The sequence below is a fragment of the Canis aureus genome, chromosome 1, assembly GCF_053574225.1.
Source record: "Canis aureus isolate CA01 chromosome 1, VMU_Caureus_v.1.0, whole genome shotgun sequence".
NCBI classification, from domain to species: Eukaryota; Metazoa; Chordata; class Mammalia; order Carnivora; family Canidae; genus Canis; species Canis aureus.
Window position 1 is genome coordinate 66,361,345 of NC_135611.1, and position 121,718 is coordinate 66,483,062.

At 41.1% G+C, this 121,718-nt stretch overlaps 1 protein-coding gene and 1 pseudogene across 3 annotated transcripts; both read left to right on the forward strand.

The window, feature by feature from the left end:
- The first annotated feature begins 2,973 nt into the window (after nt 1-2,973).
- On the forward strand, nt 2,974-86,615 carry RSPO3 (R-spondin 3). Of its 3 annotated transcripts, none has more exons than XM_077902584.1 (6): nt 2,974-3,210; nt 34,919-35,110; nt 36,738-36,884; nt 42,712-42,909; nt 84,652-84,821; nt 86,257-86,615. In XM_077902584.1, the coding sequence occupies exons 1-6, from the start codon at nt 3,114-3,116 to the stop codon at nt 86,290-86,292; spliced, it is 840 nt and encodes a 279-aa protein (XP_077758710.1). In that variant the 5' UTR covers nt 2,974-3,113; the 3' UTR covers nt 86,293-86,615. The 3 variants fall into 3 exon arrangements, with proteins under 3 accessions (XP_077758710.1, XP_077758711.1, XP_077758712.1); XM_077902586.1 differs by lacking the exon at nt 2,974-3,210 and adding an exon at nt 9,394-9,499; XM_077902585.1 differs by lacking the exon at nt 86,257-86,615 and having other exon boundaries at nt 2,976-3,210; nt 84,652-85,872.
- Nucleotides 86,616-115,117: 28,502 nt separating this feature from the next.
- LOC144320606 (U2 small nuclear ribonucleoprotein B'' pseudogene) lies at nt 115,118-117,081 on the forward strand (annotated as a pseudogene).
- Nucleotides 117,082-121,718: the final 4,637 nt, after the last annotated feature.

Below are 121,718 nucleotides of genomic sequence, written 5' to 3' on the forward strand. Positions count from 1 at the left end.
TCATTATTGGAATTGTCCTGTTATCTGTAACTTTTCTGGTTCAAAGTGATAAACTCAGTCATTTGCAACTGGACATTATGCAACAGATAAAGATGGTGTGTGTGTGCGCACACAATGTACAGAAAATACCATTCTACCGCAGAGAAAGAATTGTGAATGGGAATTCTTAAAAATAAGCCAAAAGTCACAACCCTGATGGGGTTGTTGTCTTTCCCATAATATAAAATCGATAGAAAACTACTCCTACCTTCAAAATTCCAATACAGGCATGCAAAGCAATTAATAACATTTAATTAAGGAATTAGCATGGAAAGGCCAGCCTCTCAGATTCTAATTTTTTAGCGCTTTTACAAGAATGTGTAGTTCATGCTCCTCTCCTTTTGCTTCCAGGCCATCTCCTCTCCTCAGTCCTCTCTTCTGGGATGTGTAACAACTATACCCCTGAAGACCTCAGAGAAATACAACAATTTGAAGCACTGCGAGCTTGCAAAAAAAAAAAAAAAAAAATGGGATGGGTAGGAGCGATGACCTTTTTATCCCTTCCATGTATTTCCATGTATAAACACGTACACAGGAAGCGACCCAGTTCAGGGATCATAGATGGAGGGAAGAGGGAGAAAGTCCACTCTCGCTTGCTCTCCAGCAAGGCTCTGGCTATCTTCTAAACCTAAATTATTTGAGCCTAAGAATTAGCAAGGTGTTTATGAATCAGGGACTTTTTCAGCGTGACCTCTCAGGGCTGGTGTAAAACTGTACGGCTACAAAGGATAGTCCTTCGGATACTGTTAAATACGGCTCCCGACTAGCTTCCATTAAAATCACTCCGGGGGCTTAGGACTCCCAAGTGGTACTTCAGGAGCTTCTGGAAGCTCATCGGCTTGTGCTACTGGAAGGAAGAGGTGGGACGCTCACCTGGGAGCAGCCAGGGCGCCCCGCTCAGAAGTGCAGGGCACCCCCCCCACCCCTGGGTGGACCCGCCGACCCTGGTTCCCGCTGCCAGGGGCCCCGCAGGAAGGGGGACCCTCCGCGCCCGCACCCCCCAAGCCTGGGAGAAATCTTCGCAAGGGTCAGTCTCGCTGGCGCGGACGAGAACCGCCGCCGCACACCGGGCTTTTCCAGATCGGGGGACGGGGGCGCGGGGAGGCGCGCCAGCCGGGGGGCCGGGCCGGGCCGGGGCGGCGGGAGGGCTGCGGGGACCCTCCCGGCCGCCGCCGAGGCGCCGCCCAACCGCCGCAGGCACCGTCCCGCGCGCCGCCGCGGGGCCCCGCTCGGGCCAGGTGGCCGTCCGCGCCCCCGGGTCCTCGGGAGAGCCCCTCCCCTGGGAGCCTGCAGGCGGGGCGGCGGGGCGCGGGGGGGGCGGCGAACCCCGGAAAGCAGTCGCAGACGCGCGCCCCGCAGCCCCCGCCGCGGTGCCGACTGCCCAGCTGCGCTGCGGGGGGCGCGGGGCCTGGACAGCCGGGGGCTCGGGGGTGGGGGGTCCTGGACAGCCTGGGGGCGCGGGAGGTGGGGGGTCCTAGACAGCCGGGGGCTCGGGGGTCGGGGCGCCTGGACAGCCGGGGGCTCGGGGGTGGGGGGTCCTGGACAGCCAGGGTCTCGGGGGAGCGGGGCCTGGACAGCCTGGGGGCGCGGGAGGTGGGGGGTCCTAGACAGCCGCGGGCTCGGGGGTCGGGGTGCCTGGACAGCCGGGGGCTCGGGGGTGGGGGGTCCTGGACAGCCAGGGTCTCGGGGGAGCGGGGCCTGGACAGCCTGGGGGCGCGGGAGGTGGGGGGTCCTAGACAGCCGGGGGCACGGGAGCCGGGGGGTGCGGGGGGCGCGGGGGGAGCGGGGCCTGGACAGCCCGAGGACGCGGGAGGCAGGGGAGGCGGGGGGCAAAGGGGGCGCGGAGGGCGCGGGACCTGGACAGCCTGGGGGCTCGGGGGTCGGGGGGCCTGGACAGCCGGGGGGCACGGGAGGCGGGGGGCGCAGGGCCTGGACAGCCCAGAGGCGCGTGGGTCAGGGGGCGCGGGGGACGCGGGGCCTGGACAGCCCAGGGGCGCGGGGATCGGGGGGCGCGGGGCCTGGACAGCCGGGGGGCGCGGGGAGCGGAGGGGGCGCGGGAGTCGGGGAGCTGGGGGCGCGGGGGCGCGGGCTCTGGACAGGCGGGGGCGCAGGGCCGCGGGGTGTGCGGGGTGCGCTGCGGACTTGGGGCGACGCGGGGGGCAGCGCGGGGGACGCCGGGGGCGGCGCGGGGAGCCGGGGCTCGGACAGCCCGCGCGGGGAGGGGGGAGCGCGCGCTCGGCGGCCGCGGACCCCAGCTCGGGCGCGCCCCCGGGGGACCCCGCTCAGCGCGCGGGCCCCGCCGCCCCCGCCCGCGCCCCCAGCGCCCCGCGTGGTGCCCGGAGATGCTCCGCCGCAGACCCGGGACCCCTCAGGCGCCTCTTCCCGTCCCTCTGCCAAATCGCAGCGCCTGTACTTTTCCAGCTCCCTTTTTTCCCTCTTGAAATTGAAAGTTATTGAGGTCGCTCGGGGTTGTTGCTGCGGCGGTTTCCTTCCCCGCCCCCGAGCTCCCGCCCCCCGCAGCCACCCCCTCCCCTCCCCTCCCTCCCTCCCTCCCTCCCCGCCGCCCGCCCGCCCGCCTCCACTGGAGCGGCTCCTGCTCGCGGACGGCAGAAGCAGCTCGGGGTCTGTCCGCCGCCCCCGGGCCATGGCCGCGCTGCCCTCGGCGCCCCCTGCGCTGCGATCCGCGGGCCCCCGCCGCTGTCGCCGCAGCCGCCGCCGCCTCTGAGCCCGGACCCGCCGCCCGGACCCGGACCCGCCGCCGCCGCGCACCATGCTACCTGCGGCCGCCCCGGCGAGGCCGCTCGCTGCCCGGGGAGCCCGCGCCGCTCGCGGTGCCGACAGCCACCCTCGCGGAGCCGCCGCGGCGCCGGGCTCGGGCAGCTGGCACGTCCAGTAGTGGGCGTCCCCGCCCGCCCCGCTCGGGTGGCCGCCCGGCGCGCCCCTCGGAGCCCGGGGCCAGGTCGTCCGCCGCGGGCTCGCGCGCCCCGAGCCCCAGCGCCTGCCCCGGTCCCAGACGCTTGCTGCTACGGTTAACAGAAGCAGGAGGAAGGGACGGGAACCGCTACTGGGTTACTATGCACTTGCGACTCATTTCTTGGTTTTTTATCATTTTGAACTTTATGGAATACATCGGCAGCCAAAACGCCTCCCGGGGAAGGCGCCAGCGAAGAAGTAAGTGCCGGGCTTCGTGCGCCAGGGCTCCCCCGCCGCGTCCACCTGTCGGGCGGCCCCGCGCCCTCGGCCCCTCGGGGCTCCCCCGCCCCCCTCGGGGCTCCCTCATCGCCTTCGGGCTCCTCGCCCCCTCCAGGCTCCCTCATCCCCCTCCGGGTGCCCTCGCCCCCCTCCGGGCTCCTCGCCCCCCTCGGGGCTCCCTCGCCTCCGCCGCATCCCCGCGGGCGCGAACCTGGCTGCCGCCCCCCGCTGCTCCGGGTTCTAGGGGAAGCCGCGTGCGTTCGCTAGACGGGCTCGAGGTGTCTGCGCGCCCCCGGGGCCGGGGGTGGGGACCGCGGGTTGCCGAGCCGCCGAGTCCGCGCCGGGGGAGGCGCGCGGAGACCGCGCTCGGGGGGCGAGCAGCCCGGGAGCCGGCGGACGCGCGGGGGGCGCGGGGGGCGCGAGAGGACGGGCGGGGCGCTCCGGCTGGGCGGCTGCAGCGCCGCGAGCGCCTGGGGACTGCCCGGGACGCGGCTGCCCGCCCACGCCCTTGCCCGGCACGCGGAGCGCGGGGCCGGCCGGGGTTGGGCTCCTCCGAGGGGCCCCGCGGGGCGGACGCGCGCGGACGGTGCGCTTCCCCACCAAGCTCGGGGCGCGCCTCCCGGGCCGCCCGGGTCCGCCCGCCGCTCCCGGTGGGGCCGCGCGACAGGTCGTCCGGGATCCGGCGCCCGCGCTCCCTCCGCCGCGCTCGGGGTGCCCGGCACGGGAGCTGGGCGCGCGGAGGGCGCCGCGTCCTGCCCGCCGGGGACCTGGTGCCCGCGGAGGGCGCCGCGTCCTGACCCCCGGGGACCTGGTGCCCGCGGAGGGCGCGCTGCAGGCTGCGGGGCCGGGGCCGGAGGAGCCCGCCCGGAGCTCGCTGGGCGCCCAGGACGACGCCCCTGCCACCCCCGCCGCCGGGCGCGGGGCACGGGCCGGAGGGCTGGGGACGCCCCGCCGCCGCCGTCTGCGCCCCGGACGCGAGGGGCCCCGAAGGCTCCCCGAGTGTCGCCGGCCTCGGGCGAACGCGGGCCGGTTCGCCTGCGCCCCGGGGCCGCGCAGCGAGGGGCGGGGGGCCCGGAGGGGTTTGCGGCCTCGGTTCCCCGGCGCCCCCCTTCGCTCAGCCGCGCCCCGGGGTCCCCGCCCCCCTTCGCCGGCCCCGGGCGCCTGCTGCCCCGCGCTGCCCCGCGCGCCATCCCCTTCTCCCCGCCGGGACCCCGGGGCCGCCAGTGTAGACAGGGGCGCTTCCGATCGCAGTGCGGGGCCCCGTTTCTGAAGGAGGCCCCCCGGGAGGGCGAGCTGGCGGTGCCTCGGCTCCCGCCGGCCCCGGGCGGGGACCCTCCTCGGGACGAGCCGCCTCTGGACCTGCCGCCGTCGCCTCCAGGCCGAGTCGGAGGCGCAGCGGGTGAGCGCGGGACAGGGGCCGGGAGAGCTCCCCTGCCCGGGATGCTGCGGCCGCGCCCTGCGGTCGGCCTCCGAGGCCGGGTCGGCCGGTGAACTCCTGGGAGAGGGGCGACCCCTTGCGTCCTCGGAGGAGACCGACCAGGCCCTTGGCAGGTGCAGTGTGGCTCCTGGAGAAAGGGGGGGTGGGGGTGGGGGGGGGGGCACAGGGAAGGGTGTTCAATGTCCAGAAACCCGGGGCCGAATTGCAGTGTGCACATACTCGTTTCTTTGGAAATTTCTTCAACGTGTAAGAACGTTTTCCTCCAATACGGTCTGGGAAAACGAATTTTGATGAAAGATAAGGTCAAAGGTATTTTCGAAAAAATAAATAAATAAATAAAAAGCCATTACTTTTTCCTAAAAAAAAAAAAAAAAAACAACTAACATGAAGCTTTAAGAGTATTATCCCTTTGGGCCTGTGGTTAAATAGCTTCACTTTCCTAGACTTTTAAAAAATCTTCTCTAAAAATACCAGAGGTGGAAGTTGAGGTGTTAAGAGCTGTTTTTTTCCAAGTGTTTTGAAAGTGGTCTCTTGAATGTTTTAGTGCAAAAGTTTCTTGCCAAGAAAAAAAAAAAGACATTTGTTTGTAGTGTTCAGTATTGTCAAGTCTAAGCAACCATGGCTAATACTCGGATGTAGCAGATAAAGCCACATTAGTATTCTCCGGCTTTCCTGCTGTACCTTTTGTCCGTACTTTGTGAAAACTAGTGTTCTTATAGGAGAAGGAGCGTTTTTTAAAAAAGATTTTATTTATTCATGAGACCGAGGGGGGGGGGCAGAGACACAGGCAGAGGGAGAAGCAGGCTCCCTGCAGGAAGCCCGACGTGGGACTCGATCCCACGACCCCAGGATCTGACCTGAGCCAAAGGCAGACGCTCAATGGCTGAGCCATCCAGGTGTCCCAAAAAGAGCCTATTAAACATAAATTTTGTGCCTTAAAAAATATCTCTGGAGTCATCAGTGAGTAAATACACAATAACTTTTTTTTACCTATTTGGATTCATATACAGCTCCTAGAGGTGACTAACTTGAATTTGTTTACGATAAAAAATGAAACGCAACCCTTATTCAAGATTCCCCAACCAGCAGTGTTTTCAGAGGCAAGATTTGGTTTTAAGTACAGTGTTGAATCAAGAACCCCCAATTCCAGCTCCGTCCTTGCAACTTAGTACGGTCAGGTTTGGAATTCCACGCTATCTGCTAATGAAAGTAAAGGTCATACTTGCCATGATGATAATAAGCACAAAACCTCACTATTGCACTGCATTTTCACGTGAGTGATACACTCAGACCCCTAAATAGTAACTTGAAGTGTAGGTATTAAGAGTCCCATTTTACAGAGAAAGAGTCTGAGAAACAGAGGCTAAGTAACTTCTACAAAGCCGTACAGCTGGTGGGTAGAGCTGATCTCCTGCTTTTTCACTACCTGGTGATCTATGTCACAGAGAGGATGCCAGGTATGTTAAGTAATAAATGTGATGGTCTCCAGACTCTCATTTATCCACTTTGTTTGGAGAAGAAGCTCTTCTGGTTGACTGGAAATTTTTGAACTGCTATTTATGTTATTATACATTAGCGACCAATGTCAAAGAATTCAATATCTAGTAATAACAGTAATAATGAAGAGCAGTAGCGAAGCTTGCTAAATATAATAACATTGCTTGGTTATTCAGAAGACATTATAGGATCATATTACTCCAGAAGATTACTGTTAGAAACGTCAGATGCCTTTGTAGTATCCTTTTTATTTGATGCCATCTATTAATTTGATTTTAATTGTCTGGATTCTAGATACACGCGAGTTTTGAAAAGCTATTGCGTGCATAATAATTACAAAGCTCTGATTGCATAATCTGTAAAGCTTCTAAAAATCCTTCATAAATATTTGAAATAAAGGAGTAAGAATACAAGGGAAATAGTGGTAATAAGATAAAACCATCTTATCGGAATATATTGTTGGTCATTGCCCATGACCTTATTTCAGATTTTGAGCCATTCTTTGAGATTCTGATACACTCTTGGTAATAATACTGCTAATTCTGGTAAATAACAAGTTAACTATAGGCTAGAAAAATCTTTCATTTGACCATGCATGTTGTAATATTAATTTTGAATGGAAGTATGGTTTGGATATTGGCTACAATGCGTTTTCTCACTTGTCTACTTCAGTTACCAGTCTACTTTGTTTTTGAAAGAGACGTTGTTTAATACATAGGAGACACAGTAAAATTTTTTGGAGAAAACATCCTGCAACGTATCATGTGATATCTACATGAATCAAAGTCACAAATTTAAACTCTCAGGCTGTAATGGCAACATCTAAAAAAAAAAAAAAAAACTTCATTTTTGTAAATTTTAATATATATTATAATATTAGAACTATAATTATTATACTATCAGAGTTCTTTCTTAAAATATCCTTTTGTCATACTATTTTAATTATTTATTGCTTCAGTAGAAGGATTTTACTTAGAACATTAAGGATGATGATTCTTAAATATTGTCTTTTTAATCCCCAGTTTTTCCATGTAAAGTAATTGAGAATATAAGAATGAGTGTGAAATTGACTTAATGTCAACATTTCGTTGTTCCTCTAAGCATGAAAAATGAACAGTATTTCAGTTTCTAAGCAGATAACTTTTGCTAACTCATTGTTTCATTAAGTATTTACCCAGAATTTAATATTCTACAAATTAGGTCCCCGGAAAGCAATGTGTGGAAATTACAACATGTAGTTACATTTGACTTTCAAGTTATGGGAAAACCATACATGCCGCAGTACTACAAAACAAATTTATTAGTCATCTGATTATTTTAGACTATTTAAATCTGGACAGAGATCTCCAGATTACTACTAAATACCTGAAAATATTCTCCAATTGCATTTAATCTTTTTTTTTAATGCAGTTCTTTTAAATTCTATGTAATGTTGGTGGTATATTGTGTGGAGTTGTCAGAACCCTAAGTAGAGTCAAGACCAAATGGTCCCTCTGCAATTATAAGAACAAAGTATCAAAAAATAAGACTTTTCTACATAGAGTAATTTCTTAAATCATCTTTCCCCGCTTTATCTGAATGTTTCATTTTGGATGTTGTCCTAACCTTTCTTCCTACTTCCCCGCTATCCGCTTATCCCACCCCCCAAAAAATCCTTTTCCAAGTAGTGAATTCTTGAAATGCCATCAGAGTGGGTATTATATTTCAAGAAATGTAAGAATCAACTTTGGTTACCATTAGGAAAACATCATTCAGTTCTGAGAGCATGGTAAGGATCATGCAAGACAGTGTGTTGAAATTACGTGTTTTACTTGGTTAGAACTATTTCTTCTCTGAACAGTGCATTGAACACTGGCATGCTTTCGAGAATGATCATTTGAGAAGTGTTGCATCATAAATCACATAGATTTCTCTACCTTGCTTTTGATTTTGAGGGAAAATGTGGGTTGCTTTCTCAATTGTGAATGTTTTCTTCAGATTTAAAATGATTGGATTATCTTGAATTTACCATCGGTTGGACAACCCAGTAAGTTTGAAATGCTTTGCGACTCTACCTTAACAAACTATAAAAAAGTGTAAAATATATGTCTGTAAAAATTTACTGGACATTTTTTTTCTATTTAATCCTGCCCATCAGATCTTTCCCTTCAGGAATATTACTAGAATTCTGCTTAAAGTACTTATCCAGCAATACTGAAAAGAATGGAATGTTCCATTCTCAAGGACTATGGGGGTGCTGAGAATGCTTACTGTCTAAAAGTCATTGAGGGCTATACAATCCTATTTTCTGCTCTGAAGAGTTTTCAACAGCATGAAACTTTGAAGCAAAATGCCTACATTTTTTCTTCACATTTGAAAAGTTTGGATAATCTCAAAAATTCGTTTTAAAAGATATGGTTACAGGTGCCTCTTGTCTGATAAGAGGATTTCTGCTTTATTTGTAATCTTGGCAAAGGACCTAGTTACCATCTGCTGTCCCTACATTTTTTTCTGGAAGTTTCACAGAGAAAACTCAGTAATACTAAAAAATATGATTGCCCAATTAAATGTATATTTAATAGCTCTTAACTGTCATCATGCCTTCTGCAAGAATCTAATCCAGTCTTCGAAACAGTACCTTATCAGGGTGGTATCTGACCTTTAGGAAACAATGAGTAGCAAGCATCCTAAGTTCATGCCAGAGACTGGGACCTACGATGCCATTGAGAGAATCCCCAGTGTCTGCTGGAGAGAAGTAGACTGAGAAGTAGAGGATCTGGGTTCTAGATCCAGCACACCTGCTAATATTTGAATAATCCAGGCAAGTCCCTTTACACCGCTTAAGATTGCAATTCCTCATCTGTGAAGTAAGGTGGTTGATCAACGAGTTATAGCTAAGCGATTGCTATAGTCTCTTCAACTTATCATCTTTTTGGTCTGAGAACATAAACCGTGGCTGTGACGTAAATACTCACAGTTAAACAGCTCTTCTAAACTTGGCTGTCTTTTTCAACCAAGTTTAGGCGATGAAGACTGGAAGTGCAAACAAATATAAATATCCCCTTATTATAAGGAAATGTGGTTAAAGAGTACTTAATAAGCGCCTTATCAAAGTAGAGATGGAATTAGTTATACCATTTCTCACTCTTCGCAGTATCTAGTGCCCAGACACCATAGCCATAGCATCGCTCAGTGTACTCAGGTTTTCAGTAGATCTGTCTTGTCCCAGGGCTTGGAGTCACAGGGAGCTGGCTTGGAATCTGGCTGGAGAGATGCTGAAGAACTCCCCTCCCGTGACAAGCTGTCAGGAGTGGCCTGTCCTGGAGTCGAGGCAGCAACTGCCATGGCCCACGTGTAAGATAATAAGGCCCCGTGTCAGGATAGTGGTGACTGACTGAGCAAGGGAATGTATAAAGCCGATAATTTATATGGATCGAACGTATAGGTCTTGGCAACTAATTGGACACGAAGGGAAAAGAGAGGGAGGGACGTATTTGGCACCAGGCTTCGTAGTGTAAGGACTCAGATCTGGGTGAATGGAAAAGCAGTGGAGATAAATGAAAAGACAGGAAAGGAAGAGAAGCAGATTTGGTAGGAAGCTTATTTATTTATTTATTTATTTTTGAACTGTCTTTACTTTGAGGGCCAGTAGAGCAAGTAGTAGCTCAGAATCAAAGCCTCAGAGTGTCGGGGCTGAAGAGAAGTATTTTGGAGTCAGAGAAAGGGGATAGTTGAACGCATGAGCTAAGATCTAGTGGTGCCGTATTTATTGCTATTAAAAGTGTTCTCATAGCTGACATCGAGATCTTTATTGGCAGTAACAAAATAAGAGTAATAAGAAATTAAAATAAGAGTAATTACATTGATGTACTTTGCCTATTATCTAATATATCATTCTCAACTGAAGCCTCTCATTTTTATAATACTCTTTGTATTATATGAGACAGCGGTCACTGAGATTCAATTTTAAGTTGCCAAATCATGCCACTGACAATCGCACTTAGAAATCTCCTCACCCGTGGGACTGTATTACTTTGCCATAGATCATAGGAAAAGTGAAAAATGTTGTGATAATGAAAGATGCGTTCCCTTAAGCTGTAAGAATGCTCTTTTTAAAAAAGCATTCCATCTGGATCTGCCATCGACTCATAACGGTGGCAATCCCCTTCCAAGCAGATTTCTCCCCAAAGTGTGCTCTCTTAAAATAAGAGGTTCTGAGGATGGGTTGGAACTTGAAGGAATCCAGTCGGTCCGTACAATGTGTGGATCATCTCTGAAACATCCCCACTGACTTACTTATCCAGCCCCACCCCCTCTTTCTCTTCCAATTCAGATGAGGCCTTCTGCATCAGAAGCAGGTAACCTCTTCTAGAGAGTCTCTTCTCCCAGTTCTCCGCCGAGCCCTCGGCGTGGGCATGGGATGAGATTCGGTTACCTTAAAACATCTTTCTCGAATGAACAGGCAATAATGCAGTGCACTGTATTCACTCCCAAAAACTGTCCTCAGAAAACTAGCTGGTAAGCATATTTATAATTATACCCCAATACAAAGCACATTCCTGAGAGTAAGTGGTAAAGCAGCCCCCATTTTATAACCACATAATACAAACCACCACCACACAATATAAAATAACAGAATTTGTGAGATGCTTATTTTAGAACACTGTTTTTTTAACATATGCTTGATAAGTTGGTAAGAAAAAGAACAGCTTGTTTCTCGTGGTGACATTCTTTTCTTATACAAAGTGACCTCACAGGTACGAACACAGTCATCTTGACAAAGGCTGTCATGGAAGGAGAGGCAAGGCTCAGTCACATTTTGCTGATAAGAAAGAGACAAAAATGTTATGCCGGAGCATGTACCAATGCCTCCTGGCAAACTGGAGTTTCATGGTTGTCAGAGCCGTTATATTTACATATATTTAAATATATTAAAATATATTAAATATAAATATATATATAAATCTTATAAACCACTTTGCCTACAGGGGTGCAATATATATATATATAAAATATATATGTTATATATCATATATCATATATATATAACATATCATATATATGTTATTTTACTACACATTTGTATTTATTTGGTAAAGTGAATGTTGAGATACTTGATTATTATGTAAACAGCTGCCGTGTTTTAACCACCTGTGAGTTCCAGATCCTGTACTTGATGGTTTTGCAAATGTTATCTCATCTAGTCCTCATATTTGCCCTGTAAGGAAGGTGCCGATAGTCCCGTGTTTGTCACCTGCCATCACTTGACAAAGCTGTGGCGGGCCTGGGACTTCAGCCCATGTTGGGCTCCAAAGCCTGTGTCCTTCTCGGATTTCTTCACGTCCCCTCAACTACTGGGATTGGTACCTGGCGGCAGTCGTAGGTGCAGCTCCTCAGACCCACCTCAACTTTTCTTTCCCTTACTCTCTCCTCGCTCATTCTTTCTTCCTACTTGTTGAACAGCTACAAATGTTTCCCAAACATTTACTATTGAGGTTGCTTCTGGTTTTCTAGGACTTTCTCCCACTTCTCTTTCTTCCTCCTTCCTCTTCTCTCTCTTTCCTTAAACTCACCTTGTTGACGGTTTTTAAACATAAAAAGTTGCAGATTGTTTTTCCCTTAGAAGCAATAGGATAGCACATTTTATGTGAAGTACTCTAAGATTATTCTTCTCATCTACCATGTGCATATCCAGGAGAAGATTAACTTAGGCATGAGGATATGGCAAAGTCTATAATTTTGCAGTTAAATATCAAAATCCTTCTATGTAATTTACAACCACAACAGATACTTCACTGGCTAGTTTTTGTTTTCCAGAAAAGTCATCTTTATGGTGCTTCATAAAATCTGCTATCCGTATTACTTTTGCCGTGAGTATTAACGGTAATCTCCACTCCAAATTCTTGCTTTATGGGCCTTGGTACAGTGATTTTTCAACCCTGATTTCAAATTGGAATCACCTGGAGATCTTAAAAAAAAAAAAAAAGGCCAGACTCCATCCTCGACCAAATGAAACAATCTCTAGGCGGTGGGGCCTGGAGATCTGTATTTGCAGAGGTTGTCCCAAGTAATTTGCACCCGAGACTGAGAACTACTATTGGACCCTTAATTAAGAATAACTATGACAGCCAAGCAATTATGAAAAAACAGGGCCAGCTTCGTGGGGGTGAGGCAGACAAAACGGACCTGTGTGGGGTGTGATAAGAGATGAGACCCATCTTGGTTATCCACGGAGTGGTCTTGAACTTGTGGCACCGACTAGAGCCAACGAGAGCATCTGATAGAGAATCTTCTCAGCCAGAGAGTCTAAGCAAAGAGAGCGAGTGCGCACAGGGAGAAATGCCACTGAGTTTCCCAGACACCACCTTGGTAGGACTTGGCGGGACAGGGGGCTGGTGGGCGAGCTGCGACCCCAGATGAGTGTGCTCCCCGCTGGGCCCCTCTGTGGGGGGCGAGGCAGGGACGGACAGAAGATGGGGGACCAGCCATACCCCAGATTTTTTCTCAAAGCTGCTTAATGATAAACAAGTGTTTCCATGTCTTACCAGATGATTGGGACTGTGCCCTAGAGTACGCTTTGTTTCTAGAAAACACGTAGTGGTTAGAAAACTGCCTAACAAGAAATAAACATTCTTTTATAGTTTCTACAATTCCTGACTAACTTCAAATTGACTACTGTTGATCAGTAAAACTACTATAAATAGCAGAGTTTTAACTCCATCTTAATGGCTTTCGGTGGTAGGTGGTTTGCTCATGAACTTACTGCTTTTACTTCTCTCCTAATGTGCTCTTCCTTGGGTGGTTATCTTCATTCCATCTCACTTATTATTATTCTTTTCTAGTCCATGAAGGATTTTCAAGCCTTGTCATAAACCAGGGAAATCTCCATGTAAAAGCGAAGTGGAAGTCTGGGCTTCCTGTCAGACTTAATTCTGCTTGTTAAGGGGGCTCCTTGGGAGAATTTGGGTTCTAGTGAGTCACTAGGCCAAATCCCAATAACCACAATTGCCAAAAGTAATTAGACTGAGGAAAGCCAGGCTCCTTGGGAGGAGGGTCATCACAGCACGCTTGAGCCATTGCTCCGTGGTCAGACCTAGTTACTTGTCCCTGAGGATTGGGAGCAATCCGGAGTTACAGAGAGCAGGAGAGCCACCAGAAAACAATGCTTTTCCACCAATTTTTTTTCTTTAATCGATTATTCACCCTAAGCATGCAAGAGATAGAAGTATGCACAGTTGTCACCATCATCTTATAAACCACTTTGCCTGCGGGGGTGCGAATGCACACAGTACTCCTGCTGTCTTCACTGCAGAGTCTCCTCCTCCCTTCCTCAGTAGATAAAAAGAACCTAAGGAATTTGGTCTAAGGCTTTGTAAAAGAGGTGTCTGATTAGTAGGGGAAGGGAAGAGATCCTTGCAAACATCCTAAATTCAATTTAAGTATGATATTACTGAAGTAACATTTGGAAATAAGAAAATTGTAGTGCATTTCCAGGACAAGGGATCTAAAACCTCCGGAGCGAGGACAGGGCCGAGGGTACACTCAGAATTTCTTGTACCGGAAAGAAAACTATTTAGAAATACGATGCTATAGGGGCGCCCGGGTGGCTCAGTCAGGTAAGTGACTGCCTTCAGCTCCGGGCATGATCCCGGGGTCCTGGGATCGAGCCCTACTTTGGGCTCCCTGCTTGGCGAGGAGCCTGCTTCTCCCTCTGCTCTCTCTCTCTCTCTCAGATAAATAAAACCTTAAAAAGGAAATATGATGCTGTATCTAAAGAGAAGTTATCAATAAGAGGAGCTCTAATTTTAAACTTTGAGTATGTTAGATGTCAGAAGACTGTTAAGCCTTTTTATAGGAAAATATTCACAGAGCACAAATATATTTGTGCTTCATAATCTAAGGGAAAGTCCACCTTTGAAACTATTGGCATTGCCTCAAATACCCAGAAAGGATACACTGTCTGCCTCATGTGATGGATCTTTAATTGTACGAAGATACAGAGTTTCCCACTGTTCAGGGTCCTTAAATGTGGTAAGTTTCACATTCCTTTATAATTTAGAATAATTTCGGTATATTTCGATACCCCTATGACTTTGTACTAGTAGCTCCTTTTGTTCAAACATGTGGCTGGGTGGTATTGCTTATTTTAAATCCACAGAGAGGCAGACGGGCAGAGCCCTTTCCTGGCCATCCTCCTCTGGCAGTTGAGCCCAGGGTAACGTTTGGCCAATCGCCCTGACCTCCTGCGCTGTGCACACTGCAGAGTTACCATGACCTGCAGGCAACACGGTATTACCGAGTTAGTGGCACCGTATACCTGATTTTCTTTGGTCTTGAATTTGATGATGAGCTAATCTAAGAATAGAAGAATTTAGTTTTGGAAACCTAGCAGCAAAACTATGACCTTTATTTCCTTGAGTCTCTATGTTTTGGTGGCATGTCCTTTCTGCCACAAAATAGAAAAGATACAGACAAATGCTGCTTGGCCACATTGAGCTGCTGAAGATTTGGTTTTTTGTAGACTTCAGTGTTGTTTTTCCAATTTATGACCAGTTTGTTGATCTAAGTCCTAAGGGGCCTTCACTGCTGTTTGGCAATAAGAAAAAAAGCCCACAGGTGGCATCCTCAGCCGCTCCTCCCTCCATTCCCCGCCCTCCTCACTTCATGCCATCCTCAAGCCAACTCTTAAGGTAACTTTTAGCCCTTTCCACAAAGAAGGGGCGATCTCTCTTTCCTATACCACATTTCCAAGACACCCACCCAGCTTTCTAGTCCAGAGCTTGATATAGACCTAAGCTTTTAACATAGATCAGTGGAATTCCCTCGGAACCCAGTTACCCCGGCAGGATGGTGGAGATGCATACTTGACCCCAGTATCCATAATCAATAGCACGTGCCTTTTCACCCAGCACTGAGCTTCCGGGACCCAGTCCTGATTCATGTGTGTTTTCAGACCTGTGAGCATTATGTCTCCATACCTCAAAGTTTAATTTCTTTTTTTTTTTTAAGATTTTATTTATTCATGAGAGACAGAGAGAGAGGCAGAGACACAGGCAAAGGGAGAAGCAGGCTCCATGCAGGGAGCCTGGTGTGGGACTCGATCTCGAGACCCCAGGGTCATGCCCTGGGCCGAAGGCAGGCACTAAACTGCTGAGCCATGCAGGGATCCCCCTCAAAGTTTAATTTCTAACAGAGTAAAGGAGACTTCCAGAAAAAAAGGAGCTCCCAACCATTTCAGGCTACCACTGCCATTTTCAGCACCCATGTGGACATCTGACCAGCTTTCCAGAAATTCATTAAAAACTGTCTCTGAACTTAATATATTGCCCATACTATAAATGGAGAGTTTATAATCCCAGAAAACTTTATTTGATAGTGTTTAACCAAACTATTTAATTAGCAGGTTGAGAGGCAAAAGGGCTACTTTTCTTTAGGTAAGAACACATTTCCAAAGAAAATTGCCAACATTTTCCAGTGCAGGATATTTTCTCTACCCTTCCTAGCCCCAAATCACTTCCTCAAATACTCTCCAAATTCTAAACCAATGCTAAGATGAGTCGAACAGTCTTAATTTTAGAATCTTCCAAAGAAAAAACAAACACACAGACAGCTGAGTTAATTTATAAAACACTGCTGCATTTATCTTGGCAGATTTCGGGTCTCTCCTGTTTAAGTCTTGCATGCTAACTCTCACTCAGCAATTCATGGAAGCAACAAGTCATTTCTATTAAGCACCTTGGGAGCCTCGCGCAGAGTAAGTCTGGTGTTTCTTCACACCTCTTGTACAAGTTTCTTTTCTCATACACAATTTATTTACCGGGTCTCTGAAACCTAAATAATTCCTTTAGTTTAAACCTGAAGCAAACGGAGAGTCATTTTTACAAGAGCAATAAACGAAAGTGGCTGTTGAGATACTTTACTTGAATTGGTCTACACACTGAAGTACCTTTTTGTTAATACAAACCCTTCAGACTCCAGCAAGCAGCTCCCTGAAATTCTAGGACTGCTTAAAATTATACGACCAGGGACCAGGAGTCTCCCCTCCCCCATGCCAGTTCCCTGCTCCTGGGAGTATGCCAGCAATTTTGCAGGATTCATTCTGACAACTGTTCTGGTGTAAATATTTAGAGAAATCCTTTCCATTAGAGATTAAACAAAGTGTAAGTAACTGTTCCTAAAGGATAGGTCTTATTAATGTTTGCAAGGGCAGGCCTTATGCTATCTGATGCACAGATTCCAATACACTGGAAAAGACTAAGGGTAAAAGAATCAAAAGAGGAATTACGTTCAACTGTACCTAATGTGACCTGCAAAATATTATTTTAAATTATCGCCATAGAGACATGGTTCAATTTGCACAGAATGTAGGAGAAATGAGTTAATTTTAGTTGAAAATAATGAAGATTTGCTACTGGTGTTCCAGTGGTTTAAAAAAGATGGAGGAGGATGGCGATTACAGATCTCTTCATCAACATATTCAAGAGCAGTTTTTACCTGTGTGTCCATGCTCCCTCCCAAATAAAGTAATATATCTGAGACCCTGCTTTACATAAGCTCCGGTTTCTATATTATTATTTAAAGACTATTAAAAGGGATAACGGCTGGGCTCTGGTGCTTACATCAAATATCACTTGTTAAGATAGCGTGGTACCCTAGCCCCAAGGGGATGAAGCGCCCCCATGTTCCACTTCTGCATCTTCTTATCTGCATGAGATTTTCAAATATTTATTATGTATGTACTAGGGGATGACACAGCTAAGTAATTTAAAGCATCAGAGGCTTCACTGACTGAATTTCAAATGAATTCTCCACTATTAACGATTAGTATACTTGACTAGAAAAGGTGTATATCCTTTAGTTATTGTTAGTTTCTGCCTTTGATGATTTAGGACCTACACTAAAATCTAAAAAGCTTTGAATTTTAATTCACTTTCTTTATTGGTGTCACTATCTCAGATTTCTTAGTGGTATATGCAGTTTGTTTTCTTTATAGGAGTAGGATTTTTTTTTTTTTACATAAGGATTTTCCCCTTCTGTATAAAAGCACTGTAGAAAAAAAGATGCTGTGTAAATAATGCTATTAAAATATCTACAGTGGGATTTCACTTTTCCTTATTTTGCTTTGGATGTATAATGACAGTCCTTCACTGCTGAGTCTTCAGTTGAGTCCCACTTGAATCCCAAATTTGTCCACAATGTAGCAAAGAAAAATAAAATAAGTTTAAGGAAGAGGAAATGGAAATTTCATAAACTTTATTGTAGAAGAATAACTTCTTTCTAATCGTCTTTTTTGGATCTATATCTTCTGGATTTTGGACTGCAGTTCAAGAAATCCCATGTTAGAGGGCAAGTGGGTTGATTTCTAATCGTATTCCGCCCTATAATCTAGATAAACCATTGTTTTAGTCTGCGATTGTGTTGCACCCCTTATAAAATGGGACTCGTAATCTTTGACTTATCTGAAAGCAAGAGACTGATCTCAGAGTCCCCCCAACAGGAAAATCAAAGAGCTCTTCCTTTTCCTTAGAGAGTTGTCAGTCACAACTTCAGGAATGTGGAGTTAGGGCTGCAGTTCAAAAGCACGAGTTTCTTTTTATACTTTCACGGAGTTTGTTAGACCATATGTTTTTTTTAAAGCTAACAGGTGAAAAAAGAAATTCTATCGGAAGAAAAATATGAGGAAAAATTGAAATTAAACTTAGCCCTAACTAAAACAGCATAAATCCATTCATGTGGCAGTGATTTATTGAACATTTAGCACATGCTAAAATTACAAAAGTGAGCAAAGCACACATTAAACCTGCTTTTGTGGCATGTCCCGGTGGTTAAAGAAAGAACCTAGGAACCTAGAATTAAACATTTTCCGGCTAAAAGTAAATCAGAGCTGTTAGATACTCTTTCTAAGCTGCAGAACATTTCTTTTTAAGGCTTGTTTAAAGAGAATTGGAAATTAATGAGATAGTTTACAAACGAGCTAGCCAATGCACATTCAGATTTTTCTCTGGAAAACAAGGCTATCGAACAGCATGTGAGGACGAAGCAGGAAGGTGGAAGGAAGATCAACTGAAAACACTGGAATTTATTGGGCCTCCCAGTATTATCTTGTCTGAAAATTTATGACCAATGAATAAGAGTCATCGTTTAGCATGACGTCTTTGACAATCATAGGAAGTATGCTATGCGTACTGTAAACGTAGTTGGCATTGTTAGGTAAAGCTTGTAATGAAAGGACGTAGTTTGGCTGAGCAAATTTCCCTTTTCGGCACATTGACTAATTTCTATAGTTGAACTTTCACGCTAGTTCACTAACTGGAATTACTTTTACCAAACAAATATTAAAATGCCATGTGTTTAAAAATAGTGCATTTTTGTCCATCTCACGGAGGCATTCTTTTCAAACCTTTTATGGTAACCCCTTGACCACCCCATGCGACATACCATCCGATCGACTTAAAGCACCACGTTGGCACACACATATCAATGTGTTATTTGGATTTCTTACGTAAGTCTCCTGATGAGCTTTCCTGACACCGGTTGACAGCTTTCATGATGTCGGGTGCCACGATGCAGAGCCTTGCAAAGGGCACGATGCAATTCTTTTCAGTATGTTGTTACTAACTTGTGAAAGCTTTTGAGTAAAGAAAGGCACATATACATTTTATGTATATCATCTCTTGTAAACCTCACAACAACCTCACGATGCATTTTATCTATTTTGTAAGTGAAGAAACTGAGGCTCAAAACCACGAAGCAACTGCCCCGAGTGACAGCCCGCAATGGTAGGGGAGAGAGTATACCCAGACCCTCTGACTTAGCGCACAGCTGTCCCGTCCCACTCTGCTTTTCATCAAGAAGAGAATGCTGGAGGAGGTGGCAGTGGGGGGAGGTTCTCTCCGCAGCCGAGACGGTCCTCCTCGTGGCCCCTTAGACCAGAAGTGAGGCCGAGAGAGAATGAGCTGAGCGACACAGGCGGTTCCTGGGCAAGAGCACCACGGAGAAGCCTTTCAGCTGTTTGGAGAGCAGGGGCCTGATAAGATCTGAACTATTGTTCCTAGAAGCTCGCTCTGACTGCCGCCTGGTAGCATAGTCCCGGGGAAGTGGAGTGATGGGGGCTCTCTTAGTTAAGGATGCAGAATCTGTGGGGAAGAGTGGTGGTGATGGGGGGGGCGAGTGGGACTCTTAGATTCCTGGCTTTGGCACCTGGATGGGGCCCTTTACGGCGATAGACGGGATTAGAGCAAGAGCACGTGTGGATTAGGTATGCAACACCTTTTAGTAGCAGGAAGGTTTTGGGGAGTGGCCTATGCCAGCCTAATCTCCCCATATTACTTAAGAGGGGGAAAAAAATAAAAGAGTCCCGAGAAGTAGGTCAACTGCCTGAAGTCACTTGGTAGTGAACCCTCGAGTAGAAACAGCTCCTGTGGCCATTCTACAACACCAAAGGCCACCCAGCAGATAGGTGCCAAGGATGGCCTTCCAGAGAAGTCTTCTGTGGATCTTCTGGCAACGTGATTCTTATTTGTTTAGTTAAAGGTCATTTCAAAGAGAATTATCTGCTCGCTGGAGCAACACTTATTTCACAATCTCTTTATTTCCTTACTCCATGAGATCCAAATCTAAAAAGTTACTATAACCTGTTGCCCCAGTCTAACATGACTCATGATAGGGCACAATTTAAAACAACAAACCAGGGGCGCCTGGGTGGCTCAGCGGTGGAGTGTCTGCCCTCGGCTCAGGCCGTGACCCCGGGGTCCTGGGATCGAGTCCCACATTGGGCTCCCTGCAGGGAGCCTGCTTCTCCCTCTGCCTGTGTCTCTGCCTCTCTCTCTGGCTCTCTCGTGAATAAATAAATAAAAGCTTTAAAAAAATACATTTGATGAGAAAACTGACAAGTGTACTTGATGAGAGTATGTGTAATTGGTTTGTTATTTTATTTTTTCATTTTTTTAGATTTTATTTATACTTCTAGTATAATTTCTTTGGGTTTGACAATAAAGGCATATAAATTAGGGGGAATCTCTATTATGGATTAGATTGTTCTTCCTGGCTGACAAGGTGAATTGGTGGATCATTAAGGTCTTTCCCTCTAAATACCCGTCTGTGAGCCCCATTCAGGGGGCAATAAGGGATGCTGAGTAAAAAAGACTGCTCAATAAGCCATTTTAAAGACTGAACAAAACTACTTTCAAATCTAAGAATAAAATTCTAAGCCCATGGCTCCCCTAATAGTCTTTATAAACTAAAAGAAACTAAAAATAGTGATTCGTAGTGCTAGGCCGTCGTCCCTCCTCATCTGCAGGGGACACATTCCAAGGACCCCCGAGAAGATGCCTGAATCCGGAGATAGCACCAAACCCTATATACACTGTTTCTTTTCTACACATACACACTTATGATAAAGTTCAGTTTATGCATCAGGCACAGTAAGAAGTTAATAATCACTAATAATAAAGTAGAACCATTATAACGACGTACTGTAATAAAAGGTATGTAAATGTGCTCGCTCGCTCACTCAGAATGTCTCACTGTACCACACTCCCCTTCTTGTGACGATGTGAGATGACAAAATGCCACGTGATGAGATGAAGTGAGGCAAGTGACATAAGCATTAGGGTACTATTGACCTTGGACACTGTCAGAGGAAGGGCCATCTGCTCCCCAAGCCTGGTTTCCGCAGGTAACCGAAACAGTGGAAAGCAAAACCGCGGATAAGGCGGTGGGGGAGGCCAGGGAGGGGGGGTACAATCACCATAATGTCCTGTGAATGATTATGAGAAAAGACCTTTCCCATTTTGCTGTTTCACTGTCTATAATTAGTATTTTTGTTAGATACAGAGGTAATGAATCAGGACTCTGGAATCAGCTCCCTAATAAATATTGATGAGTGCACCTTCTGGGGAGCCAGGGTCCAAAGCTCTTGGGGGTCTGATGCAAGGTGAGCCGTGTTGGGTCTCTCTTTGGCTCTGGAGTCTCCACGTAGAATGATTATTTACAATGAAGCATGCGGCAAAGGAGAATGTGTTTTAGCCAGTGAGGAAGGCAGAAAACCAGAGGAAGAACTGGCAGGTGTCTTTGCTCCTACTCGGGGCAGCATTCAGGACTCCCTTTCCGAGTTCTGCCCCCACAGCAACTGTCACCAGAACTGAACATCAGAGAAGGATCTCAAGCTCTGCAAAATGTAATCGGGTGATGATGCTGTAAGAAGCTAAGCTTAGCTCCGGCATCCTGGCTCTCTCTGGCCTTGGAAGGCTCTCAGATTCCACACCTGAGTTCGTGCATGCTCAGGTGTGATGGTTGAGATGCTAGGTTAGGATCCCCCAGCTTTGCTTCCTGAACTCCCATAACGCATGAGCGTTTCCTAGAATTCCATCCCCTTTCAGAACCGCAATGCTGCCTTCTCATCTCCACGGTAAAGCCGTGTAGCCTGCTGCACACGCTCCTCGTGTTCGGTCTTAACTTTTGCTCCCCTTTATTTCTCTCCTAAATTTCATGTTTCAGTGAAATCAAAAAACCTCTGAAGAGTGCCACTAAGGCTGGGTGATCCTTCCTTGGGAAGGCATCAACATTCCATCAGTTTCAGTTCTTGATTTTGGAGGGGTTTTTTAATATATATATGTAAAATGGGATTTGTTTGTTCTTTATGATTTATCATGAACTCATCAATATGCCTAGACCTGGGCTATCTGTTTGGGATACAAAGGAAGAATAAGACCAACCCAAGCCCCCAGGACCTCAATAAAATCATTTTTACCTGCTTTTCTCCCTCCCTCAGTCACCTGTCTTTCTACTTGGATATTTCTGGATCTTTATATCTCAATTAATTATATCATTTTGTTCCCGGTCTCCCCAGTTAGAAACCCCCAAATCAACATATATTATTCCTTCATTTACCACTTTTTTGGTTTTTTTTTTTCATTTACCCATTTAAAATTGTCAAATCCTGTCAACCTTGCCCATTCTTCTTCGGAAATAACTTAAAAATCCATGTCCTCTTTTTTCCTTACTCCCATTAATGCGCTTCTAATTCAGCTAACAGCCGTGCCAGGTATGGAACAACATACCGTCCTATTAATTCAACGTCTAGTTTCTCCTTCTCAGAAATTCTTCTTTTTGTTTTCAGAGTGTTTGCTCAAAACCAAATTAAATCATGTCACTGATTTCTCTCTAAACAGTTCCTTCCAGTTATATAAAAGATTAAATTCAAACCCCGACCCAGTTTCTCCATACTTCTCACAATCCCGCTCGGATGTCAGAATTTCCAAGTAGGTGGTTCCAGATGGTTAGCTGTCTCCTTTCTGCCAAGGCCTTGCACATAATATTTACCTCACTGGCTTTTCTTTGTTTATGGTCTCTCACCATACTTCAAACTTCTAGGTCTTATCCGTCTTCGCATCCAAAGCGCCAAGCACTGTTTAACAAACTATCTTGAGGAAAAAGGAGACAATGTATTGGGTGTGCTCTCTGGTCCTAGAGCTTCCTGGAAGACAGGCAGGTTTATGTTCAATATGGGGAGATGTTTTAAGATGTTCAGTATGTAGAGATGTTATAAAATAATTATATTGGCTGCCCCCAAAATGTAAGATTTGTTTTACTAAGCATGATTAAATGGGCTGCTCTGGGGAGGCTGTTTGAACTCAATCCCTCTAAACTTCCAAAGGTTTATGATCCTATCAGCTGGAAGCTAATTAACTGGGTGGACCACAGTGTTCTCATCTGAAACTAAAGAGAGAAAGAAGAGCTCTAAAATCCTGTAAATTCCACGGTAATAGTCACCATTCTCCCAAATCTTCTTGATGTATTCAAACATAACGTTCTTGTCCCTAGCATTGTCTTCCTCCCTTTCTATTTGTCTAAAGTCTTCTTTTCATTCATGTCCCATAACTGTTCCTGACTGTTCTATGGCATCCTCAGGTGACCTCAGCCATCAGCAATTGCCCCTGCCTTGTAGTTTCTCTTGTGCTAAATTTCTAGTCTAAATATTTATGGGCCTCCAGATATAAAAAGACTCTTACTAACTGCATCGTAGGCTTCTAGAGTCAGAGACCAGGTTTTGTCTCTCAGTCCCTAGAAGAGGGATAAATACTTATTGTGAACATCGCAATGATGTGATATTAAAGTAGAGCATGGATGTCACCCGTGTCCCATTCACCTGGAGTCGTCCTTACAGATGCAACTGCCTGGGCCCACCTCTTCATTCCTGAGTCAGAATCTTTTGGAATGAAACCCAGGCATTCGCATTATTAAAAAAGCACTCCAGCTGCATCCTATGGAGCACAGGTTTAGAACCTTACTGGCATACACTTCCAGGTTCTCTGTACCATCTGGGTATCATTTCTAGGCATGCCTTACCTCTTGCAGTCTGTTTGAGCAGGTCCTCGTCTTCAGAGGGGGGCTGGAGTCCCCGCGGACTTCTTGCCTAGAATGTTCTTATCTGATAGTAAAAGCTGCCTCCTTCTATGACCGTTAGCGAGTCCCTGGCTCCCCAGTTTTCCCCAGATCTCCAATGGTAGAAGAAGCATCAACATCTGCACTCTCTCCAGCCTCCTTGCTTGCGTGGGGGTTTTTGAGCCATTATTGACTAAAGCTTCGCAGCTGCCTTAAATAAGAATCAAAATAGCACAAGGTTATATAGTTAGTACTTCTTGGGTAAAATGAAATGCCTTACCCATACGGACTTGTAATGAGTGCCTGTAAGGGTGCTGGGTGCTTCCATGTGATCTCCTGTAATCCCCCTCAGGATCGATCAAGTAGATATTCCCTTGTTAAAGATGAGAAAGCCTGGGTTCAAAGAGGTTGAGCAACTTGTATCTAAATACCCAGGTTACAAACTCCTTGATACAGATTATTAGTTTTATCCATCTTTAGATGCTCACTCATTAGCAGTGTGTGAATGTTGGGTAGTTTGAGTAGCCGGATAAAGAGATAAATTTAGGTTATTCAGCTCGTAAAAGTCAGAAGTCTATATGAATCCAAAGCCAGTTTTCCACCTCCCAGTCCCTGTGCTCCCCTGGGCAGTGTGCAGGGCCCATGTCTGAATGAGATGGTGATGCAGTGGCCCATGCACGTTAAGTACAAAAATGCATGCAATTCATGAAGGTACATGTCAGCACCTTCTGCTCTGTCAGCAATTATATGAATCTGGGAGAAAAATCCACTTATTTTCTCTGCTCAGGATTTTAGATGGAACACATAAAGCTGGATTTATTTAATGGTATACCCACTATTTGCACATCTTCTTGTGCCTGTTAAAATACCACAAGCCTTTTGCCTGCTGTTTGCTTATGCTAAGACTTCAGCCATCAGATATGCTACTTTAGCATGCTATGTGGCAAGAAGATCCAAGTTTATTCATAATATAACAAAGTAGAGTTTGTTTTTAGCACACACTGAAGTTTGTTTCGTTCAAGAATGCAAACTTGGTAGTTATGGAATCACACCCATGCAGATTCATTACCCTTAAACTATCACATTTTCTGTTTATGTTGATTTCTAATTAATTCTCTCCTTAAAAAAAAAAAAAAAAAAAAAAAAAAAAGGGGAATGGAGTTCTCAGCCAGACCAGAGCACATAATGATTCCCACTGTTGGATGAACACTGTTGGATCTGTCTCATGAAAAATGCTGTTATTACCACCCACTAACTCATCAACAGGTCCTGGCTCTCTACAGAATCTGGGTCTCCATTACCCCTATCCGCTCCTTCTTGTCCTCTATTCACCTCCATTTGGGAACATGGCCACTTGGAAAAGGGGAAGCTTTCCCTTCCTTAGCGACAGTTGGAGATGCTGATTCAGTACCTTACATTTTATACCCGTAGCAGGGTGCATTAACCTTATGATAGATTTTCTACTTGTGGTTAGGAAAAAAAAAAAAAAAACACTATTTTTGGTTGTACAAATGCTTTCTGTTGCAGTGTCAACAGCAGAATCAATTATAGCTGTTTGGTAGGTCACAGGAAAACTAATATGGTTTTCACTACTTTTGAAGAATCAACTTTGGAATTAGCCCACAAGTTATTAATTTATTTCATGGAAAAAAAAGAACATAGCATAGAGATCCTAAAAGGAAGATTAGAAGTGAAAGACCATAATGTTGTTGCTCTAAATTACTCTAAATTACCTAGGCTTTGTCCATGTGCATCACTAATGGCAAGAATTCAGAGAAATACAGAAAAGATTATATGCAAGATTGCAAGATGTTTTATTTTTATTCTCTTTATTTGTTCGTATGACCTCTTATGTGTTTCATAATTTTCCTGTTTCTCTTTACCACCACCACTATCCCACACACACGCACACACTCCAGGAAAAGAGAACAAAAATGTAAAACTGAAGCAAACTAAAATAACTGATCACAAAAGATAGAAGAAAACAAAGGAAAAATTAAATGTTTCTAAGAGCAAAAACCAAAAACAACAACAACAAAAAAAACCCACGTAGATTGATGCGCAGTCTTTTTGCAGATTAGAATCTGAATGTAAACCTCTATCTTGTGGCTACTTAGAACATTCTCCTATAATATAAAAATTGATAAGACAACATCTTTTCAAGGCATACAGGATGCTAGTTCTGCTTCACGATTCATAAAGTTAACAAAAATTGACATGGATAATGATGTCAGGCAAAGGATGTTCTTTCCTTTCATTCTGATACACGCTCAGCAATGCAGACTTTAAATACACTTGGTATATAATCCCAGCTGTTTACCGCATTCCAGAAGGTTCTGTAGGCTCTGGCTCTACCCTCTTTCTCCAAAGTTGCCTCTTACTCCCCGGGGCGCTGCAGCCCCATTGATTCCCCGTGGCTTCTCCTTATGCCTGGTCTTTCCCGTAGCCCTAAAATCTCCACCTTGGAGTCTCTTCCTCCCTTCGGTTTGGTTTTCTTGGTTGCCTCCTAACCACTCTCCAGCTCTCAGCTAAAGGCTGACATTCTAAAAGATGTTTTCCCCAACCACTGCATTTGAAGTAGCTCCCCACAGTTGTTCCCTGCCTTGTCTACCTGCTTATTCACTCACACCAATCCCCCTCCCCCAGAATATAAGCATTTAATTGTTTACTTGCTTACTAACCGATGCACATCATCGGATCAGGAGCTAGATGTCTTGTCCACTCCCTACATTTCCTACATCATGTGGGGTGTTAGGTACCTAGTGAGATAGCAGAAATCTGCGTTGAGAACCTTAACCATAGTCTTCACGACGTGTGTCCGATTCAGCCCCCTCTCATCTGCCTTTCATTTCTAGTCCTCCTTCTGCAGCCTGCGGAGAGACAGAGCACGGCCATTGGCCACCACGTTGGCATCCAGCTACGAAATATTCATCATTGCTTGGATTTCAGGAATTCTATATCTGCCATCATTTGCTAGCCATTTTCATAATATTTTGAGCTGGCTTGATTTTAGTGGAAAGTCTAGCTAATTGCTATTTAATGTTAGGCCTGTTTTATTGCTGTGGTTTTATTTTAAAGTATTTATAGAATATAAATATTAGAGTCCCTTCAGGAAATTATTATTCAGTAAGAGAAAAAGAAAGATTTTCCAAGTTCTCAAAGAAATAGTTTCCATTAAAAACAGTATGTTTCCCCACATAATAATGGTGGAGCCCTAACGGGGCTGTATTCAGCAGCTGGTGAATACATTCCTTTCTGAGACTTTAGGAATTTGGTGAACCCGTTGGTTGGGGCACAAACGTTCAGAGTATTCAAGGTTGATTCACTGGGGCAGAGATGTGGCAGGCTGTATTATCCTAACTGCTTCGGGCCAGTCCATGTCTGTGCCGTTAATTTTGGTAAAAGACCACATGGAGTATGTGCATCACGTGGCTAATTACATATATATACATATACGTAGACACATGCACAACATATACTCGTATGTATGCACCATCAGAGGCTATACTGCATTCCAAAAATCTGTATATGTTTGTGTATATAAACATGTCACTGGTCAGACAAATTATTGGTCAGAAATACCAGTGGGAAAAAATAAAGAAAAAAAAAAAAAGAAATACCAGTGGAGGACAACAATAGAACCCTGCTCGTCCAGATATCATCATTTGAGAATGGAAAGGAGTATTGTACACCAATTAATAGTCTTATTCATTCAAACAGCTTTTGATATTTTGCTGTTTATCCCTAACAAGCGATTGTGGAGATCTAGCCATTGTCTCCTCCTCCTTGGCTGCTTTAACTAATGAATAAGTAAGAAACATGGACTCTCAATATTTCTGGGGTTGATTCAATAGAATTTGAGAAACACTGCCAAGTGATTCAAATTTTTAACATTAGATTTTTAAAGTGAACAATGCTAAACATTCCAGAGGACCCATGAAGCATCTCTTTCCAAGACCATAACTATATTCAACTTAAAAGTGAATCCATAACAACAGACCCAAGGTGTGATAGAAATGTGCTGTCCTTACTTGGGCAAGAAATAAATCTACATTTCCTTTAGGTGAATGGATAACTGAAGTAAATGGCACCTAGAAAAACTTGTACTATTTCAAATGATTTTATTTCATAATTAAGATCTTCACAGTGTAAATGATTTGAAACTTTATTCCTTTATCAGATATTTATAGGCACTACCCACTTAAAACCAGTTTATTATATATATTTTCTATTAAGTATTTACCTCCCTGGCATCTTTATTATTTTTAAAAAACACAAATAAATGGCTTATCTTTCATATCTACTGTTCAATAATCAAAAACTCTTCCTCGAAACCCATTTAATAAGTAGCTGCCCTGTTGTAGAAGGTGGGAATCAGCAAGAAAATTATAAAGATGTTGTGAAGACCAACCAAACTCCTATTCGAGAAGCTTCCAGTCAATGTGAACATCATCATAAAAGGAGAGGACATGGAAGAAAGGACAGATGTAAAAATAGCTTTGGTTATAGAATTCTACTGGCCTCTTATTCCTACCCTGTCTCCTAAGGTCACTACAGGGAGAAAAGCAGGCAGTGGAATATTGTGAAGACAAGAATGCATTAGGAAGAATCCGGTGTTTAAATGATTATTATTAAAAATAACTTTTATCAAACTTGTTAATTTATTTACCTTTTGTTCTCTGAATTATAAAATCACTTCATTGCTTTCATATAGCTAGCACTTACTGTGAATGCTGTAAGTTTGACTTCAGTCAAACCTTGGATAAACCTAAAGTCTACTGAATTTTGTACTTCTGAAAATTCTCTACCCACAAATAAATGACCATCAGAGGCAGTTGGCAGCGTGCAATATTAGATTTCTTCCACACAGCAATTTACAGTAGATGTGAGTATATTTGCAGCTGGGTTTTAGAAGGGGATTAAACTAAGGCAAATCCTTGAAGCTTACACTTAAATTGTTACAGTAATAGGGTTTAGATTTTACTACTGCAGTTGGTTTGCTATATCGTAAACATTGAACATAACTAGCCAAAGATTGTGTATTTACCAAGTGCTCCACCGTTTAAGACTCTATATTCTGGATGTTTCAGCAAGAATAATGGAGAGGCGTCAGGGTGGCTCCATTGGTTAAACATCCAACCCTTGATTTCAGCTCAGGTCATAATCTCAGGGTTCTGGGATTGAGCCCCGGGTGGAGCCCCATGTTGAGCGCCGACCCCCCAGCTCTGCACTAAGCAGGGGATCTGCCTGAGATTCTCTCTCTACCCTTCCCCCCAAAGCTCACTCGCTCTCTCTAAAATAAAGAAGTAGATCTTTTAAAAAATGTTGGATTAACTCTCATGACAATAGCCTTTATATACGGTTGCATCAGCTATGCATCCCAAGATTAGCAAATAGAGAAGTAGAAGGAAGGCTCAACAGCTACAGAAATTGAAGTCACTTACTCAGGGAATATCGACAGTTCCCACAAGTTGGTTTCGGTTGTGCATGGACATACGCTCTCGTCATACTTCACCTTTGCCTACCAGTTAAGAAAAGGCACTTTCCTATTTCCCAATTTTAGGGAAAGATAACACTAATTTTACCATGTGTTTGACAGATTTGTAAAAGGAAAGTCCCAATTTAACGTTCCTATGAATTCTGTCCATTTTCCCACTCCTATTTACCCTTGTTACACATCTAAAACTTACTTCTATATAAAGAGACTGTTACTAGATATCAAAGATCTAGGTTTTAACCTTTGGCATGAATTTGCTATTTACCTTATAGTTTCAGCAGCATTTCTTTGAGTCCTAGTTTGAGGTTCCAAAATAAGTAACTGTGAAGGTTTCTGTCCTTACTAACAATAGTTACCATAGTCCATTTGGCTTTCTGTGAGATGCATGCTTTGAGAGCAAAAGTGATGTAGAAATACAAAGTATGGTTAAAAATCACGGAAAATATGTCTTTTTCTCTTACCAAATGTCCCTTATTTTGGACTGCATTTCTTTCTTCTGGTGTTCTTCAGCCCCTCCTCCCTTCAAGATGTCTTCTCTAATTAAGGCACTACAGCCAGACTCTCATTTATGTCTCTGGCAACCATTACAATATTAAGGTCCATCTATTAAGCATGACGTTCTGGATATTTCATAAAATCTGCAAAATCAAATGATCCCAAGCCACGTTTGTATATTTAGACTATTTTATTCAATGGACTTGCCCTAGCACTCCAACTGAAGGCTTTTACTCCTCTAGCAGTCCCTCATCGTTTTTTATTCACTGACTGAAACTTAAAACACACTTTCTCACATCCCTTTTTTTTTACATTTATTTTATTTTCTTTAAATTCAATTTGCCAACATATAGTATAACACCTAGGGCTCATCTTATCACATGCCCTCCTTAATGCCCGTCACCTAGTCACTCTATCCCCCCGCCCACCCCACCTTCCACAACCCTTTGTTTGTCTCCCAGAGTTAGGAGTCTCTCATGGTTTGTCTCCCTCTCTGATTTTTCCCACTCAGCTCCCCTCCTTTTCCTTATAGTTCCTTTCATTATTTCTTATATTTCCCCCAATGAGTGAGACCATATGATTGTCCTCCAATTGACTTACTTCACTCAGTGTAATACCCTCTAGTTCCATCCACGTTGAAGCAAATGGTGGGTATTCATGCTTTCTGATGGCTGAGGAATATTCCATTGTATATATAGACCACATCTTCCTTATCCATTCCTATCCATAGCCAAACTGTGGAGGCTCCTTCCACAGTTTGGCTATTGTGGATGTTGCTGCTATGAACATTGGGGTGCAGGTGTCCAGTCATTTCACTACATCAGTATCTTTGGGATAAATACCCAGTAATCCAATTGCTGGGTGGTAGGGTAGCTCTATTTTTAACTTCTTGAGGACCCTCCACACTGTTTTCCAGAGCAGCTGCCCCAGTTCACATTCCCACCAACAGTGCAAGAGGGTTCCCCTTCTCCACATCCTCACCAACATTTGTTGTTCCCTGTCCTGTTAATTTAGCCCTTCTCACTGGTGTGAGGCGGTATCTCATTCACATCCTCTTTTTTGTTCAGTCCACATTTTGTTACTTACCATATTTGATTGATTCCACCTCTTAATATCCTTGGAATACTCCTACCATTCTCACCACTGCCTTTGTTACATTTTAAGGTATCATCAGTCTTTACCTTGATCACTAGATTAGTCTTCTAGTTTCTGTGTCTTACATACTACCGGAGAAATTACCTTTCTAATACAAATGTGATCACATCACTCACTAGATTAAAATCTCCTATATCTACAGAATAATTTCCTTGGCACACCCCACAAAGGGTTCCATAATCTAGATCTATCCTGTGCTTCCACTCAGTTTATGTTCATCATATCTCCATTAACCACTATTTATGTATCAGTTGCACTGAACTCATGCCAGTCTCCTTGTTGTGGATAATTGGGGTGTTCCCTCCTCTAGCCCCACCATGGCTACTTACATAGTGATTACTTCAACTAGTTTTCTTTTTTTTAATTTAACTTCAATTAGCTAACATACAGTACATCATTAGTTTCAGATGTAGAGTTCAGTAATTCATCAGTTGCACATAACACCCAGTGCTCGTCACATCACATGCCTTACTTAGTGCCCATCACCCAGGTACCCCATCCCCCTACGCATCTCCCCTCCAGCGATCCTCAGTTTGTTTCCTATAGTTAAGAGTCTCTCGTGGTTTTCCTCCCTCTCTGATGACTTCCCATTCAGTTTTCCCTCCCTTCCCCTATGACTCTCTGTGCTGTTTCTTATATTCCACATATGTGTGAAACCATATGATAGTTGTCTTTCTCTGCTTGACTTATTTCGCCCAGCATAATACCCTCCAGTTCCATCCACATCAATGTAAATGGTAAGTATTCATCCTTTCTGGTGGCTGAGTAATATTCACATATATATGTATGTATGTATCTCACATCTTTATCCGTCCATCTGTCGATGAACATCTGGGCTCTCTCCACAGTTTGGCTATTGTGGACATTGCTGCTATGAACATCGGGGTGCAGGTGCTCCTTCAGATCAATACATTTGTATCTTTGGAGTAAATACCCAGTATTTATTCCAGAGTGGCTGCATTCCCATCAGCAGTGTCAAGAGGGCTCCCCTTTCTCCGCATCCTCGCCAACATCTAACATTTCCTGACTTGTTAATTTTAACCATTCTGACTGGTGTGAAGTGGGATCTCATTGTGGTTTTGATTTGTATTTCCCTGATGCCGAGTGATGTGGATCATTTTTTCATGTGTCTGTTGGCCACTTGTGGGTCTTCTTTGGAGAAATGTCCGTTCATGTCTTCTGCCCATTTCTTGACTGGATTTTTTGTTTTTTGGGTGTTGAGTTTGATAAGTTCTTTATAGATCTTGTATACAAGCTCTTTATCTGATATGTCTTGCAAATATCTTCTCCCATTCCATAAGTTTCCTTTTAGTTTTGTTCAACTCGTTTTCAAAGATTAAGTTTAAACCTTAGATATTCTATGAAACCTCAGCACCACTAACACCTCCATTGCTCATATGAAATAATACTCCAAAAGCATTGTTTGGGGGGGGGGGGGGAAGGTGATTTAGAAATGCAAAATGAAGCTATTTTTGGAATGGAAAAGAAGAAGCATGAAAAAGTAGAATTCAATTTTCTTTCTTTAGAATCATAAGACTCTAAGGCTGAAAGAGTTGTTACAGTCAATCCAGACCAAAGTTTTCTGTGGTTTTCATATAAAAGTAAAAATTTGCCTTAAGATGAAGTTTGGGAAATTTGTATCTAGTTGTGTAATACTGACTGTATAATTTGAGTGACCCTTATACAGCATTCAAGAAACAATCACTACTCAACTGTAAAAGAAAATTTAGAATCATAGAATCTGAGCTTCATAGTCGCAATTTTCCCTACTTCTCACAGCATAACACTGAAACCTTCCTGAAAAAATAAAGTTTGCCATCATTTGTGCCTGCCCACATTCAAAATTTTGTTTGATTAAAAACAAACAGGCATTTTCTTTCTCAATTAGGACATTTATGTCTTCTTTACTTTTTCAAAAATCGACTTTGCCAAAAACTTGTGTCTAAAAAGGAAAAATACGAAAAAAAAAAAAAAGCAAGCAAGAAGAATGTAGCACAATGGCATAAGCTGACTGTGCTAGATTTCATCAGTGCAAGTTTTTGAGAAAGAATCTAGCAAGGTACTTTGGGACATCTCATAAATTTGGTAGGAACTATTACCAATCATGGGACTTTTTACGGGGCTCTTTCCTGGAGATGCTTCTAATCATTCAAAACCCATTTTTTAAATGAAATTTATTTTAATATATATCAGTTTTTGAGGCTCTACCCATGCAAATCCTGTTTATTTTCATAACTGATTTAAAGATATAATTGACAAAAGCTTCAAGGTCCTTGAAATTACAATTGTGTTTCCTTTGAGCAGCTACATTTCAGAGATAGAGGTAGGTTGTTGTCCAGTCTAACTCATCTTTATTCAAACTCAGAGTGACTTACAGCCCTGGGCCCGAAGTGATTTTCTTTCAAAATGAGGTCTATATGAGAAGGTTTCACAGGTTTTTACCTATATCTCACACTTCTTAAAATGGACCCAACTAGATGCTGGACACAGGAAGCTCTCTTCATCCTTTTCCTTTTTAGGGTCTTTCCCTACTTAAAATATGTACATATTTTCCGTAAGTCTCTAATGTTGAATTACTGGCATGAAAAATGACCCTGTTACTTGGGAAAGTTTTTCACTTACAAGTCTCCCAGGTCCTATAATGTCTAAACCTCCTGTGCCACTTTATATGTCCGCCCCACCCCACAGAGGAGCATGTACAGGAAAAGCAGACCTCCCTTCCCCCACACATTTCCTCAGTTTATTTACAAAACGTCTTGGAATGAGAATGAGCTGCTTGTGGTTCCTGTGGCTGATTCAGGGATGGTTTCCTCTAGACAGAGGATGCTGGTCAACCAAATGACCTCTCTGTAGCTAACCCTTGCACCCCTGCGGTAAGGCTGATTGGGCTTATGGGTACCCCCCTTTAACTAAGCCTGGTGGGATTTGTTTTTGTGGTAAAGAACTTAGCAAGACCCAAACAGTGCTCTGAAGTCAGACCTGATAATGGCAAGGCCCATCAGAGCCTAACCCCACCACCATCAACAAAAGAAGTCAGAAATACACCGGGATGCCTTCGCACCCCTGTACATCAACATTTGTTTCTCATAAAGGTCACAGGTTTTCCCTTCTGGATTCCTAGAAGGACAATAAAGCTACTTATATTGTATTTGGACACAGAACACATGGGGAGAAGAAATATCCCAAACACCAGCTACCTGAGAGATGTACTTGAGTCCATGGTTTTCCCTCAGCTCATATGCAGGTGTTGATGACCAGTTAATAGTCATAAGTTGTCAAGATCTTAAGTAAACTTGAATCTTCCACGTGTTCGTTTATATTTGTTCAGACTTGTTAATGAACAGTCTCACCACACACACTGGTGACCCTTGGAAACCTTAGAATTCTTAGGAATATATGTAGCAAGGATCTTTAGTGCCATGTCCTCACCAGATAAATATTTTACTTGAACAGATGGAAGATGAGGACAAAAGAACTGTAAGAAACTCTCCCCAAAGGTAAAACATTGAACATTATAAATATTATAATCATAAATGACTATATGCTATCATGTGGAAACGCTGGTAAGACAAATATCACATTTCCATCATTGAATCAATTTGGACTGACAAAAATAAAACTCATGAAAGAGGAAATATTTTAAGAAAGGATGGGAGGGGAGGTTCTAAGGAGCTGGATAGTTTCAGAATCAATTTGCATTAGATCCAAGAGTAAATTTGTGTTCTCTAATAGATTGTAGTTGAAAAAATGTCTCCTAGAAGGAAGTGCCCTTACTCAAGTCAACCCTTCCTCTATGTTGTCACCCTTGCTTGAAAAAATTAGATGCATGCTTAGCATCCACCACCTAAATGACAAGCAAACTAATATGCATTGATTTCAGTGAATAAGTACAAGTTACCCTGTCTCTAATCTTCCACGGTGCTGGTGTGATGAGAATATTTTCTCTACGCATATGTGTGTGCACGTGCATGCGTGTAATCTATAAATGGTTTGAGGCAGTATATTCTTAGTTTCCAAAGTCTCAAATTTTTAAGAACGTTTAGATTAGAAACAATATGTGTTTGTATTAAAGGGAAATACCAGATCATAGAAAAGAGAGGGGGAAATCCCAACTCATTCACCCATTACCACCAATTGAAAGCTAACGACACAAAGTATATCTCCTGCCTGGAGAATGTCCTCGAACCTCTGTATTTATGATTTAACGCTTGTTTTTGCCTTTCTGACATTTGTCCCTTCAGTGCATCCTAACGTCAGTCAAGGCTGCCAAGGAGGCTGTGCCACGTGTTCAGATTACAATGGATGTTTGTCATGTAAGCCCAGACTATTTTTTGTTCTGGAAAGAATTGGCATGAAGCAGATTGGAGTGTGTCTCTCTTCATGTCCAAGTGGATATTATGGAACTCGATATCCAGATATAAATAAGTGTACAAGTAAGTGCTACACAGAATTATGTTTTTATCTCATCCTTGGGGGCTTTCCAGATTTGACCTGGCCTCTAGCATATTTGTGATTTTCAGTGTTAAGTAAATAATGATATTTACCTGATGATTAGGCTAAACCATACTTGGACTTAGCCCTTAGAGTGGGAAAATTTTCACCTCTCACAAAAAACACTCAACTTTTGTGTTGTTGCTGTTTTTCCCTGTAAAAGGGGAAACTGAGAACCTGGTTATTACTCATGGAACCTATAGAAAGGTACTGTAAGCGTTAATGCCACCGAACTTCCCATTACTATCACAGCTGATCCAAGTATTTAATGACTTAAAGAATAAATTCAGCTATTTTTGCTTCAAGAAGGATTCTAGTACAGCAAAAGAAACATTTACCTATCTGTTGGAAATAAGTGTGAAAACACTAACATAGCCCCTCTCCTTTGGACTCAGAAAGTCTACTCTCCCCACTGGAGACCCAGTACCCTGTCACTACGTAAATTTGGAAATACCATTTATCTGTCATGGGCCGGGGCCCCACCTCCCTCGCAGACTCCTCTCCTGCGGCTGCACCTCAGCCCCTTTGCACTGACCTCCTGGCCTTCTTGTGAGATCCTCCCACCTCGAGGCTTTTGCAGTTACTGTTCTACACTGACTGTTCTGGCCATTCAGAAAGCTCTTTGCCCACATCTGTGCGTGGCTGACTCTCTTCTTTTATCTAAGATTCTGCTCATAGGTCACATTCCCAGAGAGGCATTTCGTGACCAGCTTACTCACCATAATCAACCTTTTCCCCAGTATCTATCATTTGCCATATCTCTCTCCCAGCTTTGGTTGTTACCGTTACTCTTTCCAGAGCACTTATCAGTCTGGAACGAGACTGCCTGGTTTCCAAAACCACTGTACTCTCTGGTCCCAGGCTACTTACATAATCCTTCTGAGACTCGGTTTCTTTAAAATGGGAATTATAATGAGCAGGAGCTAACTCACTGAGTTATTGTGAGGTTTAAGTGACTTAATATCATAAAATAATCAAAAGTGACTTAATATATAAAAGTTTAAGTGACAATATATAAAATAAGTACCTGACTTACAGTAATCATCATATAAGAGTCACTGTTGTTATTATTTATTGTGTCTCCCCTCCTAAAATGTAAGCTTTGTGAAGTCCATAAAAGGGATTTTATGCACTGTTGTCAATCAATGTCTAGAATAGTGCTACGCATATAGTGGGCAATCAAATATTTGTTGGACAAATGAACAGACTTCCAAAACGACCCAAAAGCAGTAGCTGGTATATTTCATTAAAGCTCCGATAAAACACTTTTTACTGTCATTTAATATAAATAGATACTTGGTCTTATAAACTTTCTTGGCAGAAAATGTATTGGCCAAGAAACTTTTCATAGGTCTATCAGTACGATAATTTTGAAGTCAATGACTGATGTATATCACTTAAATGACCATGGACGAATCCATAATCCAGCTTGGCACAATAATTTTGAATCCTAAGTGTGTTTGACACAGAAGTCCCATGTGCCTGCGTTGTAAGCATCCAGACCTGGGACCAGCAACAGGTAAGTGAAGATAATGAAAGAGTGTTTCTTTTCTTTTTTTTCTCTTTCAGAATGCAAAGCTGACTGTGATACCTGTTTCAACAAAAATTTCTGCACAAAGTGTAAAAGTGGATTTTACTTACACCTTGGAAAGTGCCTTGACAATTGCCCAGAAGGGTTGGAAGCCAACAACCATACCATGGAGTGCGTCAGTATTGGTGAGAAGGAACTCTAAAATTTACCGGGGAGGAGAAACACCTCGGACGATAATGTCAGTCTCCGTGGAAGTGCTGCTCAAAGTCCCATTTCACAAGGATGTGAGGGACTATTTCCAAGGGGCTGTCTTCATCCGTCCTTACAAAGATACCATCTTAGCGGAGTTTCCACAGCCTGACACAGCATGTGTCACAGTATAATTTAATACCCTATAGGAGCTCCATTATTTCTTTTTTTATTATTTTTTTTAATTTTTTTATAAATTTATTTTTTATTGGTGTTCAATTTGCCAACATATAGAATAACACCCAGTGCTCATCCCATCAAGTGCTCCCCTCAGTGCCCATCTCCCAGTCACCCCCACTCCCCGCCCTCGTCCCCTTCCACCACCCCTAGTTCGTTTCCCAGAGTTAGGAATCTCTCATGTTCTGTCTCCCTTTCTGATATTTCCCACTCATTTTTGCTCCATTATTTCTTATAGACTCTTGGTAACTGCTTCAGCTCTTCTGATCCTGGCAGATTTAGTTTGTAGCCTTATGAGACAATGAAGTTCTATTTGCAGTGACTCATTACAGATATGTGCATATGTATTATGTGTTATAAACATATCTACGGGACTATACATATACACAAATACATATTTGGTCTTGAACGAAATGTCCACTTTAGAACAGGAGTTTCACAAAGCACCTAGGTCTAATGTCCAGCAGTGAGCAATGTTGTTTTTCCAAGGGGAGAAAACATTCTCTGAATATAACCCTTTGACACTCAGTAGATGAGCCACAGATCTACAGAACGGGAACTGATATAGTTAAAAATCTGACTTTTTTTTTCCTCCTGCGCTCCTTTGCTGAAACGTCCTGCTTGCACAGGTATTGAGAAACAAGGAGAGGATTTTTGGACTCACTCAAACTGACAGAAGGACACAGTCACAGAGTCTGATTAAATGCAGGCTGTATTTCCTGGAGGGGAGGTCCCTGAGACCAGTTGTTTGTCTAAATAACGGATCACTGTCAGGCTCTATTTTCCATCTTTTAAATGTTGCGCAGCTACTACAGCTACAAGTTTGATGAACAGTTGGGGAGCAGATGCTGAACCAAATGGGAAAACAGCATACTAAATCTCGAAATCCCCTAGGCAAGAGTTACAAGAACCTTTGATGCTGCACTGATACTGGCATATGCACACAAATGTCCTCCTGATTCAGTACAAGATAGTCTCCAGGACTCCCCTGGGGTCCCCCCAGATAGGTCCATTAGAATCAAAAGTGCTAGAGTAATAAAGTGGTGGTTTAACTGTTTCAGGTCCACGGGAAGTACTTATTTCTAAACAAAGTCTGTAGGAGAATAAATCAAATAGATGATATTTTAAGATAATTTCAGAAGCATCTGGAAAACAGCAAGCATGAAACAGTTCATGGCTCATTTTGGTTTAGTCTTTTTTTTCCCTCTAGTCAATAAAGACACAGAGAAACAACTTAGAAATAGGGTAAAACATACATGAGAAAGCACTTCACGTTCATCTCTTTATAAGTCCTGAGGGCTGATGATTAAAGGTAATAAGTTCCAAACTGTGGAAGAAATAGGAAACAGTTCTGTGGAGTGTTAAAGGACAAAAATCCAGGCTGAGTTGCAGAAAGTTTGTGGTATTTCTCTACCAAGGAAAAGGGGTGCTTGTTTAGACTTCCTTAGTTGTTGAAAGTGTAGCATTCAGTCCTTGAAAAGCTGTTTACCCTAAGTGTATTAATGCTTTTCTCTCATGGAGACCCTTTAGTACCTGGCACTGTTAGATTAACTAGTAAAGCTTACTGGTAAGTTATGCTACTATTTAGACAAAAACTATTTCTATTTTTTTTTTTAAGATTTTATTGATTTATCCATGAGAGACACAGAGAGGCAGAGACCCAGGCAGAGGGAGAAGCAAACTCCTCACAGGGACCCCGACGTGGGACTCCTGGGATCACATCCTGAGCTGAAGGCAGATGCTCAACCGCTGAGCCCCCAGGCGTCCCAACAAAAACTATTTCTTAATACAATTAAATTTAAGAAATACGTATGTTAAAAAAAATGGGGGGGGGGGAGAAAGTAATGCATATGTTTTAGAGTAGGGGTTAGCAACCTAAAAGCCATTTTAGCGAATGTGGCTCTTTGAACAGTTAGGTATCAACGACCTAGGACACAGCAATAGTGCAAACCTGCAACTTTGGTCCAGGGCTGGCCCCTGTAGCTTGGCCTGAGGGATGCCTCGCATCGTGTGCTGTCTATCCAACAAGCAGTGGGCTATGACTGGTACTTGCCCCAGAATTGTCGTGAGAAATGGTGACCTGCTTGCTTATCGCAAAGGGACATTAAAGCCTTGTCCCTTAACAGATATGAAACTAGGACCGAGGGCTTGAAATAATGATTCCAAGGACACAGTGTGACTTACTGTCAGTGCTATAATTAGTGCCTTGACTCTGGCTCTCTGGTGCTCACAGAAGATACTGAAGAATGTGTCCCTCCTATAGCTGAAATCTGCATTGTGAGACTCATTTCTTACTCAGATTATTATTAAGAGGAAAAGTCATAAACAGAGAAAATACCACCCTGATAGAGAGCGAGGGTGAAAGCCTTAACGTTGCAACATATCCATCCACTCCTCATGGTTTGCTGTTAAAGTTGGCATGAATGCCCATTGAACCCAATATTGTTTAAAGATTTTTTTAAAATTTATTTATTCATGAGAGACACACAGAGAGAAGCAGAGACACAGGCAGAGGGAAGAGAAGCAGGCTCCATGCAGGGAGCCCGATGTGGGCCTCGATCCTGGGAATCTGGGATCAGGCCCTGAGCTAAAGGCAGACGCTCAACCATTGAGCCACCCAGGCATCCCATTAAACCCAATTTTATAGAAGAATATAGTTCTTCTACTTCATGCTCTAGATATTTGCTTCCTTCCCGCACCATCATCATGTCATCTCCTCTTGGGGAGTGGGTCTTACTCAAGTATCCACAGAGGGAGGCATCCAACTTTAAAACTTTAAATAGGAAAAAAATAAATAAATAAAACTTTAAATAGGGAGTAGCAAGGAACATGCCCTCACTACGCTCTCAGTGGACCCGCGCAGTTGATCAACAAGAATGAGAGCTAACGAGTAATGGTGTTGTGAGGCCATTACTGGTGGAACATTCAGTTCAGCTTCTCTCCCAATTCAAGGACCCCCTTTATAGTATTCCAGACTGATAACCGACCACAGAGTGACCACTTCCGGGGACAGGAAGCTAATTACTTTTTTGAGATCCTTGCTTCATTAGTGACTAGTTAAATATTTCCAGTGTTAATATTGTCCTCCATGCAAAAAATAGAAGAAATAGAGAAAGTGAGCAATTTTGTTTCTTCTTAGTTGCTTCTTGCCCAAATGACGCCCCAGTTCTGCATCATTCAGCAGCAGCCTGAATATAACTTAAATCATCTATTTTGTTACCTTTTCAGGTTTTCCAAAGATACCAGTTTTCCGTAAATATTTTTAGACACTAGATTCATTCTACAGTATTTCTCTGGGAGAAATTCTTTCCCCTCAAGGCTTTTTAACTGTTTGCTCTTATTAGAGCGTTTTTACTATCTGAACTCATCAGTTTTAAATGTTTTTCCTCCTTCTTCCTCAATGGAATTATCTAAGATTGTCATTAGAATTTCATTTTTAGGAGCACCTGGGTGACTCAGTCAGTTAAGTATCCAACTCTTGATCTTAGCCCAGATCTTGATCTCAGGGTTGTGAGTCCAAGCCGCACGTTGGGCTCCACACTGGTTGTGGAGACTACTCTTAAAAAATAACACACACACACACATTTTTAGAACCATTTATCATCTAAGAACTCATAGCTGTAATTTTAAAAATCTTTTTTTCTGGGACACCTGGGTGGCTCAGGGGTTGAGCATCTGCCTTCAGCTCAGGGCGTGATCCCACATTAGGGTCCCCGCATGGAGCCTGCTTCTCCCTCTGCCTCTGCCTCTCTCTCTCTCTGTCTCTCATGAATAAATAAATAATTTTTAAAATAAATTAAAAAATAAAATCTTTTTTTCTTAAGTCTAAATATGCATTTGCCTAGACCACCTTTGCAAGTGTGAAAAAAGCACCAAAGTTCTGGTCATTTTCACATCATGTAATTTTTTTTTCTAATTTAGAACTCTTGGTTCTGGCATTAACCAAATACTAGACAAAGTGGTAGCTCACAAACTTTGATTTTTACTTTTCCATTTGCTTTTTTTGGAGGTGGTTTTATTTATTTGTGCTAAAGATCCATTGCTTTTGTATCATTAGTATCAGAATGGGAGATTTGTTCTTAACTAGCAAAAGATTTGATATCATTAAGTGACTTCATTGCTCTATTCTTTAACTAAAAATGTTGTGTCATAACTGAACATGAAAACTGGTTAAAGAGTGGCTCCATAAAGTTCATTTAAGTTCACAGAAACTTAAATTCACTTACTCAGCCATTTGTTTTTAATTCTGTTGCATTCAGGTACCTGTTGGTAACTGTAAAAAGCATGTGAAAAGATGTATGGCAAAAGGATTTAGGTTTCTAAAACACTTAGATTCTATTTTTTGAGCTTACATAAAAGATAGCATTCTGCTCTGAAATAAGAATCCTTGGGCAGCCCGGGGGGCTCAGCGGTTTAGCACTGCCTTCAGCCCAGGGCCTGATCCTGGAGACCTGGGATCGAGTCCCACATCGGGCTCCCTGCCTGGAGCCTGCTTCTCCCTCTGCCTGTGTTATGTCTCTGCCTCTCTCCCTCTGTGTCTCTCATGAATAAATAAATAAAACCTTTTAAAAAAATAAAATAAAATAAGAATCTTTTAAATCAGAAGGCAAAGAGAAAAGTTAATGGAAACGTGTTTTGTGGAAAGAATCTTATATCATCTAAAGAATTATTGCTGCAAACTGTTTCAGTTAGTGTAAACTAGGAAGTTTGCAGGAACATGAATAGAATGATAGCATCCTGCAGATACTTATTTTTGTTAGAAGTGCAGAAATCTGTTACAAGACTTTGGAAAGCTGTGGTTGAAAAGGAGATTAATACATACAGAAAAAGGGGAAGAGCTACAAAAGAAGCTGTAGAAAAATTACATCTGTTCATCTTAGAAATCACTCCTTCTAGTTAATGCTAGAACCAATTTATCAGCTGAAATTGAATCGGAATCCACTCAAAATAGATACTTCCCTGCCTGAACCATCTCTGTTAATCAATGATAAAATTTAAGTCCTCACCTGCATATGAAGTGGAAAAGGCCGTGAATCCAGGCCTATGACCAGGATGCCTCTTTTGCTTAACCATTCTCGAGCACAGAAATTCTCAAAGTGTATTGTTGGAAATGCAAATTCTCAGGCCCCATCCCAGACAACTGAATTGGAAACTCTGAGGGTGGAGTCCAGTGGTCTGTGCTTCAACAAGCCCTCCAGGTGATGCTGTTGCACGCTCTAGTTTGAAAAGCTGATCTCTAGCATAATTCTAGATCAAATTATGGTCAGGATCAATCAATACTTGTAGAAATTATAAAGCACTGGCCAATTACAATTATATTAGTGCCTGGGTTTATAAATCTAGAGTGAAAAGTAGACTGAATGCAAGGATAAGTTTACCTGACATGATGAACACTAAAAATGGGAAAACATTATGTCCCTGTATTTCTCTTTCTCATTGTTTTTTTGAAGTCATCTTGTCCAAGTTTGTTCTACAGGATTTCCCGGAATTAGAGCAAATATTGATAGAAGCAAACCTTTTTGTTTATTGAGCAATCGTGAATATATCTGTGAGCCAGCTGAGCCTGTTTCTGCTCTTCTGTTTCAGTGCACTGTGAGGCCAGTGAATGGAGTCCGTGGAGTCCATGCATGAAGAAGGGGAAAACATGTGGTTTCAAAAGAGGGACTGAAACACGGGTCCGAGAAATAACACAGCATCCATCAGCAAAGGGTAACCTGTGTCCCCCCACCAGTGAGACAAGAAAGTGTACAGTGCAAAGAAAGAAGTGTCAGAAGGGAGAACGAGGTACAATCATACTAGAAAAATGTGCTTATTTGAATCCTCATAATTTGATGCAAATTGCACTTATTTCTTAGGAAACATTTAGTATCGCTCATGTCTAAAACCCCAAAATGTATACCAGCCAAAGCCTATGTTGGTTGTAAATTACAGAATATTAAATGTGCAATTTTAAACAACGGAGTCTAATATCAAAGCTATAAACTACTATAGAAGTGTGTTAATTGGATCTTGATGAAAAAGGATGAATTATAGATATTTAGGCCTATATTTTTCTTTTGGGTCATTATCTTTCCTATCATCCCTTCAAGTACCTAGAAAACTTTTGAGAAGCCTCATAAACACAAGGTCTAATGCCATTTGCTACAAATCCATAGTGAAGAGACACCAGCCGTAAACTTACTCTTTTCCGTTGCCTACAAATCAAAGTAGTACAATTAGACTGTAAGCTTTTGTAGTAAACTTATTTTAAGGGTGACATAGTATTTCTAAAAATATTTAAATGTATATGTGTTTCTACAGTGTTTTTTTAAAGATTTTATTTATTTATTTATTTATTTATTTATTTATTTATTTATTTGAGAGAGAGTTAGCAGGAGCGGGAGGGGGAGAGAATCTGAAGCCGACTCCGTACTGAGTACAGAGCCTGATGTGAGGCTTGATCCCATGACCGTGAGATCATGACCTGAGCTGAAACCAAGAGTTGGGGACCCCTGGGTGGCGCAGCAGTTTGGCGCCTGCCTTTGGCCCAGGGTGTGATGCTGGAGTCCCGGGATCGAATCCCACATCGGGCTCCCGGTGCGTGGAGCCTGCTTCTCCTTCTGCCTGTGTCTCTGCCTCTCTCTCTCTCTCTCTCTGTGACTATCATAAATAAATAAATAAATAAATAAATAAAAAAAGAAACCAAGAGTTGCATGCTTAACTGACTGAGCCAGCCAGGGGCCCTAATAGAAGTTTCTAATACTGATTTTACATTTGAAGTAGATGACCAGGGCATATTTTATAATATAAGCATTAATGACATTTGATCCCCAGATATGTTTTATGTTACATTAACTTTATCAGATTGTATAATCTATTAGATCGATAATAAATAACTCTGTGTTAGAGCCTGTTCTAAAGTCTTATGATTGCCAAGAAGAAATAGGCCATGTCATATGATGTTTTTAGGGTAATTTAGCTTCCATTTAGAAGATCTGCAGTTGTTGGCTTTTAAAATATAATTTTTCCACCTTTCTCACTAATGTCCTCCACTCCACTACCTACAAAGATGGCATGTAGCTGGATAAACCTATTGGTAGTTTTACTGAACCAATAAATGATCTTCTCAATGAATTGCAGCTTGAAAGGAGTTTGGCTACCTCTGGAGTTGAACTCTCTTTGCTTTATTCATTCATTCAACATGGTTTTTATTGAATTTTTACTCTGTGGCCACACACCGTGCTAAATCTTGGGGATTCACAACTGAATAGGGTACCATCCTTATCCTTAAGGTATAATGAGGTTCCAGTGGATGGTTGAGATGTCTAAATAGATAATCACAACATCATATATGAAAGGGAGATTATAGATACACGAACAAAATTCAGTGGGAACAGAGAGGTGAGTGTTGCGCAAACTTGAACACTATTCATTTAAGAAAGAACTTGGATCACTGCTACTTTGCAAAATGTCTTTCCCTCTACCAGAATAATTGGCCATTATCAGAATGTATTCAGCCTGCTGTTGCTATTAGTAATCAAGTAGTTAATGTGATAAAATTCTTGAAGACAAGGATGATTTTAAAGGGAACTTCAAGCTTTTGTAAATTTGTAGGAGGTTTTGATTAAAATTAGGTTTAAGGAATGAAAGTTGGCTGGTGAAAAAGGTCTTTCTGGCATTTGTTACCAATTAATTTAAAACATCTTAAATTTTAAAAGTTGGATTTGGAAATCAAATATTTCATCACTCGGCTTGTTGGTAGACTCCCATAGCCGTACATTTACTTATGTTTGCTAAATTTTCTCGATATTTAATGACTTACAGGTGGTCCTTGCTCATATTATTCTTTCACAAAGTTTCTACATTACTAACCAGTATTCAGTATATTTAACTTTTAAAATATAAGTGAAGAAAACCTTGCCCAGTAGAAAAATTAAATTATGATGCTAGTTTTTCGTTTGAGAATGTGATCTTCTAATATATTTTTCTAGGACCTGACTTAAATGTTAACAATGAAAATGTCAGTTTTTTAAACCGGCTACAGATAAGATAAATAATGCCACAAGAAGTTTAAAATAATAACCCGTGACATTAGCTTGGCCTAAAAGTTTCTTTTGGTCTTTTTTCCTCCTCTTCGACCTTCGAAACAGTGACATTTTACATTCACAAAGAGAACTTCGTACAACTAGAAAAACTTAGGTGGTTCACATTTATAATTAAATTCCCGATTTAGTTGCACTTTTATTTAATCTTTATTCATCTTTATATACGTCTCAAAAATTTTTCTCAAGTGGCTCAGAAATTTAACATAGGAAGGAAACCACTCCTCCCCTGATTTCTTGCTTCTCTAACTTAATAGTTTTCTTCACTTCTCTTGATGATAACTTAACCAAACATTCTTTGTGAACACGAAGAAACCAATAATAGAACAGTAATAATGAACTCTGGACAAGACACTATATCAAACATCATATCAAAATAATAATGTTACCTGCAGTCTTCTCATTTAGTTTCTGAGATATATATTATAAATATGTATGAAGACATATGGAGATAAATACTATGAAGTGATAAAGGCTTGATTTCTTCTACCACTAAAATAGCTGTTAACCCAAGTTGCTCCTGACTGCTTATAGACTCATGAAATAAGATCTTTTAGGTTCATGGTTTCAGTATTTCTAGATGAGTAAGCTAAAAGATTAGGTTTTTAAAATAAAATCTAGCCTGAAAATCTTGAATTTAAACTTAAGTATATCATCCCTGTCTAAGAGGCTCACAATAGACAGAGGTAGATAACTCATATTTGGAAAAGGTATGGAGCATGTGTTCAGGATTTTTTTTCTGCTGTGTTGCAGTTGCCAAAGGCAAGGTCTCCAGGGAAAAATGATAAGATCCAGAAATGACTTTCCAAAATGTACACAAAGAAACTGAATCAGAGGAAGTAGTTTTTAGGAACAGAATGAATTCTTCAAGTTGTGAGATGTATTTTAATATATATGCTGAAAAAAAATGGTTGCAAAATCTTATACACACACACTTTTTTTACTAACATTCTTCTCACATTTAGAATATAGTAAATGAATATGAGGATATAAATGTAATTTATAGCCCCCTAAATTTTTGTCTGATGTACTATTTGTTTGCATCTTCTAGAATTTTTCCCTTACCTTCGAATCAGTTTTAACCTCTCCTTCAATTACCAGTTTTAATAAGAAATTAGTACCTTTGCAATATTTTCTAACTTGAACCTATCTCAGCAGAACAATCTATCTCAAATGTTAGATATATATACCATATAAATTAAGAGAGTATAAAGGCTGACATATAGACTAGTCTGACATGTGCATTAAAACAGAATATTGAAATGGAAGTAAACAAGGAGAAGATGCATGTTCAATTGTTGTCAACTTATATTGACTCTTTTTGATACTGGGCAACACCATCGTAGATGAAGTGAAACAGGACAAGGAAATATGCCTGTATTTGATGCAAAAGGGTGATATTATGTGTGTCAGAGTACAGGGAGGGGTCAGAGGAAGGAGGACCTCGAAACGTGCTCCTCACTCATTTGTACATTTGGTTAACTGAAGGGAATTTCCTCTAGATATTGGGTTTTGGGGAAATTCACAAAGAATGAAAGAACTGCTTTAGCTAATTGCATGAAGAAGATACCGATTAATTATGTGCACTGCATGATCTTGGGATAGAAAGGAGAAAGAAGAGCAAAGTCACAGAAGAAATAGGTCAGGGACTACTTTCTTAATTAAAGAAGAAATAGCATCCCTCCAAGCAGAAAGAGAAAGGGAACCATTAGAATATAAATACAGGGATACCTCAGAGGTACTGTGTGGGTTTGTCTCCATACTAAAGCAAATATTGCAATAAAATGAGTCAAATTTTTTTGTTTCTCAGGGCATATAAAAAGTCATGTTTACACTGTCGACTGTTAAATGTGCAATAGTATGTCTGAAAAAAGTACATACCTTCATTTTAAAATACTTTATTGCTAAAAAAAAAAAATGCTAATGATCATCATGAGTGAGTCGTAATCTTTTTGCTGGTGGAGGGTCTTGCCTTGATGTTGATGACCGCTGACTGAGCAGGGTGGTGGCTGCTGAAGGTTGGGGTGGCGGTGGCAATTTCTTAAAATCAGACAAAAATGAAGTTTGCCACATTGATTGACTCTTCTTTTCACAAATGATTTCTCTGTAGCTTGCGATGCTGTTTGGTAGCATTTTACCCACAAATAGAATTCCTTCAGAATTGGAGTCAATCCTCTCAAACCCTGCTGCCGCTTTATCAATTAAGTTTACGTCATATGCTAAATCCTTTACTGTCATGTCAATGATCTTCAAACACCTTTACCAAGAGTAGATTCCATCTCGAAACACCCCTTTTCTTTGCTCATCCGTGAGAAGCAACTCCTCATCCATCCAAGTTTGATCATGAGCTTGCAACAATTCAGTCCCATGTTCAGGCTTCGCTTCTCTTCTCTAACTAGGAAAGCTCTATGCCGTCGTCCTCCAATATAAGGCTGTTTGGTCTGTGTTGATAATCCCTTGTTTAGTGTAGTTACCTTCATTAATGATGTTAGCTAGGTCATCTGGATAACTTGCTGCAGCTTAGCATCAGCACCTGCTGCTCACCTTGCACTTTTATGTTATGGAGACTACTTTCTGTCGACCTCAGGAAGCAACTTCTGGTGGCTTCAAAATGTTCTTCTGCAGCTTCTTCCCCTCTCTCAGCCTTCACAGAATCAAGTAAAGGTAGGGCCTAGCTCTAGGTTAGGCTGTAGCTTACGGAGATGTGGTGGCTGGTTTGATTTTCCCATCCAGAGCAATAAAACTTTCTCTATGTCAGCAATAAGTCTGTTTTGCTTCTCTTGATATTCATTTGTTCAGTGGAGTAGTACTTTTAATTTCCTTCAAGAACTTTTTATTTGCATGCACAATTTGGCTAAAGGGCACACTAAGCCCAGCTTTCGGTGTATCTCATCTTTCAAAATGCTTTTCTCACTAAGCTTAATCATACCTGGCTTTTGATTTAAAGTGAGAGACATGTGACTCTTCCTTTCACCTGAAAGCTTAGAGACCATCGTAGGGTTATTTATTGGTTTAGTTTCAATACCATTGTATCTCAGGGTATAAGGAGGCCCAAGAAGAGAGAAAGAGATGGGGGAACAACTTGCCAATGGAGCAGTCTGAGCACACACATAAATCGATTAAGTTTGCTGTTTTGTGTGGGTGTGGTATGTGGTGCCCCAAAACAATTACAATACTAACATCAGAGGTCACTGATCAACCATCACTGTAACAAACACAATAATAATAAAAAAGTTTGAAATATTGCAGGGATAAATATGACACAGGGGCACAAAGTGAGCAGCTGCTGTTGGGAAAATGGAGCCAGTTGACTTGCTGAATGCAGGGTTCCCATAAACGTTCAATTTGTAAAAATAAAACAAAACAAAACAAACAAACAAACAAACAAAACCCCACAGTATCTGTGAAGCACAATAAGGCAAGGTGCAATAAAGTGAGGTATGCTCGTAGATAAAATGTCCAGAGACACTTCCAGGGAAGAAATGTGTGGGATTTATTGCATTATTTAAATATAAGTCACCTTATATGCCTTCTCCAAATTAAAAGCAAAGTTGTAAAAGTCATCTTGGTTTCCCATTAAGGAAAAGTGTTATACGTTAATTTATAATTGTTATTAATGATTTCCTCAAATACCAGTATTATAAATACGCATCATGTTTATCATGAGCGCTCTATCTAAAGTTACAGCAACAGCAGTATTTCAAAATCAAGCAAATAAAAAATGTTGAGTCTGCTTTGTTCCTAGGCTTGCTTCTCTTTTCGTTTGCTTCCTAAAATCTTTATAACAACTTTTCCAGGAAAGAAAAGTCCAGTTTTCTACAGGAAGGATTTCTATTAAATATTCATTCAAATTCAAAACAAGACATTTAGCAAAGATTCCCAGAACAGTTCATCAAAATCCAAATAGATGGATTCATTAGCTCAAATTTGTAGTATGCCAGTTGGCTGGAGTATTTAAATGATGTCCTCTCCCCACCTTCACCTCGTGGAGGAAGACCAGCTGGCCTACAGACGCTCATCCTGTGTAAGCACTGGAGGATGGGAGCTTTCTGCTCTTTCCCTACACCCAGTTAAGAGACTAGCCCTCTGAGATAGGTCAGAGAAAATTCAAGAAAATACAGGGGAGAAATAATAAGGGCATTAGAGAGGGTTGTTCTCAACCAGGTGTGATTTTGCTCCCCAAGGGTAATTTCTGAATATCACAACTTGGGGAAGGAAAATACTACAGGCATTTAGATACAGGAGGAATGCTGCTAAACATACTACATTGCACAGGACAGCTGCATACAACAAAAACTATCGGCTTAAAAAACAAACAAACAAACACAAAAAAAACCAAAGAAAACTATCTGCTAATAGTACAAGCATGAGAAACCCTGCCATAAACTCAACAGTATCTCTCTGTTATCCCTTCTTGGGGCCTACCCAGCCCCTACTGAGATAGATTGTTTGTTCAAATTCTGGAGCAGACCATTGCCACCAATGAAAACCCTCAAAAGGTATGAATCTTTGGTAAGAAGGACAAGATGGTGGAACAGAGGGGGGAAATCTTCTTCCCCAGTGTAACGGGAATAACCAACTTTATTAAAAATTAATATTGTTTAATTTAAAATAGTCCAGCACAAAAAATACTCAAGTATATTTAAAACCTCCAAGAAAGGTAGTATATTACAGTAAATAACACCCTTCAGTCTCAGAGAGACGTTTCTTAATGTAAATGTCCATACTCCTCTTAAAAGCTAAGCCACATTTTTCATTTAGTGTCCTCAGTGGAGAAACCTGCAGTTGTTTAATCACTACTAACCGTGCTCTTCATGGAAACAAATTAGGTGGTGATACCCATCTCTTGTTCTAAACACTCTCCTATCTCTTAGGTTGAACCATATAAAATTGCCACTTTTCAAGGTCATAAATGGACCCAAATATTAGTAGTTTTATATGGTTTAACCTAATACTTCAAAATTCTTTCTTAATTTTGTTCAGTATAGAGCCAGACCTAGAGCGTGGTTGTTACTTGATTGAAAGATTACAGTTTGCATATACCTCAACCTAATTTAAATATTAGATTCTTAAAACTAGTACAGGTGCACTACTGTTTTTGAAGGATGGAGGCACCACTATTGATCTCTCAAGACCCCCATAAATTCGTAGATCATCTTCAGATCCTTTCGATCATGGTCACTCATGGCGTCTTCCCTTATTTTATTTGACTATGTTTTCTGCTTCTTAGCTATACTACTTAACTTTTATTATTCCTTTTTCTTTCCTACCAACTCCCATTGAACCCTTGAAGCATCAAATCTGCTTGTAAAGTCAATGGATAAGTGTCAGAATTTGTTATCCAACCAGATAAAAGAAAGTCACAGCTGCTGTTGTATGCCCCAGCCCTTTTCACTGTTTCTTCTGACATTGGCATTACAATGGCAGGATCTTTGTGAGGATTCTCAGCTGCCCAGGTTTGTGATTTGCAGACCATGCCATGATCCTTTATATGCAGTTTACTCCCTTCTGTACTGATGAAGCAAAAGGATGGTAGTCAGCACCTAGATAGATGTTGAAAAAAGGAAATGACAATTCTGTTTCATGCCTCTGACATGTTTGATAAACTTCTTGGTGTTAACGGAAAATCTCTGTAGAAAATGAGAAGCCTTTTATTTCATGCCTTGCAATCCTGGGCACTATACCATTTCTATCATTCAGCCAGAAGTTATGATCTCTTTATAATGAATGCCATGTTTATATCATTCTATTTTTGTCGCTAAGATATTTGAGACCTTTTCCATGTTGGTCGAATCCATGTGGGGAAATACTTACATGTTAGCATTATCTGTGCAGTCCCCTCCTTGCTACGGTGATCCATTGATTTTTAGGCTTCTCTGCTGTGTTGCTGAGGGATACCTCAGCATCCCTAGTCTAAGAAAAGCCTTTATAATAAATTATCCTTGCAATTGCCTTATTTTCTGGGATTCTTTGTTGTGAAGTTTATAAATAACGAATGCTTTTCAACCCATTGGTATGAGTAACATAGCACATACTGGTCAGTTAATTGAACAGAGTAGTAGCTGTACCATACAAAGCATTCTTCAGTCCCTAAGCAAACAGTGATCTGGCCATTGTTTAGATCCTGTGCACAAGGGGAAGTTGTTTGAGTTAGCTTTGGCCACATAACAAATAACCCCAACACATATTGGCTTAAAACAATAGCTGTTGATTGAACAACAAATGTGAGTAGGTGGTTCTGGCTGAGATCCACTGTGCGTTCAGGCCAGGCTCCCTCATGCGGTTGGCTGGTTAGAGGACTGAGAAAATGATACTAGGTTTCTGTCATCGAAAGGTGGCTAGGGGATCTACAGGGTTCGGCAGGCGGGCGGGGGGCGGGGTGGTAGAAGGAACTCTTTTCGAGATGAGGCTCAGCACTGGCACAGTTTCACTTTGACCACATGCTGTTAGCCTGTGCAAGTCTTAAGTCCAGTCCTGATTCAAGAGTTGAAGACAGATTCCACCTTTTGGTGGGAGAAGCTACAAAGTTACTTTGCAAGGTGGTGTGCCTACACAGGGATGATCGAGAGCCATAACTGTTTTTGCCATCTACCCGTGTGGTCTTTCTCGTGGTTGCGCTTACATGAGTATCATGGCTCATTCACTCAACATTGTTTTTATTAAGTTATTATCTCTTCCCTTGTAAAAACACACACAATGGTTAATATGGGAGATGTTGTATTTCTGTTTCTATATATACAATATTCTGTTGTGCTTTCCGATTCGTAATGGGAATAATAGGAAGAATAAATAGAAGTCCAGGCCAAGGTACCTTCATACACTCAACAAATATTTACTGAAGCACCAGCTGTGTGCTAGGCTAAGGATATAGCATTGAACAAGAAAGGCAAAGGCCCCTCCCATCACAGATCCCTTACTGCAGACGTTGGCATCATGATGTCTCATTCCACAAGGGTAGTAACCCCCAATGATCAGCTTATTGGTCGCATTTAATTGTGTTGAGTTTTCATCTTTGCAATTTGCTCCATCAGTAGCGGCAGTCTTGATTGGAGCTCGCCAACACAGTCACAAAGATGTCCGTTGGTGCTGGCAAAAATGAAATATCCCTGCCTAAGTTTGTGTTGGTCTCAAGGCGAGTATAAGTCTTTCTTCTGTGACCACCATGTTTACGTGCTAATATGTGTTTGTAAGATGGCTAAGTAGGGTTAAAGATACAGCTTGTGACTATGGAACAGAGCTGACTTAACGGGCCCTTTGGAGAAATGACCCCAAGACCTTGGCTTCATTTGCAGGCTGTTTTAGCCAACTAAGATCCCTGCCAATTAGGAGGGTTCCCTGGAGAGAGACTCACAGAGCATCAGCATAAATTTAAATTCTGGGCCCCCAAATATAGTTTCCAAAAGAGTTTTCTTGTCCTTTGCTAATTACAAAATAAACATTTCTCCAGCAAAAACACACTTCCTCCTTTCATGCCTCTGTCCTCCTTCCCACCTCCCCAATACAGCCACTCCTTGAAACTGCTGGTGTTGCTGAAACCTCTTTGGCAGAGAAGACTCCCAACAGTTGAAGGCACAAAAGAATTATTCTTTCTGTAGATCATTATCTTGTCCTCTTTCTCTCTACTCCAGCAACTTTTTCGTGGAAGCGTTACAGACTTACTTTGTAGATCGTTGTAGCCTGGCAGAAAGGATGCAGGCCTCTCGGGAGCCGGCAAATACAACCAGATCACAACTAAATTCTGTGATATCACTGAAACAGAAACATGCTCACACTTGTTTACATTAGAACCATATCGTATCCTGAATGGATTCATTGCATCATGAATGGAAATGCACCACTCAAATGGTTTGATCTTTATACATTGCTGTCAAACCAGACCCCAGGTAGGATGAGGTGTAATTTCTAAAGATGGACAAATCTAAGCATGAAGTATCTAGCACAGTGTCTGCCACCGGTGGGCTATTATCATTAACGTGTACAAAATGGGTGTAAATGGCAAAGTCATCAAAATCTCTTAACCCACTGTGTTTCTACTCCCTTCCATGTGTATTTCTCTTTCCACTTATTTTTTTTAATTTTATTTATTTATTCTTGAGAGACACAGAGAGAAGCAGAGACACAGGCAGAGCGACAAGTAGGCTCCCTGCAGGGAGCCCGATGTGGGGCTCGATCCCCGGAATCCAGGATCACGCCCTGAGCCAAAGGCAGATGTTCAACCATTGAGCCACCGAGGTGCCCCTCTTTTTCCATTTAATCTGCAGTTCAGTTCCTTTTACTTTTTTTTTGTAAAGTACCCCATTCCTCATGCTTTTTCTTTCTTTCAATTTCTTCAAAAAACATTTGCTAATAAAGGTGGTTATTTCTCTAACAGAAAATCAATATATCAGTATATATCCCCAATTGATAAATCTTCTTTCACCGAGCTTACTGTTACCCCATCTGTATTTATCAGGACATTTTGGTTAAAAATGACAGATTTCAAATTACTTTAAGCAAAAAAGAAAACGACTGGCTTTAGGCACAGCCTGCTGTAAGTGCTCAAACAGTATCATTCGGCTCTTTCTCATCATTTCAACCCATCCTGCTTCTGTTTCTCTCTCTTCACTGGCCTTGCTACAGCACTTCTCTGTACCCAGGGGGAAAGCTGGCTCTGTGCAGCCCTAATTCTACATCCACACTGCTCTCAATCCAAAAGGGTGGTGTGCTCCCCCTTTTAGTGTTCATTCACCCATTCTCACTGAAGGACTCAAATTGACCCTGCTTGGGTCACAATTCCACCTCTTTGAGCCAATCACTGGCAGGAGAACTGGAGTCCCACAGTGGCCCAAATTGCATGATCGTCCTTGAAGCCAAGGGACATGTGGGCCATTTTAAGTGATAGTTCTACATAGACTGACAAAAAAAAAAAAAAAAACAGATACAAACCTCCTTCCGAAAAATAAATTCAAAATTTTAAAAATTGAGAAGTTTATATCATTCTCCAGGGTAATTAATCCCTGTCCAATATTAGTCATGGGGGGGGGGATGGAATTTAAGTAAGGAAGAAAAACCAAAGATCTTCTCCCTCTATTTTAAACTAGGGAGGCATGTCCAGCATAATACTAATAAAATTTTAATCTAACTAATCTTTTTTTTCTGATTTCTCTGGTTTGCTGGAAACCATTTCTCTAGTTTCATGTGAGTAGGGTGGTTCTGAAATGAACAGAAAAAAAAGCTACAACTTAAATGAGTGGTTTCTGGGGCTGATTTGTGCAAGTTTAAGTAAAGATGTGTCCTTTTCCATTTCTAGCTGCTGGGTGTTCTGTGTGAAATATACCAGGGTGGGTAATGACCTTTGCTTGATTATGCACCAGGTCACTGGCACTTTAAAATTAACTGAAACCTAATTACTGAACTCTTGTGTTTACACTGTGTATACACCACTCGGTCATAACTCTAGCCTCTGTGAGCCCAGACTGCCGTAATTGAGAAATATGCCTTGTAAATGGTTGTTTTGTTTATTTGTTGTTTCTTCTGGAAAAGCCTGCATTTCTTATTTTTGCAAAGGATCAGACTTAGGAAAGAGTTTCTGAACAGACTCCAGTTACATTTTATATCTTCATGCAAGACATGTGCACTTCTAAATAAGAGAGTCCTTTTATTTTTGCATTACATGAAATGTATTGTCTAGAAGCATAATGCTCCTTATTTTTCACCGATATTTTGAATAATACCACATTTTGGGGCAAGAAAATATTGTGTCATACTAAACCCACACTTGAGAAATATGAATAATCGGTAATTCCAAAAATAAGACATAAAGTATATGTCTTACTTTTAAGATCAACAGTTAATATCTAATTAATTGCAATCTTATTATCCTGTCAGAAATAGTAACCTAGTTTTCCATAATGTAATTAGTAGAATGCTAATTATATAGCCTATTACTTATATGAAATATGTATATATGGTCGTGAAATACCCCTCAGAATAAGAAATACACACCTCAAACGTCTGATATGATGTATGTCATGTCCAACTAACTCCAAAATCATAAAGGGATTTGTTTTCTTTCAAATTTTGTTTCGATAGCTAAAACACAGTTTACTAAATTATTTCTTGGGCAAACCTCTGGTGAATTCACACTTGTCCCATTTGTCAAATTTTGTTTTGAATGCGGCAGAAAAAGGGAGTTCTTATATTTAATTTCTCTCCCGCAGCCCTTTGGCTTCCTACCATGTGTGATGCCTTTCGGTCTCCCTCCTCCTGCCTTATCACCCTTTCCTCCCATCCCTGCAGACTTCCTCAGTTTTCCAAGAATTATCTGCTCATGGAATCACGGTTTCTTTTCATATTCACTGAATTCAAAATATCATATTGAATATTTGCAGTGTCAGCTTGGCAAAGTAAAAAAATATCGAAATAGTCGGGAAGGCAGACCTATCTCGGTTCAATTCTGGATTTGCTGTGTATTGGGGGATTTTTTTAGTTTTCACAAAAGCATTGTGTTTTTTTATATCAATAATGGTGTACATGCTACATTATGTATAGATAAAATAATGGCATATATATGAATTTACCATAATGGTGTAATAGATAGTAAAGTTTGTTCCCTTTTGCTCTACTACTATAATAAAAATCTCTATAATGTTAATGTCACTTTCCATCAAAGGTGAAAGAGGTGAGATACATGATAGTATTTAAAATACAGGCTCTGGAACCACAGTATCTGTTTTTGAATCTCAGTTGTGTTTTTAACCAACTCCATAACTTTAAGCTAATTTTTTAGCCTTTGTATACCCCCCTTTCCCTCATCTGGAAAATGGGGATGATGACAGTCACCAGATCACAAAGTTATAGTGAGAGTGTGATAGTGAGGAGTTAATGGGTGTGTAAAAAACTCTGAGACTTGTATCTGCTGCATGGTAAACACGCAGTAATTGTGAGATCTGACATGAAGGATCCCAAACATTGGGTAGCTAATCAAAGGATGTGCACATTTTAAGTATTAATTTACCCTCCCCGATTATTTTTCAAAAAGGTTTTAACAGTTCACATTTGCAGTACATCAAAAATGCCTGTTTTTATTATCTTTGCCAGAACTGGATGTTGTTAGTCCTTCAAACTCTTGCAGTGATAGCCTATTGTTCTATTGTAGCCATGTTTCTGGCTACTAGTAAGGCTAATCACATGGTTATTAATTATTTGGATTTCTGTAGGGCCCCTATTTATGGGCTTTGCCCATTCTTCTGTTGCATAATTTCTGAATTGGTTGTGGGAACTCTTTGTATGGCAGGGATATTAACCTTTTGTCATGTGTATAGCAAGTATTTTTCTATTCTATTATTTATTTCACTGTCTACAATTGTTATCTTGTCTTTTAAATAATTACAACTTTTCCTTCTGGGTTGCTGATTTCTAAAAAAATTGTTAGATACTGTAATCTTAAATGTGTGGGCATTTATCCAATAAACATTTGTTGGGCAGCAATTGTGTGTGAGACAGAGTGCTAGAAACACTAGTGTCATGTATTTGGGCATACATATGGTGATCCGTATATATAAGCTCTCTTGCCCTATGTCCCTGATAAACTTACTTGGCCTGGCAATGTCACTAAAAGGATATGTGTATTAGAACTAATCTTATTCCTCTTGGATAGTAGTAGTACCATATGAAACATCAGAATGAGAGAGTCAAGAGACCTTAGAGATGGATGGTTCATCAGTCCTCTTTGCAATAAATGACATCCAGACCTAAAGAGAGTAAGTGGCTTTGCCCAAGTGACCTTATTGAGTTGATGTTATTAACTCAATTTATGGTACTATATAGATATTTAATAATGTATCACTGCACTAACTTTACCTGCTTTCTCTTTGTTTGAATCACTTCTTATCAGCCTTTTTTTTTAAACAACAAAGGAAGCCACCTACTTAGTTGCTAAACTGGAAAGAGAATCTCTCTTCAGTGAAATAGATTTTTCTCAGTGAATTTGCTTTCATTACCTGAGGTGACTTAGAGCTAAATATTCTGGAAATTAAACTTGAACTTGTACTAATAGTTCTTCTTGGAAATGTGGTCTAGGAAGGGTCATCAAATGGGACCCCCCAAAAAAAAATAATGAAAAGGCTTCTAATAGGGACTTCATAGGAAAAGGAATGGCCTTTTTGATGGACATTTTACTGAGTCTTGGTTTGCTCCTGGTAATAGATTGCTGAGCTATTTATAGATAATTGCAAGATGAAAAGATTGGATTAAAAAAGGAGTTTTAAAATGGGTTTTAGTAACAAAGCCCTCTGCCTTAATGAAATATTATGCACATTCCAATATATAAAATAGATAAAAATACAAGTGCTTGTTGTTGATGAAGATATGGAGAAATTGGAACCTTTGTGCACTGTTGATAAAAATGTAAAATGGTAGAGCCAGTGTGGAAAACAGCATGGTGGTTCCATGAAAATCAAGAATAGAATTACCATATGATCCACCAATTCCACATCTAAGTATATACCCAAAATAATCGAAAATAGGATCTCAAAGATATATCATGTTTATAGCAGCATTATTCACAATAGCCAAAAGGTAGAAGCAACCTTCTGTCCACCTGTTGATGGACAGAAGCACCTGTCCATCAACAGGTGAATGGATAAACAAAATGTGGTGTATACACCTACAATAGATTATTATTCAGCCTTTAAAAGGAAGGAAATTCCCCAGGGAATGAAGGATGGTTCAAAATCTGCAAATTAATTAATGTGATAAACAGCATTAACGAGATGAAGGATAAAAATCATATGATCATCTTAGTAGATGCAGAAAAAGCATTTGACAAATTCAACACCCATTTATGATAAAACCTCTCAACAAAGTGGGTATAGAGGGTATACTTCAACATAATTAAGGCCATTTATGACAATCCCAGGGCTAAAATTAAACTCAACAGTGAAAAGCTGAAAACTCTTTCTTTAAGATCAGGAATAAGACAAAAATGCTCACTCTCCCCACTTTTATTTGTCATAGTATTGGAAGTCCTTGCCAAAGCAGGTAGACAATAAAAAGAAATAAAAAGCCTGTAAATTGGAAAGGAAGAAATATAATTGTCACTATTTGTGGATAAAATGATTTTATATATGGAAAATTTTAATGACTACACCAAAAAAAAATAATAACCTATTAGAGCTAGTAAATGAATTCAATAAAGTAGCAGAGTACAAAATCACTATACAAAATTTGGTTGCATCTCTATACACCAACAATGAGCTATCAAAAAAGAAAGTTAAAAATAATCCATTTATGTGCACTTCACTGCAACATAATATAATTTAAAAACACAAAAGTGCTTATTTTGATGTAAGGCTAATAACCCATAGCCATGTGCAAGAGTGCTCTACGGGAAGTCAGTGCACAAGATGGTTTGTGAAATCTTATGTTTTTCAGTTGGATTAAGTAAAATCTGAACTTGACATTGTTGTGGACACTTTACTAGAGTAAAATAGAATTTTTTTAGGAAAATTACTTAAATATCAGAAGGGAAAAAGTATGTCAGTGTGCCTCCCAATGGGCATCATGCAGGGTTATGTCGCATATCTTAATGTGTATTGCGCTGTAGCTGTAGGATGTTGTAGGGTGACAAGAAATAAGTAGCTGTGAACACTAGCTCTTTCAGGAAGTACTAACATGATGGGCTTTGTAGTTGCTTGTGTCTTGGTTTTTCCTCAAGTCTATATTCACTTTTATTAATTTATAGAAGTACAGCTTCCATGTTTGTCATCGGAAACAACAAAACTATGGAAAAAGAGACATTCCTAACACATACACTGATACACATAACCTTTAACTTGTAACAAATGTATGACCTTGAATCATTTTGAACATCTTTCCTTATTATTAGTCCCACCTAATCCCCTGGCACAATGCTTTTTTTCAGGATTTCTGTCATTTATCTCTCCTTTTTGATTGCTAAGTGCATAATCTAAAATACTAGGTTGCAAATCAGCCTAAACTTGGCTAGGAGTTTAGGAGCTTAGGAACACTTTTTATATAAACTCTAAGGAGGTCAAATTTAGAAAAATCTCAGCTGCTGTACTTGGATCCCATGAGCCACTGACCATTTATAATTAATATTAATAAATGGCAGATGACAGATGTTTATTGCTTAACTAAAATTGTGTGTGCAATACTAAACCTTAAAAAAATAAGTTAGTTTAAGACCCAAAGGAATTGAATATATATATATATACATATATATATAGTCAGAATAATGAAAAGAATAAAACTACCATCATGTGATCCAGAATCTTCTAACTGCACACACCTAAATTTCCATAGGAAACAAAAATATTTTTGATTCAGCATATTAAGCACTGGATTGCCATGAAACTCTATTCCTTTAAATTAAAATGCATTTCTCTGGAAAGGAGGCTTATGAATCATTAATGTATTCTTAACTATCAATCTCACAACCTAAAGCCAAATTGTCTAACAAGCAGAGCTCTTAAAATCAGAAGTTGTAAAAAAGTAATATCAAAATTCTGAGTTAGTTTAAATCCTTATATTCCATGGAGCCTTATTAAATAATATAACAACCGGAAGAGAATTTATTCACTGGATGCTAACGAAGTAGGACACAGTAGTTCATATATCTAGTTATCTTATTCTGGGAACCTAATAAGATGATTAAAATAGAGATGAGACTTCTAGTTTGAAGAAGTAAAAATCGCTTTCCAGGGGAATTAAAATGGACCAAAAAAATCATGTTACAAAAAGGCAAAAGACAGGAAAATAATTTGCTTGAATTGTAGTTCTTATTCAAATCCAATAACCAAACCCAATGACCTAGATTCGTTCCAATTGGGCTGTACTTAGCAATGCAGTTAGCAATTGGGAAGCAATACAATTTAGTATTGCTTTTTTGTCTAAATCTTGGCAGTTTTGCATAATTAGCTTATGTAATCCCTTAAATAATCCAGGTGTCTCTGCATTGATGTTATCAACTCCATTTTTAAAACAAAGAAGTTAAGGCCCTGAGGAGTAGTTGACTTAAAATTACAAATAGTAGGTGACAGACACAACAAGACTGAAACCCAGACTTGAGAAGTTACTGAAGTGAAAGCTGTTGATACCCACCTGAAGAGTGTTAGCTAGTAAAGAAGTGAATCGGGATTAGGACATGGATCTTTGGTCTATTAACCCAACCTTTGTTCCATGCTGTCTCTTTCCAGCACTCCTGCCACATGTTCAATATGATCATTTATTTCTATTTGATCTTATCTAATTATACCCACCACACATGTGGTTGACATTAGCTATTATTTCTTATTCTTGTCATTTTGTTGCTGATAAAATTAAGAATGTTCTGTTTCTACTACCAAATTTGCTAAGCCTTTCTGTTTTACAAACATTCTGTTGTTCAAAGAACAAGCTTGAACTTAATGAGGAAATTGGCCAATGATTCCCCTTTTGCTTCAAATCACACTAATGTTTTGAAGCCAAATGGTTTTCACAAATTGTCAACATCATATTCAAATGCAGTAAATGGTTATGTTAGCAGCATCATGTTGTCTAAACAAAGACACTGTCAGTCAATAGAGTCAGTAACATTCAGTCTCTAAGAGCTTTGTGCAGTTTTCATAGGGTTATGTTTAAATATGGCTTCTAATAGAGATCCTCATTTAGCTTTTTAAAAAGTTATGAAAATCAATACTCCATCCAAATACACTAAAATAGCATTGAAAACATAAAACAAAATTCACTAAAAAAATGTATTTCAAAGGTTCAGATTTTTTACTCAATTTACAAAGTCTGTATGGTCTCCCAAGTGTTGTGTGAATCAGTGGATATGCCAGAAATGGAGCAAAGTTCCCACCCCAGGAGGCTTCCAAGCCTGAAGCAAGATCTAAGTGGATAGAGTTCCAAGATAGAACATGATGTGCATGTTTGAATAAAGGAGATGCAGCATGACTTTTGGTTTGTTCTTTGAGACCTCATGACTATATGGAAAAATCACAGGCTGCTCTCAACTGCAGTAGACATCTGCTGGAAGCACGTGAGATTGAGGCGTGGGGAATGGTACAAGATTGTTTCTAGAATATAGTAACTTAGTTTTGGAAACTGGCTGTTAATAGAAGGAGAATTTCATTCTTGCATTATGAATGTACAGCATGCTCACACGTGCAGGCAAACAGCACAGTACGCTATTTGTAAAAAGATGGGAGCCCTTTTTTCCTCCAATAGTAGTATTAATACCTATTTACAGCCTTTACTTTGGGCTGTCAAAGAACAGCTCATTTCTAACGGTGCGAGTGTTTGCGATACCTTGCTCTTGGCAAAGGCTTAAAAATTTAAAGAGGCTTTTAAATATTCCTTAGACATGAAATTGAACTCACAAAACAAGCTTAATGGCAAGTTAGTCAGAAACACATGGACATATTTCCTTTAAATTATATACAGATTTTCAGAAGTAAGATGTGGTAAAGCCTACTAGTGGTCTATTAAGCCATCTAAAGCACTGGAAACATAATTAGAGATTTTCAGATTCAGGGATGTCCTAATGGAAATAAGAACAAATTGGTGGTTGCCATTTTGGCATTGCTTGTGTATTTTTACAAACACTTCATTTAGCCTAGTGTTGGAATAGTGGATATGCTTCCATCAGGAAGAGACCAAGAGGTGTGTAGAGAGCAAAAGAAACGTGGAATGTTAAGAAATGAGGGTAAACAGATACACATGAAACCTTTTCTTTGCTGGATTTTGTTTTGTTGCTGTTGTCCTTATGGGAAGATGTCCTGTGGCTTTTCAGGTTGACCCCACTGCCACCATATTCTCTAAAACCATTAGAATGGGATTCGTCTTCATTTTCCTCAAAATTTAAATATATGTGTGCTGCACAGTAATTTAAAATAATAGGTATGGAGTCAGAGAACTGGAAACATCATCACCAACACATTTCTTTAACAAAGCCTGTTGGACAATCTAGTTTATTCTCAGGCATATTATAGGTTTCCATTTGAAGTGCTCAGTAAAATTGTCTTAGGCCAGTTTGCAAAAAAATATGACAGAAATTGTGTTTAGACTTGAGGAGGAGCTTTCTAACTTTGGGCAGCTTTATCTTACTCTTTAAACTGGCCATGACATCATATGAGTAAGGAACTCTTAGGCTTCATTCATTTATATTCCTGACTTTAATCAAGGATGCATGAAAATTTATTCAATCTTAAAATGTTTTAGTGCTCCAGATTTTGCAGCACATTTCAACATGAAGTTATTTTCCCAGCTTACTGAAACCAATCAATGCTCCCCTCACTGTCTTTTTGTCTATAATTTATTTATCTTATAATATACACATCTTCCAAGTATAAGAACTAATTATTGATTTGTGGTCCTTTATTGATTTGTGGTCCTACCCCTATATCTGTGTTTCTTATCTTCAACTATGCCTCATTTGTTTTGTTTTGTTTATTTGTCTAACTTAGAAAATAGAGGCCCTTTATTGAAGGACCTTTATCAAAGTCCCAAAGCACATTATTTAGTTTTTTCAGGGCAAGGGAAGATATGTATCTTGGTGAATACTGAAAATCCTAGAAACCCGAAGAAGTAAGAGCTTTGCTCATGGGAATTAAAGAATATGTTTGAAATACATTCAGCTGCATTACTTTCTTATATTGCATATGGCTAGTCTGGAGCTGGCAATTAGAAATTAGTTTTCAAATAATACTTCCTGATAACACTGATTATTTTTGTAAATGAGTACAAAGTGCTGGAAGATTTTATATTTTCTGATAACTTATTTTTTTAAGATTTTATTTATTTATTCATGAGAGACACAGAGAGGCAGAAACACAGGCAGAAGGAGAAGCAGGCTCCGTGCGGGGAGCCCGATGCTGGACTCAATCCCAGGACCCTGGGGTCACGACCTGAGGCAAAAGCAGATGCTCAACCACCTAGCCCCACTTTCAATATTGAATTGCCTAACAAACTCTTCTTCTCCCTGACAGTATTGCAAAGTTAACTTTAGCACACATCACAATCTATTCTAAATCATAGACTCCAAATTTATGAACTTAAGCTGATGTTTTTATTACTTAGCATGATTTCTACAGCTCCATATTAGTCTCGGTCTGAAAATACTAATAGTAGATCTAGCATAAAATCTGGATATCCTTAAAGACTGTATTCATTAAGACTAGCTCACCAAATTGTCTAATACTGGCAAGTGAGGACACATTACATTGAATGAGGGTATTTTTAACCATATTCTCTCCAAAATTCATCTTAAATTGTTTCCTTATAAATATTGTGTATTTATCCTCAAAAATCATCATTATTATTTTAAAACACTTATAAAGTGCCCATCTGAAGACGATATGCTCTTGGATACTTCATAATGTTAAACAGATGCAGACATAAAGACAAAAGCAAATTCCAGAGTATTTTTGCAGCCATGAAAAAAAGGGTTGTGACCCCAGTATTACCTTAACATTGTCTTGAGCATTTCATATTTAATTATGGTAGATTACTCACCAATATAATAAATATAGATTTATGAGATACTTTAATGTTCTGAAAACAAATGAAAACCACCCAAGAGGAGCTTTACCAACCCTGAGGTTGTCCAGATTGCATGGGCTAAGATTAAGTAGAAGATCATTCATCTCTAAGGGTCATGCAATTAATCTCAGAGTGGGAGTTAAAGCAATGACTAAGCAGAAAAGGAAGCTGAGGTACAAGCCTGTAACAAAAGGGGTAGGAGCTCAGTATCAAGAAACTTATTTCCTTTTTTGTGGATAGAACTAAAATACTTACTTCTTCCTATCAGCTTCTTTGGGTCCTAAAATCCTGCGTGACCATTCAAGACATGCTCACACAGGTAGAAAAAAACAAGCTTTTAAGAGAGCAAAATGTCTTTTACTGTCTAAGGGGGAAAAAAAAAAGCACTTTATCTCAGGAGTCACCAGAATGTATTTTAGGATAAATTTATGATAATCCAGGCTTTGGACAATGAGAAAACTCAAGACACAATTCAAAGAAGAAATATTCTACTCCAAGGTTTATATTATTTATTTGATTTCACATAAAAGTAAAAGGTCATCTTGAATTAGTTCAAGATGACACCTGTTGTGAAATATGAATTCCTTGTAGCTAAATTACTATACTTTTGATAATCCCTATGATTCCCTGCGGCAGCAAATTTTTATTTTCAATAAACACTACTTGCCCCCACAACCAAACCACTACTATTCTCAAATCTTCCATTATAAGTCAAGGCTTCTTTACAACGTGGTCCTTCCTAAATGGTAGAAGCTTACTCCAACTGGGGGGAATCATGACCCACAACTGGCCTGCCTTTGGTGGGGGGGGGGGGGGTTGATGGGATGTGCAATGGCTGACAAGGCTCATGAAGAGCGACTGCTAAGTCTGTTGCTCACGTCAGTGTTCCCACTGGATATTTTGCTCATTTCTTGGGAATTTAAAAGAATAACAAATAACCAACAAATCATCAAAAACTATAACATGTTACCCAATTCTTGGGACTAAGCCAACGAGACTAGAATCTTCTTAAATATCACAAATGTGGATTCTCAGCCTTCCAGCTATCAAATTGTACTAAATGCTCACCAATGGTAATTCTGTATCTCAGCTATATAGAAGGAGCACATTCAGCTGGTAGCTGTCAGCTATGAGGTTCTCCCGCTTTCTTAAACCCAGCTGGCTATGCAGGCAGGAGCCACATATTTGTCCCAAGACCGCAGAGAGTAGTACCCTGTCAAAAAGAGGATATGGATGGAAATGTGATCTAGAATTGATTTGAGGTTGACCCCAAAAGTTCTATGGCAGTAATAAGTGCTTGTCCCAAGAACTTAACTCTGTGTTCCATTAGAATTATTGATAAGGTGTGGCTTATAGCACATAACATTAGGAATAAGTAATAAAAGCTGGGTGGAAAACTGAAACGCTGAAACGAACACGAAAAGTCTTAAAATTGTAAATTGAAAAGATTTGTGTCTATTTTCTCTCTTTTTATAACTTAAGAGAAATTTAAAAACTAAGGGAGAACAGACTCACAAGAAGCCAGACTTGTTACAAATGTGTTTTGTTTTTTCCTCAAAAGCCAGTTATTTAATGGCTGTCCAGGGGAAGGAGTCAGAGAGAGCCAAACAGTGGTTTTTTTTGTTTTTGTTATTGGGGTTTTGTTGTTGTTTGTTTTTTCAACAATAGAATAAAATAATGAATTTTATTACACTAGTATCAATCTCACAATCTGTGGGATACAGTCTTTCTTTGACTCATTTCTGAAATAGCCGTGAAGTGGGACATGAACCTGGTATCCATTTAATATTAATAATTATCTACTTAGCTGTTCCTCCAGGACTATGAGAGAATCTTTGTAGTTACCTTAAATCCACATTTCAAAATGTTAATTGATTGTATTTCACTATACAGATTTTTAAACAATAGATTATATATTATAGTTGACAAGTGGAGACATTTTGTAGAATTTGGGCTGAACAACGATTATAAATGTTACAGGCGGGATCCCTGGGTGGCGCAGCGGTTTGGCGCCTGCCTTTGGCCCAGGGCGCGATCCTGGAGACCCGGGATCAAATCCCACATCAGGCTCCCGGTGCATGGAGCCTGCTTCTCCCTCTGCCTGTGTCTCTGTGCCTCTCTCTCTCTCTCTGTGACTATCATAAATAAATAAAAATTAAAAAAAAAATTTAAAAAAAAAATAAAATAAATGTTACAGGCAACTCCTTGAGTTTCCCTGAGATAGACACACAACCTTCTTAATTACTAAACTCCTAACAAAATGTATGTCTTAAAGCAGTCTTACTTTGACACATAATTTCAAAAATAAAAGATAAATAATATGATTAAATTAGGGGCCACTTAGTTTTAAGTATGATCTTCAGAGAGTTCCCTAAAAGCCTGATAAATAAAAGCATGTTATAACTATGTTCAGTTATAAGTCAGAATTAATAGTAAAATATAGGTTTCTTACAAATTTTCAAAAAAAAGAAAAACATGCTGGGCTGATATCATCCACATGATATGACATTTATTGCTTTCTATTAGATATTATATATAACAATACATACATACATGCATTATATATAATTTTACTCATTTCCAAAGGATGTTCATATTTTGTGAACTTTTATCAATGAAATCAATAAAATATGTGGATAAACAAAATGCATATTGTTCTAGATTTCTAGATTTCAACTAGATTTTTTTTCATGTTATACTTCAAAAGTATGAAAATATTGCTGAGAAAGGAGCATCTGTGTCTTTTCACATATAACTTTTCTTGATTATTTTCTAGGAAGGCAGACTAAACATGCAGTTCTGACATAGTGCAGCATCCCATTTTGATTTCTGGTGAGCTCAGAAGCCTTCACCAGCTGAAAAAAGTCTCTGAAAAGGGCAAAACTTTCTGACCTCAGGAGGTTCTGATAGGAAGAACTGAAGCAATGAACAGCAAAAGTACAGAAAACTTTGGAATAAATTCCCCAAAGTTCTGTAACCACATTGGTGTGGGCGCACGGAGGAAGGCATAATTTCATTCTTAAAGAATCTCCCTGTTTTCACATTCTTTCATTTCTGTTAAAGCTGATCTTGCAGATGATATAGTCCAGATGAATTTCTGCTTAATAGGAACTCTTGTTCACAAATTGACACTGAAAGTGCATTCACCATATACGTAAAAAATAAAATGGCGAGGACCTATCTCATTTCACAATTTGGCTTATAATTTATCAGATAATTTTTAGGAGAAGCGCGTTTTTGGTTCTAAGAAGGTTTGGATAGAAGGTATTAAATTTAAAAAAAACAGTATATGTTTCTTTTTGACACTTGACTGCCTTTGATCAATATATTATTTTGTATCTTTCATCAATAAATTCAATTTCTCCAAATTTCCCAGAGTTTCCAGAGAGGAATTTAAGGTACATATGCTCTCTAATGGTCTGTGTGGACAAGTTAGGTGCTGTTCATAACCAAGATGATCCATTTAGGTAACCTAGAACATTTGAATAGTAGGATCATGGTCTTCAAAAATGTCCCTGGCATATATTTATGAACTAAATATAAGAAAACCATTACAAAGTTTGGGCCTATAATAGTTTTCTATTGCTGCTGTTACTTACCAAATATTTGGAGTTTTAAACTACACAAATTTATCATCTTACAGTTGTATAGATCAGAACTATAGGTCCAATACAGGCTTAATCAAGCTAAATCAGGTGACCACAAGACAGTTTCTTTCTGGAGCCTCCAAGTGAGAACCCATTTTCCTGCCTTTGCCAGTTTGTAAAAGCTGCCCACATTTCTTGGGTCAACACCCCCCACCCCTTATTCAAAGTTAAAAATGACAGGTGGAGTCCTCACAGAGCATCTCTCTGACCCCCCCTTTTGCCTCTTCTTTCACTTTTAAGGACTCATAATTAGACTGCACCCACCTGGGTGGCCCCAGATCATCTCTCCGTCTCAAAGTCAGCTGATTAGCAACCTTAATTCCATCTGCAACCCTAAGTCTCTCTTGCCATGTAGAGTAACATATTCACAGGTTCCGGGATTAGGACACGGACATCTTTGCAAAGCTATTATTCTGCCTACCACAAGGCTGTTCCAGTAAAATAGGTCATGCTTCTTGGAAATCTGAAGGGCCCCCAATTTACATAATACTCTCTTAATGGACCGTTGGTAAGTGGTCACCAAGCCAAGGACAAACATTAACTGGCATTGCTCATTTTTATGAAGTGAACACTCAACCGTGATGATTTCCTTCATGAGAAATTGTTAACAGATTCAGCTAAGTCTGCCCAGTTCTTTCATTATTCTGTCTATGTGTCCCCTCTGACTATCTTTCACTGATTTAAAGAGGAAAGCTAATCCTTCTCATAAACAGACTGTAGAAAAATATGACTAACTCTATCACCCCTCACTCAGCATACATGTGTTGTGCATATTAATCAGAAGACAAACTGGAGCCCAGAATTTGAAAGCTGCATGCAGTGGTACCGTGAGTAAGTCTTGTATCCTCACTGCTCCCAGCTGGGGTGATGCAATGACGCCCTGCCTCATATAGGACAGTTTTATTTATTAGATCACATCATCACCAGAAAGAAAAGTTTTCTTTACTGAAAATAGCATAAAGAGACTGTGACAAAAGAAAAGTAAGTCTAATAAAACACTTTGTCCTACTAGAAAATTACTGTTTATGAATAAAATGGTCATTAAACTCTTCAGTTTAAGCCTTGTAGTATCACCGCTCCCACTCATTTTGCTCTGCATGATTCTGACTCTGAACAACCTGTCTACTCATCCTTACGATTGATTTTATGTATTAAGTGATGGCTATATGCCAGGACCCATGCTAGATGCCAGAAGTGAAAATGATAAGGAAGATATACAAACATGTATGAGACTCATTTGAGAGTTCATAATTTAATGGGATAGTTGATTGTAAACAAACAATGGCAAAATAGATAGATAGGTATGATGTTCTGGAAACAAAGGAGGTGAATGATTATTGGCTCTTATAGAACAATTAGAATTTTTCTAACAAAAGAAGCTTTTCATTGAGGAGTGGTATCCAAGGCACAAAAACAAAAAAGAGCATGATGTGACCAACTAATCATGAGATAGGTAGAAGCAGAGGCAAATTAGAGGAAGAAAAAATGCTCGAAAAAATTTGGGAGTATAGGCACTAGGGAGAGCTTAAGAGAGAGAGAGAGAGAGAGAACAGACCAGCAAACTGTGGTATAAGAAGATAGCTTGTCAGCAAGGTGGAAAACATCTGGAAGAAAAAAAAAAAGCAATGTCCCTAGTTTTGCAAAAATATATTCTAGAGAAGATAAGAAGCTAGAACTAAATGAGAGCAAAGAGAGAATAACACATTTGAGAGAGATGTGAGAGGGAAGATTTTCACAATTTTACCAAAGCAATTTGGATTTGAGTGGGTTAAGGACTTCCACCAAAAGTCTTAAAAGCATTAAATTCCCTTGAGGTTTTACCCTAGTCAAATTAAGACTTTTTTTCCCAAAAAAGTGACTTGATTCACTCAACTATTTCATATTTTCACAGAAATCACCGTCATCACCATCATTATTTTATGAGCTATAATTTCATAATTCTTTCCACTTTCTAAGTACTTACATATCATTTGTTCCTCGTACTCACCCCAAATAGTGAGAATAACAGGACTGACCACTCTGACTTCTAAGAAGCCACAGAAAGTACTTCACTTAAGGTCACATAGGTGATAAGTAATATAGTCAAGTCTAAAATGCACATTTTCTGATATCCGTTTCAGATTTTTTTAATTTAATTTAATGCCACACCTATTTTTAAGCATACATTAAAAAAATAAGGTCTTGAGAGTTTAAGTAGCATCAGTCAAGAAAAGACAATGGCTGCTAAATGGTTTGACAGAGAATCAGACTCAGATCTAATTTCAAAGTCCAAGGTCACAGAAGCCATACTTGACTGCTTCCCTACGTACCTGCTAGAGAATTATTAGAGAAGACTTCTTGGAGAAAGCAGCCTCCGAAATGTGTCTTGAAAGATGTATGTAGGCAAGGAGTGATTTTCAAAATGCTTAACAAGCACATCCACGTATGAACCAAAAATGTCAAATAAATGCGCATAAAGAATACAACTGCTCACTTAACATGTGTTGTAAGTGATGGTGAAAATCATCTACGATCTAAATGATCCCCGAAATATTTGATGATTTTTAGAAATCACAGGTATCACTTTCCATTTGGACATAATCACACACCCATACCTAGACACATTCATACTTAAGGAAGACTGTCCAGAAGATACTTCGCGCTTAACTCCTCAAGGAAGGCTGCTACGGCTAAAAAGTACCAACAGAGTTTGCAGGGCCCTAAAGTGCATTTGATTAAAGGTGACCCAAAAGTATTGGAGAAAATTTTCCTTCTTATTCACCACCTTCCTAACCCCCAGAATAGCAGAAAGACAAACCAGCCAATCCTACTTCTGTCTTCCTTAAGTATTTTCGCTCCTCGGTATTTTTAATCACCTCTTGACTACTGCTCCTTTTCTTAAAAACTATCTGAAGATAAAGAAGGGATTTATATACAATCGATCACACGTTCCCCCGTCTACCTCAATATGGTCTTCTGGCACACAGGAAGACGGTTCACGTTGCTCAGAAAATAAATACAAAAAACATGGGTTATCAAAAAGTATTTATCTCTCTAAAACTTTTTTAAAATTTCAGTTGGCCTTTTTTTTTTTCACAAATCATCTTACTCAATTCTTAAATATTCAAACAAATCCTCATTTTCAGGGAGGTTGAGTAAGACACAGTTCATTCCTTCAGGAGTTGTCACAGTTTCTCTAATTTTTAGCTCATTTGTTTAAGTCTTTCCTAGGACTTTCTCTCTCCATTAATTGCATTACACATACCATTTGCTGTCCTCGCTACACCCTCTTAAATTGGGAGTTTCATCATACTACCCAATGGCCCTTTATTTGAGTAGAATTACACTGAAAGCAAAATTCAATAGATTACAACAAAAGCCACAGTCATTCAAAATCAAGGGGAAAATCAGGCTTCTGCGACTGTAGTGCCACTTCAAAAGCCCCAAGATTGGGTCAAGATGAGCCAGGATCATATTTCATTATTTTAAAAGGAGACTACATTCCCAATGCCACCAAATAAAGCAAATAAAGCCTGCTATAGAAGATAATTTAAGGAAGAAAAGGCTATTTTGCCATCTTTCAACTTTTCACAATCATCCAAAGTCCCTTCTACACTTCCTTCATTTCCCCTTTGCCTCCCTCTGACTCCCTCTGCTTGACTACTTGTTATTCTCCATTCTCAGAAAGTTATTGTTAGGCCACTGTTACCCAGTTTGGGACTGGGAGATGGCCCACATTCCCCACCTCAGTGAAACTTTAGGGCCCTCAAATCCCTGAAACTGTCCTAGAATTTGAATTTCTTTTCAAAGTAGAAGAGTAGGCTACATCTCCTTTGCAATCTGGACTTCTAAGGTCTCTTCTTGAAGCAGCCTTAGGGATATTCTCATTATTCATCATTGATTTGGTTCTAAAGATGATCTAAAACATGATAAGTCAAGATTATTTCCTTGCTACCATAATGTAGCTCTCTGGAGTGGGCTGTTGCCCCTAGAAGCCGATATTGAAACAGAAGTGGCTTACTGGCTGGCTCTATAATAATAAATGGCACTCATTAATACAAGTTGTTTGAGGGGTGCTTAGTTGGCTCGGTTGGCTTCGCATCCAACTCTTGATTTTGACTTGATTCATGATTTCAGGGTCAAGAGATTGAGCTCCGCATGAGGCTTTGCACTGGGCTTGGGGCCTGCTCGGGATTCTCTCTCTCTCCCTCTCCCTCTGCACCTCTCCCCACCACCAACCCCCATCTCTATCTCTAAGGAAAAAAAAAAGACAAGTTGTTTGATTGAAATACTGAATAATCATGGCATGCTTGCCATGATATGAGAATAACATCAAAAGCATCTTTCTATATACCCGTCCTTCCCCAACTTTCCTTCAAATAAAATGATAGGCATGAAATCAGGAAAAAGAGAATATTATTTATCTTTCATTTAAGTTTTTCAACAAATATTTATTGAGTAGCTACTGCATACAGGATCTCGTTAAAAAAAAAAAAAAAAGGCAGAGCAACCACTACACTCTTTGGAGCAATGGTAACAGTGCTTACCTGTGTACCTGTTAGGCGGGTCTCATACATTCAAGGTTCTCTGTGTACAAAATTATGCAATGAATGAATCAGAAACCCACTGCTAAAAGCCCCAATATTATCTACTTACCACCAAAATAACCTGTTCTGTGAATTGTGTTTCCTTCTGAAATATTTTTACAGAGAATCAAAATTAAGGTTGCATTTCTACAAGAATAAGTTCATCATTTTTGCAATTATTACTACATATTCCTAATATTACAAAAAATAATATAGTTCAATATCACCTTGACATATGACAAAAATGCCTGAGAATATAGATAAAAATTCAGTAGATAATCTATTATGGTACATTTAAGGACCCAGTCAAAACAATGGAAGGAAATGAACTAATTAGGAAATGAACTAGTAGGAAATTGGGCTTCCAATGATCACGTCAGTGTTGGGAGAGAAAGTCCACATACAGAAGGTTGTGTGTCCAAAGAATAAAAGTAATTCTTTAACTTCTTCTGCATTAATCAGATGCTTTTTAGAGGACCATATTCTGTTTTCCTCACAACATTTTGAAAGTTCTTGAAGAAAAAAGGAGGATGCAAGTGTTAATTTGACATATGGGAAACAACATTTGATAAGAAAATATTAAAAGTCATAGAGCCTAGCAGAGTCTATTAATTTTAAAGGATCAATCTTCTGAAGAACAGTCATCATAGGATGAATCTCCTTTTTAGACTTGTTGAAAATTAAATGGTAAAACAAGCTTTCAGTCTTTGATTGATATTTTAAATCCACCAGAAAAAAATGGAACTTTTTTCATTTACAGTGGGAAGGAACCTAAAAATAAATATGTGCATATATAGTTATATATACACACAAACATGCACACATATTTGCTGCACATGTGCCTACCCTTCTAAGTGCCTTCTCTCACCCTAAAGCACATCAGTGCAGTGATAAAAGGAGTACAGTGAAAGCTATAAAATGAGATACAGTAAAATATTACTAATCTGGCTTAATTATAGGGCCAAATATTTCTAGGTTAGCAAGCATTCAGTTGCCAAAATGTTTTCAAGAAATTAAACCAGTGTATTCCACTCAAGTATATGTAACCAGTATTGATGACATAATTATAAGGAGCTATCTCACTAGTTTTGGAAAATGCATGTGGAAAGTATTTCTAATTAGGAGCAGATATTTGCACCAAGAGAGCAGGATAAAAAGTACCTAAAGTTTGCATCATCTGCCATAGGTGAAAAATCCTGCTTGTGATCTTATTTACATTATGAATAAGATTTATTTAGTACAAATTTTAATACAGTAGGAGCTAAATGAGATTTTTCCGTTTTCCAAACTAATTTCAGAAATCAATAGTTTGAGATAGAGTCGGTAACTAAAAAGCAATTTTTAAAACCTGATGCAAGGTGAAAACATTGAGAATGTACTGAAAAAAAGTGAACTTTACATAGGTAATCAATAAATGGCTGAAAATATTAAATTATAGCTATAAATAAGTATGTGTGACATCTCTACTAAAAACATCCTGGAGTCACACATGCTAAATAGGAGACTTGGTAGTTGTTTTTCCTTCTGTGATTCCATATTACAGTTTCATTTCTTCCCCCCATAGAACAATAAAAAAGCTTCAAAGAAAAGAAAAAGTGGGCTGTGAATGAGAATTCAACATCAGAATCAACTAGTGCATAAAATGATGAAAGAGATTAGAATAATATCAACATTTCTGGGATAATCAATCACTGCAAATGTGTCAGCAAGTGTGAGGCCATACCCTTCTGTCAATACAACCAAGTAGACAATTTGAGTAAGGGAAGAAGTAGAGCGCAGTCAAACATGGCTATCAACACTTCTCTTTCTGTCTCAGAAGAACAAAATTCTGAGGCAAGTTCTTGGAACAAACAGAAATTTATCCAAATGAAAATCAAATGATAAATGCCAAGAGAATATTCTTTCTTTGGAATTCTTTCAGTTCTTCGACTTAACCAGCTGGAATGAATTTTCAAGTAGCATTTTGTTCAGGCTTTTGAAATGAAGGACTTTCCTGTTAATTGGAAAGCTATATTTCATCAAAGATGAAGACAGTGCTCTCTTGGCTTAGTGATTCTCTTTAAAAAAGGGAAGGGGGGGCAAGGCATTTGGTGGATATTTACACTAAACAAATTCCAGAGCATGTATTTCAAGTGTGAAGGACTGAACTGTGAACCTATATACCTAACTAAAGAAAAATGGGGAAAATTCAAATACCAATGTTATTCCAAGCTCTGCATGAAAACTTGCTATTATACAGTGCTCCCTCCTGAGAGGAATATGTAAGGACAGAAAAAAAATTTTAAAAACATTAACTTTCAGAATCAAATATTGATACAACTGAGGTTTATGGTTTTCTAAGGTAAATGAATGGGGTAAGTCACAAATTTAAGCATTCTTTATTGTGTTACTTTAATATGTGTTTTAAAGATGGGGGTAACATGAACTATCAACTCAGAAAGATTTAGAGCAAGAAAATAAAATTAACGAGGGAAAAAATATTTAGGACCCAGATTTTTCAAACCTAGCAGTTTCAACTTAATTGTCGATTAGTGATATGTTGAATACACATTTAAAATGCAAATTGACACAATCAGGCAAACTGATTTATCACAAAGAGCATGAAAGTTTGAAAAAAGAATTAATTATAATGTAATACTAAAGAAATAATGTTTCCAGACTTCTTAAAGGAATAACTCTAGAAGTAGTCTGAATGACAATTATGTACTCTGCTTTAAAATAATTTAATAAGAAGACCTATTCATGATGCTATTTATATACTTTAGGTCTGGCAATATGTGTGCGATAGGAAATTTTTTTGTCAAAGAGGCTATTTTACTGGCCTTCTAAAATATTTGAATTGCTGCAATAGATTTTTCTTTAACTTTTTATTTAAATCCAATGTAATTAACATATCATGTACTATTAGTTTCAGGGGTAGAATTTAATGATTCATCAGCTGCAAATAACACCCAGTGCTCATTACATCACGTGCCCTCCTTACTGCCCATCACCTCATTCCACTATCCCTCCACCCCCCTCCTCTCCAGCAACCCCCAGTTTGTTTACTATAGTTAAGAGTCTCTTACGTTTGCCTCCCTCTCTGTTTTCATCTTAATTGTATTTTTCCTTCCCTTCCCCTATGTTCACCTGTTTTCTTCAATTCCACATATTAGTGAAATCATACGGTATTTGTCTTCTCAGCCTGATTTATTTCACTTAGCATTATATCCTCTAGTTCTATCAACATCATTGCAAATAGCAAAAAGATTTCATTCTTTTGGATGGCTGAATAATATTCCATTGAATATATATACACACACACCACATCTTCATCCATTCATCCATCTGTGGACATCTGGGCTCTTTCCATATTCTGGCTATGGTGGAATGCAATAGATTTTTTTTTAAGGATGATGTGAAAGAAATATTTGACATAAACATTCCACAGACTCACACACACACACACATTTTGTACCTCGAGTTACAAGCTGCTGGTCTATAGCAGCCGCCAGCATGAGCCTGGGATGGGCAATGAGGAGAGTATGTGGTTACTAAAAAGAGAAATACATCAATTCATCTTTTAAATTGTCACTAATAGTTTGAGAAGACGGGTCTAAGCCGAAAATTTCGGGGAGGACATTCATCAGGGCAACCAGGCAGGCTTCAGTGCTGTTTGAAATAGTGGATCCAGCCACACCATTATCTAAATTTCTGAAGGAAAGCAGTATACACATTAATCCCCCTATTTTAAGTTCATAAACAGTATATAAAACAATCAGAATATCATATGCAGAGTCATTTTTTCCATGAGAGACCAGCTGATACTCATTTCACAAACTGGCCATGAAATTCATGGCAAAAGTACTCGATTTGACTGGATTTAATAGGTGAAGTTTATCAGGACACTCACTGACAACAAGTGAAAATCAGAATAAGTTTACTTGCTTATCCAGTAGATACACTTATATAAGACCCAAGATCTAGTTCAAAGCACATTATGCAAACATACTTAGACCACAAAATTTTCAACATATAAATTAATGTGTGCGATTTAGCTTCCAAGAATCTTGTAATCTGACCTAATGTGGTGGATAGAATTTCAAAGTCAAGGATTTTTGCACTGAGAAAAAACAAACACAGAAATTATGCATGTCCAATGAACTTTTAACCAAAAGGTAGTGGATTCAAGAGAAAGAAGCTTACATAAAAGAATACGAAACTTAAAATAGTTACCTAAATAAAATGGTTCTATCAGTTGTAATGCCCTGCTATGTTTTTAAAATATCATAAAATAAGATACGGGATACTCTTTACATTTATAATGAGTAGATTGTAAATAATGCAAATAGTAAAAAAATAATAATAACTTTGGGTGCTTTCTCCTTCGTGCTTTTAACTATTGTTTTAACCCTGATTTATTTACAACAGGAAGACCTGCTCATATGCCCGGTATGCAATATCCAGCCTCTCTAACAGTTTCTTTTGTATTCTAGCTAACGTCCCTCTTCAGTGCAAGGAGTCCAGGCTGGGGTCTAGGCAGCAAAAGCAATGAGATGGAAAAGAGTTACCTCGGGTGAAAGGGCCATGGAAATTTCTGTCAGCACAGAACTAAAATTCAAAATTCCAGATACTGAATCTTCAGTGTGTAATGAAATGATCTAAACAACAGAGGGGAAAAGAAAATCTGTGAAGGCAAATTGAAAATAATCAATTTGTGAGGAAAGTCGTTGACTTGACAAAAGAATTTCTTATGCGGAAGCAGATTATGAAAACAGAAGTTCTAAAAATTCATCATTGTTGATATCTATGATGTTTGCTATAAAATGAAATGATTTACAATAAGAATACCTTTGTGCCTCACTGGGATTTTTACATGTAAACCAGTACAGTTTCTCTCGATAACAAAAGTGTAACAAAATCGTGTCACAAAATATAAAAATCTCTGATCTTTTTATGAGGATTTCAGAAACGTAGCAGGGATAGTTTAAAGGCAAAAATAACATCTCTAAGTTACATGTAAATGAGATAATAGGTAAATAGTGTCCAAAATTCACATATACTATATCCTGGAAAGGGGATGGAAATATTGCAAACTAAGTAGACAGTAGCGATAGGAAAGTAGAGGGGAGAGAATGAGGTGCTGGCTGGTGCAGACACAGAGCATCTCTTCCCAGATGGGTCCAAATGTCGAGGTTAAGGAAGTCTATTCTAAACCATAATTTCTACAAAACTCCGGGTCGTGTCAGGTTAGCCCACATGCTGTCCTCGCCCCACTCTTTTTCCTCAGTAGCTTCTGGTGAAGGAGAGCGAGGCCGCGTTTCTTGGTGTGCTCCTTGGGGTGGGACAGGGCCAAAGGGCACAGGGGTGAAGGGCCTCCCTTTCCCCAGGGTCAGAGGAAGGTTATAGTGAAGCCTGTAGACCTGGGGCTCTCACTCTCGCCTAGGAGTGCACCTGCTGCAGGGCCACCTGGGTGCTGTGGTCACTGAGCTGCGGACTCAAGTTTTAGTGCAGGTCGTGATTGCATCTCAGGGCTGTGAGATCCAGCCCCGCATCCCATTCTGGGTCTGCTTGACGTTCTTTCCCTCTCCTGTGCTCCTGCCCCTCCCCACACTCGCTCGCTCGCCCTCTCTCAAATAAACCTTAGGAGAAGGAGAAGGAGGAGGAGGAGGAGAAGAGGAAGAGTGAAGGAGGAGGAGAACAGGAAGAAGAAGAAGAAGAAGAAGAAGAAGAAGAAGAAGAAGAAGAAGAAGAAGAAGAAGGAGAAGAAGAAGAAGAAGAAAGAAGAAGAAGAAGAAGGAGAAGAAGAAGAAGAAGAAGAAGAAGAAGAAAGAGGAGAAGAGGAAGAGAAGAAGGAGAAAGAAGAAGAAGAAGAAGAAGAAGAAGAAGAAGAAGAAGAAGAAGAAGAAGAAGAAGGAGGAGGAGGAGGAGGAGGAGGAGGAGGAGGAGGAGGAGGAGGAAGAGGAGGAGGAGGAGGGGAAGGAGAAGGAGAAGGAGAAGGAGAAGGAGAAGGAGAAGGAGAAGGAGAAGGAGAAGGAGAAGGAGAAGGAGGAGGATGCCTGGAACCTACAAGTGTCCATTGAACTTTAATTCCCATGACTCTTACTCTTTTTAGAAACAGACCACCCTAGTCATCCTCACCAGGATTACTGCAATAGGCTACTAGTTGGGAGCCTACTGGGCAAAGAGGTTAGAAATAGAAGTCATCTAATCCAGGAAAAGGGGAGAGAGTGACGAAAGTGCCCCTGAAGAAGGGACACAGGGCAGAGAGTTCAACACATAGTCTGAGTTAGAGCAAGGGACGCTAGAGAATCCACTGTAGTGAATGCCTCGGACCTGAGGGATCAGTAAACATAGTGGGTGGTGGTGAGTAGAGTGCTAGGGGGCGAGGAAGCGGAGTAGGAAGCCATGGAAGTGAATGACAAAGTGAGCGGGAGCCAGGACAGGGGACCAGGACCCCGAGTGCCAGGCTAAGACACATGGGTTTGTCCACCGTCACCTCCTAAAATTCACACTCAGTGTCTTACAATCAGGACGGTTTCATTTCGGAATTCCCCAAAGAACGTGACACAAATATATTGCATCTCTTACATGAGTCCTCTTCAACTGGTGGGAAAATGCTGCTTCAATCCTAATATATTGTGATGATCAGAACTATCTATCTTTGCAAAAATGGTTCAAGGTCATTTCCCAAATTAACAGCGTTCGGTAGAGTACTGCTTCTGTGCCCAATTATTTTTCGAGCAATAATTAACCAGAAGCATCTTGGAAGGTAAATAGAAATGCAATTAAATTAATTCAGGTATTAAAAACTATAGGGTCAATAATTTGGGTAGCTTTAAATTCAATTTGGAGAAAACAGTGTCTGCTTACAAATCCATTGTTTCATATATTTTCGCTATATTTGTTATAAATTCCTAGGTTAGAGTAATATCAAGGAGATAAGTATTTCTATTTTATTTTTTTAAAAAGACCAAAGGTCTGAATGCATTTCTCAAGTTAAATCTTCGTGGCAGTCGGAGAGCTGAAAAGGACTTTGGCCTTTCTGACTTCCAGCTGTGCTCTTTCCCTTTGGGTCTTTCTGTGTTAGTGCGGCCCCCATTCCGAAGCATCACAGGTGTATCCACATACCTGAGGGATCTAACTGCTAAAGAAGTTACACTGTAGCAATTTCCCCTCCTCTGCAAACTTTCTCCAGTGATATGTTAACTAAAAGAAATAAAAATAGGAATTTTCATCCTCTATACATAAAAATCAGGTCAATTCTAGATTTACGAATCATAAAATTAACCCCATTTTCACACCATTTGTGCTTTTTTGAAGATAAAAATCCATGCATTTCCAGTTGAACTGCATTCCACATCTAGTGAAGAGACCTAGCAATACATCTTCTATTTTAGCGGCATATTTATTTAATTGGTTTTAGTTATAGATTCAGTGATATGTAGTCCTCTGTCTAGAGTGTGGGATTCATTTTCAGCTTTTTGAGAAAAATTATAACAGCTGGCCTTGGAAGTGGAGCTACTGAAAGCTCAATGGCTCCCCTTAGTGGTGTCCTGCAAGAAATTCAGCAAGAAATAAAGACCTGCGCAGACATCCCTAAACATTCAGAGAACTGATATTCACATTTTGAGTAATTCCTAACAAATAAGGTCTCTCTCTGATTCTAGCTAGGGAAGCAACTTTTTCATTTCTAAGCCTATCACATTTTCAAAGGTAACTTAGCATTTTCTATAGTTTTCATTTTTCTCTTAGAGCTTAAATAAGTAAGACATAATTTAGGAAAAATAATTCAGGACTGTTTCCTTCTCTCTTTGTTCTTCTCTACGTGTTTATTCCTTTTAGTTAATATTTCTATTTGAACACATTTTAAAAAGACAACCTGCCACTAATTTTCATTTCGTATTTAGGTGTCTGTTTCACAGGCACCTGATCAGAAAACTTGCCTTAAAAATTAGTAGCTACAGTATGTCAACAAAATACCATATATATAAATATACTAATTTCCATATTATTAATATATATTAATTTTATATCATTTATATATTAATTTCCATATTATTAATATTTTATATTAATATATTAATTTCCATGTTGATACATTAATTATATGTTATTTATGTATTAATTAGTATATTGATATATTAATTTCCATATATATGGAAATTATTGAGAAACCATGTGATCTGAAATAAATGTTGAGAGTATACATTTAAGGAAATTGGATCTCCTATTGGTCTATAGCTATCACTTCTAATTGTGGCTGCACATCGGAATAAACTCGGGGTGAACTTATTGACTACAGGTTCCTGGTCCCATCGTAACCTACTGAATCATAATCTCTGGAGGTGCGGCCTAGGAATGTGTTTTCCTCAAAGCCATCCATGCCTGGGAACCTGGCCTGCAGAAGGCCCGAGGAGGTGCTTAGATAAATGCCCATGTATTTCTGTATTAATAGGAAATAATTTCAGCATCTCAAAAATATCAATCACTTGTCCAATTATGTGATACTGGTTTGCAGTGAAATCTTAAATAGTATGTGGCTAGGCTGGTCTGCACGGAGATTTTAGCTTTTTTTTTTTTTTTTAAGTTCAGGCTCAGCAATAAATACCTGTCACTGCCTATGCTCCCTCTATGGGTTCTAATTACCTACAAAAGTGTTCCTGAAACTGGAAATAAGGTCACAGGTCGGTGTATCATATTGGCCTTTTCTGAAGTAGTCACAGAAACACCCAAGTTCTGCCCTGCTCTCAGACTCTGATACTTGCTCTTTTCTGGTTTTCAGTATCACTGAGCATCGGGACAAACTCCCAACATGGCAATTGAGTCCTGCATATCATTCCAGCTTCCCTGAGTAATGTCCTATATTTAGACTGTGATCCAACCAAGGAAGTCTACTTTCTCAGTTCCCCAGATTCACCATGCCCTTGCGTGCCTTCGCTGACATGCTGTTCCCTGCCCGACATGCCCTTTTGCCCTCACAGGCCTGGCAAACGCTCACTCGTTTTTTTAAGGCTCCAAGACATCACCCCATCTGGGGAGCCTTTTTCAGTCTGCCTTGCTAGAGGCTAATGCCTTCCTTGCTGTGCTCCCACTAGGAGCTTGTACATGCCTCTCTGCATTTCACCCTTAGCTTGTAACTATAATTATTGCTCGTGTCTCCATGTCTCATCTACATCCCCAAGTTGTAACACACTTTTTGGCATGGAGTAGAAGCTTAATCCATGTTTGTGTAATGAGTTAAAAACATTAGTTTTCATTTCTCCTGTGATTAATGTGTGCCAGGCACCACGCTAAGTGCTTCACAAGCATCTCATGTAATCGTCACATTTAGCAAGTAGTAATGAGTTTTTAAAATTTTAAAATATCAGGGAGCTGATCCTGCAAGATACTAAGGAATTGCCAAGAGTCACCCAGCCGGTTGGTGGCAGACCCAGAATCTGAGCACTGTGCTTTTCTGGCTCTAAAAACAACAATCTTCAACAAACATTGCACCAGAAAGGCTCAGGTCGTACTTGATTCCTCGTGGATGGTCTCTATCCAACATCGCCCTCCTACCTAGAACATGGGGGGGGGGGGATGATGAACATTCTTTTAATCCCGAGGACACTCTACAGCCCAATTCTGGTGCATGTGCGCCTGTGGACGCGTGCATAACCCGCAAATGACGAAACACAAACACGTATGTGAGATTGTAATGTTTGCTTGGTTTGCAAACTCCCCAAAAGAAGCGTAAACAACCATTGACCACTGCAATAAAAAGTCATCAGAATAGAGAGAGAAGTCCCCTTTAATGAAAACCTTACAAAATTTCCCAAATCGCACGTGATTTTTAGTGGGCTTCAGCCACTCTCCTGCATTTCTATTTTATTTCTTGGACGAGAGGAAAATAGATTATTTATGCAAAAGGGTAGTTAGTGCTTCCAACCACTAACACATGGTGTGTAAAAAATAATAATCCCATTTTTCTATTGTGCAATAGCCCTCTGTTGGGCAACAATAATGTACAATGTGCTAGTTTCCTGTTCCTTTACTAGAGCTCCCCTTACACTCACCGCCCAGACCAAATAGTTATTCCTTGGATAATAAAACTATAATACTAAGTTTCATGCTACTTCCAAAAATGTTTCTGCCTGTCTTAAGAAATAATCATATCAGTTTGCTAATAAGCAGAAATGCACTGTAAGCTGAAGTATATTGTCACGTGTGGCTAAAAAACGTATAAATCAATCTGTGGCCAAGAAAGAAACAATATATTCCTTATGTGTTCAGAATATTATGGTTAAGATCACAGCTGTAAGATGTTGGACCATCATCAAGAGAACAATGTCAAACACTGAACTTTTGGATAATTTCCACAAAAATAACATGTTGTTTGGGGTCAGTAGTTTTTTATGGAACTTTGGAATAATTTTCACTGACAATTTTTTTAGAGTTGAACTTGAACACCTCCAAAAGCTTCTTGAAATGGAAATATCATGTAATCTAACCTTTGCAGCCATGTCCTTCTGAAAACCAGCACATATCATGAAAACCAGCATTTCTCTCTCACCTTGTATGGTTTCATGAAAATTAAATTACGCTGCATATTCGGGAAGGTAAATTTACCCTTCGGTTTTCTCTGTTCAGTTATCAAGTTCAAGTCAACACTTTAAATGTGTTGTAATTAAAGCCAGGATGAGAAAAGAAACAAGCAACAACAACAACCAAAAAAAAAAAAAAAAAAAAGGATTCCTTCCACAGAAATTTTATCAATCCAGCAAATTCTTTCAAGTGAAAAGAATAATGGAATTGGTCAACCAGTGTACAAATAGTTCAGCTCCAGCCATCATAGCCAGCTCTGACATTTTTTTGTTCATCTCTACATACCAAAAACAATTCGACTGATACTTGTGTGACAGTGGTACGAAGTCTCATTTTTGTTAGCTGCCTTTTTTAGAGTCCAGAATATGGAGGTGCATTATGCTGGGCCCAACAAGGCAAGTTTTCATAAAGTAGTTGGAAGGTTTTATAAATATAGTCTCAGACAAAGCTAGTTGTGGCATAAAATCATTAATCCAAGGAGATTTTGTTGGCCCGAGATACATGTGCAGTATTAATAATATTGCTCCCTACAATTCTGTAACCTGAGCTCAAGAAGCAGAAAGCCAAACCACTGAGTTCAATATTTGCAGCCTATTTCAGGACATGAAAATATTTCGGTTCTCGCATACAAATAAATTCTCCAAAATGCTTTGTCCAAAATGATTTTTTGTAGACAGATACTAATTTCAAACTTTACATGGCTCAGCCTGTAGGGAGGGATGCACATTATCAGAATTGGTCCCACATCAAGGAGTAGTCGGTTCCTAGTTTTCATTTCCTAAAGATATTGATTCAATCCAGTAATTCCTCATTGGGAATATATATATATATATATAGCGGTGGATGTTACAAAAACCAGGCCCTCAGAAATTATTTTGCACTGTTGACTATATAGTTATAATGTTTACATGAGAATAAAATACCTAGGTGATTTGCTGTCTATAAATAAATGAAAACAAGAAGCAAGACAAGAAAAATAAAAAAGTAAATGAAAACAATCCATCCAATTTGGTGCAAGTCTGGTGCACTCTGCTCAAATTACTCTCTTCCCCTAAAACTCTTAGCACTTTCCTGATGCCAACAGAATGAATCTCAGTTCTTCACCCCGGCTCCAGTCTACTTTGCGGTATGCCTTCCCACATCAGATCCTTTAAAGTCGTGTGGATTCCACTTTTTAAAATAACCCCGTACTGTGAACCTGACGTGAATCCATGCCTCAAACCCAGTTCAAGATCAGGGTTGTCCACGGAACCCAGTATATATCCGATAAATACTCACTCACTTGAGTAACAGAGATGCAATGTTCCTGCCCTCACAGCTGACGGCGTAGGGTTATTGATAAGTTATAGTTACCACCGCTCCGGCATGTGATTGCAGAGGAAATCAATTTCACCATATAAACATTTGTGCTGAAATAAAGTACAGTTAGGGATGCCTGGGTGGCTCAGTGGTTGAGCCTTTGCCTTCAGCTCAGGGTGTGATCAGTCCCGCATCGGGCTCCCCACAGGGAGCCTGCTTCTCCCTCTGCCTGAGTCTCTGCCTCTGTGTGTGTGTGTGTCTCAGGAATAAATAAAATCTATTTTTTTTTATTTTTTTTAAATTTAAAAAAAGAAAGTACAGTTATCCTGGTATTCACATATTTGTTATGTAAAGCAACTGCCTTTTTGTAGATGGCATGCGGTTATATCAGCAGATTGCAAATCTGTAACTGCTCCTTGGAAATTTTGAATACGAAGTCATGTCTTAAACAGGAGCCAGATAACATAATATACAGGTCAAAAATCCCTTACATGGCAAGAAATCTTATCAAAACTTTATGTAAAATACTCGTAGACTAACTATTATGTAAAATAATCACCAAACGTTAAGTATAGAACTCTCTACTGTTCAAAACTACTGTATTATTAATTGCTTCATTATATTTTGTGCTCCACGTTCACATTTCTGGAAATGTAATACAGATTTAATGAAAAGTAGCTGAGTGAACCATTTAAATAGTAGGTACTTGGTACCTATGGGTATGATAGGCAACCTAAGAGAAATTTAATTCGTTTTTTTTTTTCTTTCTTTTTTTTTTTTTTACGACTTAGAATAACCAAATAGAACATGATTGAATGTATTTTTAAAAGGTGTCTTCTTTCATTTCAGGAAAAAAAGGAAGGGAGAGGAAAAGGAAAAAACCCAATAAGGAAGAGAGTAAGGACGCAGTACCTGACAACAAAGGTCTGGAACCCAGCAGAGAAACCCCGGAACCACGAGAAAACAAAGACAAACAGCAGCAGAAGAAGCGAAAGGTCCAAGATAAACAACAGAAATCGGTATCAGTCAGCACTGGACACTAGAGGGTCCCATGAGAGCGTTGTAAACTCAGATGCTGCTATCTCAGCCAGATGCCCAGGACAGGTGCTCTAGCCGTTAGGACCACAAATGGACAACGTGTCAGTTACTGCTCAGTCTAAACAACATTCCAAATAGTCGCTATACTCTTCATACAAGCATAGTTCACAACAAAGAGCCAAAAGTTCAAAGAAGGGATGTTTTCAAATGGTTCTCTTACGTGCTTCTGTGCATTTCTAAGAGACGAGAAGTTTTGTACATAATGACCGATAGGCTGTAAGATGTACAGCGTCACGATGACATCTGGAGAAGCAACATCTTTTCCCTATAAAAATAAGTTTCCAAGTTACTGCTTTAAGAAGCGAAAGATAGTTGTGCAAACTCAGAGACGCAGTATCCCTTCAGCGCAAATAAGACATCAGGGAAGAGGAACACCTTTCAAAGAACAGTGTCGTTGTGTCCAGGAGATCTAGAGAGTGCTCAGATATTAGGGCCTGGCCTTGGGAATCCTAGGAGTGATCACCGCAGGAACACCTGCTTTCAGATTGGTTCTATCGCCCTCACCCTGTCCTTCCGCAGGAAACGTGAGGGCGTACACCAGAGCTAAGCATCCTGTCCGGGAGTGGAGAAGGGCACAGTGTGGAAGACACCGTAGCGCTGGAGATGACTTCTGGGCCTCACAGAGCTGTGAAGGGTTGGGATTACCTGGAACAGGTCTCCAGTCGATGTCAGCACTGTGCCGTTCAGCCTCTGCTACCCCCTGGGTTCTAGAAGTCTGTAAACATGTACCTATAACTTCCAAAAGCAAAAATCATACTTACTAGAAGAAAATTCTGATCTCATAGAAAACGAGAACTAGAGCAAAGGAGACTAGAACATGTTTGCAAGGTCGTGTGTTTTCGGAGGGAAAGACGATTTTAATTACCTGCTTCATGGTCCACCTGGAACTAAAAGGGATACTACTTTCTAACAAGGTGTATCTAGTAGGGGGGAAAGCCACCACAATAAATATATTTGTTGATAGTTTTTAAAGCTTTGTTCCTTTTGTTTCATTGCTTGTTCTTTTGGCAAATTGTCACTCTTACAGACTCGTGAACTAGGAAACAGGATTCTGTAGCCTGTGTAATCTGAACATATTACCCTTTCTCAGTGTTTGCTTTTTGGAATCCACCTTTATGGAAGTAGGTAGAGATTTACTTAGAGGACATTAGGAGATATTTATTCAACTTTTCTCTTAATCAACAAAACTCTAATTATAGATGCGTAGGCCTCCCGAAATGATTTCACTGCCCCCCCCCCCCCGCCAACCCCCGCCTCCCCGCACCTCCTTCTTTGCTTAGAAATGATCCTCTTTCCTTGTATGTCAGTTCCTCTGCATCTTGAACATTTGGCCTTTTCTTCTCCATATTTTCTCAGTCTGTGGATCTCTTTTGGAGATTGAAGTCATCCTAGCTGAAGGCCTCGCCAGTGTTTCACAGAGGACACAGCCAGCCCGGGGCAGGACGAGGCATCTCTGAGCAAGCGGCACAGCATCTCGTGGCACACCTTGGCCTTCCTGTTGTAATGGAAGGACGCACAGCTGCTCTGCCCACTACACTTCCTAGCCCCCTAACGATCGATGATTCCTGAAGAATTGGCAACTCAGTCTGGCTTCTGGCTGCCTATCTCTGGTCACTCTTTTTCCACCAACTGTACTGTTCACGTGAACTGCTTGGCTTAATTCGTTTTCCACTTCTCTTGTTGTCTTCCAAGATATAAAATTTTTGAATGATGCATTTCTGTTTCTTACTTTGGTGTTTTCTTTCCTAGTCTGCATGAGACGAGTGTTTCAACTAACTAGATCTAGTCCCAATGTACAAAAATGATTCTATTTTCAACCACAACTTATATCGCCAAGGAGAAATAAACCTTTTTCTACAAAACTATATTAAGTGGAAGTAGATTCCCATGTTCTAGAACTTTTGGATGGTTTCAGACTTCATCTTTGTCCTCAGTCTTATCTAGTCAAGCATAAGTGGCCAAATTATTCATCTCTTTCTATGTCAATCATTGTCTCCATTCTTTCAAAAAGCAATTACCAGGAAGGTCTGTGCCTGTTAACGCAGTGCTGGAAAAAAAGTCAAGTTAACCAGGACCTAAGGGTGGTGGCAATGACTATCAGTCTTCCTGTGTGTTTTGACTCAAGACTTTTACCCTGAGGTCCTCCAGAAAACAGCAGATAATCTAAACCCTTGATGTAGCACTTAAATAAAGGTAGAATTATTACAAAGGGGAAAAAATGAAAATTAGCATTAATATTCCTAGTTTGGGTGAAATATAAATGAAGACAAAGATAACATCAATTTTAAATGTACCTGTAATAGATCTTGAGGCACATGGAAACAGTATGATCTTCAAACTGGCAGCCTACTCAACCCCGAGCAGAAACTCACGATCAACTTCTGTACATTTCCCCCACCAGTCACCGAAGGCATTAACTTTCTGCTCTGATTATGTTCCTGGGATCTGGTGACCTGTTGGTGGTAATGGATGGCTGGTAAATTCTTGGTTCAAAGAGAATCGCAAGAGTGCAGCGACTGTCAATCTGTGTCTGATCCACACTCCTGGCCTCCAAAGTCCACTCTATGACTGAGGGTAGGTCCGTCTTCCATCGTCAAAGTGAGGTTTCAGCCCCAAATGTTAACCACTGGCAAATCACCTGAGTGCTCTGGGCTCCCATTTTCTTAAGTGCAGTGTGAGAGAGGTGGGCTGGAGGTGATCGCTGGCGGGGAGCATGGGATCCCTCTCTTAGTTCGGGGTGATGCCCTCATGAGTCATCACCAGTGACAGTGTCCTCCAGGTTCCTCAACTCTGCTCTTTCCCCAAAGTGAAAATGTATAGGCTCATAAAGGGTACAGATTGCACTCTGATGTCATTGAATTACAAACTGTTCACGTGAGAGGTTATTAAACTATTGAAACGAGTAACACTGAGAAGGAAAACAAGGAATATGTCAATACAAGTAATGCAAGGAAGGTTTCAAGATATCCTCACAAAGGGAGAGCCCAAAGAAAGCGAGAGGTTCTCTATATAGAGCTGAAGTCAGGCAGTCTGTGTCAACATCTCAGTCTGCTACTTAACTGTCATTCCCTGTGTGACCTTGAGCTAGTTGAACGGTCTTCATTCCGCATCTGCAAAAATGGAAATGGCAACACCTACCTGGGAAAGTTGTTAGGAGAATTAAAAGTCCCATCACTCAATATAATAGTAACTATTCTCTATACAAATAACTATCACTGAAAAGTAGTGATTAACTTCACAAGTCACACATATAAACCAACTTTATTTCTTAAGTAATGATGAATGATACTATCCTTATAAATGTACACATGTAATAATTTCAAGGTATATGGGTAAGAATCACAGACATGAAATCAATAATAAGTAACTAAAATGCCAACACCAATTTTGGCTTGAACCCACTTAAAACTGAGAAGTTACTCAGTCTTTAAAGTACACATATGAATTGTATCAGTGAACATACACACCTGCTTTCCCATTGATATATTTTAATAGCAGAGGAGCTATCTCAAAACAACGGCAACCATTGCTCTGCAAACTCGGAGAGAAGAGTCCTCGTTTTGAGACTGATTTGTTACTTCTTATAATACAGAGTTCATCTGGAAGCCAAACCTATCCTCCACTGAAAGAATAAAATTAAATAAAGCTGGTGGTCAGATCACTTGAGACACTTCCCATTGTTAGCATAGCACTTCGTCTCATCAAGCGAGATGTATTCTTTTTTATTATATTTCTAAATTTATCAGGAAAACAAGAAACAAGACAAAAGAAAACTGTACCTCCTTTGTGCTAGCCACTCACCCTTTGACTAAGTTATATCATGTAATTGTCCCAAAAGCAGTCTAACAGAGTCACTGATCTCTTTGTTTTAAAAATGAGGAAATTGGGGCACTGGCAAGTGCCCGAAGTCACACAAGTAGCAACCAGTGAGCCTTGAGGCCCCTCTCAGCTCGGCCTGAGTCCAAAGCCCATGCTCCTTTTTCTTACATCGGATTTATTATTAATTCCAAGAATGTCTGTGATACACAGTATGAAAGTATTTTCCTGTGATCTGAATTAGTACCTCATGAAAAAGTACCTAAGATATCAAATCCTAGAGGCCCTCACCCAGGGTAAGTCTCAAAGCTGAATGTGTGTGTGTGTGTGTGTGTGTGTGTGTGTGTGTGTGCGCGCCTACATCTGTGTCTACACAGCTGTGTGTGAGCTCCAGACGGCCTGCGGACTGGCTGGTGGGAGAGTGGATGCGGGGAGGCAAGCATGTTCATAAAGGAGAACCGAGAATTATGTGCATCAGAAAAAGACCAAAGTTTAACCAGAAAGGGAGCAGCAGGTATGGCTCCCTGGGACCGTTTTGGGGTGCTAGAGCCCTTTGGGACTGTGGACTGAGCCCCAGCTTGGCTCTCTCTCAGTGTAAGCAACATGTTTGCCAACACCACCACCTTTTCCTGGGGTCCTTGTTCAGGATTAAAATGATACAGGAAGAACCATCAAGTTTCTCTCACTTGTTGGAGCCACCAAAACAGCTTCCTTCAGATAATGCCTCACTTTCTTCCATATTCAGGATCAATATTTTAATTGTTACACGCCTTTTCTTGTCCATCCTGTCTCTTAAGCATTTCAGAGATCCACATACCCATCATATAAACAGGTTTTAAAAAAAAAAAAAAAAGAAGGAAGGAAGGAAAAAAGGGAGGGAAGGAAGGAAAACAGCAAGAAACAGTAACAACTTTAATTCATAGTCATGAAAATATAGTTGTAAGAGTACCTCAACTAGTAAAAATATTTCATTGGCCGGAAAACTGGCGACATGATTTCAGAAGACAGAATGACATGACCGTAAAAGAATCTGACATATCAACAGTTTGAGAAATTATCTTACGCTTCTGTGTCTACAGCTGTAGGCAGTGAAAGATGCTGCTGAAAACCACATTGAGGCAATCCCATATGTCATCTACTAAATCATCTACTAGAGGTGATATTTTACTTTTAAAAATAAAGAATTGGCAAATACGGATTAGAAAAAAATGTAAGCTAAGCTGAATAATAAGTGTAATTACCAAAGGTTTCTTGCTAATCAAGGTTCAACTGATGAGCTACACTATTGACATCAATTACTATTCTAGTGATCTATCAAATTCCCATCGCAAATAGATTTTAAGCAAGAAGATAGAGTTTTTCAACCAGTTTAATAACTCATTAAAAAAGTTTACAGAAGCATCTACCTCTATAATAAATCAAAATAATATAATACATGTATAAGTCCTTTGAAATTGTAAACACAATAAATATATAAGCTACTATGGTCTTTAGCCAGTCACTAGCTGCAGCAACGGATTGCTTTTCCTCATCCCTCCCACTGTGGACTTCACTGGAAACTGTATTCCTAGAGGAAATTATCCATATATTTCCTAAGAAGGAGTTAATGACAGCATTAATGCTTGAGGTGACCATGGATAAGAATGCGGCATGCAGCCTTTCCTTCTGGTATATTTTTCTTTAACTGCTGAGCTACGTCAAAAATGGGGCAGGAGACACCACCTCACTTTGTAAGTTTTGTGGTGCCCAGACTAGGGACATTTTTGAGTCATTTAATGGTACTCTGGGCGCTCTCTTTCCCCCAGATCATGTATACTCTTGGTTGGTCCCAACCTCCCAAGAGGTAGGACGCTCTGTAACAGCTCAGTCAACCATCAACCGTCTGGCCATGACAGTCACAAGATTTGAAAGAAAGAAAAGAAAAATTTCTAATCGTGAAAAGAATGAGGGCCCTTACTTTCATCCCTATAGCTACTCTGTGATAACCATTCACTGCTTCTCCCCTAGAGTGCTAAGCCAAGAGAAAAAAAGAAGAAAAAAAAAAAAAAAGGCCACACTCCTAGCCTTCAGGCACTGGCTCTCCCTGGTGGCAATGTCAATTGTCCTAGCCTTTGGCCTCTTTCCCTACTTTGGTCCTGTACTTTTCATATGTATGTTTTTTGGTTGACTGGTTTGAGAACAAAAAATATGACCTAATGATTTAAAAATAAATCTAAGAACAGGTTGGAAAAGAAATCATTTAGTAAGTTCCTCTACTCTTAATATGAAACTAAGGGAAAGAATATTATATACACTTCTTAAAGCAGTATTTTAATAAAAACAAAACAAAAGGAAACTAGGAAAACAAAAAAATTAAAAACCCTTGATATTTAACATCCAAGGAAATGTCTTCATGTGGTGACTTTTTAGAACAGGTCCCATCTATCACTAAGTTTGCTCCTACTGATCTTTTTCCCTGTGATAAAAAAAAAAATGGTTACAACTCACTTTAGGACACACCGAATACTACAGGAAAATAGATTTTAGCTTGATCCAAACCAGCAGTGAGAATACTTTATGATTCCAAAAAGACATAGACAAGCAGAATCCACTTAGGAAGGAGTCACTTTCACGCAAGTGAATTCTAGTTTTCTCGATTGCCATCCTAGTCTCCTTTTGAATGTTGGAGGTTTTAGGAAGGGAGGGGAGGAAATGAATTATTGGGGTAAACCAAGATTTCCCCTTGTTGATTATGGAATATTTAAAGCATAGCTTAATATACAACATGTGAAAGGGCCAAGAGAATAAAGCTTAATCTGTATATCCATATGATCCAATCGAATTCGCAATGGTATTATTTATAGAAGAGATCATTGGAATGTGCTGTTCCAGGTCTCCAGATTTCCAAATTTATTATGAAAATTATCCTTTCTGCAATCTTCAAAATAGATTGTTGGATCATGGACATTCTGCAATCCTAAGCAATTTGAAATTCCGGGCCAGTAGGAGCTTCCTTGCCTCTACCTGTCCCATTCTCCAAAGCAACCAGTCAATTGGATCATAAATAAAGACCAAATTGACAAAGAATAATTAAAAATTAATAAACTTAGAAATTGCTATGGAAAGGCATCATCTGTTTCAGGTTGAATACTTTGGGAACTAAGCCACTTTGGGAAATGAATATAAAACCAGTCAGTAGAGCTACTCCCTCCGTTTGTCTGTTCGGGCTCCTACCATGTAATACCAGAGCCTGGCTAGTTTATAGGTACCACTTCTGGAGGCTGCAAGGCCAAGATCAAGTGCAGGCACATCTGGTACCTAGTGAGGGCCCACTTTCTGGTTCATAGATGGCATCTTCTCTCTGTGTCCTTGCGCAGTGCAAGGGGCTAGGGATCTTTCCGGAACCTCGTTTATAAGGGCACCAATCCCATCCATGACAGCTCCAACTTCATGACCTAAACACCTTCCAAAGACACCACCTCCTAATACACCTCCATGGGCATTGGGGTCTCAACATCCGTTAATGAGGTGTCATCAAATAAATAGATAATCAAAATACAGATTCAGCCATCCTTACTGTATAGCAAATTAGCAACGACGGTGCCTCAAGGGGCCAGAAGAGCTACCCAATTATTACACTTAGTATTTTCGTAGGTATGGGCTCCATAAATATTTTCCTAAAATTTTATATCAGGCCTTTAGAGGTGAAAGGCCTTGTGTTGTTTTCTAATAATTGCCTTACCAACCCTTGCGTCCATAATAAATATTAATGTTCTCAAGTCTGTACAAATTACAAGACATAGGGTTGCTTTTGTAGTTACGTAACTGTGTTAGTTTTGAGACCAAAACAGAATCAGAAAATGTGAAAATACAGACGTATCCCTTTGCAGAGATTGAGTGATTAAATTATCAGTTTGAAGGCAAACATCTTTAATCTGTAAAGGCAATCATGACTGAACCACTGAACTAGCCAGCAGAACTATACAAAACTCAGTCACTAAGTTAAAAGTGAATTGGGAATAATGCTTCAGGAAACAAATTCATTCCCAAATTCCTTCTTAAGATGCAAAAACAAAAACATTACTAGGGATCCCTGGGTGGCGCAGTGGTTTAGTGCCTGCCTTTGGCCCAGGGCACGATCCTGGAGACCCAGGATCAAATCCCACGTCGGGCTCCCAGTGCATGGAGCCTGCTTCTCCCTCTGCCTGTGTCTCTGCCTCTCTCTCTCTCTCTGTGACTATCATAAATAAATAAAAACTTTAAAAAAAAAAAAAAAACATTACTAACGTAGAAGAAAATAATTAAAAGTGGAATCCCATTTTATTTATTTATTTATTTATTTATTTATTTATTTATTTAAGATTTTACTTATTTATTTGAGAGACGCTGAGAAGCCGACCCCCTCTGAGCAGGGCTGGATCTCAGGACCCTGAGACCCTGACTTAACCTACTGAGCCACCCAGGCGCCTCCACCCACATGTTTTAATTTTCACGATGAGGCTTCAATCTTACTGCAAAGGGCTGCACTTGTGGCTCTGAAGATGCCACACCAGCCCTCACGCACAACTGTCCTCCGTGCCTCCTAAGCCCTCACCGCTACCGCCTTCCCAGCTCCTGTTTTTCAAGGCCCCGGCCTCCCCACCACACACTCAGCCCTGGCCTTCCCCAGAGGAAGACTGAGCACACTCTGAGGGACTCTGCCAGCAGAGGTAGGGAAAACAATCTTTGGGGAAAAAAATTGCTGTTTTATATTACAGGATAATTTGGGGGGAAGAAAAAGTGCTGTTCAATATTACCAAAGTGGTACTGAAATAGTCACAACGGGAAAGATGAGAACTCCGTTGAACTTCCTCATGCTGGGGCTACAGGTTAATATTATTCTGCAACACATAAAGGAAGAAGACTGGGGATCCCTGGGTGGCTCAGCGGTTTAGCGCCTGCCTTTGGCCCAGGGAGTGATCCTGGAGACCCAGGATCAAGTCCCACATCGAGCTCCCTGCATGGAGCCTGCTTCTCCCTCCACCTGTGTCTCTGCCTCTCTCTCTCTCTGTGTCTCTCATGAATAAATAAATAAAATCTTTAAAAATAAATAAATAAAATAAAATAAAATAAAATAAAATAAAATAAAATAAAATAAAATAAATAAAAAAGGAAGAGGACCCTCTAGTCTCCCAGCGCGGGGCCTGTACAACCTTGAAGAAGCGTGGCTGCACAAACCCTAGGGGCCCGCCCTCCCCTTGCCCAAAGACCCGCACCAACCCTGGCTAAAAACACACCAGTGGTTCTACCAAAACTCAACCAACTTCTGGATCCTGGAGGCCCTGGTACAGTCTCCAGCCTCCCCGCTGACAGGAGCCAGATTTGTAAGCAAATGGAAGGAGGCCCCGCCACCCATTCTACCTCGTGAGACTTTCATTTCCTGTGTGAGATAATAACTCCAGGAACTCCAGCTTTCTCACGGGGTAGGTAAATCACGTCAAACCCTCTAAGTTTAAAAAAAAGAAAAAGAAAGAAAAGGAAACAAAAAGAGTCCTCACAAGGACAGGAAGTATAAAGAAATAACAGAATACGCTAGAGAAACCCAGCCGCACACACTTGTGCATAGCTTCGCCCGCACCCACAGTAAATTTTCTTCACTTCAAGAAGCTGTCTATAAATACACTGACCAATGTATCTTTAAAGCATAAAGGGCTTGGACGGTCATAATAAACATTGCAAAATAAATACAAAATAACATCTGGACCCAAAGCTTTGGATGGATTGGGGTGGGGGACATGAGACAGAGTGCTAACTTTTTCTTAGTTCTGATAATAAAGTATGGATTTCTTTTTTTTTTAATTATTGTTTAGGAAGTGCTTTCCATTATTAACCAAACACAAACCAAGGACATACTGATTTTAATTTGAAATCCCAAAGAATGTGGTACCATCTGTCCATAGCATCGTTTCACAGGCTGGGCCAATCTTAGTGATACTTTGATTCTTTTGTTTTCTATTTGAAACTAAGAGAGTAAGTGTTCACTTACTAAGCCAGTACATTTAAAGATGAAAATGGTTTATTTTTAGCTCTAATTGGGCCTGCTAAACAAGAAAACTACCATCTTTTTGCCTTGGGAACCCCAAACCTCCAATGTAATTCAGTGAGAAAATGAAACACTTCTATTGTAAGAGAATATTATAGTAATTATTACAGTTAATTGTTATTCATTGCAATGACATGCAAAAAGATCATGCTTCGTGTGCGTCTCATATGATTCCAACAAGTGGCGGGGGGGTGGCCCCGTTCAGCTGTTTATAGAGACCCCATAGCAACTGGTCAGGCTCTCTTCCTGTGCCACGTAATTTCATGAATCCTTGAGTTTCTCCTAATAAATTTAAGGATTGTTAGGCACTTGTCTTGAAGTCACTTTGCTTATTTCCTGTAAGGCTCTGATAAAATTTTTGTAGGTGACGCAATAAGCGTTGCACGTCCAATGCCAAAGAAACAAAAGCATGATAAACTTGAGTAATTTGTGAGCAAATTGTAATGCTTCCTAAAAAAAATCATTATGCCTGGAACTCCTGGGTGGTTCTGTGGGTGAGCTCAGGGAGTGATCCCAGGGTTCCGGGATCAAGTCCACATGGGCCCCCCTGCAGGGAGCCTGCTTCTCCCTCTGCCCATGTCTCTGCCTCTCTCTCTGGGTCTCTCATGGATACAGAAATAAAATCTTTAAAAAAACAAAGAAAGAAAATAACACACATTTCATTACATATTCTTTTACTTTCTTTTTCTGATTAACTCAGATGCCGGTTGCTAAGGGATGTTCTAAGTTCTAGTCTTTATCAGACACAGTTTTGCAAAGGTTGGAGACAGGTCAAAGGCACCAGGCTCCAAGCTGCAACAGGCTGGATAAAGCGAGTGGGAGAGAGCGCTAGGAAGCAGGCTGGGGTCGCCGGACTGAGGCTGGGCTTGCATTTACCTCCTCCTGGCACCCATGGGGGGCTAGCAGGTCAGCGGCAGGGTGTGCTGGAGGCCCACCCAGCAGGATGGTCAGGAGGGCCCCAGGGCCAGCTGCACCCCCCCAGGCTCTTGGCTCAAGATGGGGCCCTGGGTGGGCCCAAGGCACAGAAGGAGCTCAGCTGTCAGCCCCCCAGGGCGAGCCACAGAGGGCCGGCCACACCGCGCTTCTGGGGGCCGAGTGGGATCCCTGGGGCTTGGCTCCCACTGCTCCTTTCCCCCTCTCTGGCTCCTCACAGTGACCACACCAGGGGGGATGTCATTCTATGAAATGGGGTGACTAAGGCGACCCCCGCCAGTGGTCCGCCCTGGGGACCCCCAAAGTGATGACAGGAAGCCATGGCCCCTTTGGTGTGCGCTGTACACAGCGGGAGCTCACCATCATCCCCTCCCTGCACCCCACCGAGTACCCCCGCTTTCCAGACAGGAAGGTTGAGGCTTAGACTTGCGGCTGAAGAGGCAGCCCCGGCCACGCTCGGCTGCCCGGCCCCCCGACCTGGCCCGTGCACCCCGCCTTGGTTCCCTGGGCTTGGGCACCTGCTGGGGTCACGGTGGGGGTGTCCTTCCCATCTTCCAAACCAGAGAAGCCCAGCTGTCGGGCTCCTCCAAGGAGGGGGTGTGTGCTGGCCCCTACGCCTGGCCCGAGGTTCAGGGGGCCCCCGCTTCCATTCTGCCCGTGGGTCCCACACAGTCTGGCAGCCGGGGGTCAGGGTGGGGGGAGGCTTTGAAAAGAGAAATGTTATTTCAGAAAATTCCAGGCATGTAGAGGTGGAGACCCAAGGACCGCCAGACGCCCCAAAATAAAAGTAACAATAAGTATTTCGTTCCAGCCTAGAGTAAGTGTGCAGCCTTGGGAACATAATGTACGGGGCGCCCGGGGCTGGGGGCAAGCCTGTGCCCTCTGCTTGGGTCCTGATCCCTGGGTCCTGGGATCGAGCCCCAGGTGGGCTCCCTGCTGGGGGGGCTGCTTCTCCCCCCGCCCTCTGCCTACCGGTGCGCTCTCCTCTCTCTCTCTCTCTCTGTCAAGAAAATAAATAAAATCTTCAACAAAGTCCTCTAAGCTCTTTGAACAGTGGCACCATCTACACAGAATGAATGCATCACCCCCACTAGGTGACCCAAACGCTCAAGCGCCAGTAGTTCTTTTTTTTTTTTTAATTAATTAATTAATTTATTTATTTATTTATGATAGTCACAGAGAGAGAGAGAGAGGCAGAGACATAGGCAGAGGGAGAAGCAGGCTCCATGCACCGGGAGCCCGACGTGGGATTCGATCCCGGGTCTCCAGGATCGCGCCCTGGGCCAAAGGCAGGCGCCAAACTACTGCGCCACACAGGGATCCCACGCCAGTAGTTCTTTGCCAGGAAAACGAGGTGAGCGGGGGGTTTGCGGCCTCAGGGAGCGCAGGAGGGCCCCCCTGGGGTGTCACCCCACCCCTGGGGTGACAAGGCACCTGCTGCCGGGGGATCCCAAGCAGCTTCGCGTCCCCAGGCGACACCTGGGAGACGTGTGGGCTGAGCCCAGGTGACAAGCGGCCTCCTCTGCGGGGCACGGGCCTTGCACTTCATCTTGAGGACAAGGGATGCGTCCGGGAAGGTTGCAGGGTGGGCAGCGGGGCGCCCCCGGGGACCCTCCTCGGGGTCTTCCTCGGGGACCCTCCCTCCTCGGGGACCCTCCTCCGGGACCCTCCACGGGGATCCTCCACGGGACCCTCCCTCCTCGGGGACCCTCCTGGGGGCCGCGGACGGTGGCCTTTGGCCGAGGATGCGGAGAAGCTCCGCCGAGCAGGGGCCCAGGTTTCCGGTGTGAAATCAGCCTCGGCTCAAGGTACCGGAGCCCGCAGGGCCGCGGGGCCGCCGGAGCGTGGAGGGCGCGGAGGGTCACCCGGGGCGCGGCCCACGGTGGGTGTCCTCCGGCGGGTGTGGGGGACCAGGCCACCGCCCAGGGAATCCCGGAGGCAGCCGCCCTCGGGGTCCTGTCCTGAGGCGGTGGAGACGAGCCCGAGCCCGGAGCAGAGCCAGGCCGGGTCCTGATTACAGTGGACGAACCGCGGGGCTCCCACCCAAGGCTGACCCGCCAGCAAACCGCCTGAGGCCGGGGGGCCCGGGGGGGCTCAGGGACGAGGCCGCTACGGAGGCCGAACCCCGCTGGCCACGTTTAACCAGCGATGCGGGACCCGGGACAGACAGACACACAGAGGTACGCAGCCTCGAGGAGGCGCCGACACACAGGCGCTGGCGCTGGGAGGCACAGGTGCGATGGGACCACTGCGCGATCAAGGCCACGGCCTCGGTCCCCTGCGTTCAGGGCAGCTTTGAGGCCCGGGCCTTGGCAAGAGGGTGGGAGGCGGCGGCTGCAGATGCGCGGCCCGGGGATCCAGCCGGGGGCTGCAGGTGCGCGGCCCGGGAGCCAGACGGGGGCTGCAGGTGCGCGGCCCGGGAGCCAGCCGGGGGCTGCAGGTGCGCGGCCCGGGGAGCCAGCCGGGGGCTGCAGGTGCGCGGCCCGGGAGCCAGACGGGGGCTGCAGGTGCGCGCCCCGGGAGCCAGCCGGGGGCTGCAGGTGCGCGGCCCGGGGCGCAGGGGGGGCACCCGGGACGGGTGTCACGTTGCGGGGGGGCGCCTTGGGCTGCGGCATGTAACCCCTTGCAGCCAAGGACAGGCACTTCCCGGCCTGCGGGACAAGGAGGGCAGCCTGCGCCCCGCCACCAGCCGTCAACTCCAGGGCCCGCTAACCGCTGCGAGAAGCGGGTGGACGCGCACCACGCAGTCGCCCTCTCAGCCTCTCCCAACACCTCCTTCAGGTCTCTCTCAAATGCCCGCATGGCTCCCTAATTCTCAACAAGACAATTTTTTATTTATTTATTTATTTTTTATTTTTATTTATTTATTTTTTTACTTTCTCCTTTATTTATGCCCCTGTCTCCTTCTCTATGAAAACACATTCAGTAAGGCTGGCTCACCCTAACCGGCCTTTCTAGCTGGGACCAACCTAGATCGCTCCCTCCCTAACCCCCGGGGTTAAGCGTCTCAACTTTTAGGCAGTACTGCCTATTCAATAGGCAGTATTGCCTATTTTTTGCCCAAAACTGACATGCAATTTATGAATTTCCCCTTTTGTATAGGTTACTCTGGAAATAAATTACAGGTAAAATGAAAAATGGGTGCAACAGTCCTTTTAAAAATGTAAAATACAGAGTGTGAAAGTAAGTGTGATCTAGCGTGGGACTCGATTCTGAATCCCAGGATCAGGCCCTGAGCTGAAGGCCTGCGCTCAACCACTGAGCCACCCAGGTGCTCCCATAAAATACATATTTAATATAAAGTTTAAAATATGAAGTATAATCATATTACTAACACCAGTTTAAGGATGCCCTATCTCCTCCTCAAACACCTTGTGAGCCAGTGTTTGAATCATGAAGATAAATCATCGACAAGAAAGAAAACTGCTTACGACAACCTAGTAGAAAAAATTTACCAATAAATAATTCAGGTCTACTAAATATTATTTTGTATTAAGCATATTTTTTCTTTTTTTATGTTTGTTTTTCTTTTTACGAATACATGTAGTGGCAGCCCCCCATATGCAGTCCTATTTAATGAAAACAGTTATACTCTTATATTTTGTAGCTCCATCTTTCACGTATTGGCACACATTCAGCTCTGCTTTTAAAAATTAGATGTTTTATTAATGCATGTAGTTGCTGATAGGAAGCATCTTGTGCTTAGCATATTCAGCAAAAATAGGGCTAAATTGTCTCTGTCATTGACGTCATCCTCATTTGATGTCTAAAAACAGAAACCTAATGTAATATGAATAGTATAGACCCAATGATAAATATAGAAGTTGTTTTCTGCCCAATAGAAACTCAGAAAGCCAGTAAAAATCTCCTAACTTCACAGTTCCTCCTAAATATAAAAGAGAGAAATGCTTGCTTTCAAGTCAGACCCTAAATCATAAAATCATTTCTGATCACAAGGATCAGAAAATCAAGCAATTTTCTCATATCTATTGTACATTGTTTTAAACAATGAATTACCTTTTATCACCGACTCCAAACTGCTCATTTTTTTTAATTCCTTTATTTTCAAAACTTTTTTTTTTCTTAAATAACAGGGCCTACCGTGGGAAACAAAGGTAAATTCTGAAGACTGCACTAAACTTGTGTATTTATATCTGACAAAATTCTAAAACTAGTATCAAGCTATTGATAAAGTAGCAAGGCTAGATGTCCCTGTCAAAGGAGACTGTACAGGCCACCTGGAATCTCCCCCAGGCTCAGACACCTGGCTATGCCTGAAAAACTGCACTTTCCGGGGTCTCTGGGGGGCTCAGCGGTAGAGCATCTCCCTTGGGCTCAGAGCCTGACCCCAGGGTCCTGAGATCGAGTCCCGCATCGGACTCCCCACAGGGAGCCTGCTTCTCCCTCTGTCTGTGTCTCTGCCTCTCTAATGTCTCTCTTGAATAAATAAATAAAATCTTTTTTAAAAATTGCACTTTCCTGTCATGTTTATTCATTCGGTTGGTTGGTTGGTTGGTTGGTTGGTTGCAAGAGGTGGGAGGCGGCTTAGGCGGTGGTTTAGGAGGTTTTTTGTTTTCTCAGAGTTTTTAAAGTAATAAATTAGGGAAATTTCATAGACCATATCTTGAATTTAATAAAGGATTTCTGTGAATTTTTTTATGAACAAAATTTACAAAAGCAGCTAGAGTGGGATGGCTGTGTATCTGGCTGAGCAACTCTGCGTAAGGAGTAGTAATCAGATTATCCAGTCAGCCTGCGGGTCCTCCGATGGTGCACCAAGGTGGGCGTCCTTGATTCTTTACTGTTACTCCATCTCAAGGGCTTAGATGAAGCTAAAGAAAGCACGCTTACCTAAATTTGAAAAAAAATAAGACAGTGATGGGGCACCTGGGTGGTTCAGCCGGTCAAGTGCCTGCCTTTGGTTCAGGTCATGATCTCCGGGGCCTGGATCGAGCCCCCCTTAAGCCCCAGAGCCACCTTTGTCAGGCTCTGGCTCAGCGGGGGCTCTGCTCCCCCTCTCCTTCTGCTCACTCCCTCCCTGCTCATGCTCAATCTCTCGCTCTCTGTCTCAAACGAATAAATAAAATCTTTAAGAAAAAAAATAAGACAGTGCTGAGAGAAATAACTGATATTTTAGATGAGAAAAATTAAAAATGGAAAACAGTCTAGGATGATAGACTGGGACCAAAATGATAGAATCAATAAGAAAAAGCAAGCATCTGTCTAGATTAAAGTTCCAGGAACTACACAGGAACAAGGGAAGTAATGGCTATTGGCCTGGGGAGAGGGGGCAGTGGGAGTGTGGGGGGGGAATCAAGTCCTAAAGGTTTCACTTGATGATGAGCTGAATAGGAGCTGAGCGTCTGATGAGGCGCCTCAAGGAGCCGGTGGGGTCTTGGGGCTGTGGAGAGAGCAGGTCGCTTGTACCTCACGGTCAGGTCCTGGCACCCAGCTAATCTGAGTGGACATTTTCTCAGAGGTTCATAATAAAATCCCTTTAACATTTAGTTCAGAATCTTGAAAAGTGACAGTTCACCTGTACCCTCAAGCCACAGTCTGCTCAGGTTCAGCCCCGAGCATTACTGGGAAATGTGAGGCCAGGGAACCCCAGCACAGGAGGTGGGGCTTTTCCCGGGAGAGGAGAAGATACAGGTTTGCCTAAACTCCAGTCCCCCTCTCCAGTCCACCCTTGTCTTGAAAGAAGCATCCAAACTGCAGCTAGAGCAGGGAAATGCAGGCCTCAGTTTACAGAGAGTGTGGTAATGCGTTGGATTCTGGGTATGGGGCTGGGAGAGATGGAAGGGAGGACTGCAGGAAGCTCCACTCAGACTTGAAGTAACACAGATCAAAGAGCAGGAGGGACAAATTCTGGTGGGGATCCGGGGATGGGGGGTGGGTGTGGGTGGAGGAAGAAGAGCCCGAAGAATTAAAGTTCCTGTTACTGTTTTTAAAGCTTAACTTCTCGTTGAAACTCAGAACATCTAGTAGGATCCTGCTTCCTTCTCACGGGCGGCTGCTGCTCCTGACCCCCCCCCCACCGTGCCCCCCAGTCCTCAGACTGAGGATTGACCAAAGCCTGGAGAAGACCAGTTATCAGCTCAGCGCCTCAGCCCTATTTCTGCTGCGTCTTGGATGACCGTGTCTTCTGTGCGGATAATGTCTCCAACACCTCAACCTCATTGTCCGTATACCTCTAGACGGACACCCCGGACCAAAGCACATTCAAAATTCTTCCAGCTTTGGATGTACCTCTTCTGGATTGCCACTCTCTTCCACCATATCCAAAAATTTCTTCTCCCTCAACATGTTGGTCCACAGGCGATCCTCCTCAATCTCATTAAGGACTACCATCCTTGGTCCTTTAATTTAGCTTAATTTCTCATCCTTCTCCTGATTTCATCCAATTATCCAGCTCGGCTTCGTTTTCCTCATTCATAAATGACAGTAGTCATACTCATGTCATGTAGTCAATATAAGAATAAAGAAATAAATTAGGGAAAACACACAGCATTTCTCCTTGCTAAGAGCAAGCACCCAATGACCACTATCAATGCTGGTCCACCTGCAGTTTAGGATTTAGTACTTGAGAAACCCTCTTGCCTTAATGTCAGTATCCTTGTCCTTTATTCTTCTTCTGCGTCTATTTAGCAACACTCTGGTCCTAGGTCGACCAGTTACTCCCCTTCCACTGTTGTATCTGGCTGCCAAGCACTACTGAAAACAAATGCCACAACCACCAGAGCTGATGCCACTACCGATGGAAGGTCTGCCCCTCCAGCTGAGCTATTAACACCTCACAGCAAAGCTTTAGGTCTGCTGTTTCTCTCATTCCCCACAATGATGTTTTCAAACGTTCAGTCCGACTTTCTCCATCACACTCAGCAAGTGAACTCCACTTTCGTAAGGAAGCAGAGACCACTCTGACTACGTCGTGTGTGCCCTGGGCGTGATATACAACTGATGAACCACGGAGCTCTACTTCCAAAACGAGTAATGCGCTCTCTGTTAATTAATTGAATTTAAACTAAAAAAAAAAAAAAGAAAATAGAGACCATCACGCAAGAACATTCTCCGCTTCCTGTCTCTCCGTATGACACAAACAAGTGTAAATATAGTCAGAGTTAGACTTATCCTTTCTCTTTCTGTGTTAGCTAAGTGGTTGTCCTGCATCTTGAATGTCAATCCTTCCATCTGTTCTTTAAATCACATCTGTCAGGGCAGCCCGGGTGGTGCTTCTATTTAGAATTTTAAAACTTGGAAAGAATGAAGGGAAATAAAATATAATTTTGTGCACCGTTTTAGTATCTTTGGATCCATTTTTACCTGTTGAAAATCCTTAGATTTCATGATTCAAGTTTACTGGTGAAGGAGAAAAATTCTTCTAAGAAGTTAAGACTAGGGCAGACCGGGTGGGGCGGGGGGGGGGGGGGGAGCTCAGCGGTTTAGCGCCGCCTGCAGCCCAGGGCCTGATCCTGGAGACCCTGGATGAAGTCCCACATCGGGCTCCCTGCATGGAGCCTGCTTCTCCCTCTGCCTGTGTCTCTGCCTCACCCTCTGTGTCTCCCATGAATAAATAAATAAAATCTTTTTTAAAAAATCACATCTGTCCATTTTTGGGGGACCCTCACTTAAATCAAGTGTATTTCCTCTCTTCTGTATCTTTAACGTCTCTTTTTCTTTCAGCATCTCCCGTCTTGTCTCTTTATCTCCTAGTGATCACCTTATTTTTCCTTTTCTTCTTAGAACCACGTTGCTCCAAAGACCAATAGGTACTTACCTCCACTTCCTCGTTTCCTAAGACCGACTCACACACTGTATCTGTGCTTCTTTATCTCCATTAAATCAAATCCTACAAACATCTTCCTAGTTGCTAAAAAACAGTAGGCATGTTTCAGCTCTTACCTTACGGGACCTCTCTGTTATTTATCATCTTTCTTCTCCAAATTCCTTCCTCATACGATTGTTATGGCATCGAGTACTCTTAATTTTCCTCCTTTTTCTCCCATAGGGAAAATCTCATTCACTTATAGGATTTTAATTACCATTTAATGTTAATACTCCAACGTCTCAGTCTCCAACCCTGGTCTACTCCAGATCCATGCAGCTAATGGAGAGTTCAAGAAAAACAAAACTTCTTGATTTGGATGTCCTATATATAACATGTCAAACTGTTATGTCCCAAATTGAACTCACCATCTTTCTCCTACCTTGAAATTTGTTTATCTTCTTTTTTTTTTTTCCTGCCTTGGCAAACTATCACATCCCATCCATTTTGTCAGTTCATAGACTACATCCAACCACCACATTTATCCAGTGATGAAGTTGTCCATTTTTTCCATAATATTCCTTAAGTCCATAATTTTGTTACTGCTATTCTACGATCTTTGGCCTTCCATATAGTTTCCTACAAGATGTTACTCACTGTGTCTGCCACAGTTACTGGAACCGTACTGATCACCCACACGGCTGCCAGGCATCCTCCCAATTGAAATGTCCCCCCCAAAGCTCTCCGTTGCCTTTAACAAATTAGTAACAACTACCATTTTTTTTAAAACTTACTATGTACATTGAGGACTTATGGGCCTCTTTGCTCAGAAGCCCCTGGACAGGCTCATTCTGGGAGACTTCCCCTCTCATGCAGCCTGTGCAAGTGCTGCCCAATAAAGCTTGCTGTGTGTTCCTGCTTCTCACAGGCATGTTTCTTTCTTTATGAGCCCCAAATCCCTTGAACCCTAGCAGTGGTCACATTGTACTCATTTCAGGATAAAATCCAGACTTTTTAGCAGAGCATATTGGAGAATTCACTTTCTGATCTTTGTATCTCCAGCCTCATTTCCTGCAAACACTTTCTTTTGTGTCTGCTACATTCCAACAGTAACCCATTAATTGCATTTTCCTCACCTTTGTGCTACATTAGCTTATTTGTTGGTATAATAAAATAATACCCAAATGTCAGCAGAAACTTTAAAACCAACCAAGGTTGATAAGAGATCTGATCACTTCCTCTGAGGAGGCTCAATTCAAAAATCATTCTTCCATTCCTTGAACAAATATTCAGCACATACTGACTACTCTGTACCTGGTATTCTTCGCAGTACTTGGAGCACATCAGTGAGTAAAATAAACACATGCCAAAAAAAAAAAAAAAAAAAATCCTGTGCTGGGAAGCTTCATTCTGGAGGAGGTTAGGGTAGCAGTTGGCAAATTTAAATACAATGGACTGAGAAGATTTTAGGGAGGTGACATTTGAGTTTGGGGATAATATTTCAACAGAATCAACCTGGCTTCTAGGTTGAGAGTGGATATTAGAGGAAAGGGAACAAAGGAAGCAGCTGAGAAAATGGTGTCTTAAAATAGAGTGGTAGCAGCAGAGCTGGCGTAGAAGGTCAGGTTCTGGAATTATTTTGAAAGCAGAGCTACTAGATCTGCTCCGAGGTTATAGGTTATTCGTGGGGTATGGAGGAAAGAAAGGAGTTAAGGATGACTCCAGTATTTTTTGATGGGAGCAACTGAAAGGATTGAATGGCTATGGCTGTGAGGGGGAGCACTCTGGGTCAGGTCTTAGCATTTATTCTCACTCCAAGCATAACCTCTCTCCTCAATGAACTGTGAGTGGTGTTGCGTATCAAAACTTTGGGAAAAAAAAATCTTGATCCCTAAAGAAAAAAAAAATTTGAACCAAGCAACCCCATCTCAAAATGTACAAAAAAATAATGACAAGTGGGATGGATCAGCATGTTCTAGATACTCTGATAGCCCATATGGTCCAAAGCACAGAACAAATCAAACTGCATCCATAATAAATGAGTCACAAACAGGAACTGTTTAGGACTTGCAAAAATGCAGTATAAATACAACTGGATTTGAAGATTTACCGTGAAAAAAAAAACCTTTGTTTTATAACCTTCCTCCTCTCTTCTGTTACCTTCTAACTTGTTGTTCTTTTCTCTTTTCTAAAATTATATTTTGTTTCTTGGCATTGGTTTTATCCTGAAATTAAAATGTGATTTCCGGAGCATATGTGGATTAAAGCTCTTCCAAATCCATCATGTTTTATCTTAATCGGCCTCCTATTAGCAAAGCAAAAAGAGCCAAACCTACTACAGAGCCTAATTGGTAACAGAGGGGCGCTGGTGACTCTTCCATTGAGAGAAGGTGAAATAGGTACTTGACTCATGATGTGCCCAAGGAAAGTGTACAAACTGCTTTAAAAATAGAAAAGTCCTGGGATGAGAAGAATCAAATATTTATGTCAGCCTGAAGAAAAAAAAAAAAAAAAAGAACAATGCATATATTGTAAGGCCCAGAGACTCAGGAACTCGGCATTCTATCTTGGGAAGTGACTTTAGGCAAGTCCTTTAACCTCTCTGAGTCAGTTTCCCCGGGGGCAGGGCATCAAGCTGTACTTTCTATCTTTTTTCTTTCTGCTTATCTTAGTCTTTCTTCCTCTCATCTGTACTTTCTTTCACTCCATCTTCCCACCCGACCTTCACTCTCCCTTTTTCTTCCTTCCTCCTCTTCCTTCTTTTTGTTTTGTTTTGTTTTGTTTTGTTTTGTTTTATTTTATTTTATTTTATTTTATTTTATTTTATTTTATTTTATTTTATTATTTATTGAGAGGGAGTAGGGGGAGAAGCAGAGGAGGAGGGAGAGGGAGAAGCAGACTCCGTATGTACTGAGCGGATGCAGGGCCAGGCTCCCCCACCAGAGATGCTCAACCGAGTGAGCCACCCAGGCGCCCCTCCTTCCTTTCTTCCTCATGCAGGATTGGGAGACATTTAAAAAATAACAACAACAACAACAACAACAACATATCCAATAAAATAATGGGAAAATGAAAATAGGAGTGGAAAGACAAAAGTACAAATAAATACACATCTATCAGCCTAGAAAGCACCAACAGAGCTGTGATAGTTGATCACTAAGTGATCAAACCTTAAGAAGATTGGGGTGCTTGGGTGGCTCAGTCGGTGAAGCGCCTGCCTTGGGCTCAGGTCTTCATTGAGGGGTCCTGGGGTCCAGCCCCACATGGGCTCTGCTTCTCCCTCTCCTTCTCTGCCTGCTGCCCACCCCCCATGGTGCGCGCGCTCGCGCTCTCTCTCTCTTTGTCAAATAAAATAAATAAATAAATTTGTTATGTTAAAAAGATTTAGCTTAGGTTATTATACTTTGATTGGAATGAAGAGACTCAAGCAACACCGCCAGTGGGCCAGGGCCAAGCACGCCCCCGTGTGCCGGGGTTTGCACTTCTCAGCTCCCTGTCAGCTCCATCACCTGCAGGCCGGAGGTAGGTATTTGCATTCCCATTAAGGCCTTTTTCAAATTTATTCTATGCACTTCCTAGGTGGATAAACCTGAGAGGGTGCTTAAAGTTTCTGAATTCTGCTTCATTATCTGCAGATGCCAGGATAGAACATAACTCTGTGTATCACTACGATAATGAAATATGTGAAAGTGCTTATATTCATCTTCCATTGCTGTATGACAATGTTGCCACAAGCTTAGAGGCTTAAAAAAACACCAGTTGTTCATCTCAAATTCTCCACGGACTGGGAGTCTGGGCATGACTTCCCTGGACCCTCTGCTCAGGGTCTCATGGACTTGCATTCCAGGTGCTGGCCATGATGCCCTTATCATTTGGAGCTCAAGGTTTATTCGGACTGTTGGAAGAAATCTCCTCCTTGCAGCTGTGAGACGGAGGTACCCATTTTTTTCCTGCCTGTTGGTGGGTGACCCAAGGCCACCTGCGGCTCTCTGCCACGGGGCTCCCATAGTGACTCCAAACATAGATGTTTGCTCTCTTCCTTCCAGGCCAGTTGGAGTGAATCTGCTGATGTTTTGTTTTTGGTTTGGTTTGGTTTGGTTTGGTTTGGTTTGGTTTTAATCTCTTTCAAGAGTTCATTCCATTAGATCAAGCTCACCGAGGAAAATTTCCATTTTGAGATTTATCAGTCAACTGGTAAGAGTGAAATTCCATCATAGTCACTGTTTCTTCCACTCACAGGGTGCAGCTTATACAAGGTTACAGGTCATGGGGGTGTCATAGAACTCTCTCTGTTGAATGGAACACATCATGACACCCACTCCCTACAAATAGGACCCTTAAAACAAGAGGCTATCTAAAGTGCTGCCTGGCTTGATCTTTTTGACGAATTGAAGGTAGCGCTGACAATAAAGAAGGTGTGGTTTCCACCTTCACAGAGCTTGTAGAAAGTACTGGAAGAACAAAACAAACAAACAGAAACCCCAAATAAGTGAGTAAACAGATGGATACAATCTTTGCTAAATATGATTAGAGCTTCTAGTCCTTGAAAGGCTTTTAGCAGGGAGGTGACAATGTTCAGATGGCAATTTTAGAAGATGACCCTGAACATTATTAAGAAATGAGTATTTGTTGGGAATGACTGGACCCATTTATGAAATTATTTGGTACTCTTTACTATACATAAACATAAATATGTGGCTTTAGTGAGAACTCAAGCCTCTTTCATCAGCCTGCCTTCAAATCCACTTACAGTGAAGGAGAACCCTCGTCTAATTTTATTCAAGGCTTAGAGCACAGTATTGGGACCTAACCCTAGTGGGCTCAATTATGATGTCTATCTGTGGCAGTCTAATCACTGAGTTCCCTTCTTTTGGGGGCCTTCTTGCCAGTAGATGTGATCTCATTGCAATTTTCTTCAAGTGGAATGGTTCATCATTTAGAATTAGTTTGGGTGCATATAAAAACAATAGTAGTGATTTAAACAAGATAATTTATTTCTACATCAAGTAAAAAAGAATTTTTTTTTAAATGCCTGATGATAAGTGTTCCAGGGCTGGTCTGGGGCTCCATGATGCCATAAACCTGGGTTCCATGAATCTCAGCTCATGCTTTCTACCCCATAGTCCAAGGAAACTGGTCAAATTCCAGCCAGACTATAACAACCAACTGAAAAGGAGACCTGAAAAAGGAAGGTGGCAAAGAGCACATGCCAGCTGCCCCTTAAGGAAAGTTTTCAGAATCTGTAAAAACAAAAACAAACAAATTAAAAAAAAAAAACAAAAAAACCCTTCTGCTGAATTCTCAGTCACCTTGATTACAACCCATACCTAGCTGCAAGGAAAATTAGAAAATGAAGACTTTTTTTCCCAGCCAACTTATCTCCAACTAAGATTCAGAGTTTCCATTAGAAGGAAAATGTAAACTGGAGTAGGCAACCGGCAGTCTCAGTCACATGGTATGAGGCAGGATATGAGTTTGAGTGGAGTAGGCAAAGTCTGCAACTTGGCACCAGTTTTGTTCTAGGTTACTCACGCTAACCAGAAAAAAGGGGCCCCTTATGTGTGCTGGCCTAATCAACTAGAGTTCCCAGTATAGAATTTGAAGTTGGAGCCCCATTTAGAACTGATACAGCAGGTTTTTTATGCAAAAAAAAAAATGGAACAAATGAAGCTCTTGACATAATAATAGTCAGGACTCTATCAGATACATGTGAGAGAAACCCACATTGACCTAGGTTAAGCAAAAGGAGAAGTTTTATTGGAAAGCTATTCATTTAATACTCAAAACTTAGAAAAATACCAAACAACCAAGACTTTGGAAGAACAGTTGTTGAACGAGCCTCAGGGCTAAACCAGACACTGAAAGGTCCTTCTGTTTATTATAATATTCTCAGGACATTCTCCTTACTTCCAGCTCTATTTCATAGGGGTAAGGAGGTCAGTTTTATTTTCTTGGATTTCTCACTATGGTAAATATGTGGAATGCATCCCAGCTACTCAATCATGCCTAATAGTTCCTGACCAGAGAAGAGATAGAAAGAGATTCAATTCCTGAAAAGGGACTCTGATGTGCCCAGTTTGGGGAATATTTCCATCCATGGACCAATCGGTCAGTCCCGAAGAGAGCCAGGTAGATGAAAACAGGAATGTGTAGGCGCTGTACATGTAGACGGAGGAAAGCCACTGAGAAAATAAACTTAATAGTGGTCTACTAGACTTGGAGCTGACATACTAAACCTTTGGAAGTCCCAAACATTTGTTTCAATAGCAGAATAAGAAGAGAAAGAAAGGAAGAAAGAAAGAAAGAAAGAAAGAAAGAAAGAAAGAAAGAAAGAAAGAAAGAAAGAAAGAAAAGAAAAAGAAAAGAGAGAGAGAATAGTTGTTTCTGTGTATATTTTAGAATTTTAATATTTCTTCAAGAACAATTTGAGAGTAAGATCCGTGTAAGGAATTTTTCATTTCTCTGTAGGAACAAAAGATGTTCTTGATTAAGAGAAGGGATTCCAATTCATTTGGTTTTATGGAAAGAAAACACTTTTCAGACACATTATATTTCTGGCTTCATATAACTGAACTGGGCTTTTATCGAATGGATGTTACATAACCCTGGCTAGCTCTTCCCCCAGCTGCATGAGAAGAGCCAATGGAGCTCCCTTGAGCTCCTCTCCCAGCCAACCCAAAAAATACAGAGGAAGGGAATTCAACCAGTCCTGCCCTATTCCTCGGGCCAAACACTTTCTTGGTTTTCTCTGCTTTCTTCCACTGTTTGTTGCTAGATGGTGTCCTTTCCTTGACTCAAAGAGTGCTGACGTTCAGAATTCATATTTGAAGTAGAAGCAAAGAAAGCAAGTCTTCCACAGGAGTTTGATCCTAGCCTGCTTAGGCCCAAATGGCCAAATCTAAAGAATCAGTGTATGACCAAGGCTAGTAGCCCAGCCACTGGATTTCCCCAAGGGAGTTTGGAGTCAACCCCATGAAGCAATCAGGTATCCCTTGGTTTTGTTTTCTGTGCATGATTTTTGTTTTTGTTTTATTTTTTATTTATTTATTTTTTTAATTTTTTTTTTCATTTATTTATGATAGTCACACAGAGAGAGAGAGAGAGGCAGAGACATAGGCAGAGGGAGAAGCAGGCTCCATGCACCGGGAGCCTGACGTGGGATTCGATCCCGGGTCTCCAGGATCGTGCCCTGGGCCAAAGGCAGGCGCCAAACCGCTGCGCCACCCAGGGATCCCTTGTTTTTGTTTTAATTATGGGTATGGGTATGGGTATCTGTTAAGAATATAATTAAAGTGATTGTGATGTCGTGTCATGGCTAGCCATACCTCTTTCCATAAAAATCTTTTGCAGTTCACACATACATACATACACACATTCACACGTTCATATGTTTTATCACAACTAAATACAAATGTATGTATGTGGGGTTCTAGCATCCTAGTATAGTGGAGTTCTAAAATTGACTTTTAATTCCTTTTTTTTACTAAGGAGTTTATGAGACCCCCTTAGTCAGTGTAAATGAGGATACATAGTATGCTTCAATCTGGAATCCTCTTATAATCTCTTCTACGACTGTGATAGTTTTTAGCAGGCCACCTACGTTGGGATTTGTCTTATTTAAAAGCCCTCATTACTATTTCCAGGGTAGTCTTTTTCTGTTATATCTACATGCTCAAATTTCTCTACCAGTTGATTTCTATAGAGAATTAACTCCTCTAATTTGTTCTATATAATACTTTCAGCCTGCTTTACTTCTTAACCTTGACATGATCTCTCTCTTCTCTTTCTCTGTCTTCTCCCCCCCACTCCTCCTCCCTCATCTCTTTCTTGGATAGATGGTGGATGGATAAGAAGGAAAGGAGGGAAAGAAGGAGGGAAAAAAACAGGGAAAGAAAGAAAGAAGAGAAAGAAAGAAAGTTCTCAGAGAGCAGTCATATTATATTCCACAAACATTGACAAGAAGAGTCATCACTAGCTGGGGTGGTAACAATTTTCGTATTGGCTAAAACATGAGTATCGTGCATGATGCATGTGGCCTAGGTCAACACTGACTACAGAAGTTGAGAAAGTATCTGTTTAACAATTTCACACATGACACCATAGAGGTTAAACATGGTTAAAATTCAGTTGCCTTCTCTTTTTCGTAGGAGCATAGTCACAAAGGCAATAGATTCACAGGTTGTTGCAGAGGGGGCAAAAAGAGGCTCAGAAGAGAAAGACTTCAGGCCGCCAAATACAAAGTCACTACCTCACTGCTCAGCCTTTTTTGTGCCTTAGGAATGAGTTGGGGAGAGGCTTTGAAAAGCCTGGGAGTGGGTTTAATGGCCCATGCGACACCTGTGAGGTCAGGGAATTGGTAAGAGAGAGCCCTCTCTTCACCTCTATTGTTCCAGGGTGGCCTGGGTCATGCTCAAGAGCTGAACACAGTCAGAAAAAGTTAGCTCCTGCCGTCTTACTTAGAAGTATCAGAAAGGGAGACAGAACATGAGAGACTCCTAACTCTGGGAAACGAACAAGGGGTGGCAGAAAGGGAGGTGGGCGGGAGGGTGGGGGTGACTGGGTGACGGGCACTGAAGGGGACACTTGATGGGATGAGCACTGGGTGTTATTCTATATGTTGGCAAATTGAACACCAATAAAAAATAAAATTAAAAATTAAAAAAGAGGTCTTTTTGACCTGAAGATGTTAATAAGCCTGTGATATGTGCTAACCTTGGAATGATTTCTCTTCTTTTTCTTCTATCATTACTTGTGCCAGTTTGTACATACAATTACGATATAAGGAAAATAAGTTTGGATGAAGGCACAGATAGATTGCAATTACTCTTCTTTAAAATAAAAAGGAATTAGTGTCTAATCTAATTAGATATTAACTATGTTGTTATTACTCGATGGGGTATGGCAATCAGATGAGGAGGATGGCACCTAACACCTACTATGTGTTAAAGCACCAATATCTATGAGTAACTAAAATTGAAGAGTAAATTTGAACTGATTCAAATTTTATTCCTAAAGTATTGGCACTCCCGTTTTTGCATTGTGATACATGTAGGGCTGGAAACACTTGGTGTTCCCTATGGATCTCCTTGGATCCCCTTGACCATCCCTGAGTGGCCCTCTGCCAGTTTCTAGCCTGTCCCTGAGATGCTTTTGTAAAACTGCCTGAGGGCAGCTGAGGCTATTTTGCTTACAGACTTGGAGCCAAGGAGCTGAAAGTGCCTGAGAGCCTATGCACCTCCTATTCCCTCAGCCCTCGGCCAGTCACTGACACAAAAATATGAATGCCTGACTTTTACCCCTCCAATCAGGACAAAAGCCGAGGTGAATTTTACTTTTCAGAGGACTTCACAGACTCTGGAAAGCAGGCTGAGGCTCCTCTCTGGCTTCTTTTACTTCCCTGTCCTACTAGTCCTACTCCCTTTGTGGTGTCTCCCATGAGCATTTCCTTTACAAATCATGTGTTTGGGGGTTGGTATACTTCTAAGAAACCTGATCTGAGACAATGGGCTGCCTTGAATAGAAGAGAAACTGATAAACTTGGACATGGTCTATCAGAAAATGCATTGGGCTGAGTCCACCCACAGAATTCTCCCTCCAAGAAATGGACATGATGGACAGATGTCACCACAAAAACACAACATTGAAATCCTCCCCAATCTAAGCCTGGATGAGGAATCTTTTCATATATTCAGTCTTTGTGCCAAAGGAGAGAGAGAGAAAAATTAAGTGAATATTCATTCAAATTTAAAGATTCTTGTATCTCATTGTGTAATTTTTATTTATTTATTATTGAAGTGTAGTTGACCAGTTGTGGAGTTTTTTGATAGAGAAATGAATCAGAATCTATTCGTTTTTAAAATTATTAACGGGAATGTTGAATTCTATTGATTTACTCCAAAAAATAATAAAATGTCCCTTTCACTTACTTTCTAGAGAAAGGTGAAGAACAGGAGGGAATGAGCAGGGCACAGGGAATGGAGACTAGGAGACTCAGTGAAAATCAAATTTGTAATCATGTCTGATGCTTAGAGAATGCTTATTTTAGGCCAATATCATCTGAATAGGCTCACATACACTCTATGAATTGGAGACTATTATTATCTTCATATTTCAGATGCATTTAAACTATGTGGGTCACTTATAAGCAAATTTTTCTACAATACAGCGCTGTAAATGTATCTCTCTTATGATTTTCTTAATAACATTTTCCTTTCTCTAGCTTACTTTATTGTATAATGTATAGTATATAATACACATAACATACAGAATATGTGCTAGTCAACTGCTTATGTTATTAGTAAGGCTTCCAGTCAACAATCGGCTATTTAGTAGTTAGGTTCAGGGAATCAAAACTTACACGTGGATTATCAACTCCATGGGGGCGCCCATAACTCCTGTGTTATCTAAGGGTCAATTGTACACGCATCCCCATATAGACAGACATCTGTGCGGAGGTATGTACCAACCTACAGTTCTGTGAGTTGGGGAATATTACAACCTTCATATTTCAGATGGGAAGACTGTAACACTGAGATGCTAAACGTGTCCTGAGGTCATCACACAGTATGTGGCACACCTGAGGTCTGGTCCCAGCAATGTGACTGTGGTGTCTGTGCCCTAAACCACTTCACTCGGCTACCTGTTCCTGGAGAGATTGAGAGAATTCAGTAGAAAGAAACAGAGACTGAAAAGGAAAAGATGGAAAGTCAAACATGTAAAAATTGACCCACACACAATGATTAAGACTCGGACCAAAAGGTACCAACAGAGAGGAGCATGCACACATCCCACAGAGGCAAGGTGAAATCAATATAAAAAGACTCCCATTGTAACACAATCACAGAGAAAAATCCATACACACAAAAAATAAGGCATGCACGCTTTATAAAGACACAGGCAGGAGAGGGGGTGCGTCTAAATAAGCAAGACTCAAGACAAATGGGACATGCCTGCAAAAGGATCCTGGGAACCAGAATTCAGGCAGATGAGTCTTTACTGCATGGATGGCTTTATTGGTGTAATTTGAAGGGAACCATCTACCTTCAGTGATAGGGAGAAGAAGAAACTGATAGGAACTATCCCGTAGGGGAACATAAGTCCAAGATTCAGAATTTCTACTTGTTTCTTCCATTATCTACGGCTGTGTAAAAATCACTCCCAAACTTAATGGCTTAAAACAAGAACTATTTTATTATATGTCATTATTTTATGAGCCAGGAATTTGGGCATATGTACCTGGGCAAGAGTTTTGTTCTATAGGGTGCTGACTCACCCATTTTTAGCTGGTGCCTGGGTGGGGCTGAAAGATCTTAGGTAACTTCCCTCATTCACGTGATACCTTGCCACAGTCAACTGGAAGGATGGGGCTCAGCTAGGCCTCTCTCTCTCTTTCTCTCTCTGACTCTCTGTATTCTCAGGCCTTTCCCTGTGGTCTCTCCAACAGGGCAGTCCGACTTCTTATTTTTTGTCTTGGGGCTTTAGGAGCCCAAAGCAAAAGCTGCTACCCTCATAAAAACAAGCTCCAGAGCTGCCACAGTCTCTTGCACATAGTCTCTTTCTGTTTGTCGAAATAGCCTCATGGCAGCCCAGATTCAAGAGGAAGACAAATAGGCCGTGTCTCCTGATAAAAGGAGTACCAGAGAATGTGTGGCTGCCCTTCACCTGCCACACCACTCAAGCAGAAACAGGCCAGCGATGCACAGATGTCTGAGAAGCCAGCAAGGGTCCAAACCTTGGACACTTCCCAGAAGGAAGTGCTATGGGAAGCTAACCTGGAAGGCAGAAACTGTCTCTTGAGGTAACTAGTGAAATCTGAGAGTTGGATAATTATGGAAGAGGAAGGAGAGCCCCGGGGTGGCTCAGTCGGGTAAGGGTCTGCCTCCAGCTCAGGTCATGATCCGGAGTCCTGGGATGGAGCCCCGAGTTGGGCTCCCTGCTCAGCGGGAAGCCTGCTTCTCCCTCTGCCCCTGCCCCCCTGCTCATGCTCACTCTCTCTCCCACATTCTCTCTTTCAAATAAATAAATTCAAAAAAAGAGAGAGAGAAGAAAGAAAGAAAGAAAGAAAGAAAGAAAGAAAGAAAGAAAGAAAGAAAGAAAGGACTGTGTTGTTAGAGTCACACACTTTGTTTGGAACTAACTAGATACACTTACTTGGCCCCAAAGGTTATCTGTGTGTTCTTAAGTGTTACATCGCACCTATTGCCTTACCTGCCTACGTGACCCCCTGTTCCCACTCCACAGATCCTAAGTTCTGATAATTTGCATTGACCTTCATGTTTCTGGAGTTTCTTCCATCTGTAAATACAGCGGGGCCTGCAAGATTCATTACTAGCCCGTTGAGTCCGGATGACTCTCCTCTTCTATTTGCCGATCAAGAGACACACCCAACGGGAGGAGTGGAGACACGAAGAGCCATAACACTGACAACAATGCAATTATATTAGCAGGGTTTTCCTTTTTTTCCCTGGGTCAAACGAGAATAGTTCGAGGCCACATGAGCAGTTTGCACGTGGGCATTGGCTCTGGAGTCAGGTAGAAATCTGCCAAAGTGTTTGCAAAACAGACAACTCGTGTGAGCTGGATCTTAGATGAACTGAGTACTACTTATTTTCTAGGATTGTTGGGATTATTCAAGAAAACGGATACCATGTGGATAGCACAGAATAGTCCTTCAATACATGGAAGCAATGGTTACGAACACCAGGTCGACCCCTCAGCATAAGGCGGTAGGGAACTGGAACAAAGGAATAAAACCCAGGGGTGCAGCCTGGGGTCTGGTCAAGCCTCGGTGCACCTGACCAGCGCAGGCCCCAGGCAATTTGAAACAGTTTAACTGCAAACACGGATATCAGACCAAATCATATAATTTACATGAACAATATGAAAGACAAAATTAAAAAAGAAGAATTGAAGTGATCCCTGTACGCCTTGTTTTCTCAGTTTGGCCCTGTGGTAGGTATTGTAGCTTTACAGACCATGAAGATGAGGGGGCAAGCCTTTGTTATTTTTAAGGAACTGGGCTCATCCACAAATGGCTTGAGACAGTTACAAGGATTTCCATTTTATGGTAAACCAATGCGAACCCAGTAGGCAAAAACAGATTCGGATATAATATCTAAAATGTGTGGCACTTTGGCTGACAAAGAATAGAAGAAGGGAAAGAAAAAAGCAAAAACTGTGGAACAGACTGCGACCACTGCAAACAAAAAGCCTGGTCAGGGAACACCAAATGCAGCAAATGCCCAAGGAAATTCAACACCAAATCCTCAGGTCCCTAATTACCCTCCAAACTATATTTTATTCCTCAACAATTTACCAGAAGAGACTAATGAGATGATGTTGTCTATGCTGTTTAATCAGTTTCTGGGCTTCAAAGAAGTACGTTTGGTACCCGGGAGGCATGACATTGCTTTTGTTGAATTTGAAAATGATGGACAGGCTGGAGGTGCCAGGGATGCTTTACAGGGATTTAAAATCACACCGTCCCATGCCATGAAGATCACATATGCCAAAAAATAACATATGGCATAGTTGTCTTTAAAGGACTTGGTGTTATTTAAAGTGTTTGTTTTGATGACATTTGGTCAGGCCATTTTAATAGTTGGGATGTGGGGGAGTGACAGAGAAATTTTTGTGAATTCTAAAAAATAACCTAGTTTTTGTTTAGCCTTATTGAACTATAAAATATGAAGGCCTCATTTTTGTACGATTAACTTTTATTTGTATTCTATAAAAAAAAACCTCTGTGCATCTAAACTTTAATTTCTAAATATTTTAATTATCTTCCATCTATAACACATGATTACACATACAGTATGTACATACAGTTTAAAAGTATAACTCAGATTTACATTCAGGCAGAAAACACATGTTACACCATGGGTTTCACCCAAATTTATTTTCAGAATTCATTCTATTTTAAATTTGATTTCACCAGTGTCTGATTCAACTGATACATTTGCTCATCCATTCTTCATGAGCATAAAAATTTAGAAAGTATTATTGTTGATGGAAAGTAGTAATTTAAAAGTGACATCTTCTATGGCTATCATGGCTGTGCGTGTGTGTAAGCATATTTAGAGAGCAATTATTTCTTGATTATTCTTTTTTTTAAGATTGTATTTATTTATTCATGAGAGATGCAGAGACATAGAGAGGCAGAGACACAGATGGAGGGAGAAGCAGGCTCCATGCAGGGAGCCCCATGTGGGACTCAACTGGGACCCCTGGATCATGCCCTGGGCTGAAGGCAGGTGCTCAACTGCTGGGCCACCCAGGGATCCCCTATTTCTTGATTATTCTAAGTGTGCTTAAATGTACACTTTTCAAGTGTATATAGGACCCCAAAAGAAAGTTCCCGCTAGGCTAGTTGTCTTTGACTATAGAAAAGTAGTTAAAATAGATCCTTGCATCCCCTGAGTCTGGCATTTTCTATACCAGAGCCTCATCACCAGGACATCACAGATTATGTGTTTCCTCTTCTCTGTAACCTCCAATTAGAATTAATCTCTCCCAGGGGGCGCTTGGGTGGCTCGAGGGGTTAAGCATCTGCCTTTGGCTCTGGTCAGGATCCCCAGGGCCTGGGATTGAGCCCCACATCCTGGGCTCCTTGCCCAGTGGGATGTCTGCTTCTCCCTCTCCCTCTGCCTGCTGCTCCCCTACCCCCCTCTCTTTCAAATACATAAATAAAATCCTCAAAAATAAATAATTAATCTCTCCCTCATATACCTTTGTTATAAAGGGGAGTATGTTGTATTTTTTAAAATAATTTTAGCATTTTTATTTGATGCTTTAAGAATTGTTTGTTCATGCCCGTCTCTCTCACTTGATTACAAGCTCCTGAAGGCAAAAGACCCTAAACCTGTGTTCAAAATACCAACCAAAATGCAAATCAAAAGACTCCATATGAAAACACATTCAATAAAGGGGATTAAGTCTGCTAATGCACACAGAGAAACCAGTCACGTACTTCATTAACCTGCCCAAAACAGTAACATAAAGTAATAAATACTAGCTTTTTACAGCAACAGAAGTATTTTTTTTAATATGATGGACTATTTAAAACATACAGCCTTACTGGAGTATTTATGACTGATTTTATTCCAAAAATATATCATCTCACGTCTTGAGACAGAAGGGCAACCAGTGCAACCTCTGGATTGCTGACCCGGGCTATGCCAAGGGTCGCCCGAGGGACAGCAGCAGCAGCCAGGCCTTGGAACTTGTCAGAAATGCAAAATGTCTGGCTGCACCCACATCTGCTGAATCAGAATCTCTGGATGCAGGAATCAGAAATCTGTGTTTTAGCAAACCTTCTGGGGGACTTCGATGCACACTAAAGTTTGAGGGAGATTAATCCGAACATTTATTAAAATTCCAAGCGAGGAGAGAACTAAGGGGGCCTTTCGGTCTAGCTCTTTACTTACTGGATGAGATGCAGAGGCCAAGAAGGGATAAAGCACTTGCTTCAGTGGCAGAACCAATATCACAACCAGAATCCTTGATTCCAGACCCACGTCCTTCTCACTTTAACCGCCCTAAAAATGTCATTTTCCCTTAAAACAAAACACAGTGGTTTTGAATGAATACTAGGTGGAGTTTGAATTCATGTTGGGTGGAATCGGGGATCCAAACTGCAGTCACTTGCTGCAAATTGTTCAATTAATCAAAAGTCATTAAATAGAAAGAAGCAGGGTAAAGTTGCATCCTCTTGGCTGCTGGGAAGGAATCGGGCAGCCCGTGACCCTTCTATCCATTCTGTCCCTGAGCAGTAACCACACAGGCACTCGCATGTGTGCACGCAGGAATCCACGGGAAATTTCACTCCAGACACGCCACCCCATCACGATGAAGCCATTTCCCCCTCCGCGACGCGTTTAGGAACATCAGGCCTCCCTGTCTTGTCCTGACATCGTGAGCGGGAAAGCATTTGTTCTTCTACCGTGAAGTGTTATGTTGGGTTTTTGTGGATTTCCTTTTTCCAGTTGAGGGTGTATTCTTGTGTTCTTTCTTTGCTGAGTATTTCACAGGGAATAGATATAGAATTTTGTCAAGTGGTTTTTTTCTGTTTGTTGAGATAAGTTTTCAATCTGACTTTTCATTTTTAGCTTGTAAGGTAGTGAATACATTGCTACATTTCCTGTTAAACCAATCCTCTATTCCTGGGATAGAGCTCATTTGGTTATGACGAATTATCCATATTTGCTAAAATTTTGTTTGGGACTTTTATAAAGATGCTTATGAGGGATAGTGATGAGTAATTTTTCTTATTTGTTTGTTTTATTATGTTTCTTGGAATGCCTTTGCGTGGTTTTGGAGTCAGTTTCATAGTAACTTCATAGTGAACAAGTTGGGGAGTATGACTTCCTCGTTAATTTTTGGAACAGTGTGTCTAGAATTAATATTGTTCTTCCCTTAGATATTTGTTAGAGTTTACCCAGTAAGCAATGTGAGCCTGGAGTTGTCTTTGTGGGAAGCTTTATAACCACAGTTTCAACCTCATTAACAGGTATAGGAGTATTTAGATTATTTATTTGTTCATGAATGAGCTTCAGGAATTAATGCTTTCAGGGAATTTGACAATTTCCTCCCTCCTTCTTGACCTGGAAACTCTCTCAAAGCATTGTGGTGAGGATAGCACAGTCCTCACCTCATGTGTTTCCCATCCATCAGAAATCAGAAATCACTCTCCTTGTAACTCTAGGTGCAGTGTTTTGAAATTATTGTTCCATATTATTTATACATTTTTTATTTGTTCCTTATGTGTGGGTAAACTCCATCCCTGTTTCTTCATCATGGCCAGAAGTGGAAGTGTTCTTTTGATTGGCCTTTGCATGCCATTTATTTTTCCATGCGTGGTCTCCTTTTTCCTATGCTTTTACTTTTACCTTAGCCGCTCTTTTCTATTTAAATTCCAGTCTTGTAGACAGCATATAATTGAGTCTTTAAAAAAAAAAATCCTAACTATCTCTGCATTTTAATTGGTGTATTAGGCCATTTACATTAAATACAATTATCAATACTTATAGGTTTAAATCTATTAACTTTTGGTATTTGTTTTCTTAGTTTCCCATCTGTAATTTGATCCATTTTTCCTGCCTTCATTTGGATTGCATGTTGTTTTTTAATTCTATTTTATTTTTGTTCTATTTTATTCCTAATACTGTTAAGATTTTCTCTTTTTTTTTCTTTTTATAATAGATTATGATGTGATTTAACATGGTTTTCTGAGTAACTTTTATTGACTTTTCCAGGTCAGTGGGTCTATCAGTTTTCATCAACTTTAGAAAACATTTACACGTTTTGTCTTCAAATGTTTTTCTGACATCTCATCCTTTTCCTCTGGAATTTCAATTACACATATATTAGAAGGCTGGACATTGTCCTACTGGACCTGGATTCTTTGTTTTTTCAATCTAATTTTCCCTCCTGTACTTCATTATGGATAGTTTCTATTGCTATGTCTTCAAGTTTACTGATCTCTTATTCTACTGTACCTAGACTGTTCTTAATTCCATACAGTGCATTCTTCATATCTGATGTTGTATTTTTTCTCTCTAGAAGTTCCATGTTGGCCATTTTTATAGCTTAGATATTAAAGAAGATTTTATTCTCATCATTTCATGTTTTGCTCTACCTCCTTGAACATGTGGGTCATATTTATAAGAGCTGTTTATATGTCACTGCCAATTTCAACATCTCTGTTATTTCCAGATTAATTCCTATTGATTCAATTTTATAATAGTATGGGTCAGAATTTTCTTACTCATTTGAAGAAGATTTTTAATTTTGATTTTGTGGATTTATAGTATCAGTTGCTCTATTTTGTTATATTCCTTTAAATTCTCTTAAATTTTGTTCCAGCGTGTTACTTATAATATGTAAGCTATAGGTAAGTTATGCAATAGGAAAGTTACCTATAATCAGATCATTCTGAGTTTTCTTTCAAACTTCATTATAGTGTGGCTGTAGAGTTAAAACTAAAATTTCAAATGCTGCCTTGTTACCTTTGGCCTCACAGGTCCCCACAGGCTTAGGTATGTGTTTCCCTGCTCTCATGGGAAAGTTTATCCATCTGGTTAGTTCCCTTATCAGTTGGACCAGCTGCACTGTACTAGGTCGTCAACTTAACATGTCTTATCTCCTGCCAGTCCACAAAACTATTCAAACAAGCCGATCACAACATCTCCTAAGAACCAAGGGGCACCGCTTATAAACTACAAAGCCTGCCTGCATAGCCACATT

Bases quoted from the DNA above. Each gene is read 5' to 3' on its own strand.
- RSPO3 (XM_077902584.1), top strand. From the start codon at position 3,114: ATGCACTTGCGACTCATTTCTTGGTTTTTTATCATTTTGAACTTTATG. The intron at 3,211-34,918 runs GTAAGTGCCGGG...TTGTCCCTTCAG, and splicing joins GGGAAGGCGCCAGCGAAGAA to TGCATCCTAACGTCAGTCAA. The intron at 84,822-86,256 runs GTATCAGTCAGC...ATATTTTCTCAG, and splicing joins AAGATAAACAACAGAAATCG to TCTGTGGATCTCTTTTGGAG.